Source organism: Narcine bancroftii, chromosome 8, assembly GCF_036971445.1.
Source record: "Narcine bancroftii isolate sNarBan1 chromosome 8, sNarBan1.hap1, whole genome shotgun sequence".
Classification (NCBI taxonomy): Eukaryota; Metazoa; Chordata; class Chondrichthyes; order Torpediniformes; family Narcinidae; genus Narcine; species Narcine bancroftii.
This window is the reverse complement of record NC_091476.1, coordinates 52,988,486-53,132,664: the sequence shown is the minus strand read 5'-3', so window position 1 is coordinate 53,132,664 and position 144,179 is coordinate 52,988,486. Positions and strand designations below refer to the sequence as shown.

At 42.3% G+C, this 144,179-nt stretch overlaps 1 protein-coding gene across 1 annotated transcript; it reads right to left on the bottom strand.

The window, feature by feature from the left end:
- Positions 1-33,712: 33,712 nt before the first annotated feature.
- On the bottom strand, positions 33,713-101,233 carry LOC138740697 (cysteinyl leukotriene receptor 1-like). The gene is made up of 2 exons (XM_069893729.1): positions 101,037-101,233; positions 33,713-37,778 (listed from the first exon to the last, which is right to left on the bottom strand). The coding sequence occupies exons 1-2, from the start codon at positions 101,216-101,218 to the stop codon at positions 36,662-36,664; spliced, it is 1,299 nt and encodes a 432-aa protein (XP_069749830.1). The 5' UTR covers positions 101,219-101,233; the 3' UTR covers positions 33,713-36,661.
- Positions 101,234-144,179: the final 42,946 nt, after the last annotated feature.

Genomic DNA, 144,179 nt, shown 5'->3' with positions numbered 1-144,179 from the left:
TGAGGGCTATGCTTGAGGGCCATCCGGCAGAAGCTGCTGGAAGATAGTATCTACGCCCTGACTAAGACAGTGGAAGTGGTCCGAAGCCTGGAAGCTGCAGCCCTGCACATCGAAGCGTTCAATTCCAGGTTTCCCCAGGCTCCCTCATGGCCGTCTCACACTGCAACTGGGGAAGAAAATGTCGCTGTAGCAGGCGCCCGGCGGCACTGTTTGTACTGTGGGTCCTGGTGTGGGTCAGACCAACGATTGCACCAAAACTGCCTTGCTAGGAACCAGTACTGTTCCCGATGTGGCACGAAAGGCCACTTTGCTAAAGTGTGCTTCTCAAAACCAGCCGGCAGCTCAATGGCCCTCTATGACCTCCCCAACTCCCCTGCGGACCCCTCCATGTTCACGTGCCGGGCGACGCCATTGTCCCCACTACGACTTCTGCCTTCCCGACCCCAATGGTGCAGCATCCGGCCCCGCTAGCGACAATCGCAGCATATGCCCTGAGCACCTGGACCAGCCCCTGACCTCGCCAGCGCCGATCGCCGAGAACTAGCATGACATCACTTCTGGCTGATGTAATGATGGCACTTCTGCCGGCAGCAACGACGTCACATCCCCCAGTGCAACGAACATGGCAGGGGAAGGATACCAGCCACGTGGCAGGCCCCCAAGTGCTGCCGCTATCTTGAGCCAGGCAATTGCCGACACAGAGGGCCCCTGATGATGATATGGTCAACATGGGCGATGATCAGGCCTCCCCACTAACACATCCCACACCTCCAGACATCATCGGTTGCCACACGCCGCACCCCATGATTGACATTGAAATGGTCAACACAGGTGATGACCAGGTCGTTCTACCGATGCTCTCCATGCCTCTGGATGCCATAAATCGCCGCGCACAACTGGAGAGTGATGACTCTGATCCCAATGGCACTGGCCTCCACCATTATGAAATGCTTCGAGCGTCTGCTGATGGAATTTTGCACCTCCCAGAGACAATGGACCCATTTCAATTCACCCACCTCATACTCCAGATTGCTGTTCATTGACTTCAGCTTGGCGTTTAATTTGATCATTCCCCAGAGGCTGGTGGAGAAGGTCTCCTCGCTAGGATTCAACACCCCTCTCTGTAACTGGATTTTGAACTTCCTGCAGAAAGATCACATTCTGTCCGGGTCGGTAGCAGAATGTCAAGAACTGTTACGCTCAGCACTGCCACACCTCAGAGTTGTGTGCTCACCCTACCCTTGTTCATGCTACTGATCTACAACTACATCGCCAGATTCTGCTCCAAATGAGTCAGCACTTGCAGATAACGTGACAGTAGTTGGCCTCGTTGGCAACATACTACAGAGAAGAGGTGGAAACCCTTGTGAAGTCAAGAGGCACGGGATCAGTGGAACCTTGACTGTGTGGATAAAAAATTTGTTTGTAGGAAGAAAGCAGAGTAGTTGTGGATGGAAAGTATTCTGCCTGGAGGTTGGTGACTAGTGGAGGGGCTGCAAGGATCTGTTCTGGGACCCCCTGTTCTTTGTGGATTAAAGTCTGTTGTACAGTCTTTACCCTATATGTGTCTGATTCTAGCTAACAGTGCACCACAATTTAATCCACAAAATTTTCTTATAAATGACCTCGATGAAGAGCCAGAAGGATAGGTCAGTAAGTTTGCAGATGACACAAAGGTTGGAGGAGTTGTGGAAGGTTGTCGAAGGTTACAAAATGATATAGACAGGATGCAGAGTTTGGCAGAGAAGTGGCAGATGGATTTCAATCTAGGTAAGTGTGAGGTGATGCATTTTGGATGGACTAACCTGAAGGCTGAGTACAAGGTTAATGGGTGGTTACTTAAGAGTGTGGATGAACAGAGGGACCTTGGAGTGCAAATCCATACATCCCTCAAGGTTGCCGCAAAGGTTGACAGGATAATTAAGAAGGTCCATGGGATGCTGGGATTCATTAATGGGGGATTGAATTCAGTAGAGAGGTCATGTTACAACTCTACATGTAACCATATAACAATTACAGCATAGAAACAGGCCATTTTGGCCCTCTAGTCCACACTGAACTAAGTTCTCTCCTCTAGTCCCACCTACCTGCAGCTTGCCCATAACCCTCCATTCCCCTCCCATCCATATAGCTATCCAATTTTTCCCTAAATGTCAAAATGGATCCTGCCACCACTATTTCTCCCAGAAGCTCATTCCACACAGCCATCACTCTCTGAGTGAAGAAGTTCCCCCTCATGTTACCTCTAAACTTTTTCCCCTTAACTCTTAACTCATGACTTCTTATTTCAATCACTTCTACACTCAAAGGAAAAAGCATATCCTCATCAACTCTATCTATCCCCCTCATAATCTTAAATACCTCTATCAAATCCCCCTCAACCTTCTACTCTCCAAAGAATAAAGACCTAATCTGCTCAATCTTTCTTTGTAATCTAGTTTCTGAAATCCAGGTTTTGTAAATCTTCTCTGCACTCTCTCTATCTTGTTGATATCCTTCCTATAATTTGGTGGCCAGAACTGCACACAATATTCCAAATTTGGCTTTACCAAGGCCTTGAACAGTTTCAACATTGTAATGATAGTGATCATGGTTGCAAGCAACTAGCAATGCCTTACTATTTGATTATACTTTGGATGCCACCAGGGGCTGACACAGAGCAAGAGACACAGTATGCAAAGCCTCATGGTGCTGTTTACAATAGTTTTAAATAAAGAATCTTTTCTTTCATCCATGTGTTGTCTAAGAACTCACACATAAAAATACAAGTTGAAACATGGTGTTAGAAGTGGAATGAAGGAAATTAGAAGGAAATACTTTAAAAGATAAAATCTAAAGTTAGCAACAGATCAGTGAAGAGAAGCTAACACCGTGAAAAATGGAAGGATTACATCCACCAGCAAAACTTCAGTTTGACAGGTAATGTTGCTGAAAATTGGAACAGATTGAAACAACATTTTGGATTGTATTCAGTGGCAGTTGGAGCTGACGAGAAAAATGATAAAGTGAAAACATCAGTTTTCTTACATGTCGTGGGTGATGAAGCCCTGGACGTGTATAATAACTTCACATTTGCTGCTGAAAGAGTCAAAATGAAACTGGAAAAAGTAATGGAACAGCTTGAGGCACACTGCATACCTAAACATAACATGATGTTTGAGAGGCACAGATTTTTAGCATGTATGCAGAAAATGGAAGAAAGTATTGATCAGTATATGACTGAATTGAGAAACAGAAGCAAAACATGTGAATTTGGTGGACTGACCAACTCACTGATTAAAAAATAAACAGACTTGTGTGTGGTATTCCAGATAATAGTCTAAGGGAAAGACCACTAAGAGAGCAAAGTCTAGACCTGGAAAAGCCATGGCACTCTGTAGGGCTATAGAAACTATAAAAATGCAGGCAAAAGAGCTGTTCAGTGAAACTAGCTGCAACATGGATGCAGAGAGCAAGAATAGACATAAACTGTTTAATAAAAAGCACACCAAAGTGGAAAGAGAAGCGTGGCCAGCAAACAAAAATGAAAGGGATAATTGAAAGTCATGTCATCGATGCAGTGCACAACACTTAACGAAAAAAGTGTGCAGCATATGGTAAAACATGCAATTTGTGTATCAAAAGCAACCATTATGCCCGTTGCCGTAGGATCCAAGTGCAACAAAGCAAGGTTCATGCAGTAGATGAAAGGGAGATAGAGGAATTCTATGTAAATATTGTGAATGAACACAAGAAAGAAAACAGAGACTGGATATTGAGGTTGAAAGTGAATGAAATAAACATTTCAATTAAATTGGATACTGGAGCACAAATTAATGTAATATTAGAGACTGATTTTAAGAAGATTAGACAGACTAAAGATGTATAGAACAAAAATGAAGGTGACAGGATATTCAGGTACCGATATACCAGTGCAAAGAGAATGCATGGTCATTGTGAAACACAAGGACAAAGAGCACATGCTAATATTCATCGTGGTACCAAAGGATGTACAGGCCACACTAGATTTAAGAGCCTGTGAGAAACTGAACCTGGTAAAAAGAGTCCTCGTTGTGGAAAGCGAAGGAGAAATAGTCTTTGATGAACTCATGAAAGCCTAGACCCTATTTCAGGGTCTAGGCTGCCATCCAGGAGAACACATGATCAGAGTGAATAAACATGTGCCACCAATAATACATCCATGCAGAAAAGTTCGATTTGCACTTCATAAGCAACTAAAAGCAGAGTTAGTCAATATGAAGAGCTCAAACGTGATTCAGAAGATAGATGAGCCAACGATTGGGTGAGTTCACTTATCATTGTGTACAAAAAGAATCAAAAGCTTAGAATTTGTCTGGATCCAAGAGATCTGAACAGAGCAGTAAAGAGAGAACACTTTAAGCTTCCAACGCTTGAAGAAATCATGTCACAGTTTGCCAATGCAAAGTTTTTCAGCAAGTTAGATGCATCATCAGGATTTTGGCAGTTGAAATTGGATGAAGCAAGTTCAAGACTGTGCACGTTCAATAGTCCATTTGGCAGATATGGATTCTTAAGATGACCATTCGGAATCGCCTCAGCTCCTGAAGTGTATCACAAAACTATCCACGTGGTCTATGAGCACCTGGATGGAGTTGATACCTCAATGGATAACATCATAGAATGGGGAACCATGAGAATGGAGCATGATGAGAGACTAAGGAAAGTGCTGGAAGTAATAAGGTAAGCAACCCTGAGCTGAAGAGAGAGAATTGCCACCTTGGGATAGCAGAACTAACATTTGTAGGAGATATTATTGGCAGTGAGGACATCAGACCAGATCACAGAAAGATGTCCATCATTGGGAACATCCCAAGACCACAATGCAAAAAGGACGTAAAGAGGTTTAATGGAATGGTCAACTATATGGGTAAATTCATATTCAACCTCTCAGGAAAGACGGCTCCATTGAGAAGACTAACAGAAAAGAACATTAAATGGGAGTGGAATCATGAGACTGAAAAGTCATGGAGAGAACTAAAGAAACTGCTCACAGAGGAACCAGTTCTGAGGTTTTACGACCCAGTGAGATCCATCAAGATATCATCAGATGCATCACATAGTGGGCTTGGTGCAGTTCTTCTGCAAAAATATGATAACTGGCAACCCATTAAATATGCATCACACTCCATGACAGATGGGGAGACGTGATATGCTCAAATTGAAAAGGAGCTGCTCAGCATCACATCCGCCTGTGAAATATTTCATCAGTTTGTGTCAGGACAAGCAATTAGTGTAGAGTCTGACCATAAGTCTTTGATTGCATTGTTCCAAAAGCCATTAAATGAACGTCCACTTAGAATACAAAGAATGATGATTAGGCTTCAACGCTATACACTGAATGTAATGTACACTCTGGGTAAGCTAATGTACACAGCAAATGCGTTGCTTAGAGCTGTTGACACGAGAGACCCTGCAAACACCAAAATGGATGAAGACATGCATGCCTTCGTGGACATGATCACAAGTCCACTGCCCATATCAGATGCAAAAATGGAACTCATAAAGTCAGAGACAAAGAAAGATGAAACACTGAGACAACTGAGTAAAAACATCTTGGACAGATGGCCCAACAATTCACCTGACTGCTTACCTGACGTTGCAGAGTACTGGAACTGCAGGGCGGAACTATTGGTGGTTGAAGACATCATCTACAAAGGAAGCAAAATCCTTATCCCAAAGAGTCTGAGAAAAGAGATACTAAAAAGGATCCATGGAGGACATCTCGGAATTGAAAAGTGAAGGTAAAGAGCACAAGAGGTGATGTACTGGCCAAGAATAAACAATGATAAAACAAATGAAGTGTCAAACTGGCAAACTGCTCATGCAAACCCACTGAGATTGCTATTTATTTAACAATTTTTATTTATGTACATACGTACTGCATATATGTCGTTTGCTTTTAAGCATGTTATGTCTGTGTATGTGAATGTTTTTGCACTGAGGACAGGAGAACGTTGTTTTGTTGGGTTGTACTTGTACAATCGAATAACAATAAACTTGAAATTTGTTTAATTCTGCATGATTTTGGTGTTCACTCAAACTCCCAGAATTAGGCTCTACAAATCATGGAGAAGTAGCTGATTCATGCCCATTAAATTCAAGTATAATTATAAGCTTGCCTCAAAGGGCTGTTTTCTTTGAGCACCGATACAGCTGCACTTGGAACAAGGACACCAAAAATTATAGAAATTGGGTGCAATTGCAGTTGCTGTTCATTCTAAGTTAAGCCAAGTGAATGTAACCATTCTTTAAATTAAGTGATACGGAAGCCAAAAATCCCCTGATTTCTCTGCTCTCCATTGTCCATGTTTCCTTTATTGCATCATTATCAGCAACAGGATGGCCAACTCTTTATCTTGAATTGAGAAATACAAAAGCATGTATTAAATTATATTAGGGCATCTACTGCAGCTTAAATGGCCGATGGTTTGAATTGAACTGGAGGCTTGTGCAGTTGTGGAGGCTGTGGGAGCACTGGAGGTGAATCCACGGACTCTTAGACCCTCTTTTGCTTCTCTTTCTCTGACTGTAAGGAGCACCGGGCAATGCTAATGGTGAATCTTTGTCTGCCTTATGGCAGACTAAAGGCAATTTAGTGTCGAATTAAATTTCTGTTTTATTATATGGCAATAAATAGAATCTAATATTCAGAAATTTTGCTTGAGTATATTTGGATTTCTTTACCTTTCTTATCTTGCTCAATAGAATGATTTAGATAATGCCTTACCACTCCAAAGAACAGGAATGTCATCGTGCTAGAGTCAAGTTAGTGATTCCTTAACATTCTATATGTTCAGAAAAATTTTAAAAGATGTGTTATGTTGAAATAGCCCCACGTTCAGCACCCTTTCAGAAACAGTCCTAATTTCATTTCCTTAGTCATTTTATTAATCCAAATTATATTCAGGTGAATATAAAAAAGGAAATCTGCCAATTGATTTAGCAAACAACGTTTCACCAATGGACTGAAAGTAAACGGTACACATTTACACATTTTATTAAAAATGCAAATCAGAGTTGATGCTGAAAGGGGCAATTTAAGGAATGTCATATCATATAAATAATAGACTTTCCCTGAGTCAGAATGCTCACCCATTTGACTTTCTAGATATGCTCCCAAAAATGTCAAATTTACTTAATATGGATTCATCACTCCAAATACACATGTACGTTGCCAGCAGTTAATTTTCACTTGTCGTTTTACACCCATGAGGCAGCACACCTGGCCTCCACGTAGCCATGGGCAAGTTTCACCTCAGAATATCTTTGTATTGAAGGCACAGGCTCCAGCCTCCAATAACGGTTTGACTGGAAGCATGCTTGGTTCTGGGAATCTGGGTTGTTTTCTGTTCATTCAGATGTTTCTTGTTACTTCATTGAAATGAGTGGAATTGGCTGAAGAGTCATTTCTGTGATGATGCGCATCTCAGGATAAAAGCTAAAATGGATTGTCGATTGCAAAGTTTGGCTGGATATGGGTGGAATACTTCAGCTTTCCCTCTGATGCTCTCAATCGACCCTCTTCCATTGTTAAGGATGGAGATGTTCACTGATGACTTATCCACCTTCGATATTGGAACTTTAATCCCATTCAGTGATTGTGAGATTGTTTTGCTCTGTCTATATCATTCTGGCCATCAGGCACTGGGAAGGTGTGAGAATGTTGAAAATGGTACAGAGCAAATTCACCGGGTTGTTGTCTGAGATGGAACTATTCTTTAATGAGGAGAGACTGGAGAATGTAGGTCTGTTCTCCCTGGACCAATGGAGATTAAAATCGAAATATGTGGGTTGCAGATAGGAAACTTTTCGTCACGTGAGAGGTAGATAACATGAGAGAACATCGGTCTAAATTAAGGAGGAAGGCATTTAGAAGGAATGATGTGGTTGAGGCTGGGTCACCGATAGTAATATAATAAATAATTTAGGTGTAGAAGGCCATGAACTAAATGTTGGGTGGTAGAATTTATGTGGAAGGGTGTCGCCATGGACAGGTTGGGCAAAATGGCCTGTTTCCATCCTGTACAATTTGCTATTAGGCCAGCATACATTGTAGTTTCCAAAGTAAACCCAAAGCTGCTCCTGGCATGCTGAAGAGAAATGCTCTTCTCTGACACATCACTGAACTTTTAGATATCTCCAACCCCAGGCTCCTTTCAGTCAATTGTCTCCTGAGACCTTGCCCATCTCCCTCAGGCCTTTCCGTTCATTGACATTACAGATTTCAGATTTATCGTCAGAGTACATACATGACATCACATCTATCCCTCCCTGAGATTACTTTTTCCTGTGGGCGTGGGAGAATTCCCACTAATTGGTAGTGGAAAAGAATAAACTGTACATAGCATAAACATGTAAACAAATAAAAGAACTGGGAACAGATAATGAATTTAAACAAACTGATTGTGCAATACAGAAAGAACAAAAGAAAATCAATGAAGTGCCCAAGTAAAAGTCCTTAAACGAATCCCTGATTGAGTTTGTGGTTGAGAAGTCTGACGGTGGAGGGGGAGCAGCTGTTCCTGAACCTGATGGTGCGAGTCTTGTGCAACCAATACCTCTTTCCTGATGGCAGCAGCGAGAACAGAGTGTGTGCTGGTGGTGTGGGTCTTTGATGACTGCTGCTGCCTTTCAATGGCAGCATTCCCTGTAGATGTACTCAATAGTGGGGAGGGGTTTGCCTGTGATGGGTTGGGCTGTGTCCACTACCTTTTGGAGGGCTTTCTGCTCAGGGGTATTGGTGTCCCCATACCAGACCATGATGCAGCCGGTCAGCACACTTTCCACCACACATCTGTAGAAATTTGCCGGGGTTTCTGATGTCGTACCAAACCTCTGCAAATTCCCGAGGAAGTAGACGCATTAACGTGCTTTCTTCACGATGCCATTGGTCTGTTAGATCCAGGAAAATGATAGTGACTCCCAAGAACCTAAATGTGCTCACCCTCTCTACCTCTGATCCCCCAATAATCACTGGATTGTACACCTCTGGCTTTCCTTTCCTGAAGTCAACAATCAGTTCCTTAGTTTTGGTGATGTTGAGTGCAAGGTTGTTGTGGGTGCACCATTCAAGCAAGTTTACAATCTCCCTCCTGTCTGTTGACTCATCCCCTTCCTTTATTCAACCAACAACCCTGGCATCATCAGCAGATTTGTAGATGGTCTTGTTGTTGTACCGAGCTACACACCCATAGGTGGAAAGTGAGTAGAGCAGGGGGCTAAGAACACAGCCCTGTGGTGCTCCAGTACTGATGGAGATTGTGAAGGAGAAGTTCTCACCAATATTCACTGATTGTGGTCTGGAGGTGAAGAAATCCAGGATTGAATTACATAGTAGGGTGTTGAGTCCCAGGTCTTGGAATTTGCTGATCAATTTTAAGGGGATGATGGCATTAAATGCTGAACTGTAGTCGATAAAGAGCATCCTGATGAATATATCTTTACTGTCCTGGTGTTCCAGGGCTTTGTGTAGAGCCAGTGAGATGGCATCTGCTATAGAACTATTTCTATGACAGGTGAATTGGAATGAATCCATGTCACCGCTCAGACAGGAGGTGATCTGCTTCATCGCCAGCCTTTCAAAACACTTCATCACTGTTGATGTAAGTGCTACTGGTCGCTAGTCATTAAGGCAGGTTACTGGACTCATCTTGGGCACCAGTATGATTGATGCCTGTTTGAAACTGGTAGGTACCATGCCCTGCTGGATGAGATATTGAAGATATCCGTGAATACCTTGGTAAGTTGGTCAGCACAGATCTTTCATACTTGGTCGGATACTCCATCCGGGTTGGATGCTTTCCTCGAATTCACACTTCTGAAGGCAGCACGCACGTCATCCTTAGATACTGACAGGATGGGATCATAAGGGGACATGGGGGTGTGGAGGGGTGGTTCTTTGCTGTTACTGTCATCAAAACGGGTGTAGAAGGCGTTGAGTTCATCTGGGAGAGAAGCTTTGCCATTATGGCATTTAGGCCCTGCCACAGCTGTCAGATGTCCCTTGTTGTTTCCACTTTCATCTGGAATCTCCACTTCGCCCTCCCACAGGCCATTTTCACTGGTCTTTATTTCCACTGCTTCCTCTACTGAAGTTACTGGTCTCTCCCATCTGTTTCTTTGTGAGGACCAGACTTTGAGATTGATGGGGTCATGACAGAAAGGATCTGACTCAGCAACTTCTGTGAGCAGAAATGTATTTGTGGTGCGCGAGGGACAGCAAGCAAACACAAAAACACAGAAAAGAATGTGCTACAGGCTGCAATCCATTAAAAGTCTGAAAACCATTTTCAGTCACGATGGCTCCATGAGTGACTGGCCTGGAAAGGGCTGGCTCAGGTTTATATCCAGGTTGGTTGATTGACAGCCGGCCAGGTGGAGTCAGCCCCTTAGGTGGTGTTCCTGCAGGTACAGAGGTCGCCCCCCTGCAGTAGGCTGGTGGTTGTATCACCATATTCACCTCTTCTTAATATAAGATAGGGAGGGGGTGTGGAACAGTGCCGGGTGGTATTTACAAGTTCAGGCGGTCCGGCAGTCGTCTGATCCCTGTGACCATCACAAGGTTGGCTCCTGGTCAAAGGTCAACAAGGGTGGGGTTGCCTGAGGGTTGGGTGGGTCTGGGGTGGCCAGGGCGGATGGTGGTGTGGTCAGGGTGGTGTCTGTCGGCATGTCTGTCTGTGGGGGGGGGGGGGGCGTGGGGGTGGCTGGATGGGTCTGGTCCGTGAAGAGTAGGGCCCTCTGGTGAAGCGGAGGGAGGAGGTCGGTTCCTGAATCCTGAGTGAGCCAAGGGTACCCGTGGTGGAGTGGATGAGCTGGGTACTTATGATATTGGGTATTGGGGGGATGGGGTGGGGGGGGGGTTGTGGGGGCCTTGCTGGTGCCAGATCCCTGGTTAAGACAGTGTCCTCACTGCCACTGGGGTACCTGATGTAGGCATAGTTCTGGTTGGCTTGGAGGAGGAGCACCGGTCCCAGAGATGTGAGCTAATTTGGAAGGGAGACTCCAGTCGCCGATTTCCTGGGGAACGAGAAAAGGTGCTCATGAGGGGTATGATTAGTAGCCGTGCACAAGACTGACCGTATGACATGGAGTGCCTCGGGGAGGGCCTGTTGCCAGTAGTAAACGGACTAGGCTTTGGATCTCAGGGCCAGGAGGACTGCCTTCCAGATCACCCCATTTTCGCATTCCACCTTCCCGTTTCCCCTGGCTAGTTTGCAACTAGCCACAATGCCTCACTCTCAGGTACTGGTGCAGTTCCTCACTCATGAAACCGGAACTCCAGTCACTGTGGATAAAGGTGGTGTATCCGATCATGGTGAAGTTCTGCGTCATAGCCCTGATAATGGTGGCTGTGGAGTTGTCAGGGCAGGAGTTGGCAAAGGGAAACAGGAATATTTTTCTAGGACTGAGATGAAGTAGATGTTCTTGTTCGAGGAAGGCAGGGGGCCCTTGAAGTTGATACTGAGCCATTTGAAGGGCTGAGTGGCCTTGACGACATGTGCCTGTGGTGGGCGGAAGAAGCGTGGTTTGCACTTTGAACAGACCCTGCATGACTTGGTCATGGTCTGGACTTCTTGGAAGGTGAAGGGGAGGATCTGGGATTTAATAAAGTGATACAGGCACGTGACACCTGGGTAACAAAGAGTGTCGTGTAGCGCCTTCAGTTGGTTGGACTGCGTGCCAACGCAGTTGCGGGACAGGGCGTTGGGGGAGTCATTGAACTTCCCCAGTCTGTGTTGGATGTCATAGCTAAACGTGACCAGCTCGACTCTCCAGGGCAAGATCATGATATTGGGGGGTTGGGGGTGGGGTTGATGTTGCCCTTATGGGTGGTGCTGAACATGAAAGCCACTGCGCGTTGGTCGGTGAGGAGGATGAACCTCCTGCCTGCCAGGTAGTGGTGGACTGCTTCCATGATTGCTGGGGCCTCCTTTTTGATGGAGGGTTGCCTGAGCTCTGAACCGTGGAGGGTCCTGGTGAAAAAGGCCACAGGTCGGCCGCCTTGGTTGAGGGTGGCCTCAAGGGCAACATCAGAGACATCGCAGTCTACCTGGAATGGAGTGTACACATCCATGACATGCATCGTGGCATCAGAGATGTCCTGCCTGATGTGAGTGAAAGCTACTTCCGTCTTGGTGGGGAGGGGAAATGTGGTGGTTTGGGCTAGTGGGCGGACCTTGTCCAAGAAATGGGGGAACCACTGGGAGTAGTAAGCGAAGAGCCAAAGGCACCTGTGGAGGGCCTTGAGTATGTGGAGGAAGGGCAGTTCGATTAGGGGATGCTTGCATTCGTGGTCGGGACCAATGATACCATGTTCCATGATGCATCCAAGGATGGCAAGGCAGGTGGTGCTGAACACGCTCTTCTCTTTGTTGTAAGTGAGGTTCAGCTTCTTGGCTGTCCGGAGAAATCTCTTCAGGTTGGTATTGTGGTCCTGCAGATGGTGATATTGTCCAAATACGGGAAGGTCTCTATTAGGTTGTGCCAGTCTACTATGCGGTCCATTTCATGTTGGAAAACAAAGAACCTGTTAGTGACCCCAAAGGGGACCCAGCGGAACTGGGACTATCTGCTTCAAAGACAGTATATGGTTTATCCTGGGTGTGGATGGGGAGCTGGTGGTAGGCTGACTTTAGGTCATTCATAGAGAAGATCTTATAGTAGGCTATCTCATTGACCACGTCGGCTATTCGAGGTAGGGGGTTGGTGTCCAGCTGGGTGTACCGGTTAATGGTCTGACTATAATCGATGACCATCCTCAGTTTGCTACCCACTTTTACCACCAGGACCTGGGCTCTCCAGGGGCTGGTGCTGGGCTCTATGCTCCTTCCGCCAGAAGCCTCCTCATTCTGCCTTAATGAAGGCCCTGTTAGCCACACTACAGCACCTGCTCTTGGCAGCTGTGGGCTTGCAGTCTGACGTCAGGTAGTTGAAGAGGGATGGAGGGATGTAGTGTGGAGAGACCGCAGGTGGACTGGGGGTGGTCACTGGGCTGTGTGCTGAAGAGTGTGAGCGGGGTAAGGCCCCTCCCAAAGGCAAGGGTGAGGCTTTGAAAGTAGCACTGGAAGTCCAGGCCTAAGATGACATGGGCACAGAGCTGTGGCATAACCATGACCCTGAAACATCAGTATGTTTCCCCATCTACTGTGAGGTCTACTGAGTGCTGTGATGGTTGGTCCTGGGTGGCGAATGTGATGGAAAATTTGTGGAGTAGATTTTTAATTTTAGCATCTGGGCCATGTTTGGGTGCACAAAGCCCTCAGTACTGCCACCATTGAACAGGCATTTTGTTACCTTCCCATTGACAGCAGTCTATCATTGAGTGCCCAATTCCATGGGGAATGCCCCTCTTTAACATGGTGGACATTAGGACCATCACGGGGTCCAAGTCGCTGCTCCCCGATGGATATGGCGAGTAGCAGCCAGCGGCTTCCTTCTGGGGCGTGGGTGATAGAGTATACGCCCATGTTGACTACATTGACCTGTCTATGTGGTGCACGTGTCGCAGCAGTCGGGGGCCTGCTGGCCCAAGTGGATCCAGTGGATCCACATGTGCATCCAGTGGATGCACATGGTTTCAGTGTGGTTGGGTGACCCAACCAGAAATGAAACCAGACATGATGTCATCGGTGTGGGCAGACATATCGTCTTCGATGTGGGCGGAAGTCGTCTGGAGGAAGATGGTGGTGCCTGGGGTGAGCAGAGTGGGCTGATGGCTGGACCAGAAGTGACGACCGTGTTGCAGGCATAAGTGGCGGCGTGAGTAATGGCACTGCCTGGTCCACGCACATGGCAGTGTCTGGACGGGCTCCTGGTTGGTCGCGGGGGGCAACAGTGCTCCCGTCACGTCTGGAAAGGCATACCTTAGCGAAGTGGCCTTTCTTACTGCATCGGTAGCAATGCGAGTTCCTCACCGGGCAGCCTTTGCAGGATCACCTGTCTGACCCGCACCGGGACTTGCAGTACTTACAGCAGTGGGCTACATCGGTGGCGGCAATCATGTCCTCCACGTCAGGCCCCTCAGAGATAGTGGTCGCCTGCATCGGCCAGGCAAGAGGTTGGGGGAGTTGGGCCTCAAAAACTTCCACATGATGTGCTGCAGCCTCCAGGAAGTGGATTACCTCCATTTTCCTGCTGAGTGAGCCAATGTTCTCTTCCAGCGGCCTCTGTTGGGTGCCCTCCACTTCCCCTTCGGTCACCCCAGTCTCAGTTAAGCACAGATGAGCTAACTCACGCAGAGCCCCCAGATAGGCCTCTGCCATCTCACCTGGCTGCTGGACCCTGATGCTGAGCTGGTACCGGGTGTAGACTATATTCGTTGGGAGCCTGTACATGCTCTCCAGTATGGCCATCACAGGTTCAAAGTCTGTGCAGTCCCTGATGGTGAGAAAAGCGCGGGGGCCCAGCTTGGTGCGGAGTACCACGAGTTGCTTCTGGTTTGTGTTGATTACCCCGGCCTGCGTCTGGATGATCACCTCAATCGCATGCTTCCAGATCTCAAAGCGTGCCTGGGACATCCGGGTGTTGAGGTTGATTTCCAGGATTCCAATTGTTAGAAACTTCTCCATGGTCTTGCTTTTAAAATTTTAATGGATCAAATTGTGGTGCGCGGCGGTGCAGCAAGCAGACACAAAAACACAGAAAAGATTATACTACAGGCTTTAATCCATTAAAAGTCTGTCCACCAGTTTCAGCCCGGATGGCTCCATGAGTGACTGGCCTGGGAGGGGCCAGCTCAGATTTATAGCCAGGTTGGTTGATTGACAGCCAACCAGGTGGAGAGAGCCTATGAGGTGGTCTTCCTGCAGGTACAGACATTGCCCCTTCCTGGAGGCTGGTGGTCATTTCACCACAATGCCTTCTGTTGAAGTTCGAGGAATCATAAATTAAAACAACTTTTTGCCGTGGGGCAGAAATTGAGTTGTTGTTTGCTGTCTTGAGCAAAATATCATCCTGGTTACAAACCTCTTCTCATTGGTAACCAATCAGAATGTATAAAAGTCTGGTTCAGAAGCTCTTATGGTCAAGGACATTTTTTTGCAACCTCTTGAACCTCAAGGAAGAACATTACTCCAGGACCAGGGGTGCTGTGCTGCCAGAGCTCACTGGAGCACCGCTCCGCCATCTCTGCTCCCATGCTGCTCCATTCCTTGTCTGGTTGTCCCAGGCTCTCTGGGCCTTGTCCCAGCCTTGGCTCCCACTTGGCGCCCCTTCCTCTGCCTCTGTCCTTTGCGCTCAAGTCCCGTTTTGCCTCCTGACCGCAGCTGCATCTCAACCCTATAAGCAGCAGGCAACCGTGTTTGAGGGCACCACGGAGCAGAAAGCACCTTCCAGCCTGAATCTGAGTTCTTGCAGGATGTGACATCAATCTGGATGGAGGGAGGATGGAGGGGGAGAGAGAGTGGGGGAGGGAGGAGAGAGGAGAGAGAGAGGGGGAGGGAGGGAGGGGAGAGGGGACAGGGGTGGGAAGGGAAAAGAGCTGGGTGGGGAGAGGGAAGGAAGCGGAGAGGGAGAGAGAGGTAGGGGAAAGGGAGGGAGGGAGGAGAGAAAAGGAGGAAGGGGAAAGAATGGGAGAGCATAGGGATGGAGGGGAGAGAGCAGGACAATGGAGAGAAGGGGAGAGAGGAGGGAAGGAAGGGGATAGAAGGGAGAGGATAGGTAGGGAGGAAGAGAGGTGAAGGGAGGAGAGAGGGAAGGACAAAAAGGGAGTGATGGAGGAGAGAGGAGAGGGAGGGAGAGAGAAGAGGGAAGGGGAGGGTTGGAGGGAGAAAAGAGGAGAGGGAAGGAGATGGAGAAAAGTGGAAAGGGGGAAAGAGTGAGGCAGAGAAATGGGGAGGGAGGGAGAGAGACTGAATGTAGTGCTAGGCTATAATCTTATTAATGTCTTAACTATCACTATATTTCTGTGGAGTGGAATTCATATATTTCTTTTATCTTGGTTTCGTGCTTGACATTATAAAAAGCCCTTTTCATGTATATGTTACACCCAATTTGTGTACCTGCTCATTTCATGTAATTGGGCAACTTCCTTGCCCCATTCATGTAATGAGCAGCGACACAAATTGGGTGTGACATATATAGAGAGAGGATATAGGAAATGGCAGGCATTTTGTCAGCTCTGGCACCTAAAAATATTAACACTATATGCCTGTCCAGGTCCAAAGATTTTTCTGTATTTTGTTTCATTTGCAACAGCGAATATTTATCTGTCCTTTTACATATTTGTTTTCTTTTGTGGGAATTTATTTGTGTATTTATTGTTTATTTACTGGAGTCATTTTACTTGTGCAGCAAGGAAGAATGTTAGTGCATTCGTGTATTGTACTGATGGATATGACAATAAACTCTTGTCACCATTGACAACATAGTTTTAACTTGGCTTAGAATTAATAGAACTGAGGTGTAATGAATGACTCACTCGAAGACTTCAGGGTATTGAAACAATTGACACTCGTTTGTTTCGGTGAAATTTTGTCTGCAGACTAAATGCAATCTCATAATATTACACCTGTTTTATTAAATGACAATAAAACAATCTTGACCATCTTGAAATACTCCCTGAACTAAAGTGGTCTTGCAGGACCTAACTAAGTTGGAAAGACACCATCTGAGGACAACTGCTATAACCAATTCTTTTTTTAGTCCAGATCCTTGCTTCCTGGTTAATAATTCCTGGATTGTGACATATGGAATTGAGAAATATCTTTACAGCCTAATAACTGAAACCAGGAAGCAGTTCACAATGCAACAGTTAGTACATCTTATTGTTTACCTCCATGTAAGGTTTATTGTTCCTGGTGCAAGCTCGAAATGTCAAATTTAATTGAACTCACTGACATACATGTTCCAAGTCCACTCATGTAATTATCATATTAGATAATGAATACCACTATTTAAATTGCAACCAAAGTGGTTATTGAATTAAAAATGACAAGTTAAAAACACAATGCCTTGAGAAACTCAGCAGGTCAAACATATAGAATTATTGTTTATGCAATGGGAAAATAATATAGAAGCTCAAAACGGATGTAATTCCAAATTGTAATATTGAAGTGCATTTCTAAATAACAGCACATGACTAATGTGTGATGTTGGCAAAAAAGGAACTGACTTTATATGGGTTTCCTATCCCACAGAAATAGCTCTGCTTTACTGCCAATTAACTTCACTGTTGTCAATGGTTAAAGAGGGACGTGTGAGCTGGAAGAGTAGGACAGCTCAATGTTCCAGGATTTTGATATTTCGGGTATGCTGGTGAATGATGTAAAAGAGGTGGGAGAGTTGCATGATTGATCAGGGAGATTTGTCACCACTGCACATGGAGAGGACATGTGGAGGGCTTGTCTAGTGTGGTCGAATTGTTGGAGCTCAGGAATAAGGAAGGTGGGATTATATTACAGTCCTCCTAAAAGTCAGCAGGGGATAGACGAAGATCATGGAAAAAAATGCGTAAACAGGATTGTTGCGGTGGGAGATTTTAATTTCACCAATCTTGACATGGACCCTCTTTGTGTAGAAGGCTTAGAAAGGGTTATCCAGGAGATCTTCTGGTCACAGCATGTGCATGAACCAGGAAAGGCACCCTACTGGGCAATATTGCTTCGTCACATGATTGGAATTTCAGTGGGAGGACATTTTGTGAACAAGATTGCCACGTACTAATACAATACACAAAATGCAATAATTCACATATTTCATCAACTTTTACCTGCCGGAAAGGTGCGACTAACATTTCCCAGTGCTCTTAATAATGAGAAAAAGAGAAGGAAAAGAGAGACCCTTCGGAGATTTTGATATATCCTGCTTCTGCCTTTTCTAACTTTTCCTTGAAGAAGGGCTCAGGCCTAAAATGTCGGTGATATATCTTTGTCTCCTATAAATGCTGAAAAGACCGGCTGAGTTCCTCCAGCATTTTGGTGTGTATACAGAAATACTGAGTGTGGTGGACTATCGAACAGAAGCAAACACACAAAGCATAAAGTCTGTTCGACAGGCTTTATTCAACATAAACTTCCACAGAGCTGGCTGTGAGAATGCTGTTGCAAGCTCTGAGACTGGCCTTGAAGAGCCGTATCTAGCTTATATCCCAGAGGGTGATTGGCAGCTGACCAGGTGGGGCTCGGTCCTTTCAGGTTGGTTGAGTGACAGCTGGCCAGGTGTGGTCTGCCCTCCGATGATCTTCCTGCAGGTACACAGGTCAGCCCCCTGCAGTCGGCTCGTGGTGTGTTATGGATGGCACTGTGAAACCAGTAAAGAACTTAAACAAGGAATCAGGAGGGTTAGGTAATGTCCTTGGCATTGAGTATCTGTGAATTAATCTCCTGTGCTTTCGCAGCCTCTGCAGTCACATGGCCATTGGTGATCTTATTCGCTTTCAGCACCAAGGCCACTTCAGGAGCTCTTCTTGCCTCAGACACCCTCTCAAATTCTGGTTCCAACTCTTGATTCCCAGGAGCCAGTCCCTAGTAGCCCACAGTCTGGTGTATTGATAAGGAAAAGACTGGACCTCATGGGAAAGTGCTAAATTGGGGAAAGGCTGAATGAGACATCATTAGGCAGGAACTGGGGAGAGTCGATTTGGAACAGCTGTTAAGAAGTAAATCCACATCTGACATGTGGGAGTTTTATTTTTAAAGAGCAGCTGGTTTGAATTCAAGACCAGCATATTGCTGAGAAGAGAAAGACATGGATAGTAAGGGTTAGGAATCCTGGATGCAAGAAATGTTGTAAGTTTAATTTTTAAAAAATGAAACATATGTAAGGTTGATGAAGCTGAAAATGGACAAGACACTTGAGGAATATACAGTTTGTATATAATCCAAAGTATACCAGTTCATAATGTTTGGGACAAAGACATTTTTTTTCCTTTATTTGCCCGTGTGCTCCACAGTTTTAAATCTGTAATCAAACCATTCATGTGATTAAAGTGCACATTCCAGAGTTTATTCAAGATTATTTGTATACATTTTGAATTGAACATCCTGTGAATGGTTTGATTACAACTTTAAAACTGTGGAGCACACGGGCAAATAAAGGAAAAAAAATGTCTTTGTCCCAAACATTATGGATGGCACTATAAAACCAGTAAAGAACTTAAACAAGGAATCAGGAGGGTTAGGAAATGTCCTTGGCAAGTAGGATTAAGAAAAATGGCAAGCGGGTATTTATAGAAAAAGAAGCCTTTGTCAAGGACAACAGAAGAAGTTTCTGCATGGAGCTAGACGAATTGGACAAAATCTAAACTGAGTATTGTGTATGAGGATTAACCACAGGAAAAGACATGGATGGTGGTGAGATTAGGGAGGGATATGATGTTATTTTAGGACACATTGCTATTGGAAGAATTGGGTCTCCTGAAGAACATTCAGGAGGACAATTCTCCATGGTCTAATGGGATCTATTCCAGCATACTGATAGAGGCAGGGCAGCAGATGGCTGGGGCTTTGTCTCAAACATTTGTATCTTCTGTAAAAGCAATCCCAGATCCTGGACAATAACTAATGTTGTTCCTTTGTTAAAGATATCAATCAGAATAATCAAGAAAACTAGAGACCAGTGAGACTTGCATTGGGAAATGAATTTAGGACAAGATTTACTCGCATTTGGAAAAGCATGGGCTTATTAAGGACAATCAAAAAGACATTACATGGGACAGGTTATGTCTCACAAACTTGACTGAATTATTTGAGCAGATAATCAAAATAATCGCCGAGGTTAGTGCAGTGGATGCTATCTACTGTAATGGATCTGTGTTAATATTAATATTTAGTCTAAAGTTAAAACTATATTTCAGATATATATATGTTAGTTTTGGGTGGATAGAGCTCATTTACATTCTACAGACACACATGGTTCTTTGCAGCTGGCTTCATCATCAACAAAATCAACACTACTGTCCACAGAAGCCAGTTTGAAAGCTGAAGAGTCTGCTTTTGCATTGTAAGGAGAAGAAATAAAAAATTTTTATGATGGTTCTTGAGATAAGTGTTTGCTTGAGTATACAAGAAGCCATTTTGATAGTAAATTCCAGACAGCCCAGAAATAGGAGAGAACCATCAAAGTTAATTACTTTGATGTGAGTGGAGAGAAATGTTTTAGCACATAAGTGTCGAGATATTATAAACTTCAAAGACAGAAAAGATGTCACATACCATATGACATGAGAGATTTGCAAGAAATATATTATTGAAATGAGAGACAGAAGACAGTTTAAGGAAACTTGCCATCCTGCTCAGACAGGATTGAAAGGCAGCAATATTTTCTACAGAGGGGGAAAAAAGCTGTCAATGTTATGCCTGAAAAAGGGGAGCACACAATAAGTGGCTTTGAAATAAGTAAGCCCACTTTCTTACTGCTCTTTTAAGAAAATAAAGAGTGCAGCCTCATTGTGGAAGGAAACTCTGTGATTCTTAAGAAGAAAAATGAAGAAGACAGAAAACTTGACCTCCTGGGAAAGAGAGGACTTGTATAATCCTATTCACAGGAAATATAACATAAGTGGCTTTTAAGTAAGATCACTTCTCATTTACATCCAGAAGATAGTCACTCCTTTTTGAAGAATATCTCTAAAAGACAACTCATCAAGAGAATAGTGAGTTGAAAAAGATCTGAAAATATAATGTTTAAAAGCGCTTCATAATTATGCCTGAATGGAAAATTTAAGTCCTTTCAGCAAGACCAAAATGATGCTGAAGTTTTAAAATTGACTTTTCAGAGTTTGTGACTTTCTGACACGCACGCGCGCGCGCGCGCGCACACACACACACACACACACACACACACACACACACACAAACAAAACAGGCATGACACTTACATCTGTGCATAGTGAAAGTTTAAGTTAGAGATAAGTAAGAAATGTCATGTTATTATTGATTTAATAAAAACTGTTATTTTGAATTTATAACCTGAAGTTTTGCCATTGCTGTTCCTTTATTATTGCTAACAAAGTCTCTTTAGTCCCTAACAAAATTGAAAGGGTTGTTAGTTTGTGACACCTACATTGACTTTAGTCAAATTTTCTTTTTCAATATTTTTATTAACATTGAAATTTTACATCCAAAAACACAGAGCATAAACAAATATATGTTAAAAGTCAAAAGGATACATTGCACTTAAATCATCCAAGGTTCCCCACATTTTAATCAAACAGATTATATTGATGATATTTTATTATAAAAAAGGAAAATCTAAACCCACTATCAAGAAAGAAGCTGTTTGGCCATAAAAATGGAAGACAGAATTCTTATCAGAGAGATAAATTACCTCATTAGTCAGAAATTCTGCCTCATAACAAATCAAAGATTATAAAAATGAATTCAAAAAGGGGCCCCCACAATGTTTGAAAATTTGAATTCAAATTAAAAATTAAGCATCTAATCTTTTCTAAATTTAAGCGCCACATAGCCATTGAGCATGATGAGACAGGGTAACATCCCTCCGTCTGAGCAACACCGCCCACCCAGCCATAAGAGAAATAAAAGCTAATACATGTAGATCAAATGTTGTTAACGTTACGTCACCCTCTCCAACAAAACCAATAAAGCAGTTAAGTGATTTGGTTTAAAATGAACTTTAAAAAGTGCAAAGAAAGTTTTAAATACCTTGATCCAATATCTCTCAAGACTCTGACATGTCCAGGACATGAGAATTAATGAGGCATCTCCATTGTTTCATCTATCACAACGAGGAGATACATCCACATAACAATGAGATAGTTTGACTTTGGACATGTGAGCCCTTTGGAATACTTTGCAATGTAGGAGAGAGTGGCAGGCACATAAAGAAGAAGTGTTAACCAATTTGAAAATTACATTCCAAGTTTCTTCAGAAATTAAAAGCTGTAGGTCCTGTTCCGAGGCTTTTAAAATTTTATCTGAGGGAGCCTCTCTTATTCCCAAAGGCATATCATAAATGTTAGATAATGGACCATTATAGAAAGGTTGTAAATTTTAAAAATACATAAATTAAATTCTTATCAGTCCTCTTAGGACATGTATGTAATTAAGATCATAAACAATCTCTAATGGGTAGATAATGAAAAAAATGAGTATTTGGAGACTTTAGTCACTCTCATTTGGTAGGTTGAATTCAAAACTGGATTTATGATAGAAGATAGAGCGAAATGGAGGAGGAAGAGTATTAGCCTGTGAGCAGTTGTGTTCCACAAGAACCAGTGTTGAGACCTATGCTTGTAATGTAGGTTTAGGGCAAAAATGTAGATGGTCTGTTTACTAAGTTTGAAGATGGTACAAACAAATTAGTGAAATTACAGATGGTGATGAAAGAAGTCCAAGATACACCAGGATTAGATCAGTGTTAAGTGAAGAAAAAAAAATGGCATTTAGACAAGTATGAGGTGTTGAATTTTTGGAGGTCAAATGTAAGAAGAAAGTATACAATAAATGTCAGGATTCTTGGGTGTATTGATATACAGAGGGATCTTTGGTGCAAGAGTGGGTAGGACAAGTAGATAGGGTGGTAATGAAAGCATACAGCATTGCTTGACTGTATTGGCCTCAGAATTGAGTGTAAAAGTTGGCAAGTCATGTTGCAGCTCTATGAAACTTTGATCAGGCTACATTTGTAGTATTGTGTGCAGTCCTGGTTGCTGCATTACAGGAAAGATGTTCAGATGCAGGCTTTGGAGAATATTATCTATGTCATCTATTCCCAACCTCTTTCAACAATGTCCTCTCTCTTCCTTTCCCAGTCTATGGGCCCTCTTCCCTGTGAAGCAATGAAATTTTGCTTTCTTCTCTTCTGCCGACTATATATATAAAAACACATTAAAAAAAAATTCTCATATGAAGTGCAAAGAAAACAAGGCTTTTACTTAGAATGAAACACAAAATTCTGCAGACACTGTGATTCTATTAAACACACAGAAATGCAGGAGGAATTCAGCTGATCTCGCGGGATCCATAAGTGGTAAAGATAAATAACCGACGTTTCAGGCCTGAGCCCTTCTTCGAGGTATGAGTAAAAAGTAGGGAGGTGTCTGAATAAAAAGAAACAGGAGGGAAGGAGGACAGGCCAACAGACAAAAGGTGTTAATTGGATATGGAGAAGAGGCCAGAGAGGTGAGAATGGATTGGGGGAAGCCATGACTCTGTGAATGCAGAGCTGGGGGAAAGGAGGCAGAGGGAAAGATGGGGGAGTGGGTGGGGCCTAACTGAAACTAGAGAAGTCGATGTTAATACCATCTCATTCAAGGGTGTTGCACTGTTCCTCCACACTGATCAATTCAGAAACAACTTCCATCTAACAAGGAAATCAGCCTTTACCAACCGACAAGTTACCTCTCACTATATCTAGAAGCAGAGCACTGTTGAACTGAGCAGAGGGACCAGATCTGGTGCATCTGGTCACTTGTGGCTGGGGTACTAGCAAGATCCTATTCATATAAATGAGGTGATTGATGCTTAGTAGACAGGCATTTTATTTTATTGTGACTGGATTGTTTTCTTTATTTTACTTAGCTTAATTTTTAATAAATATCTTTGATTATAAAGTTTTTTTAATAAACCCATAAGTTTAAATTATTTTAAAAATAAAGATGCTTTTGCTCTCTTTAACTGTTTCTAAGAGAACATATTACATATGCAGAACAAACAGGACTTCCCTCTCGCTACTATGTATTAGGCTTAGAATACAGTTGCTGAAATGGCGATTGTTGGCAGGCCATCTTTCAGAGGAGTGCTGATCTTGAATGTGGTACTGCCCCCTTTTGATATCAGTCTACATTCTCCTTCTAATATGTTCTCCTTCTCTGATTAATTTGCCACATCCCAACCATTCAATGAAAGTTACTTGCAGTAGGATCAGTTCCTTCATTGGTAAGGATAAAATCTAGGATAGTCCTGGTATGTACTCATCTGAGCAGTAAGGTGTACAGCATTGATTCCGCTTTTATTCACCACCTGACATTTGCACCATACCATGAAGCAATGATATTCTGACTGAATTGACAGGAAGGACTAGAATGATTTGACCTTCTTTGGGTGGAAGTAGAGTGGTGTTCACTCTTCCTTGGGATATGAGATTCTGTGCAAAATGTCTATAACATGACTGATAACCTGCAAAAATGCAAATGTTTAAAACAAAAGTGTTGCTTGGAGACAAACTCTCCTCTGTTGAGAACATAGAATGATATGCATAAGAGAATACAGGGAAAGGTTCAGCAGGTTAGGACCATTCCTTGGAGTGGAGAAGAATGAGAGATTTGCTAGAGGTATGAAAGGGATAGACAGAGTAAATGCAAGTAGGCTTTTTCCGCTGAGGGTCGGTGAGATACTAACTAGATCATGGGTTAAAGGCGAAAGGGGAAATGTTTAGGGGGAACTTCACACAAAGAGTGGTGGGAGTGTGGAACGAGCTGCCAGCTGAAGTGGCGAATGAGGGCTCAGTTTTCACATTGCAGAAGATTTTGGACAGGTATGTGGATGGGAGGGGTATGGGGGGGATGGTTACGAACTGGATGCAGATCAGTGGGACTCAGCAGAATAATACTTCAGCACAGACTAGAAAGATCAAAGATCCTGTTTTCTGTGCTGTAATGTTCTATGGTTCTAAGAGCTACAAGTCTACTGTGGAAACTTTTCAGATTGGTTGTATTATGCTGTGTTTGGAAATTCATGTCCAGGATTGCAAAATGGCTGCAAGAAATCTCACTAACTTATGGAAATTCCTGGCCTAAAGTGAAAAGGAACAATTAATTTTTTGGGATGGGCACTGAGACCCTCAAGTTTATGGCCAACTGCAAAGTTTTCCTCTAGAAGCCCAGAAAAAACAGAAGTGAACCACCTCATGCATTATTCACCTGATTTCAGATTTATTGTCAGAGTACATACACGACATCACATACAACCCTGGGATTCTTTTTCCTGCGGACGTGGCAGAATGACCACTAATTGGGAGTGCAAAAAATGAACTGTACAAGCGTAAACATGTAAACAAAGAAAGAACTGTAAAAGATAAGGAATGTAAACAAATTGACTGTGCAATGCCGAGAGAACAAAAAGAAAGTCAATAAAATACACAAGTAAGAGTTCTTAAATGAGTCCCTGATTGAATTTATCATTGATGAGTCTGATGGTGGAGGGGTGGCAGCTGTTCCTGAACCTGGTGGTGTGAGTCTTGTGGCACCTAGACCTCTTTCCTGATGGCAGCAGCAAGAACAGAGTTTGTGCTGAGTGGTGTGGATCTGCTGCTCTCCGACATCAGCGTTCCCTGTAGATGTTCTCAATAGTGGAGAGAATTTTGCCCTGTGATGCTCTGGGCTGTGTCCACTACCTTTTGGAGGGCTTTATGCTCAAGGGTATTGGTGTTCCCATACTAAACCATGATGCTGCTGTCCAGTACACTTTCCACCACACCTCTAGATATTTGCCAGGGTTTCTGATCTCAATCTAAACCTCTGCAGACCCCTGAGGGAGAAGAGGCACTGACGTGCTTTCTTCACGATGCCATTTGTGTGCTTGGTCTAGGAAAGATCCTGCAAGATAGTGACTCTTAAGAACTTAAATATGCTCACCATCTCCACTTCTGACCCCTCCAATGATCACTGGATTGTGTGCCTCTGGCTTTCATTTTCTAAATCAACTCCTTAGTTTTGGCATTAGGCACTTTCAGGTGGCCAGAATACCCCGATGTGAAGCCGCATATTCTACCCTTATGCGGCTGTCAGAAGGCCACCTGAAAGAGCAGGAAGTGCCTCTGAGGTACACTTTCCAACCCTCCTTCGAGGGATAATTGCCGGAGCACTGGTCCCCCTAGGCAACAGAATGCAGCTGCTTGAAAGCTGCTGCTTAGGGGGTGACAATCAGCTGGCGAGCACCTGACAGCCCCCCTCCCTGCTGCCCCTGCCACCAGCGCGGGACGTCAGGGCAGGGGCAGCCACCGCTGGACATCAGGGCAAGGGCAGCCGGCGCAGGACTGCAGGGCTGGAGTGGCCGGTGCAGATGCCCCAGCCCTGATGTCCCACGCTTGCCGCCCCAGCCCTGACATCCCGCACTGGCCACCCCAGCCCTGACATCCCGAAGGGACAGGAGCCGGAGTGCGCTCCAAGGTACCTCTCCTGCAGCAGTCCCTTTCAGGTGGCTAGCGCAGCACTTTCAGGGCTGCCACCCGAATGACCATTCCACAGGGCTGCATCTGCTTCTGCAGGCACATTCTTGGTGGAGAATGCACCTGAAAGCAGCTATTGAGTGCAAAGTTGTTGTTGGTGCAACATTCAGCCAAGTTTTTAATCTCCATCCTGTATGTTGACTCTCTACCTTTTTTTATACAACCAACTACTGTAGAATAGTCAACAAATTTGTAGATGGTGTTATTGTCATACCAAGTCATAGGTTGTGAAGATTGTGGAGAAGTTCTCACTGATCTTCACTGATTGTGGTTTGGAGGTGAGGTCTGCATCTGCTGGCATTTCCTGCCCCACCGGTGGCTCCCACAACAGAACTTGAGTTAATCCTGAGGTGTGACCTAAAGAGAAGAGCATGACCTATCCAATTGAAGGTATGTTATTAGAATTGCTTTATTCAACAATCACACAAATAGTGTAGCAGTTAGCTCAACGCTGTTACAGCGCCAGCAACTGGGGCCAGGGTTCAGATCCCGCGCTGTCTGTAGGGAGTTTGTACATTCTCCCTTTGACTGCATGGGTTTTCCCCGGGTGTTTGTTTCCTCCCTCCCACTTTTCAAAATGCACCTGGGTAGGGGTGGGAGTGGGATTGGGGTGGGGGGTGGTTGGGAGTCGGGGTGTTGTAGGTGAATTGGTTGTAAATTGGGCAGCTGAAAGGGCCTGTTATCTTGCTGTATGTCCACATTTAAAATGAGTGAGGAGAAATGCAATGTCTACACTTTAGGTGGTCATTTTATAAACATAATTCAATATTTTATTCATACATTGTATTGCAGCACAATAACACGAGAAAGTATATTTCATTGTCCGTGCAACATAAAAGGATCAACTTGACGGCAGATATGATGTCCAACACTATGAAATAGCACAGGAAGGTAGAATGTGGTTTCCTCCTGCTGGTTTCTTGCATAATGATTCAAAATTGCAAATGTTAATGAACAAGGGAGTGGTTGAAAAGAAAACCACTTCCTCAAATGAAAAAAGGTCAAGCTTGTCCTACCTTCCTCAGCACCTTTCAGTAGTAGCTTCAGACTGGCACTGCAAAAAAAAAAGCTTATTTCTCACCTGCTGACCTCCTCTGTTGCAGAATGGTGCTGAAACATCGCAGAATGATGCGCAAAGTCGAGAAGCCTTAGTTCTAATACTCAGTATTATTTCCTCAAAATCAAAAGGTGGTTTATGTTATTTAAAATAAAATCCTCTCTGCATCATTTTCATACAAAACACCCGGATGGATGAGAGTGCAGACAGTGCATGGCTTCCTAGCTGGGTCTATCTCCTCTTCCCTTCCAAAGATAAAGAAAATTGAGGTTACAAACATTTTAAATAAAAGGAGAATTATTTGAAAATGGGAATGACTAGTCAGTGTCAAATTTGATCTGACCTTGATAGCCTTTTAGAATGAGACCTGAATCATTGCTACATATTCTTTTGAAATCAACTGTCAGTATTTCACCATGCATTTTCAACTGGAACCTTTGTGGCACTGCATATGACTTGGTAGTTCTGCAATTCATTTGCAAACCAAATGGCAATGCATAATAGATAAATAGATACATTAAAACTACTTTATACTTTATGCAAAAGTTATCCCCTTTCTGCTAAAATAGCTACTTTTCTGTCTGAAATATGATGCTATTTTGCTGCTGTGGAAGATGTTCAAAAGAATTTAAAAAAAGAAAGCTATTTGGCCTCCTCAAGCCTCCCGCTCCAGAGCAGTTAGCACAATACCATTAGAGTGTCAGGGAGATGAGTTCGAATCCCCCGCAATGGAGTTTGTATACTTTCCACTTGTTTGCGTGCTTTTCCCCGGGTGCTCCAGCCTGGTTTCCTCCCAGCTCCAACACATAAGAGGTTGTAGGTTAATTGGGGCAGCACTGTTAGCGCAGGGGGCAGACCGGTCAGCGCAACGGTATTACAGCGCCAGCGATCCAGGTTCGAATCCAATGCAGTCTGTAAGGAGTTTGTACCCTTTCATGTATCTGCGTAGGTTTTCCCCGGGTGCTCTGGTTTTTCCTCCCTCCTTTCAACACGTACGGGGATTGTAGCTTAATTGAGGAATTCTGGGCATGGGCTCATGGCTGGAAAGGCCTGTTACCATGTTGTATGTCTAAATTTAAAAATTTAATTCGGCAGCAGTTTTCAATGGCCTGAATCAACTTCTGCTATGTTATAATAAAAATTTTAAACAATTTTAAAATTAAAATAATTTTAAAATGTGAAATAAAAAGATAAGAACATGGTTGATTGTCAAATGAACTCTGCATTCTTGTCTAAATACAGTAAACTTTCATTCCTTTGCTAATTAATTGGCTGCCACCAAATGTCTCTGAGTTGATGGGCAAATGAGAAAGGGCAAGTTGCAGGCAATACAAGGGAAGAGAGATGGGGAATGGGTTAATGGAGTAGCTTTTCTGGGAATGCATTGGGCCCTTGGACTGATTGGCTTAATTCTATGCCATCCATATAGTCATCCATATATTCTCAGGAGTCAAAGACTATGTCTCCAATGTTTTTTTTTCTCAAAATGTTTTTTGAGAAAGAACGTTCCAAAGACTTGTGACCCTTTGTGAAAGAAAATTTGCCTTATATTTCACCTGAGCTGTTTTGCTCATTCCACAGTTGATGCCAGTCTGAGGCGTGCACTTGACTCATGGAGTTGAGGCTTGCAGGTTCTTGACATATGGACTCAAGCTCTGTAATGCATTAGAATCAGAGTAATTGAAAACAGAAACAGATATTTCAGCCTAAATTGTCCATGCCAACAAAGTTGGGTCTCTGAGCCAAGCAAATAAATGGAACTCAATCTCAAGAACATTGTGAAAGGATAAATTTGCTCAAATCGAAAGACTCAGAAACTTGAGAAAGCAAACAAAAAAAATTCTAAGGTAATGGGGTGTCTATTGCAATCTCAGGGATTTTGAAAGCACTTGAACTCCTCCCATCAGAAAAAAAAAGTTTGAAATACAGCTATTCCCCAACATACGTCTTAGTTCCGTTCTGACCAACCGATTTCGAAATGGACTTAAGTAAACTTTATGTTGGCCAATCGCTGGAGAAGACTGTGATAAATATGTTTCCTTCACCACGCTGGTGTTCACAAAATAAAGTTCAGCACTCAGAACTGAAATAGTTAATATTTTACATCTGAATGATTTGTTGCAGCTGGATATTTGGTTAAATCATATGTTAGCAAGGCATGTAGAATCAATGACAAATTGAGCAACTTCCTCGGCTTAAATACAATCACTGCATAGGCATCACAGTTAGCGCAAAGCTATTACAGCACCCGTGACCTGGGTACGAAACCAGCACTGTCTGTAAGAAGTTTGTACATTCTTCCCGTGTCTGCTGGGTTTTCTCCTATCTTTCAAAACATACAGGGGTTCTGTGTTAATTGGGATATTTGGGTGGCACAGGGCTGCTACGGTGGTGAGTGTCTAAATAAAAGTACGAACCATTTAGCCATGTAAGACATTGAAGGATACAGACGTAATGCAGACAAGCGGGCAGCACGGTTGGCATAGCAGTTAGCACAATGCCTTTACAGCACCAAGGATTGAGACCACACTTGGGTTCAATCCCACGCTGTCTGTAAGGAGTTCTCCCCGTGTCTGTGTGGGTTTTTCCTGGGGGCTCCGGTTTCCTCCCACTGTTCAGGGGGTGTAGATTAATGGGGTATAAATTGGGCAGCCCAGATTCCTGGGTCAAAATGACCTTTTTATGTCAAAAAAATTTAAAGTTAAAATTTAAAAAGTTAAATTAGTGTAGGATGTGGTGAGCTGAAGAGTTTATTTCGGTGGTATAAAACTCCATGTCTCAAAGCATAAAACAAGGCAATTGCAATATAGACAGACCTAGCATGAGCAACACATCAATTTTATTTTGGTGAATTTGATTGAGACATCATTGTCAAAGTATTCAGGATATTTCCCCTGCTATTCCGATTCGAAGCCTCATCCATTAGACAGCCTACTCCCAATGCCATACTGGTGCATTGGCTGATGTTTTATGTTTATGAGAAATATTGAGGTCAAACTGTAAACTAAAATTCTCCCTATTCTGTGTGGGTTTTCTTCAGGTGCTCTGATTTCCTCCCACACTTTAAAACGTGCATTAATTGGGTGTAATTGGGCAGCAGGGTTCGAGGGACAAAATGGCCTGTTACCATACTGCATGTCTAAATTTTTTAAAGATAATTTAAAGGGTCAAACTCACTGAGGACATCCATTTTAGAAGCACTTGCCAAGAAAGGGCATCTAACCCAGTCAGTAAATCCTGTTGAACCAAAAGGCAATTCGTGCATTGGAGGATATTGAGATGAATTGTGGAGAGGGATGGGAATAAACCTTTGGCCTCTATGCCTAAATGCAAAACATGTACAAATGACAAGAATACAATATGTCAAAGAGGTCCTATTACAAGGTCATTTATGCCTGCAAATAAGAGAGAAGTGGACATGCATTTCCAAAAACTATGCTCAAATATATGCACTTCTTCTGGGTGTTTTGGGTAAATCTCTCAACTATTCACCAAGGCACATGTTCCATTAAAAATGTGAGAGCAGGGACCAGAGGCAACACTAGCAGAGATCAGTCGGTTTCCGATATTAATGACCTTGTAAAGCAGAAAAATAAACAATGAGAAAACCTTGCTTAAACAGGATAAATGAGCCAACAACATTGTCATGTTTTGTGCTGACTGAATGAGCAGCTGTTTTTATAAGATTAACAACAATCAGTCACAGCTGTACTTGAATTCAATTCGGAACAGACATTGTTGGAACTTGAAGGAATAAATGAGAGGATTACCGATAGCATAACTCTGAACAGCATAAAGTATCTTTAATATCTCAAGAAGGTGGCAAAAATATAATGAATGCACATCTATCAGAAGCATTAACCACTTCACTCTCCACAGTTACTGCCTGGCTTGATGAGCATCTCTCGGGTGCTGTGTTTTTCTTTAGTCCCTACCAAAAACAAGTTATAAATGCTGACTGTCATATTAATCATGTTCTTGGTAAAATCTTCCTATTTTTAACAACAGAGATATTTAGTAAATTTCAAAAAAATTAAAATACTTTTAAAACCTGAGAAGTCTGAATTAAACAACTCGAATTCAAGTTAATATTTATTTCTCATCCGATTGTACAAGTACAACCTGACAAAATAGTATTCTTGGTACAACACCCTACAAAGATACATACAGACAAATGATACATATGCATAATACTTGTACACAATTATTAAAATAAATAAATATAATTGTTATGTAATAGTTAAGTCACGGAGGGTTTGTATGAGCAGTTCATCAGTTGTTCAGCAGCCACAATGCCCGTAGGAAGAAACTGTTTCTCATCCCAGATGTTCTGACTGATATTTCTGCAAGGGGAAATCGTTGAAAGATGCTGCATGCAGGGTGGTAGAGGTCCTTACTGATTTTGTGAGAGTTAAACACTTGCCATTTTAAATTCATCCAAATACTTGAACATTTATAATTTTTTTTTAAAAGCAACACTATAGGACATAAATATTTGTTGGAAAGTTATAAAGAATTTTGAAAACACAATCTTTTTAAAGTCCTCTTTTCCCCTCTGAGTTAAATCTCTGGTGAATGTGAAGCTACATCCCATTCTGAACTGCACGAGGACTTTCCAGCATCTGATGCATCGTGACGTGATGGCAAATTACTAGCAGTAATGATGGCATTTCCCTTTTAGCATATGTGGAGTAATAACAAACCTGTCATGATGGTGCAGCGTAACAACTGAAGATGCTAGCAAGGTGCTCCCAGTTCCCCACACAAGCTAGGCCTCAGTTTTGCTTTTGTGTTTTTTTTTTGCCTGATCGCAAATAGAGGTTTATGTTTGAGTGATCCAGAATTAAATTATACCCTTATTTTGTTTGAAATTCTATCAATATAAGAGCATGGGATCAAGAGAGCCTGATATTGTTATTGAATGGCAAGTTATTGGGCTTCCTTGGATCACAAGTAATGGATAGAATCCTTGGATTCAAAGCCCAACCAAGTCAGCAGGAACTCTGCAACTTTGTAGCATAGGAGGTGTGATGATACAACCACCAGCCAACTGCAGGGGCTGATCCCTGTACCTGCAGAAAGACCATCTAAGGGGCTGACAATCAGCCGACCTGAATATAAACCTGAGTCAGTCACACGGGAGCCACCAAGGCTTGAACTGGTGTTCAGACTTTTACTGGAATAAAGCATGCTGTACAGTCTTTTGAGTTTCTGCTTGCTTGCTGCTACCTCGGTGCACCACCAAAGGAAGCATTCTTTTTCCCCTCTTGAACAATAATAATACTGATTATTGAAGTGTTTCTTCCACAAAATGGCTGCCACATACTCTTTTTAGTTAAATATCCATCGCTGGCTATTTCACTGTGCTATTGGCTGCTCATTTGTATGACTTTGTCCAACTGGAGTCAAGTCGCTCAATCAGATAAAATTCTGGGAAAGGAGTCCATTTTGAAAAACTCTGCATTCATAGTAGATCGGCAAACCTAAACTTGTTGGCATTCTGTTTGAACCTTCACTTCACGCAAACCCCCATCAATGCATTTTTAAAAATGAGCTATTATTTCAAAATACAAAGACCAAAGTTCAGTAAAGTGGTATTGTTAATAAAAGAGATATACAGTCCATCCCCATAAAATCCTGTGCTTGGTAAACAAACCTTGTCATGTTAGAGTTGAGTCTTGGTCTCATGGAAGAGATTATTCATCCCCCAAGTACCCTCATAGTTAGATTTTGTATAAGATGATGCAAATGCTTTTTTCCAAGATATTATATTGTGCTCTTTAATAATATTTGAGATATATACCAGTACAACAAAATCACAGGGGAAGTTACTTCAACTCAATGATTTCAAAAGGTTTTGATGACAAATTCATGAACATAATTGTAATTTACATAAACATAGCTAAAATATACAAAATATCATGTTAAATTAAGCAAAAGGTATTAGATTATTTTTTCTGTATTTTTTGATCCCATAATTAAATTGCCCTGACATTTCTTTCGCCTGGTTTTCAACTCTCTGCATCCTTGCAGAAGTACCACCACCTGGGATATAGGACAATTCACTGAAAGACTGGAACCAAAACAATAAATGGTAGTGGTTCTTTAGCTGTGAGGTTTTACCCCTGTAAATCCTGCAGTTTGGTCCTGCGAAACATTTCCCAGAAATGATCAAAGCTAACTTTAAATTTCTGGCAGTGAGAAGTGAAATACCATGAGGCAGAGCGTAAAAACGTGTTTTCCAGTAAACTTGACACAGCTGCTAAATCTCAGAAACTACACATGGTGTGGTAAGTACGACTACTAACACTATGAACCTCACCACTAAGTGCTAATGCGAACTTGCTGTGCATTTGGATGACAGTGCATTTTCACCGTGATTACCATTAGAACTTTGCTCAAAGATTTATATTTGAATACATTACACGGAAACAAAATTGTCCAAAACACTGAGAAGGAATTCCATAGATCCCATCAATGTTCAATTAATTTGCTTAAATGACAAGATGAGCTCACCAAGAGGCCTTTATTTAGCATTTATTTACAAAAGATAAAGAGTTTATTTGTCATGTATATTGTACAATAATGTTACACCAATGGGAATAATTACATTAAACTTTTCAGGTTTATTTAATCACACATATTGAGTTTCCAATCGAGTTAAGTCACCAAGTTGGGAATTCTGGGGTCAAGTGTGATACACAAACGTGGTAAGAAACTCAGGAGATCACACAGCATCCAGAGGAAGTAAAAAGGTGACTAACATGTTGGGCCTGGGCCATTCATCGAGTAACAATTGGTTTCAAATCCAAAAGGACTACATTGTTGACTAGATGAGGTATGAACATGAACATAGAACAGAGAAATCTATAGCATAGTATAGTCCTTTGACCCACAGTGTGGTGCCAACCTCTCACCTGCGCTGACAACTTCCTAGAATTTTCTTGCTGCATAACCCTCCACTTTTCTCAGTTACATGTATCTATCTAATAGTATCGTAAAACATCCTATTGTACCTGCCTCAACCACCATTGCTGGCAGCACATTCCATGCACCCACACCTGTGTGAAAAAAAACCTCTTACATCAAGCATCCTAAAACTATGCCCCCATTTCAGCCCTGAGAAAAAGCCTATGGCTATCCACATGACCAATGCCTCACATCACCTTATACATCTTTATCAGGTCACCTCGCATCCTCTGTCACACCAGGGAGAAAAGGTCAAGTTGACTTAAACTACCCTCAGAAGGTGGGTGCACCTTGTAGCATCCATGTACATCTCCTCTGTACACTCTCTATAGTATTCTGTAGTAAGGTGATCAGAACGGAAGACAACATTCCAATTGGGGTCTTGTATAGCTTCAACATTACCTTATGGCACTGGAGTTAATCCCACAGTTAATGAAGACCAACACACCTTTAAGCCATCTTAACAATACTATCAACCTCTGCTGCAGCTTTGAGTGTCCTGAGGACATGGACCCAAAGGTCTTCCACTCTGCTCGGAGTCCTCTTATTAACATTATATTCTGCCTTCAAATGTGACCTACTGAAATAAACACTGCACACTTTTTTGGATTAAGCTTCATCTGCCATTTTGTAGGCCAGCTCTGCATCCAACATCCCTATCAATGCAATCTCTGGCAATTAACCCCCCCCCCCCAAAAAAATGCACAATATTACCAACTTTGGTGTCATCCACAAAGATACGAATCCACCCTTCCCCATCCAGGTCTCTGACCTCCATGCAGAATACAAAGCATCTACAGCCTTCTCTGGGCAAACTAATTATGTAGTCACAAAGCAACGACTTCTTGGATTCCACGCTTCCTGAATGAGCCTTGCATGGGGAATCTTGTCTATAAATCTATATATATATATATATTTACTACATTCACTACTATCTTCAATGTTCTTTTTTACATCCTCAAAGAATTCAATGTGAGATGAGGCCATGCTGACTATCCCTAATCAGACTATGCCTCACTAAATGTTGATAAATCCTGTCTCTCTTCTCCAACAGCTTGCCCACCAAGGAGGTAAAACTTACTGGTTACAATTTCCTAAGTTATCTCTACTCCCCTTCTTGAACAGGGGAACAACATTTGCAAACCTCCAATCTTCCGGAATTACTTCTGACCCTGATGAGGATGCAAAGGAGTTTGCCATCTCCTCACTTATATGTTTTCTTTGGCTTGGCTTCGTGGACGAAGATTTATGGAGGGGGTAAAAGTCCACGTCAGCCAGGCTCGTTTGTGGCTGACAAGTCCGATGCGGGACAGGCAGACACGGTTGCAGCGGCTGCAGGGGAAACAAGATGCTATTGATCCATTTCACTAATAAACAATAAATGGGGAAAAAAAAAATCTTGCAATCCAAACAGTCCACCCCAAACACTAGAACTAGACCATTTGGCCCTTGTGCCTTCATTGCCATTCAAAAAATATTATGGCCAATCTTTTAAATCTGTGCCACTTTCTGCACAATGCCAAAATCCAAACTTCTCTGTAACGAATATGCTCAGTATCCGAGACTTCACAATCCTCTGCCAGAGAGTTTGAAATATTTCTGATTCTGCCTGACATACCAAACCCTTACTTTGAGAATCTGACCCCTAGCTCTAGTTGCCTCTGCCAGGTAAAACATTAACTGCAGATCTATCCTCTCAAATGGCTTATAACATTTTGAGTGCTTTGGTAAAATGACAGTCCCTCATCTTTCTGTTCCCTCAAAAGGTTTTTTTCATTGCCCTGAAAAGCTTTAGTTTTGTTAAAATATTGTGCATGAAGGGTCACAGGTGTATTTATCAGCTCCCTGATTTTCTTTCTTTATTCTTTACATCAGATTTGTGAATAAACTATGCTTTTTTTTGTGTCTATGAGCAAAAATAAATCAGTTTGTTGCAAACAGTATGATAAATTCACCTCATATTTAAATTTAAAACAAAAAAAGTCATTTTTCCCATTACAATAAAAAATTGGTATAAGGCAGTTTCTAACAGCATTAATGTGATTGGTGCTCTCTTATTCTTCACCTTTATGTTTTGTTCCTTCCTTCACTCCCAAAGATGGGCATTACATATCAACTCACACTAACTCAAAAGAATAGGAGCCAAGTGCAGCTATCTACACTTCACAGCCAAGGTACAATGTTTAATTCATTGGTGGTTTGGATTCTGTGAAACCCCAAGTCCCACAGTATTGACCATCAGTCATCATTGCACCAATATCAACATGAACATTCTTTTCTTTGGCTTGGCTTCGCGGACGAAGATTTATGGAGGGGGTAAATGTCCACGTCAGCTGCAGGCTCGTTTGTGGCTGACAAGTCCGATGCGGGACAGGCAGACATGGTTGCAGCGGTTGCAGGGGAAAATTGGTTGGTTGGGGTTGGGTGTTTCCAACAAGGATTTTTGCACATTCGGAAAGGTTGCCACACTGCTTTATGACATCAGGTTTAGTTTTTGTTGCTATTGCTTCCATTTATCCCTGCAGAAGTGCAAGGTTCTTCATCGGATTTGTCATTTTCATTATGCACCAATGAGCGTTTCCTTTTGGTTGACAAATGATAACTCGACATGGATGATTTTCTGCTGAAAGAAATGGTGAGCCTTCGTCTAAAGTTCTCCCCCGAGAAGAAGTACAAAAGTGGATCAAAGCAAGTGTTGGAAGCAGCCAAACAGAGTGTGATCACCACTAACTTTTGCATATAGACAATGTCATCACAGCTCTTGCCCTTGGTGTTCAAGGAATGCAGATGTATGGTGCGCTGGATGTGATAGGGCATGAAGCTGATCAGGAAAGCAGCAAGCACAATTATGATGAGGTGCACCGCTCTTCTACGTGAGCCTTTCTTCTTGTGAATGGCTGCTGTGCTTTTCATTAAGGTCCTTACGATAAATGTGTAACAGATGAGAATGATGAGGAAGGGGAGAATGAAGCCCAAAACCAGAGATAGGTAGTTCATGACCAAAAGGCTTCTCAGACGGTTGGTGCGTCCAGAAGGTGGAGGTTCAAAGCACTTTGTTTTGTTTCCTTGGACATGAGAGCCTTTCAATAGGAATGGAGTACTTGTCAAGGTGACAAAAATCCATATCACAGCACAGACTATCTTGGCCTTCTTAACATTCACTATTTTCAGATTCTTAACAGGAAACACGATGGCCAGGAATCGGGTGAAACTCATGGCGGTCATGAAGTAAATGCTGCAGTATAGATTGACATAGAGAGAATAAGAGCTGATTCTGCACAACAAGTCACCAAAGATCCATCTGCCTTTGTGGGTATAGTAGATCACACGCATGGGCAGGGTGCATACGCACAGAAGATCGGACACAGCCAGGTTGAGCATATAAATGTTGAAAGCTGTTCTTTGCTTATAAGTCTTTATTAGCACAAATGCAGCAAAGGCATTTCCTGACAAGCCCACCACGAAAACTAATGAGTACACCGAGGAATAAATTTGATTTCGAAAATCATCGATCAGTGGGCAGCTCGATGCATTGCTCCTTGATTTGTTAGTCAGGGCCCTCATCACTTCCACAATTTCAGTCATTTTGCAACGTCTTGAGAATCTACATTGTAAAACACAAATGAAAAACAATCAATGCAATAGAGAATGTGACAAAGCAACAACCAAACAAGTTCTTTTTAAAAAAAAACTTTTTAAAATTTAGGCAGCCTATACATTCCGAACTGTGGGAGGAAACCAGAGCCCCCAAAGGAAACTCACGCAGCCACGGGGAGAACATACCAGCTCCTTACAGACAGCACAGGTTTCGAACCCTGGTCCTGATCGTTGGTGCTGTAACAGCGATGTGCTAACCATATTTCCTTGCTGTGTAACTCCATGATCTACCTCTGGGATCAGTGACATTTTTCAAATGTGCATGTTTTCATTCATGTAGGCCCCTACCAGTAACCACCAAGACTAGGCTGAGGGAACGATAGGCTTTAATACACAGAAGAACATATCTGGGCCAGATCCAGGCGTAGGAATGGAGGGAAGGGAGAGGTGGCTCGGCCTTTATGGCCCAAGACCATGGGGGAGGAGTTATAGGGTATGAGTCATCAGTGGGTGGGTCAGCTCCACATATACCATAGCCAACAATAACTATATACAGTTGAGGAACCATATCACCACAATTCATTAATAATGTAGATTATTAATGTGGGTATTGTATTGCAGCAACTGTACTCACAGCAGCACCACGAGGGTGCGTTGATTGAATTGAGTACAGGTTCACAATGCTTTATCTGGAACCCTTGGGGGACAGTGTGTTCCGAATTTCAGATTTTTCTGGATCTCAGAAATCCAGATTTAAGCCCACCCGAATTATGCTGCCATATCCACCACCAGCGCCTTTCAATCGCGCTGCCATCTCCCACCCCCCCTCGCCCGCCCAACTTGTTCTGCTGGTCTCTCTCCCCACTTGCTGAATTTTGGAGCTTTCTGGATTTTAGATGTCTGGATAAAGGATTGTGTACCTGTACTAGCAGGGAGCAAGCGCCATGCTATGGGTTCAATCTCTCTCTAAAACTCCCTTTGTAAAGTTACTTGGTTCATCTCTTCTGCCGACTCGTCTAGTTATTCAGCACGCAATAACGAACAGATAGGATAAACATATCACAAGCAAAGCTGATGTTTATGGCTCCAGCTTAATTGAGAGGTGATGCTCAGACACTTCTTGAACAGCTGTTTGGCCAATAGGCTTTGATATTTGGTGTTTCAAATGCTCATCTAAATACTTACCAAGTGTTCAGAGAGTTCTTCAGGAATGAAGGTCCTGATTTCAGTTGCTGTCTGGATGACAAAAAATTTCCCTCAACCCCTCCCCCCTTTAAATCTTTTATCTCTGGTTATTAAGAAATCTGTTGAAGGGGAAAAAAATCTGGCCCATCTCTACACCTCATGATTGTGTTTAGCTCAACTCAGTCCCTCTCCGCCTTCCCTGCATCAGAGTAAACAAACCCAGCCTCTTTTCATGCTCCAATATCAGTGAATCTCCTCTGCAATTTCTATCTCTCATACATCAGAGAAAGAATTGCAGAAGGAATTCAGCAAATCAGACAGCATCCGTGGGTAGAAATGGTCAATGTTTCGGGTCTGGACCATTATAGATTGAGAAAGAATAGGTGAAATTAGGGAGGCACGGGTTGGCTAAGCAGTTAGTGCAACCCCATTACAGCACCAGGAATCCGGACTGGGGTTCGAATTCCACACTGTCTGTAAGGAGTTGGTATGCTCTCTCCGTGTCTGCGTGGGTTTTCCCTGGGGGCTCTGGTTTCCTCCCAACGTGGTGTAGGTTCATTGGGTGTAATCGGGCGGCATGAGCTTGTGGGCAGAAATGCTCTGCTACTGTGCTGTATGTCTAAATGTATAAATTTAAATTACACATATAAAGGGGGAGGAGCCCAGAGGTGATAAGAGTATTGGACAGAAGGTGTGGGAGGGGAAGTGACAGGTAGAGGGAGAAACAATGGGAGGCAGGGTGGGAAGAAAGGCGAGAGAGAAACAACAAGCATTAGAGTGGGTAAAGAAGAGGAAGAGGTGAGAGTTGTGGAATCAGATAGGGTTGGGGGTGTTAGCCAAAATTAGAAAAATCAATGCTGATGCAGTTAGGTTTAAGGACGTCCAGGAGGACCATGGGCTGTTCATCAAATTTACATTTGGCCTCACCTTGACAATGGATGAGGTGGAGGACTGACCTGCCACTGCAGGAATGGTTTGGGGGGGGGGAGTTGAAATGGTTGGCAAAAGGAAGCTCAAGATTAGGCCTACAAACAAAGCGTAAGTGTTTGGTGAAGCAGTCACCCAATCTCCATTTGATCTCTCTGATGTATACCTCCTTCATATAGGCGAGCAATCAAGGCTCCACACACTATCCAGCTATGGCCTAACAGCAGTGTTAATTATTTGTGCTACAAGCCCGTGCTCTTATACTCTGTGACATGGTCAATAAAAGCAAGGATTCAATTGGCCTTTTTTTGCTGTACTGCTACCCCCAAGAGATTCTCTGATCCTCAGTACTTCTTGCATCCAGCTTGGGTACATCCAAACAAAATTAGTCCTTTCAAATTGCATCACCTTAAATTTTTTAGGATTAAATTCCATTTGGTTTTCCACTTGGATTACCAAATTATCAGCCTTGTTCTGCAACCAAAGATCATCTTCTTCACAATCCCCATCACCAAAAATGGCTATATTATCTACAAGATTACAGTTCACAACTCCAACATTCAAATCCATTTCAGTAGTTTATATATAATAGCTAGCAATGATGACAGGGTTCCAGCCATAATGCAACCTGCAATATACAGTGGATATCCTAATACCATCAATATCATTACTTCCTCAGTCCTGGTCAAGATGCTACAAACTCTAGGCCTCTACACCCACCTCTGCAACTGGATTCTTGACTTTCTCTTCGGAAGACCACAGTCAGTAAGAATTGGAAATAGCGACTCTTCCCCACTGATCATCAACACAGGCACACCCCAAGGATGCATGCTTATCCCACTGCTCTACTCATTATATAGCCATGAATGGGTGGCCAGGGACAATTCCAATGCCATCTATAAGTTTGCCGATGACACCACAGTTGTCAGCAGAATCACAAATAGCATTGAAGAAGTGTACAGGAGTGGGATAGATCAACTCATTGAATGGTGTCATGACAACAACTTGTGCTCAACATGAACAAAACCAAGGAAGAAGTCAGGGGAACATGACCAAGTCCTCATTTGAGGGCTCAGGAGTGGAGAGGGTCAAGAACTTCAAATTCCTGGGTGTCAACATCTCTGGTGATCTGCCCTGGAGCCTCCACGTTGATGCAATCACAAAGAAGGCTTGTCAGTGGCTAAACTATGTGAAGTGTCTTTTTTTTTATTTGAAGAATCATTAATAGTAATACAAAACACATTCCATAGAGAAAATTTTATATGCGTATATATTTAAAAAAATCAAGTCCCCCCCCCCACCCCATCTGCCAACTCTCTTAAGGAGAGCTAAAAATATATAAACAGAAATAAAGTATATAATAATTCAAAATATATCTAAATGCATATATTCCAAATATGGTAACCACTTATTAACAAAAAAATAATAATTGTCATGTAGATTATATGTATTTTTTTCCATAACCATACAAGCTTTCAATTCATTATGCCATCGCATTATGTTAATCACTATATTATCTTTCCATGTACTTGCTACACATTTTCGATCTACAGACAATGCTAAATATATAAATGCAATTTGAAATTTATCCAACCCTAATCCCCTTAGAGGAATCATATAACCCATTAAAAAAATAGATGGATCTAATGGTAACTTAAAATTATATGATTTTTCCAAAATTAACTTAATTTCATACCAGAATGGTTGTACATGCACACAAGACCAAACAGCATGTAAAAAAAGTTCCAGTACATACACGACATCTAAAATAAGAATCCGAATTACTAAAACCATATTTTTTCAATTTCTCTGCTGTTAAACACAACTAATGTAGAAAATTATAATTAACCGCACATTCGTCAATTTAGTAACACTAAATTTAATAACACTATCATGACACATATCTGCCCAATAATCTTAAGGAAAAACAAAAGCTAAATCATTTTCCCATTTAAGCTTAGATTTCTCCCATTCTGACATCCATATTGTCTTGTAATACTTGGTACATAACAGAAATATAACCCTTTTTTGGAACAGAAGAAATCGAAGACTCGAATTCCATCAATATAGGTAAAATCATCTCTTTACCATACATATTTTTCACCAAAGATCGAAGTTGATAATAAACAAATAAAGAATTTTCAGCAATATCAAAATGCTCTTTCGATTGATTGAAAGAAAGAAACTGTCCTTCTAGAAAACAATCCTGTAATGTTTTTATACCCTTAGAATCCCAACTGCTGTGTAACTGCATTAACTTCTCCATTAACAATGGCGTGAAGCAAGGCTGCATTCTCGCACCAACCCTCTTTTCAATCTTCTACAGCATGATGCTGAAACAAGTCATGAAAGACCTCAACAATGAAGACGCTGTTTACATCCGTAACGCACGGATGGCAGTCTCTTCAATCTGAGGCGCCTGCAAGCTCAAACCAAGATACAAGAGCAACTTGTCCATGAACTACTCTTTGCAGACGATGCCGCTTTAGTTGCCCATTCAGAGCCAGCTCTTCAGCGCTTGACGTCCTGTTTTGCGGAAACTGCCAAAATGTTAGGCCTGGAAGTCAGCCTGAAGAAAACTGAGGTCCTCCATCAGCCAGCTCCCCACCATGACTACCAGCCACCCCACATCTCCATCGGGCACACAAAACTCAAAACAGTCAACCAGTTTACCTATCTCGGCTGCACCATTTCATCGGATGCAAGGATCGACAACGGACTCGCCAAGGCAAATAGTGCCTTTGGAAGACTACACAAAAGAGTCTGGAAAAACAACCAACTGAAAAACCTCATAAAGATTAGCATATACAGAGCCGTTGTCATACCCACACTCCTGTTCGGCTCCGAATCATGGGTCCTCTATCGGCATCACCTACGGCTCCTAGAACGCTTCCACCAGCATTGTCTCCGCTCCATCCTCAACATTCATTGGAGCGATTTCATCTCCAACATCGAAGTACTCGAGATGGCAGAGGCCGACAGCATTGAATCCACACTGCTGAAGATCCAACTGTGCTGGGAAGTTGGATCCAGAATAGAGGACCATCGCCTTCCCAAGATCGTGTTGTATGGCGAGCTCTCCACTGGCCACCGAGACAGAGGTGCACCAAAGAAGAGGTACAAGGACTGCCTAAAGAAATATTTTGGTGCCTGCCACATTGACCACCGCCAGTGGGCTGATATCGCCTCAAACCGTGCATCTTGGCGCCTCACAGTTCGGCGGGCAGCAACCTCCTTTGAAGAAGACCGCAGAGCCCACCTCACTGACAAAAGACAAAGGAGGAAAAACTCAACACCCAACCCCAACCAACCAATTTTCCCTTGCAACTACTGCAACTGTGTCTGCTTGTCCCGCATCGGACTTGTCAGCCACAAACGAGCCTGCAGTGGACGTGGACATTACCCCTCCATAAATCTTCGTCCGTGAAGCCAATCCAAAGAAAGAAAGAAAGAAGAAGAATCCCAACTCTTCAAATAACTATTAAACATTGAAAAAGAAATAAGCTGATTATTATATAATGGAGTTAAAAATTGACAATTTACCTTTTGGTCCTAAAATCTTATTTTTTTAATCAATAATTTTAATAAATGTTTTAATATTGGCATATTATATTCCCTCAACAAATTTACATTCCATCAAAATATAAATTGATACACCTCAACTTCAGAAATACAGGCCATCTCAACTTTAGCCCAACTTGGGGGATGGTCCAAATCCATCAATCTACTAATAAATTTCAACTGGACTGCTTCATAATAATTTTGAAAATGAGGTAATTGAAGTCCACCTAGAGCATACTTCCAAGTAAGTTTATTTAATGTTACCATTGGTAGTTTACCTTTCCATAAAAAATTAAACTTTATTTAAATCCTGAAAGAAACTCTTTGAAAGAGAACACAGTATTGACTGAAATCAATATTGAATACGAGGAAAAATATTCATCTTAATACAATTAACTCTACCAATTAAAGTTAACAGAAGACCTTTCCACTTAATGGAAATGCTTTAATCTTTTTAAATAATGGAACATAATTTAACTTGTATAAAGATTGATACTCAGTATTTGCAATTATTCCTAAATATTTAATTTTATAAGACCATTTCAATTTTATAATACTTTTATACTCTGAATAAACTCTTTCTCCGACTGGTAAAATTTCACTCTTATCCCAGTTAACTTTATATCCAGATAATGTTCCATATTGTAATAAACATTCCCATAAATGTGGAAATGATTGTTCTGGGTTTGTTAAATATATCAAAACATCATCTGCAAACAAATTAATCTTCTACTCTTCACCTACAGCTCTCATCACTCTTATCTGTTCATTCTGCCTTATTGTTTGAACTAATGGTTCAATAGCCAATGCAAACAGAGCTGGTGACAATGGACAATCTTGTCGAGTTGAATGCGTCAATTTAAACGATGATGAAACTTGACCATTTGTAAATACACTAGCAGTTGGGTTCATATATAAAGTTTTAACCCAACCAATTAAATAAAGGGCCAAATTTAAACTTCTCCAATACTTTAATTAAAAAATTCCATTCGACCCTATCAAAGGCTTTTTCCACATCAAGTGCTACTGTCGATATACATTGACCAAACTAATCAATCGAAGAATATTATCTGAAGCATTTCTATTTTTAATAAAACTTGTTTGATCAACATGTATCAATTTAGGTAAATACTTAGCAAGTTGATTTGCTAACACTTTTGCTATTGTTTTATAATCAACATTCAATAAAGAAATAGGTCTATACGAAGTCACTTTCAACGGGTCTCTATCTTTTTTTCATGATTACAGTAATTAAAGCACTAGAGCAAGATTCTGGTAACTCATACTGTTGTCACTTGTTGTAATACCTCCCCAAATACGAATGATAAATCTTCATAAAAATTTTAATAAAATTCCACCGAAAACCCATCATCACCTGGTGACTTCCCATTGGGCACTTCCAACATAGCCGCCGTAATCTCTAATTCTGTAAACGGAGCTTAAAAATCCATAATGCTAATAACATTAACTTGGATAAATAAGAATCAATAGAACCACTATCCTGTTTCCCCTCAGAAGTATATATGTTTCTCTAAAATGAATAAAACTGGTCATTAATTTCCTGAGTTTATAGGTAACTGTTGAATTCTTCTTTACAGCATTAATAATCCGTGAAACCTGTTCCTTCTTTAACTGCCATGCAAATACTTTATGTGCTCTCTCACCCCAACTCATAATAACACTGCTTAGATCGATTAATTAAACATTCAAATTGATAAGTCTGCAATGTATTATAACGCAATTTCAATTTAGTCAAAGCCACTTTTTTTTTATCTTCTGTCACTTCCTCCTGAAATTCCTTCTCCAATTCATCAATTTGCTTTTCTAATTCAAAGCTTTCAACCATATACTGCTTCTTAACTTTAGTGGTATAACTAATAATCTGTCCTCTTAAATAAGTTTTTAACGCATCCCATAACACAAAATGACTTTTTACTGAATTAGCATTTTCAGACAAAAAAAGTAATCTGTTCTTTCACAAAAATAACAAACTCTGTTTTTTTTTCAACAACATTGTGTTAAATCTCCATCTATAACCACTTCTGAACTTACATAAAAAAAAAATGATCTGATATAACCCTGCTTTTATATTCTGCCTGTGATACCCTTCCTTGTAAATGTGCTGATACTAAAAAAAATCTATTCTAGAAAATGAATCATGTTGAGACGAATAAAATGAAAAATCCTTCTCTGTAGGATTAACCCTTCTCCAAATATCCACCAAATTTAAATCCTTCATCAAGGCCCCAATTTGTATCGCCATCTTTGATTTCTTTATACTTTTTGGGGATCTGTCCAACAAAGGATTCAAGACACAATTAAAATCTCCCCCAAATAAAATATTTTCCTTAGCTTGATTTAATTTTTTTTAGGAAAAAAGGTGGAGGCATTAGGTATAAATAAGGAGGTAGTGAAATGGATTCAGCAGTGGTTGGATGGGAGGTGTCAGAGTAGTGGTAGAAAATTGTTTGTCCAATTGGAGGCCGGTGACTAGTGGAGTTCCTCAGGGTTCGGTCCTGGGTCCACTATTATTTGTTATATATATTAACGATCTGGATGTAGGGGTGGAGAATTGGATAAGCAAGTTTGCGAATGACACAAAGATTGGTGGTGTTGTGGACAGTGAGGTAGATTACCGTAGATTAAAAGGTGATTTAGGAAGGCTGGAGGTGTGGGCTGAGAAATGGCTGATGGAATTTAATACAGATAAATGTGAGGTGCTACATTTTGAAAAGGCAAATTTAAATAGGTCATATACATTGAATGGTAGATAATTGAGGAATGCAGAGCAACAAAAGGATTTAGGAGTGATGGTAAATAGTACCCTCAAGGCTGATACTCAGGTAGATGGTGTGGTGAAGAAGGCATTTGGAATGTTGGCCTTCATAAATCGGAGTATTGAATTCAAGAGAAGGGAGGTTATGATGAAATTGTAGAAGGCATTGGGGAGGCCAAATTTGGAGTACTGTGTATAGTTTTGGTCACCAAATTATAGGAAAGATATAAACAAAATAGAGAGAGTGCAGAGAAGGTTCACGAGAATGTTGACAGGATTTCAGGGTCTGAGTTACAGGGAAAGGTTGTGCAGACTGGGGCTTTTTTCTCTGGAGCGTAGAAGATTGAGAGTGGAATTGATAGAGGTGTTTAAGATTTTAAAAGGGACAGACAGAGTAAATGTGGATAGGCTTTTTCAATTAAGAAAGGGGGAGATTCAAACTAGAGGGCATGGTTTAAGATTGAAGGGGGAAAATTATAAGGGGAACACGAGGGGAAATTTCTTTACGCAGAGGGTAGTGGGGATGTGGAATGAGCTTCCGGCAGACATGGTTGAGGCGGGATCATTGGTTACATTTAAGGAAAGACTGGATCATTACATGGATAGGAGGGGACTAGAGGGGTATGGACCGGGTGCTGGTCAGTGGGACTAAGAGGGTGGGGATTTGCTACGGCATGGACTAGTAGGGCCGAACTGGCCTGTTCTGTTCTGTGCTGTAAGTGGTTATATGGTTATATGGTTAATAACAAAAAAAGCATCCAAAATAAAACATGTTAGGTGCATAAACATTAAGCAAAGTCCAATATTCAGTAAAAATTTTACAATTCACCTTTAAAACCCTTCCAGCATTCCCTTCCATAGTTTGCAACTCAAAAGACAAATTCTTATGAATTAGAATTGCTACACCCCTTGCCTTAGAATTGAATGAAGAAAAAAACACATGCCCAACCCGATCTCTCTTCAATTTCAAATGTTCTTTTTTCACTCAAATGTATTTCTTGTAAAAAGGCAATATCAATTTTCATTTTCTTGATATAAGCCAAAACTTGCTTTCGCTTAATTGAATTATTTAACCCCTGAACATTAAAAGTTGCAAATTTCAAATTAGACATCCTTACAAGCTAACAATATGATCACTTACTACAAAATATCGCTCCCCTTCTAATAAATGAAAACCATTCTCCCTCCCCTAAATCATTTTTTTAAAGAAAATATATATATAGAAAAAATTTTAATTATCCCCCCCAAAAAACTCTACCCAAAGGTAGTAACACCCTAAAAAACTGGGTGTGGTAAATCCCACTAGTGGCAGATGACTATCAAAGATTTCAGTGCTATCCAGCTCCCCAGCCAGAAATACATCATTCACATCAATACAATCCAGTACTGTAAATATATTCAACCTAATGACTCCATTCCCAATGATTGTTCCAGATCTTTGATGTCAATAAGACTTTATGTTAAAACCTCATTCTTTTCATTTTTCCCATTCTGCCCATTTCCATTTCCCCTCTTTTTGGGTGACGATGGTGAAACTCTTCCATGTCCTTGTAAATCCGGTAATGAATTAGCAAAATCTAATGCACCATGATCATTCTCAAAATATTGAGATTGAAAGTTACCATAAAAGACTTTTAACACAGCAGGATATCGAAAAGTAAATTTATAACCCTTCCACCACAGTACTTCTTTAGCCGAATTAAATTCCCGTCATTGCTTAATAATTGCGTTAAAATCTGCGTTAAAAAAATTCTGTTTATTTTGAGTCATCATTGGAGATTGACTTCGTCGTCCCCTCTGTCCCACCAACCGTAATATCATTTTTGTCTTGATAGATCAGGCACCGAACTAAGACCGTTCGTGGTGGTTGTCTTGTGTGCCGTCTCCAATACTAAACCTCCCGAAAAAAACTCTTTGCCCAACACCTCGGGAATCCAACTCTTGAAAAATTTTATTGGATTATTCTTCCTTCATTGTCTTCTGGAAGACCCACAATTTTCACATTGTTTCTCCGACTTTGATTTTCCAATGAATTAATTTTTTTCAATAAGTCTTTCTTCTGGATTCCCCAATCCACAAACGAATCGTCCACTTTCTCTAATTTTTCCTTATTAGGTACAACTTGAATTTTACATTCGGAAAAACTTGTTTCCATTAAAAAAAAATTCTTGCACTGTATCCACTGATTTAATACATTTACTGACATCCCTCTTAAGTGTGGATATATCTTCAGTCACATTAGATACATCTTCAGACATAATAGATATTTTAGTTGTCACATCCAAAAATCCTTGAGTCATTTGTTTAGACATATTGTCCATATGATAGGTAATCCCTTCCAAAACTGTACAAAGAGACTCCATTCCAGGTTCCAGTTCAACATCTTGAGGCCTACCTTCTCTGGACTCCACCTCCAGATGTTCATGTGAACTGCTCATTAAAGGTAAGTCTTCTTCTTCTTCCAATGTTGTCGGGCCCCTTCCGGTGCGGCTGCGGGTTTGCACACCCGATGGCCCACACGCGGTCCAGTAATTCACGAACCCTGGAGGCACCACGCATGCCTGGCAAGGCCAGGGACCGTGCAGAGGCAGCTTCCAACGTCATTCTGTGTATCCCTGGCTCACCCGACGGTAGCCCGGGCTCAAGGGCCCTTCTCTCAGCCGGGTCGCCCACGCGTCCGACATTGCGAACGCGCGAATCAACTCCGGCCGAGCTCGTCAACATGCCGGCGCCATCTTGTGGAGGCAAGGTCGGCGCTGGTGTAATACTCCACCTGGCAGGAGTTCTCTGTTCCTTGGAGGCTCCAAACGATAATTCCGTGGCTTCAACTGGACAGGTAGGCCTCAATTCTTCAGCACTTTTTAAAGGTAATTTCTTCTGTAATTGAGCTTTCGTTTTTTTAACATTAGTCGCCATTGTGACCCACTCATGTTCCCAAAAATAAAGATACAACTTTTATTCACTGAGGAGAAACTTTAAAAACAGGTGTTTAAAAAACTGGCTGAGGAGGAGTCTGCCCTCTACACCATCTTGCCTTGCCCCTCCCCATGTGAAGTGTCTGAGGAGATTTGGTATGACATCAAAAACTCTCTAAATCTTCTACAGGTGTACCATTCTGGCTGGTTGCATCACCGCCTGGTATAGAAGTGCCAACTCTCAGGATAAGAATAATCTACAAAGAGTTGTTAACTTGGCCTGCGCTATCACAGGCACCAGACTTCACTCCATCGAGGACATCGATATGAGGCGGTGACTTTAAAAAAAATAGCCTCTACCCTCAAGGACCCCCACCACCCAGGCCATGCACTCTTCACTCTGCTTCTTTCTTCTTTTTCTTCTTTGGCTTGGCTTCGCGGACAAAGATTTATGGAGGGGTATGTCCACGTCTGCTGCAGGCTCGTTGGTGACTGACAAGTCCGATGCGGGACAGGCAGACACAGTTGCAGTGGTTGCAAGGGAAAATTGGTTGGTTGGGGTTGGGTGTTGAGTTTTTCCTCCTTTGTCTTTTGTCAGTGAGGTGGGCTCTGCGGTCTTCTTCAAAGGAGGTTGCTTCCCGCCGAACTGTGAGGTGCCAAGATGCACGGTTGGAGGTGATATCAGCCCATTGGCAGTGGTCAATCTCTGCTACCATCAGGGAAAAGGTACAGGAGCCTAAAGATAAGCACTCAGTGGCACAAGGACAGCTTGTTCCCCACTGCCATCAGATTCCTGAATAATCAATGAACCAAAGACACTGCCTTACTTTACATGCAGTATTATTTTTACTTTATTAATAGTAATGCTGTAAGATGGTTATAATATGAACACTTGCACATTCATGACAATAAATTCTGATTCTGAAATTCCGAACTGCTTGGGGATAGGGTTGGTCCAGATTTTTGGATTTTTCTGCATTCTCAGGCAAAACTTTTAAATTCAAATTTATGGAGGAATAAAGAAAAGATGAACAAGCAAATTTTATAGTTTTATTCACAAGCAAATACATGCTTCGTTTATCAAAATGAGCAGTTTTAAAGAAAAATAAAGTCAAGACTTGAGAAAAATATAAAACTCAAAATAGGGCAGCACAGTTGGTGCAGCAGTTAGCGCAATGTCAGTGAGTGGGACAAGGGTTCGGATCCCATGCTGTCTGTAAGGAGTTGGTATGTTCTCTCCATCAGCGTGGGTTTCCTCTGGGAGGTCCAGTTTCCTTCCACCATTCAAAATGTACCGGGGCTATGGGTCAATTGTGTGCACAGTTACTGTGCTGTATGTCTAAATTTTAGATTTTTTTTCACTACAAAAAAAAGTGTGTAATGCTTTAAATTATGTTTAAAATGGAACCTTGTAAAAGAAAAATACTGTTTACAAATGAATTTCGTTGTGATAAGATTACCTATATCAAGTGTGACGCTTGCTGCCGCTGTACATCTGTGGCGCTTACACACCCCCGCACACAAAAGCTGACTAAATTTTAAAACTTCTGAGTGTTTTCAAAAAGTCCAGATTGTCAGGTGGTCTGGATTTCTGGACTTTTACTCTATTTATGTGTACAATCAGGAGACAATAAACTTGGAACTGGAATTTGAAACATTTTCCTCTGCCTTCAATCATCAAACAGGTTTAAGATCAGATTCGCCAGATTGCCTATACTTTACTTTTTGGATAACTCTCCTACATGCTATCTTGTGAACACAAACAACCAGTCCATGTAAACATCATCAATTGCACTATCCTCATTTACACACTTTATTGCCCCCTTGATAAACACAAATTAATCATACATGATCTGCCTTCTTCTTCCCTGTTGCCTTTCCCCAGCTCTGTCTCTCCCTCTCTTTTCCCTTTTCCCTCTGTCTCCTTTCACAGAGCCAAAATCTTATCATACCTTTCTCTTATCATATCCAATCAACACCTTATGTTTCTTGGCATAGACTCCTGTCTGCTCTTGTTCCCCCTTTCTCTCTCCAGTCTTACTTCAGACACCTTCCTGCTTTTTGCTTATACCCTGTAGGAGGGCTCAGGCTTGAAACATTAACTCCCATGGATGTTGCGGGACTGGCTGAGTTCCTCCAACATTTCTGTGTGTTTTTACAGCTGTAAAGCATTCATCTATGCTCTCAAATGCATCCTCTGGCTCCATGACCAGACCTACTCCCTAGTAATCCCTTTGTCACCCTTACTTTACATATAATGTTTTGGAATTTTTCTTAATTTTGTCTACCAGTCCCTTTTTATCCTGCTAGTTTATTTGCATTGGGAAAAGTGTGAACTAATAAGGGTGAGTCAGTCTGGCTTTGTGTGTGGCCAAATGTGTCTCATGAAGTTGGAGTGAAAGTCCACATTAAATCACTGAATTTCTGAGCAGGTTGGAAGGAGAGTAAGCAAGAACAATACTTTTGATGTGATCCACATGGATTGTAGCAAGATATAGGGAAGGCTAGCAAAAAAAAGGTCAAGGAACAGGATCTTGGAGTGGCTCAGTGTCAGGAGATAAAGTCAATGATTGTTACGACGGTAGTTTGAGTGGAAGATTGTTAGCAATTGGGGTCCACAGAGTACAGTGCTCACTGCTTAGGAGTAATAGTGGACAAAGAATATCCAAATCTATACATCTTAAATTATATGCCTCTATTAAATAAGATTAAATTTGATTTAAATAGATGGAAGGAGTTACCATTAACTTTGATTGGATGAGTTAATTGCATTAAAATGAATATATATCCTTGTATTCAGTATTTGTTTCAATCTATTCCGAGTGCTATACTGGGAAAAAATTTTTAAGGAATTTAATAAAGCAGTTATTTTGTTTTTATGGAAAGATAAGTTTTCCAGAGTTTCTATGCAAAATTGACATGGAGGTATGATTTAGGCGGTCTCCAATTACCGTATTTTCAGAATTATTATGAAGCAGAACAATTAAAGCTTATTAATAGATTGTTTGATATTGATCAACGTCCGGTGTGGGCCAAGGTGGAGTTCGACCTGATTCAGGTCTATATAAATGGAACCCATTGCTTTTACAGCAGTACAAATTGCCAGTATTGAAACATTTGATGGGTGTATGGTATAAATGAAATCAAATAATAGGATCAAAAGATAAAATTTCAGCTAAGACAGAAGCAGATAATCCCATTTTGTTTGAATAATCCTTATTTGAAAGACTAGGAATCAAAAGGTGTGATATTAGTAGAGGATTGTTTTGAAGAAGGTTTATTTCTTTCTTCAAGAGAAGTTTGGTATATCACCAAACATTTTATTTGCTTATTATCAAGTACGAGATTTATTGTTAGAAAGTTTGGGTAGAGAGTTAGCATTACCTGGCCAAATGAAATTTGAGAAATTAATTGTTGATAAGGGGAAAAAGAGAATTGTTTCAGAAGTGTATATGTTACTACAGGAAAAGATGACGAAGGTTGATATATTTAAAACGAAAGATAAATGGGAGAAGGACTTATCTATTCCTATATCTGTGGAGAACTGGTCTGATATGTGTCTTGACAGTGTTATGAAATTAATTAATGTACGATATAGTTAGGTTAACTATAATTTTTTGCATGAGTTATATTTAACCCCTGAAAAATTGAAAAAATATGGATTTAGTGTGTCAGATTTGTGTTTTTGGTGTGGTGAACAGACAGGTACTTTTTTACATTCATTGTGGGAATGTACAAAAGTTAGGCTCTTCTTGGAAAAAGTTATTAAATTTTTGTGAGATTTATTCAAGATAGATGTACATGTTGATCCATGGGTATGTTTACTGAGATATATGAATGCACTAATGACAGGTTTATGATTGGAGAAACCTCAGGTTGCATTTATACATTTAGGGCTGGCAGTAATTAGAAAATGTATAGCTGTCACTTGGAAAAATGATCTTGAATTGAGAATACAAAGATGGCACAACAAAATTCAATCATGGAAAAGATAACGTATAACTTGTGGAATAATTACTCTTTTTGTTAAAATGTGCAGTTTGTATTTGGAATGTATGGGTTTAGATGTTAGTATAAGTTTTATTTGTAATGGAAGATGTAAAAAGATGGCACACCATACCTGTTATAACCTGGTATGATTGTGTTTTTGTTTTTAAAAAAAAAAGCCCTGAAGGGGGCAGGGGTGAGGGGAGGGGTAGTAAGGGGTTGTTTTAGATAATATACTGTATTTTTTTTGTAAATTTCTTAAATAAAATTTTCAAAAAAAGGCCAGTGGTTCTCAACCTTTTTCTTCCTACTCACATTCCACCTTCAGTAATCCCGATCCCAAAATTCCTGCACATTCTTTTTCAGTCTGCCACGTAACGGCAAAATTCCTCGATTGTGCTGTTACATGCCTCAGTCTAAAAACCATAATTAAGAATAACTTCCCAAAGGATGTTTTTGATTTAGTTATCCCCATTTCAAAAAAATATACAACAGGAGAAGTCCAAAAGTACTACCCATGAGGTCTTAGAGCAATGAAATCTATATCACAGTACAGGCTCTTCAGCCCATAGCACTGTACTGACATAATAACCTACTGTCAATGAAATTAACCTCTCGGAGGCCTAGAGTATCCTTTCACATGATCCATCATAGAGAGCAGGCAGCAGTTTCTACTACTTACCAACTAAAATCTACTTCTGCAAAGAGACAAACAAGCATTTACAGAAATTATGAGTATGATTATGATCCACATACCCATCTAATAATTTCTTAAGATCCTATTTTACTTGCCCCTCACTACAGTTGCCAGTAATGTGTCTATATGAAGAATTTACCTCTGGCATTCCCTCTGCACCTTTCCCCAAGCACCTTAAAACGATGTCTCCTGGTGTTAGCCATTTCAGCCCTGGGAAAGATCCTCTGGCCATCCACAAGGTCAATGCCTCTCATTATCATATTCAGCTCTACAAGGTCACCCCTCATCCACCATTGGTCAAAGAAGAAAAGACCAAGTTGCCTCAACCTATCCTCATAAAACATGCTCTCCTATCCAGGCAATATCATTGTAAATCTCTGCACCATCTCTGTAGCATCCACATCATTCCTTTTACGAGATAACTAGGACAAAACACCATATTCCAAGTGGGATCAAACTACGGTCTTGTATAGATGTAACATGACCTCACAGGTGTTGAATCCAATCATGTTCTTCTAATTTGGTTCTTACCTTTAGCTAGTCTTGTATTTTCACCCAGTCTTTTTTAAGAAATGCCAGACTATTTTATGGCCAGTGACGTGATCTTTGATGGCTGTTCCTGTCATAGGATGCGGCATCTATTAACCTTCTTACTCCCTGGACACTTCCTATTTGCCAATATCTCAAGATTGGAACTCCAGAAGCACTCCACTTGTTTTATTCCATAGAAGTCAAAGGACTCTGCATTGACAGATGTGACAAAATCCAAACAAACCATAAAAATGAGCCCCTGTCCAAGTTTTCATTTGGATACAAACCATCTCAATATAACACAACAATTCATTCCCATGTCCTTTGCCCCAATATCACAAAATTGATGATTTGCTCCTTGTCATTTGTTTTTTTTTATTGAAAATTTCATTTAATTTCACATATGCATTGACTTTTACAAAAATTTCTTGTTCAAAAATATTAAACATTAATATTGTGATTTTTGAATTTTTTCCCCAGCCCAATAGAAAAGGAGGGAAAAAAAAGGAAGAAAAAAAATCTGTATATTATTTATAAAAACTTACTCAAACTATCAAATAAAATCTAACATATCTTAATTTTTAGGGGTCAGACTCATCATTTGTGAGGCTTCCTCTGTTAACAGGTTTCCACATTACAATCAATGAAGTGTACTCACCTTGAAAATGGTTGATGCTTAATGGTCAAATAAAAGTCACTATTTTTGATTTTTTGTCGTCAGTTTCCCCACACCCTTCTGTTTGCACATTGCTAGAGCCATCTGTCCAGCAGCAATGCATTCCAGGTCACAGGTCATTCATGTTTATGTCAGCAATCATGTGATAGCAACGTGGAGGATGTTGTTCCTCAATATTCTCATCATCACTGGTTAAGATCAAGATCAAGACAACAGCAGGGTATACATCAGGCTACTCCAGCAGGGTGTACACCAGGCACATCATCTTTCAACACCATCATACCCTCAGTGCTGCTCAACAAATTCCAAAACCTGGGCCTCGGACTTCATCGGAAGAGCACAGTTAGTATATATGTGTGCTTAGCCCAGTGCTCTGTGCTTTTGACACCCATGGCTGTGTGGCTAGTCACAATTCAAATGCAATCTACAAATTTGCTGATGACTCCACTGTTGTCGGCAAAAATCATAAATGGCAATGAGGAGGCATGCAGGAGGGAGATAGATCAGCTAGTTGAGTGGTGTCATAGCAAATCTGCACTCAACTATGGCAAGATGAAGGAAGTGATTGTGGACTTCAGAAGGGGGGAAAAAATATCAGGAGAACACAAACCAGTGCTCATCGAGGGGGTCAGTGGTGGACAGGAAAAAGAACTTCAAATTTCTGGATGTCAACATCTCTGAAGATCTGTCCTGGGCCTCTACATCAATGCAACTATGAAAAAGGCTCACCAGCAGCTACTCTTCATGAGGAAGTGGAGGAGATTTGGAAAGTCACCAAAGACTTCTGCAAATTCTGACATGTACCGTGGAGAGCATTCTGACGAGTTGCATCACTGTCTTTATGGAAGTGCCAATACACAGAAAAGGACTACAGAGAGTTGTGAACTCGGCTAGTCCCATCATGGTGATCAGTCTCCACTCCATTGAGGACATCTACAAGAGGTAATGTCTCTAAGAAAGCAGCCTGAAAAAAACACCCAGTGGCACAAGGACAGTTTCTTGCCCTCTGCCATCAGATTTATGAATGGACAACTTAAGATTGTCTAATTTTTTTTCTGATATAGAAATTTATGAGACCCTGATGTCATTACAGGTGAAGATGGTTTTCCACCAGAATTTTTAAAGAGTTTAATAAGTTATCAATACCTGTATTAATGGGAGTATTAGAACAAATGAGTGGTACATGATCTACCAGAATCATTTAAAACAGCATTGATAACAGTAATTCCAACGGAAAAGATTATTTATAACCTTCTTCATGTAGACGTATATCATTATTGTATCAAAATTATTAGCTAATTGGTTAGTTGAATTTTTGCCAAAAATAATAAATATGGATCAAACTGGTTTTATTAACAATAGAAGAATGGCAGACAATATAGTTATATTCTTAAGTTTGATAAATATAGTGCAAAATAGAGATTCAAGCGTTAGCGGTTGCATTAGATTCAGATAAAGTATTTGATAGATTGGAATGGAATATTTTTGTTTAAAACACAATGCTTTTGGGATTCCAAATACTTATATAAATTGGATAAAAGCATTGTATGATCAGCCAAAAGCAAAAGTGATTACGAATAGACAAATATCAAAAACTTTTTTGTTAGAAAGGTCTTCTAGACAAAGTTGCCCATTGTCACCTTTTTTATTTGCATTAGCAATAGTGCCATTAGCAGAAATAATTAGAATTGATAAAGAAATCAAAGGATTTGAGAGAAGTATGAAAGAACATAAAATTAGTTTGTTTGCAGATGATGTTATAGCATATTTAATGAGACCAGAAATATCATTAAATAAGTTGAATATGAGATTAAAAGAATATGGATTAGGGTATTGGGTTATAAAGTTAGTGTTGTTAAAAGTGAAGTGATGCATCTGGTGAATATGGATTATTCACAATATAAAAGATTGACAAAATTCAAGTGCCAAAATGATGCAATTAAATATCTAGGAATAAAAATTAATATAAATATAAATAACTTGTTTAAGTTAAATTATTTACCACTATTGAAACAAATAGAAGAAGATTTAAGAAGATGGAAAGATTTACCAATAACATTAATAGGATGGGTATTAAGATGAATATTTTTCCGAGAATACAATATTTATTTCAATCATTACCCATTTATATACCAGAATTATTTTATCAGGATTTGAATAAAATTATACAAGAATTGATTTGGAAAGGTAAAATGTCAAGAGTTGGTCTTGAAAAATTAACGTGAAAATTTGATCTGGGTGGACTAAAATTATTCTAAAGCAGCTCAATTGAAATTTTTGTCCTCCTATTATCAAGTAGGTGGAAAAACAGCTTGGGTTCAGATTGAAATGAATAATATTGGAGAAACTATCCCAGAACAAATTTTGTATAAATGAAATAGTGAACTGTTTAAAGGAAATATGTAAATTCCAATTTTAAAACATATATTGAAAATGGAATGGGATTCATATGGAGAGAGGGATTAAAAATTATCAATTACCAAAAATGCTGTTAAAACAAAATCAACTTTTTCCTTTCACTTTGAATAATTCTTGATTTGCTAGTTGGTATAGTAATGGTATACGGAGGATAAAAGATTGTTTATTTTTAGGATCCTCCTTTTTTATGTTTGCATATACACTCACACACACATATATATACACCTATATATATATATATATCTATATATATATATATAGATATACATATATATGTACTATACAAAGTAATACAATTTTTGCATATCACTAATTAAAATGGAACTTAAAAAAGAAATTAGGAACAGATTTGAGACTCCCGGAACACAGTCAATTTGAGGTATAATAGATGCACTTATGATTAAGAAATTTATTACTAATATGTTTGTAAAATTACAAGAAACTACAAGGAAAAAAAATTTATACAAATCAAAATTACGATGGGAGAGAGATTTAAATATACAAATTCACGAGGAAATGAGGTCAAAATTGTGTCACGAGAGTGTTACAAATACAGTTAATGCCAGCTATCAAATGGTTCAATATAATTTTCTTCATCAATTATACTACACTCCACATAAATTAAATGGACTTAATTCTAATTATCCGGATAAATGTTTTCGATGTACTAATAAGGACTGTTCTACGTTCGGTATGGTCCTGTGAAAAAGTGGAAAGGTTTTGAAATTATTTGAGTGTATTACTAGGACAAATGATGAAGATAAAGATACAAAAAGATCCCAGAATATTTTTACTTGGGAATATAAATGAAAAAGAAATTGGATAAATAGCAAGAAAATTTTTTCAAGTATAGCTGTAACGACAGCAAAGAAATGTACCGCAGTAATGTGGAAAACTCAAAAATGTGGTATTATTAGGCAGATGGCATATTGAAATACAAAATTGTATACCTTTAGAAAACATTACCTACAGTTTAAGAAATTGAGTTGAAAATATTTATTTGGAAACCATATATGGATTTTATGAATAAAATTCCATCCATCTTCTCTACTTCACCCACCCCTCTCAATTAGAAGCTATAAAAATAACCAATGAACAGTAGATATGCTAATAATATTATATATGTAGAGACAGGTGTTCTTTTCTTTTCCTTTTCTTCTTTCTTTTGGGAGGGAGGGGTGTTGGGGGGAAAAAATGTTGTATAATTGTGTATGACATGATAATTACTATATAACTGAATTATTCCTTTTTGTATTGATACAAATGAAAAATGTTTCAAAAAAAAAAGGACACTGAACTATAGACACCACCTCACTTTCTTCTTAGGCACCAATTTATTTATTAATTATTTTCATCTGTAATGCTACTGCAAAACAATGAATTTCATGACATGCTCATAACAATATATTCTGATGCAATTTATCACTGTATCAGACAGCAGGAACACAGTAGAGTTGGAGAATGAACTGCCAAATCTTTACATTCATTAGTAAAGACACAATGCTGGAGAGACACAGCACGTCAGTGCACTTTATATAGTAAAGATAAAGATACATAACCAACATTTTGGGCTCAAGCCCTTCATCAAGGTAATGCCTTATGTATCTTTACTACATAAAGTTCACTGTTTGACCTTCTGAGTTTCTCCAGCCTTGTGGTTTTACTTCATCCCGCTGTGTCTGCAGAGACTTCCATCTTTTTACTATTATTATGTTATGCCTTTGCATTACTGGAAGGTTTCTTGTCAGGAAGGTTTCTTGTCAAGTCAAGTTTATTGTCAGCTGATTGTACAACCTGACAAAACAGCGTTCTCTGGTCCTCTGTGCAAAACATGCAGACATACAACCAGAGGCAATACGCACACAAACAATACCTATGTAGTATTCATACATACATGCAAATAAATGAATAAATATAGTTTGGGAAATAGAAGAGTCTCGGAGGGTTAGTATGAACAGATCCTTTGGTCGTTCACCATTCTCACTGCCTGTGGGAAGAAGCTGTTCCTCAACCTGGTAGTACTGGCTCTAATAGTCCTGGATCTCTCTGGACAAGAGCAAATGAAAGATGCCATGTGCAGGGTGGAAGGGGTCCTCCATAATTTTGTACATCCTCTTCAAACAACAATCCCGGTAGATCACATTGATGGTGGTGGGGTAGGGTGGCGGGGGGCTGTGTGAAGACTCCAGTGATCCTCTCTGCCACTCAGTGTCCTGTGAATTGACCTCTGATCCATTTCTCTGTAGCAACTATGCACTGTGACACAGCCGGCCAAGAGGCTCATGATTGCATGTGGAAGGTTGACATAATGGTAGCTGATCGCTTCACCCGCTTCAGTCTTCTCAGGAAGTGCAGTTGCTGCTGCTTTCCTGAAAAGTGAGGAGTGAGGAGATGTTGAGTGTCCACAATAGGTCACTAGTGAAGTGAACTCCAAGAAACTTGGTGCTCTCCACTCTCTCTACTACAGAGTTGTTGATGTGTAGTGGAGACTGGTCATTCCTGGTCCTCCCCAAGTCCACGATCTTCTCCTTCATCTTGTCCATGTACAGACTCAGGTTGTTACTCTCACGCCATTTCATCAGATATTCCACCTCTTCTGTGTAGTGCAGCTCATCGTTGTTGCTGATGAGGCCGATGACAGTTGTGTCATCTGCAAACTTGATGACACAGTTGGAGTTGGATCTGGTGATGCAGTCAGTATGTGAATAGAAGCCCTGTGGAGTGACAGTGTTTACCATGATGGTGTTTGATGTTCTGCTCATGACCGAGACAGACTGTGGTCTTTCCATGAGGAAATCCAGAATCCAGTTACAGAGAGGGATATTAGACGTAGGGAGGACAACTCTCCACCAGCCTCTGGGGAATGACGTCTGAGCATTCAGACAGGTCAGGACACAAACTACTGAAGGAACTCAGCAGGCCAGGTGGCATCTGTGATGGGAAATAGTCAGATGACTTTTCGGGTTGAGAGCCTTCATTTGGACTGAAAGAGAGGGGAGAAAGCCAACATAGATGTGAGTTAGAGTGGAGTGAGAGCTGCATCCAGGTGAAAAGGGTTTGATTGGCAGATGGAGTCAGGTAGAGGATTTTCTTAATAAGCTGGTTCCTCCATTTGAAAGGTGTAAGGTTGACTGAGAAGGTATACGTTCTTTGACCTGCACTTGGAACATAGAACAGTACAGCAAAGAACAGTCCCTTCATTTCACGACACCAAATCAAACCTAGACTCTACTGCTTGCACCCGACGGATATCCCTTCATCCCCCTCATATAGTATTCACGTACCATTTTGACTGACATTGGAACACTATCAATGAACTCTAAAATATAGGAACGCGGGAAGAGTTTAAGCAAATTCTTCAATCAATACATACATGACACCTTAATACAACAGTGAAAGAACAAATTCTAGGCCTTTGACTTTTGCTGATGATGTTTTTAATTTTAAATTCATTTTAACAGTTATGAAATGTGTTAACCTCCCAGACATTTGTCACTTACAAGTTCCTATTTTTCAAGTCGTATCTGAATAGGTAGCAGAATGTATAGAAGGGATGTTGAACACATATTTAGTGTTTGAATGTACAAAGTGACAAATTAAGTTAATTCAGTTGTGTTTATATTGAAAAACTTTATATCTTAAATTTTACAACATAAACACAACTGAATAAATTTAATTAATTTGTTATATTCTTCTTTGGCTTGGCTTCGCGGACGAAGATTTATGGAGGGGGTAAATGTCCACGTCAGCTGCAGGCTCGTTTGTGGCTGACCAGTCCGATGCGGGACAGGCAGACATGGTTGCAGCGGAAAATTGGTGGGTTGGGGTTGGGTGTTGGGTTTTTCCTCCTTTGCCTTTTGTCAGTGAGGTGGGCTCTGCGGTCTTCTTCAAAGGAGGTTGCTGCCCACCAAACTGTGAGGCGTCAAGATGCACGGTTTGAGGCGATATCAGCCCACTGGCGGTGGTCAATGTGGCAGGCACCAAGAGATTTCTTTAGGCAGTCCTTGTACCTTTTCTTTGGTGCACCTCTGTCACGGTGGCCAGTGGAGAGCTCGGCATATAACACGATCTTGGGAAGGCGATGGTCCTCCATTCTGGAGACGTGACCCACCCAGCGCAGCTGGATCTTCAGCAGCGTGGACTCGATGTATGTATGTATGTATGTATATATATATATATATATATACACACACACACACACGCACACATACAGTATATACCCTGTTTATGTGAATATAAAATATATTATTATTATTAGTCGTCCTTTGGTTCATCTGTGGATATGAAGGTGACTTTGCAATCGCTATCTGGAAGCACTGGAAGCCCATTGTTGTAATAACAGTGGCTGCTGTTCTGCGACACTGTTCATGGCCTTCCACCAGTTTTTGGCAACACCTGTCTTCGAAACTGATGTAGGCTTCATCGAACAGGGCTCACCAACGGGTCCTGTCAGCAGTCATAGTTTCTGGTTCTCTCAGCTGGATGCCACAGTAATGTAAGGTTTCCTTCACTGCAAAAAACTCTGGAGTGATTCCAGAGGATTGGAAGGTCACAAAAATGGTTCCACTGTTTAAGAAAGGTGGGAGTCAGTGGTTGGGAAGATATTAGAGTCGATCCTCAAGGATGAGCTGATGAAATACCTAGAGATGTATGACAGGATAGGTCCAAGTCAGCATGGTTTTTTAAAGGGTAGATCCTGCCTCACCAACCTATTAGAGTTTTTTTAAGAAATCTCAAGTAGAATAGACAAAGGAGAAGCTGTGGATGTTATCTATTTAGATTTTCAAAAGGCTTTCGATGAGGTGCTGCATATTAGGCAGTTAAATAAGATGAGGACCCATGGAATTACAGGGAAGTTATTAAACTGGATAGAGAAGTGGCTGATAGGCAGAAAGAAAAAGGTTGAAATTAAGGGTTCTTGTTCTGAATGGCTGCCTGAAACTAGTGGTGTTCCGCAGGGGTCGGTATTGGGGCCGCTGCTGTTTACAATTCATATTAATGATTTGGATTGTGCTATAAATGGTTTTGTGGCAAAATTTGTGGGTAAAATTATGGCAGATGAGATTCAACATAGAGAAATGTACAGTGGTACATTTTGGCAGTGGAAACAAACAGGCAGAATACTGTTTGGATGGGGTAAAAATTCAGACCTCGGATGTGCAAATCGACCTGGGTGTCCTTGTGCAAGGAAACCTAAAAGTTAATGACCAGGTGAAAATGGTAGTGAAGAAAGCAAATGCTAATGTTGGCTTTCATTTCAAGAGGAATAGTGTACAAGAGTAAAGATGTGTTGATGAAACTCTATGGGGCACTGGTGAGGCCTCATTTGGAGTATTGTGTGCAGTTTTTGGCCACCTGTCTTAGAAAGGATGTGATGTTGTTGGAGAGGATGCAGAGGAGATTTACTAGGACGATTCCCGGAATGCAAGGGCTAACATACAAGGAGCGTTTGGCAGCTCTTGGGTTGTATTCATTGTAATATAGGAGAATGAGAGGAGATCTCATAGAGGCTTTTCATATTTTGAAAGGTTCAGATAGGGTGGATGCAGGTAAGATGTTTCCCGTGGTGGGTGAATTGAGCACAAGAGGTCATCGTCTGAAAATTAGAGGTTGTCCATATAAAACAGAGATTAGAAAGAACTTCTTTAGCCAAAGAAGTCGTGGATCTGTGGAACTCACTGCCGCATACAGCAATGGAAGCCAGATCACTGGGAGAATTTAAACAAGAAATAGACAAGTATCTCATTAGTGAGGGCATCAAGGGATATGGGGAAAAGGTCGTAAATTGAAACGAATGTAGAGTTGCTTAGTATAGTTTTACAGAACAGACTCGATGGGCCTAGTGGCCTGCTTCTGTTCCTTTACTGTGATCTTGTAACTTTATAGAGTTTGCATGGACAACCTTGAGGTCTCCTTTGGGTCTTCAGTTCACTATAGAGCAGCTGGCGAGGCATACAATGGTTGTTCATTCTGATGACATGTCCCACCCACTGCATCGAAGGTCAGATGATCAGGGACTGCTAGTAGACTTGGCGCAACCCAAGACTTCCAGGTTGGAGACCACGGTTTTCCAACTAATTCCAAGGGTGGCGCACATGTTGCGTTTCTCTAGTTGTTTGCTGTGATGTCGAGACAGAGTCCAGGCCTTGCACCCATCTAGGAGAAAAGGGATGACCACAGCTTTGTGGAGATGTGGACGTTGTGTTGATTGAGCACTCTGGTACGCAGCCTCCCCAGAGCCTGGCTGGCCTTGTTGATCCTCGAGTCAATTTCTTTGTACAAAGACCCATGATTCGAGATAATTCTCCCCAAGTGTTTGAAGCTCTTTACATTTGTCTACTCAAGAACCTGAAGTAGAGGTGCTGACATTTCAGTGATTTTTGGTTCTATGGTGTTGGCGTTTGGCACGGACTGATGGAGTACTTCAGTCTTGTTCAAGCTGATGGTCAGGCCAAAGAGCATAGCAGCATCTGAGAATTTATTCAGTGTTAACAGTAGATCACTATCTTTGTCTGCCAAGAGCGCACAGTCATCAGCAAAAAAGGGTTTCTTGAATGGTTATGTAGAGACTCTTCATCTGTGTGAGATACATGGACACACACACACACACAAAGGTGGGAGGAAGCCGAAGCACCGCAAGGAAACCCATCAAACACAGGGAAGACATACAAACTCCTTACAGAGAGCAAATCCCCAGTTGCTGGCACTGGGGATCATTAAACTAATCACTATGCTATTATCTTTCAATAAATTTAATCATTTCAGAGTCTAACAACTGCTTAAAGTAACCTAAAGAGATATTTAAACAAGCCACACATACATCTGACATCTTTCATTACTTAGCGATATCAGACTTGAAGATAATAGTGTCACTAACTAATGGTTCAATGTACTGTAAACTGCTCCAAAATGTTTTACTTCTTTGCACCCAAGAACGGTCAATTAATTCAAGAGCGACATTGTACAAATATGGTCAAGAATCTGATCACAGAGTTTGCAGTGAATCACTGTTCTTTGAACTGGAGGAAATTTCCATGGGATTAATTGCAAGGTCATTGCTTTCTTTTGATCGACATTAACCCATGTGGAAGTTGCAGTATTTAAAAACGCAGATGACACATTTGGCAGGAATGTGAATTGAGAAATATATAGCAATAAATTGCAGTAGGATATAAACAAGATGAGAAAATACATGATAGATAAAAATGAATGTAGAGAGATGAAAGCTGCTGCATTTTGACAGGAAAAATAAGGAGAGGTAATATAATTTTTTTTAAAACATTGTCACAGAGAGGTCAGGAACAGCGGGACCTGGAGATACATGCACACTGGCTCCATCAGCAGAGAAAAATGTTAATTTACCTTTTCATAGAACAGCCCTAAAGGGTCCAGAGTCGCTTCTATGCGGAGCAGCACCTTGGGTGTCCTCTGGAGCCGCTGTTGGCGGGCAACAGTGGTCGTGGTGCTGCCAATCATAAATACGTGCCGAGCAATAGCCGACTTCTTTACCCATAATCCCTCACGCAGCTGGAACTGCTCTGGGAAATACAGAGCGGTTCCAGCTTGTGTGGGATTATGGGTAAAGAAATCGGCCATTGCTCTGCCCGGTACTAAGCTGGTTGGTGCTGACGAGTGACCCTGAAGGCCGAAATGGCCCAGTGAGTGCCAGAGCGGTCAGCGTGGCTGTCGCACCAGCTGCCCCCTGCCCTGACAGCCCTCGCCGGCCACCCCTGCCCTGAGAGGGTCATGGAGAAGGGTGAGTGAGATGGGTCGTGGGCTGATGATGTCACAGTGATGTCATCAGCCTGCCCCTAGCCATCTGCTTGCAGTGGTATTACGTTCATGCAGGGTGGTGGAGAGGGATTGTAGTCTTGGAGCCGGTCACAGCACATTCATAGAGGTGAGTCTCCTGATGCAAGGGCAAAGAATTTCCACCTTTACACTTGGCCTTTTTGACTATATGAAAAGGCCATCACTCACCTGTGAGTTCTTGGTTCAGGATATTACAAATCATGAGTGAAAATAGTCATCATCGGTGTGGCCACCACCACACCTTTGGGGTCCCGGACATGCCACTCTGCTCTCTTGTCCTTCTCAATCTCTTGGCTGCGGCGGGTCCGGATCACAAAGCCCACGTAGATCATTCCATAGCAGATCAGCAGAAGCAGTCGACCCCTGCCTTCACGGTGGCCAGTGGAGAGCTCGCCATATAACACGATCTTGGGAAGGCGATGGTCCTCCATTCTGGAGACGTGACCCATCCAGCGCAGCTGGATCTTCAGCAGCGTGGACTCGATGCTGTCGACCTCTGCCATCTCGAGTACTTCGACGTTAGGGGTGTAAGCGCTCCAATGGATGTTGAGGATGGAGCAGAGACAACGCTGGTGGAAGCGTTCTAGGAGACGTAGGTGGTGCCGGTAGAGGACCCATGATTCGGAGCCGAACAGGAGTGTGGGTATGACAACAGCTCTGTATACGCTTATCTTTGTGAGGTTTTTCAGTTGGTTGTTTTTCCAGACTCTTTTGTGTAGTCTTCCAAAGGCGCTATTTGCCTTGGCGAGTCTGTTGTCTATCTCATTGTCGATCCTTGCATCTGATGAAATGGTGCAGCCGAGATAGGTAAACTGGTTGACCGTTTTGAGTTTTGTGTGCCCGATGGAGATGTGGGGGGGCTGGTAGTCATGGTGGGGAGCTGGATGATGGAGGACCTCAGTTTTCTTCAGGCTGAAAAACTCATGCAGTTTGGCATGCAGTGTCTTCCTCCACTTCCTCCTGGGCACTTTCTCTTTTAAGATGGATTTCGCCGCCTTTGGTTGCTCCTCAGTGTCCATCACTGTGGCTTCATGCTCTTCCAATGCTGGTAGCCTGAAGCTCCGGCCTTTGGCTCTCAAACCTGTGGTGGCAGGCGTCAGACGGCTCCCGCTGATCTGCTGCGGAATGATTGTTGTAGGCTTCGTGATCCTGTTCCACTGCAACCGTGAGATCGAGATGGATAAGGTAGCAGAGCGGCAAGTCCAGGGCCCCGAAGGTGCGGTGGCAGGCACACCGATGATGACTGCTCTGGCATAACATGTTCACTAAACAGTCCTGGGTCGCAGGCTGATGGCGTCATTGCGACGTCATCAGCCCGCCCCTAGCCAGCCGCGTGCAGTGGCCTCCACCTCTGACACAGGCCTACAGAAGGATCGGAGTCAGCGCCATGGAGCCATTCACAGACCATTTACAAAGGCAAGGTTTGCGACGTGAGGGCAAAGAACTTCCACATTTATATTCAGGTTTTTTTATTTTATAAAAGGGCCTACAGTGAAAGGTTTGCAGAGCAATTTGAGAAAGTGGTCATTTCATCACACACAATTTTTGCTTTATTCATGGAGGCAAAGTGCATGCTTTGTCTTCCATGGACACTGAAAGAAAGGCTGAGGTCCTCCAGCATTTCTGTGTGTTTTTACTACAATCACAGCATCTGCAGACTTTTGTGTTTCACTCAGCTTTATGCTGAACCTTCATGAAACACTATTCGACCCCCCAAGTGAGGTTTTTATTTAAATATAGCCATCTCACTGTGAGAAATGAGTAAAACTGATATAAAAATATGAAGATGAGGAAACTAGTATAGATACATGTGTAATGAATAAAGCCAGTATGAATAGGATATGAATAGATAATAGAATGTAGGAAGTAAAGTTAGTTTGAATAAGATAAGGGTCTTCTAGCCTTAGACAGAATTAGCAAGTTCACCAGTATGAATAGGATAAGAATAGATTTTAGAATGTAGGAAGTAAAGTTAGTCTGAATAAGATAAGTGTCTTCTAGCCCTAGACAGTATTAGCAAGTTCTGCATATGAAGAGGTTGTAGCCCCTGAGAGTCGGGAAGGTGTGAATTAGAACAAAGGCAGGTTTGTGAATAAGGACAATAAGGACAATGACATGATGGGACACCGACAGGATACTTCCTGGTCCTCCAAGTTCACAGAAACAGCACGTAGGCAGACAGGATTGCCTAATGCCAAACTTATCCAGGAGGCAGAAGAATGTAAGGGGGAGGGTACTTCTATACTGAAATAAACTGTATAAAAGTTGGGTGAGCCCCAGTGTATTGGTGTATTCCCAGGGTAAGGGGAAAGCACCCAACTTTGCATTGTTGTATAAGAAATGTTCTTTGTTCTCAATTTTTGTCTCAAGCAAATTCTGTGAAGGTACTTCTGTTTCTCACATCACTATAGGGGAGAGTCAAAAATCATTACAGAAGGTTCAGAAAGAATATACAATAATGGTTCTCTTCTTTGGCTTGGCTTCGCGGACGAAGATTTATGGAGGGGGTAAAAAGTCCACGTCAGCTGCAGGCTCGTTTGTGGCTGACAAGTCCGATGCGGGACAGGCAGACACGATTGCAGCGGTTGCAGGGGAAAATTGGTTGGTTGGGGTTGGGTGTTGGGTTTTTCCTCCTTTGCCTTTTGTCAGTGAGGTGGGCTCTGCGGTCTTCTTCAAAGGAGGTTGCTGCCCGCCAAACTGTGAGGCGCCAAGATGCACGGTTTGAGGCGTTATCAGCCCACTGGCGGTGGTCAATGTGGCAGGCACCAAGAGATTTCTTTAGGCAGTCCTTGTACCTTTTCTTTGGTGCACCTCTGTCACGGTGGCCAGTGGAGAGCTCGCCATATAACATGATCTTGGGAAGGCAATGGTCCTCCATTCTGGAGACGTGACCCATCCAGCGCAGCTGGATCTTCAGCAGCGTGGACTCGATGCTGTCGACCTCTGCCATCTCGAGTACTTCGACGTTAGGGATGTAAGCGCTCCAATGGATGTTGAGGATGGAGCGGAGACAACGCTGGTGGAAGCGTTCTAGGAGCCGTAGGTGGTGCCGGTAGAGGACCCATGATTCGGAGCCGAACAGGAGATGGAATTACAGTGTAGGTTAGCAAGGCTTTTTTTTTCCTTTGAAGGGATGGCTGAGGGCAGATTTGATGGAATTATACAACATGATGAGAGTTGATTGAGGGGGACTGTTCCCTTTGGTGAGGAGGTTGAGGACTAGAGGTCTTAGGCCTTAAACCTTTTATTAAAGCAAGTGTGTTTTTAACCTGGAATATGCTGTCTTCAGGTATTCACCCATGTGGAAAAATGATTTGACCATAGACAAGCCTCATGGTCAGAGTGGACAAGATGAATTGAACTGACATGCTTACTGAAGACAGAAGTAAATAATTCCATCCCAGCTGCTTCACTTGCAGATGTGTCAGGCAATGCAGGGTCCAAATAAGGGCAAGGGGATTATTGAAATTTACCAGATGCACACCGCAAACACACATTTTGCATATCAGATGTGGAAAAATGGTTTACCCATACCAACACCTTTGATCACAAGTCCATCAGGTAGTAGTCAATTCAGAATGCCCTGCAGCCACAGAGAGATGAGCACTCGATTGGTACTGTGGGGTGGTTCCCTGAGCAAGCACCAGGACTTGGATTGGGTTGCAGTGAGAGGAGCCAAGATGACTGTGGTGGAGAGGAGACGGTTGCCTACATCCTTGCAAAATGTAGGTTTGCCAAAAACGTGTGGAAAAAGATGCAAGGGTCCTCGTCACAGTTCATCCCCAGCAGCAGTATGCGAGAACTCTGGGGTCACACAAGGAGAGACATCCAGAACTGCTGGAAGACCATCAACTTAGTCTGTCCAGAACCTGTTGCTCTATCAACACATGGAGATGTCAGTGAGGGAATGCTGCTGACTGGCACTTTCCAGGCCACAGGGGTAAGTTCTTGGTGCAGCCAACACAAGGTCGTTGTGGGCAAGGACCATAGTCTAGACTTCTTCTGTCACTGTGCACTGTCAATGGGGGGGGGGGGCGGGGGGGGGGGGGGTGGAAAGTAACAACAAGTTGTCCCTGTTAAAGTTAGCATTTTTATGATGTCCAGACATTTATGAGAAAAAGCACTACTGATTGTTTTTTTTTAAATTAAATACAAAATTCCCTAGCTAAATCTTGTGTTAGGAAAAACCACATTCACTGAGTTCCCCACCCCCACCCAAGCCAAATTAGCATTTAAATTAACTATTCAAAGCCACTTCCTAAATAAATTGTTCAACAAGCTCACACAGACCAGTTTTCCATTTGATTAATGACTGATAACAATCTCTCAAACTTACTGATGAGCTAGCTATATGGTTGACTTTGAAACTGAGCAAATGTTTCCTCTGGGTTTCTCAAAGATTCAATTATTTCCCCAGACTGATAAATTTCCATGTGATAATTAAAGTCTAATTCTCAGGGAAACAAAGTGTGGATGTTCCAAGACAGCAAGTCATTGGTATGTAAGAATAAAATTATAAAATCTATTTGAGTTGAGTTAACCTGTTTGAAGTCACCCATGTCCATTTCTTAAGAAGGTACACCCTGTGTGTTAAGAAATGAAACAATGTGCCTCAAACAAGCTCAAAGAGATATGCTTACTGATTTGCAAGAGATTGACTGGTGAAAATTGCCTTAAATATTGTGCCTTCCCACTGTACCTTCGAATGAGGTTCACTAGTATTTCTGAGGTGACCTTGCCTACCAGACATCAACACTACTCATTCCCACTAGTGCAGTCATAATTGTAATAAAGGTTCTTGTATTGCTCTATGGTTCTTGTGCTTGTCTTTCTATCTTGACAGCGGGGTCAAACTATCACATTGGCGTAGTCGGTAAGTCTCGCTGGGTCGACCTCTTCATGGGAACTAAAAGGCCATGAGGAAACCAGAACGTCAGGAAGGAGTTGAAGTGCACCTTCGGGACCCTTGAACCTGAACTCCTGGGAGCATTGTGATTCCCTCAGAAGAGGTTGGTCTGGTTCCCTGCTAAGACCCACAAAGAAGCAGAGAGTGAAAGACAGTCAAGAAAAGGATTAAAGGAATATAATAAGGGAAGAAATCTGCTTCTTGTAATATAGTTTGTACCATATTAAATTTAAAGGTGCCATTGAGATAACAGATTTGAAAACAACTAGGTCAACAGTCCAGGAAATTTAACTGATATTTTGGAAACAACTGCTTATCAGTCTGGGAAATTTAACTTAGAAACTGGTGACTAAAGTCTACCCAATTTGGAAACAACTGCTTGCCATCCTAGGAAATTTCACATACATTTTGGAAACAACTATGTGCTAGACTGGGAAAAATATCATTTGAGAAACGTCTAGGCCACCAGGCTAGGGAAATGGGTCAAACTGTGGACAAGAGCAATGGGGTTACCCCTGTGCAGCAAATGTGATTTCTGCACTAAACTGTGGTAAACAACATCACCTCCTGTCAGCAATTTTGAGTAAAAGTCTGGGAGATAAGGCATGGCCAGGAGGAGGAATGCCAACACAAGCACTTTACCCAAGACAGAACAGTTAATGTGGGAAAAAGCAGAAGCGAAGAAATGGAAAAAAGAGGAAGCCCACAAGAAGTGGGATAATGAGAGAAATAAGAGAGGGAGAGAGAATGCAAGCAGCAGGGGGAAAGGGATATGCACTCAGAACAGAGAACACAAAACCTGGCAGTCAGAATGTGAAGAGAACTAAAAGAAAGAGTGGATGAATTGTATGGGTGACAGTCGAAACAATGAGAAAGTAAAAAGGGTAACACACTATTCCCACACAGATTTGTCTCAAACCCAAGGGCAGGACATGCCAAGCAACTCGACACTATGGAATTATACACTCCTGGAAGCCTCAAGAAATAATGCTTGCATCCCAGCACACTCCTAATAGAGGTAAAGACCCTGTCAGTTTTGTAAAATACATAGCTCAACTGCCTTTTCCCGGGAAACAATGGTGGAAAAGAGGGCCCACTATGCCTACCAATCAAATGAACCTCAGATGCTACAGCCCACCCCCTATCCCACCTAGCAGTAGATGCTTCATCTGTGGAGGAAAGAGGGCACTGGCGTACGAACTGAGGCAGGCAATTGCCCTTTACTTCTCAGTATCCTTTCTGAACAAAAGAAGCAACTTCATGTCTGGGGTCAAGGATCCTTGACCCTTGACCCCAGACATGGTTGCTTCTTTTGTTGACCCTGACCCTGACCAGAGCAAACCTAATAATGATTGCCAGCCCCACCCTATCTATCGCCCCTGACAAGTACATCTTTTTTTTTCCTTTTAAAGATTCTGATATTAAACTTTTCTCCAGGAGTTATAGAAACCAATCATCTGAATAAGCTGCATAGTCCAAGTGTCCCGTAGAAGGGGATCACATTGTGATCAACATTTAAATAAAAAAAATTAAATGGGATATTTAAAGACCACATATGGTTAAACTTTAAATAAGGAACAGTCCAGCACCAAATAGAGAATGTAAACTTGAATTCTCATTTCAGATTTAAAACCAGGTAGTTACTATTAAAATATTAGTGTGCAAGAGAAAAAAAAAAGTGCACAATTTATAGTGTGGGAGAAAAATTTATAAAAAATCTATAAATGAAAGAATTATTGAAAAAATAGAACATGAGCGGATGGAAACAGGGTGAAAATGTACAAAGTTCTGTTTAGTTCACTTATACTCTCTTACGCGGACCCCTACCTTTAGTGTTTTTTATAAACAGCAAAATGCTTCAGAAATGTTTGACAGCTTGATCACCAACTCAAGCAGTGCATTCTACATTCCAACCACCCTCAGGCTAATAAAACTCTTCCTCATTCTGAACCTCTCAGCCTAGTTTTAGATACCAGGGGCAAAACTTGTGGTCCATCATCAGGTCCTCCCTTGTCCATCTCTTTCAAGGAAAACATTATCCAGTCATCATATTTGAAATGTTGCATCCCCTGGGGAAACTCCTCTGCACTCTCTCCAGAGCAATCATGGCCTTCCTGTACTGTTGTGATCAGAACACCACAGTACTCCAGCTCTGACTGGACCAATAATTTTGTACTTATTCTTTATGTACATATTGGTGAGTCACTCCCGACTGAACAGGATTAAATTCCATCTGCTAACGTCCTACCCATCTTACCAACTGATCGACATCATCCTGACCATCCTTCTCACAATCAACAATTTTCACATCATCTGCAATATTACAAATCACACCTCTACATTCATATCCAAATTATTAAACAACATAGGGCAATTTTTTTCCCCATTATATTCAAGAGTAAATCATGAAAATCTGTAGACACTGTGGTTGAAATTAAAAAAAAACAAACTGTGTCAAACAGGTAAAGATACAAAACCAACGTTTCAGTCTTGAGCCCTTCATCAAAGTATCAGAACAGAACATGAGATTTATTCTGTTATCTCAGACTGTTACATTGAAAGCCACACTGATCATCTGTAATGTGGATTATGAAGGGTCATGTGACCTCTGTCAGGAACCTAGTGGGAAGTCACCTCACCTGCCAATCAAGGGTTAGATCTGCCCACTGGAAAGGCTGAGACCAAATTGGTCATCGCAGGTCATGTGTACTGAAAATGCAGCATGTGGGTCTTCATTTCTGCTGCAGATTCTAAACCATTCCTGAAGTCCAGGGTGCAGGTTACAGGCAGCACCGGAGAGCCTACTGCATTGGGCCAGTCCCAGATTCCAAATAGTGGTCAATGTTGAAAACCACTTTCATTTGATATACTTGTTAGTTGTAATGAACTTACTGTTTATTAGTATACTGTGCCTGTGGGTGGAAGAGTACTGAATACGTTTAACCCTTGTTTCTTGGCATATTGTCCCTGTGGGCTGTGACATGCACAACATGCAAGTGACTGTATCCTTTTTTTGAATTCCCCTGTGTGTAAATAAAGACCACTGTTTGTTCATAATGTGACAGAGTTTGGGAGATAAATTGGGAAAGGTTTGTTAGAGCAGGTCACACACAAACACTTTAAAACACAGAATTTTTGCAGGAGCTTTTGCAAGAGTGCTCAGATTCATGATGTCATTTGAAAAAGGCAACAATTGTAACAGCAGGTAGTAGCAGCTGTGTCTGGAAAACAAAACTTACTGCCTGGAAGGTCATGTGATCTTTGCAGGCAGAGAGCAGGAAAAGAGGCTTTACTCTCAGAAAGGAAGGAGTGAGAGAGAGGAGAGACACAGACATTGGTTCCAGAGCAACAAGCTGGCAAGCTTTGGAAGATGGCCTGGTCAAAGGGGAGGACATTTTAAACATTTAATCTGGTAGGCACTACAGGAGCCTTCGCTCTCAAACCAGCAGGCTTGAAAAGAGCTCCCCCCCCCCCACCCAGAGGCAGTGACCCTGCTGCGATCGGCACCACAATGAGTTAGAGAAGGGCAATGGGGTAACCGGGGGTTGGGGGGGGGTGGGGGAACCATCCTTCAGTTGTAAACTCACTCAGCCGGTTTGGGGGAGGGAGAGGGTGGTGGGAGGTGGTTGCTGGCAGCAGCCTACTTGCCAAGCGGACACAAACTTCCTCCATCCCTCGGACGTAGCAGCCAAAAGCACTGCTTTTATTGTGTGGAGAGTCTCTAGTGTGTGCCAAACTAGTGATCCTTGACGAACTCTAGTGACATAGGTGGGGATGGGCCTAACAGCGAGCAATAGCTGTGAGCTTAGGTGGACACAGCACCTCGCTTGAGGGGGTGCCCATGTCCTCCAACACCCCCCCACCCCCGGCACCAACCATGCCCTGCTGAACCTTAAATCATGCGCCACGTGTACTGCACTCACATTGTACTATCAGTAGTTCGTAATTGGTTGCTTGCTGAATGCGCTGGTTTTAATTTGCATGTAGTTATTTGTAAATAGCACTATTTTTTAAACTTCTGATTGGATGCCAATTGTATCCCATTAGCTTTGTATTGTACTTGGCAAAATGATAATAAAGTTGAACCTAATCTAATCTTTTCAAGTTACCCAACAACAGATTGCATCTGTTAATTATCACTGCAATGTGGAAACAATTTCATCTCAGATCCTCCTGATATTAAAACACTCAAACCCTAAAATAGCTCACATTTGTTGTGGAATCTCGCTGAACATTCCAATTTACCCCAGCAAAGAAAGAATGAAGGAACTGAGCAGGTGAGACAGAGTCCATGGGTAGACATGGTCAGTCAACATTGAGAGTCAGAAACCTCTATGAAGATGGATAGATGAAACTACACAAAAGTGGCAAGAAGTAGGGGATGGTAACAGTAGAGAATGGAAGGTACAGAGGTGGAAAGATCAGTGGAGGATGAAACCATTGGTGGAGGGGAGAAGGGAAGAAAGAATCCTTGGAGGAAAAAAGAGTTAAAGAATAGATGGACACAGCGGAATCAGATAAGAATGGAGGTTAGTTAATGTTAGATAAACCAATGTTCATGCCATTAGGTTTAAGATTGTCTCAGAGAATGATGTATTGTTCCTAAAGTTTGACTGACTATTTCTACCCATGGATGGTGTTTGATCTGCTGAGTTCCTCCATCAATTCTTTGTTTAATCAAAATTCCAACATCTGCAGCTTTCGCTTTTCTTTTTTCCAATTTACATTTTTCAGCATTTTTCAAAGCTACTGAATTTCTTGTTTTGATGCTTATTTCCTCATTTAAGTTATTTTTTAAACCCTGGGAATCCTCCTGGCTGCAAACATTGAGTGCACTTGTGCTTTTTGCAGACACGAAATTCTCGAGTCTAAATGCGGACAAGACAAAGGAGATGATTGTGGGCTTCAGGAGGACCAGCAGCAAACCACCCTCCACTACACATCAACAACTCTGTGGTAGAGAGAGTGGAGAGCACACCAGGTTCCTTGGAGCTCACTTAACTCGTGACCTATCGTGGACACTCAACATCTCCTTACATGTCAGGACAAGCGACTGCGCTTCCAGAGAAGACTGAACTGGGGTAGGTCAACCTTCTACAGGAGTTCTATCAAAATCGTTCTGGCTGGCTGCATCACAATGTGGTATAGTTGCTGCAGAGAAATGGATCGGAGGTCAATCTACAGGACCATAAAGAGTGGCAGAGAGGAGTCTCCCTCCTCACTGGAGTCTCCCTCCTCTCCTCATCGATGTGATCTACCGGGATCATTGTCTGAAGAGGGTGCCTTCAGCTGCTCCCATAGGGGGAAGTGATATAGGAGTCTCCACCACCCCAGGCTGAGGAACAGCCACATCATCACCATAAAAGAATCATTTTGCTTTCATATGCAAAGCACAGAACATGCCCATCAAATTTAAGGGATAGAGTTCAATGATTTTAGAGTTTAAGTAAGCATACTGATAATCTTTGATTTAACTTCATCATTACACAAATTTTGAAACTTAAGGAAAGATTGTGCCCATTTGAACTGAAACCATGGGAGCTTAGTATTTAGTCATTAGTATTCCCCAGATGCTAATGAGCGCACAGGTTTAATCTATTCTTCTCAAATCTATAAATTCACAACAGAGCTCCTACCCTGAAGCAGCCCACTTTCTAGCTAGAGATTTTAATCATGTGGATTTAAGGCAGTCCTCCCAAAATGAAGACAGCATATTAAATGTGCTACCGGGGGGGGGGGGGGGGGGAATACACTAGATAAACATTAAGAACAGATTTAGGTCAATACCGCTACCACACCTGGGCCAGTCGGATCATTTATCCATCTTATTCCCAGCATACACTCCCCTAAGAAGGAAAGCTCAACCCCCTATAAAGACGTTTAAGTTATGGCCGGAAGGAGCTTCCTTGCAGCTACAGGATTGCTTTGAAGGGACGAACTGGGACATTTTTGAAGATCGGGATTTGGAGGGGTATACATCAGCTGTACTCTGTTATATGCAGAACTGTGTTGACAATGTCACCACCGACAAGCTATTCCAACCAGAAACCCTGGATGACAAAGGAGGTCAAAACTCTTCTCAAGGTTTGCCTTCAGGCTTGGCAATAGAGCACTGTACAGTGCTGCTTGACCCAACCTGAAGGGAGAGGAATGCTAAAGGAGCCTATAAAAGGAGGACTGAGGAGCACTTTGTCAATAATGATCCACGGCAAGTGTGACAGAAAATCCAACATTTCACCAATTACAAGATCAGCAACAGTATGACTGTTGGCAGTGACGCCACGCTAGCCGAGGATCTTAATTGTTTCTTCGCTTGATTTGAGGTGAAGGCAGCAGAAATGAACTTAACACCCTCATGAGCATCTAAGAGCCACATCCTCACTGTGCAGGAGTATGATGTAAGATGGGTGTTAAGTGCAGTGAATCCAAGAAAAGTTGCCGGCCCTGATGGCGCAACAGGAAGGGTGCTGAAGGAATATGCATACCAGCTCTCCGAGGACTTCACAAAGATCTTCAACCTGTCCAAATCCATCAACCCACCTTGCCACTATCATCCCACTGCTGAAGAAGAATGTCATCAGAGGCCTCAATGACTACCGTCCAGTTGCTCTTACACCGGCCATCATGAAGTGCTTCCAGAGGTTGGTCTTGCAACACATAAAAGCCAGCCTCCAACCCACCTTTGATCCATATCAGTTTGCTTATAGGGCAAACAGATCTACTGTGGATGCCATTGCCAGTGCTCTTCCTACTGCAATAACCCATCTTGAACACCATGGGAGCTATATGAGGATGCTTGTTATAGTCTTCAGCTCTGCCTTTAACACCATTATCCTGGGCAGACTGATAACAAAACTTACTAACTTAGGATTTTCCTAATCTATTTGTCTCTGGATTAAGGACTTTCTAACGAACCATCTCCAGACTGTTAAAATTGGCACTCACCTCTCTTCTACCTTTTACTCATTACTGGCTCCCTTCAAGGATGGCAATGGAGTCCCATCCTCTCTTCCCTCTATACCAATGATCATGCCTCCATGTGTTCTGCCAGCAGTATCATCAAGTTTGCGAATTATGCGACTGTGGTTGGACTTGTTTCAAGATGAGACAACCTGGAGGAGTCACGTGATGGAGAAGTGGCTGGTCGGGGAACTCCAGCCCTCTCCAGAAAAGTTAAAAAAAGATAGAGAAAAACCAAAGGCACAAACATAAAAACCAAAATAAAGTGAAAGTAAAAGTGTGGAGAAAATGGCAGCGAAGAAAGAAAAGCCAAAAACAACGGGAAGAAAAGAAGAAGGAAAGTCGTCAGAAGAAGAAGGTGAAGGCCTTACCTGTCCGAGGAGGCCCGCCGTGGAAAGAGAAGCCCGCTCCCTGAGGTCAGTCGAAGCCCCGAACTCGGGACTACAAAAATGGCTCACGAAGCCAAACAAAAGTGCGGATGCGCGATGCGCAAGACAAAAATAACACTGACGGGAGGGGGTACCAGCTGAGGAGTCGATCTCCACAGCTGAAACTGACAACTACAACACAACAGCAAGAGGAAAACACAGAAAATAACGAGAGCAAGAAAGAAGAGTAAAAATAAGAAATCAAAGAAACAACAGATGACCAACCCAGAGGAAAAAGACCAACATCAAGACACTTCTAATAAAAATAAGAAGGCTAAAAATACCCAACAAAATAAAACAAACAACCCACAGGAAAACCAGAAGAGACAGAGGTAAAGGACACAGATCCTGGAGTGGACTCAGAAGAAGAGGAGGAAGAACACAGAAATGGAAGATGAAGGGAAGGGCAAGTACATGGATATATATTTTTTTAAAGAATATATGGAAACAGTAAAAGAATGGCAGTCACAAGAATTCAGTGAAATAAAAAGAAGAAGAAAAAGTGAATAGATTAGAGATGATCATGATAGATATAGGAAAAAGAGTAGACAAGGTGGAAGAACGAGAAACAGCCATAGAAATGGAAGTAGATGACTTAAAAAAGAAATTAGAAGAATCTGATAAAAAAGTTAAAGAGACACAAGAGCTGTTAGCTCAGAAGATAGATATAATGGAAAATTATAATAGAAGAAACTATATAAAGATAGTGGGCCTTAAGGAAGATGAAGAAGGCAAAAATATGAAAGGATTTATAAAAGAATGGATCCCCAGGGTCCTAGGAAGACCAGAATTACAGGAAGAAATGGAAATAGAAAGGGCACACAGAACATTAGCCCCTAAACCACAACCACAACAAAAACCAAGATCCATTCTAGTAAAATTCCTGAGATATACAACAAGAGAAAATATATTGGAGAAGGCAATGAAGAAAATAAGAGAAGACAAAAAACCACTGGAATACAAGTGTCAAAAAATTTTTTTCTATCCAGATATAAGTTTTGAACTCCTGAAGAAGAGGAAGGAGCAAAAACGACCCTATGGAAAAAAGGTTATAAATTTATGTTAAAATACCCAGCAGTACTTAAAATAGTTATTCCGGGGCAGCAAAACAGACTATTCTCGGATCCGGAAGAAGCACGAAAATTTGCAGAACAACTACAAAACAGACAGAGAGATGAAGAGATGTAACAAGAACAAAAATGATAACAAACTATATATGAAGAAGAAGAATAAAGTATAAGTAAGAAATAAGAAGAGAAAGAAAGGGAAGAAAGAAAGTAAGGAGGGAATTAAGAGAGTGACCTTTGTTATATATGAAGATTAAAATCTTTTCTGGGGGGGGCTGGGTGGGGAAGAATAACATTCACTGCGAAATCAGTTGATGCTTGCGAGTGGGTTCGCAAATCCAAATGAAGAGGGGAGATGTGGTTGCCCGACAAGGGACAAAGGGCAACTCAGAGAGGGGAGGGAATATTGGGGTTAAAGGAATTTTAGATATGAGAATAGTGGAAATATTTTATGTTTTAGAAATGTTGTCTTATAATGTGTTCAAAAAAAGAAAGCAGAAATGGATAAGAAGGGAAGGTGGTGATGAGGAAACAGAAAGGAAAGATAAACAAAGTATGAAATGGCTATGTTGAACTATATGACTTTAAATATTAATGGAATACATAACCAAATCAAAAGGAAGAAACTGTTAAATTTTCTGAAAAAAGAAAAAAATTGATATAGCATTCGTACAAGAAACACATCTAACTGAAGTGGAACACAAGAAATTAAAGAGAGATTGGATAGGACATGTAACAGCAGCATCATATTAATTCAAAAGCCAGAGGGAAGCTATATTAACCAATAAAAATGTACCAATCAAAATAGAAGAGGAAATAATAGATCCAGCAGGGTGACATGTAATGATAAAATGTCAGATATATTCAGAATTTTGGAATTTACTCAATGTATACGCACCTAATGAAGAAGATCAAAAATTTATGCAAGATATCTTTTTGAAGATAGCAGACACGCAAGGAGGGGATTTTAACCTTAATTTGGATTCAAACATGGATAAAACTGGAAAAAAGACTAACAGAAAGAACAAAGTAACCAAATTTATAATTAAATCGATGCAAGAAATGCAACTTTTGGATATATGGAGGAAACAACACCCAAAGGAAAAGGAATATTCATATTATTCGAGTAGACATAAAACATACTCAAGGATAGACCTGTATTCCTGTTATCAGCCCACATTCAAGGAAGAGTTAAGAAAACAGAATATAAAGCTAGATTGTTATCAGATCACTCACCCCTGTTATTGACAATAGAGCTAGAGGACATCCCACCAAGAATGTATAGATGGAGATTAAACTCCATGCTACTTAAAAGACAGGATTTTAGAGAATTAATTGAGCGACAAATTAAAATGTACTTTGAAATAAATACGGAATCAGTGAAAAATAAATTTATACTATGGGATACAATGAAACCATTCATCAGAGGGCAGATAATAAATTATGTAACTAAGATGAAGAAGGACTACAATCGAGAAATAGAACAGTTGGAAAGGGATATAACAAATACAGACAAAGAATTAGCAATAAAGGAAGATACAACTAAAAGAAGAGAATTGACAGACAAGACAATAAAATATGAAACACTACAAACATATAAGGTGGAGAAGAACATAATGAAGACAAAACAGAAATATTATGAGCTAGGAGAAAAAAACGCACAAAATACTAGCGTGGCAGCTTAAGACAGAACAAACTAAAAGAACGGTATTGGCATCAAGGAAAAAGGACAAACAAATTACATATAACCCAACGGAGATCAACGAAAACTTCAGGGAATTCTACGAACAATTATATCAAACTGAAAATGAAGGGAAAGAAGACAAAATAGATGAATTTCTAACTAAAATTGAACTACCGAAATTACAAACAGAGGAGCAAAATAAATTAATAAAACCATTTGAAATAGAAGAAATACAGGAGATATTAAAAAAAACTACTGAACAATAAAACACTGGGAGAGGATGGACTCCCAATAGAATTTTATAAAACATTCAAAGACTTATTAATCCCTCCCCTTCTGGAAGTAATCAACCAGATTGATAAAGCACAAAGCATACCAGATTCATGCAAAACAGCAATAATTACAGTAATACCAAAGACAGGGAAAGACCCACTTGCACCAGCATCATATAGACCAATATCTTTACTTAACACAGATTATAAGATAATAGCTAAACTATTAGCAAACAGATTAGCCAGCTATGTACCAAAAATAGTAAATCTAGACCAAACTGGATTTATTAAAAAAAGACAAACAACAGACAATATCTGTAAATTTATTAACTTAATTCATGCAGTAGAAGGAAATAAAACTCCAACAGTAGTGGTTGCTTTAGACGCAGAGAAGGCCTTTGACAGAGTAGAATGGAATTATTTATTGAAAGTACTACAAAAATTCAGCTTACCGGAGAAATATATTAATTGGATTAAAGCATTATATAAGGGGCCATTGGCGAAAGTGACAGTAAATGGATATATATCAAAACAATTTAACTTAAGCAGATCAACAAGGCATGATGTCCACTATCTCCCTCACTGTTTGCATTAGCCATAGAACCACTAGCAGAACTGATAAGAACAGAAAATAAAATAAAAGGGATAAAAATAAAAGAGAAGGAATATAAAATCAGTCTATTTGCAGATGACGTTATAATATACTTAACAGAACCAGAAATATCAATAAAAGAATTACATAGGAAATTGAAGGAATATGGAGAAGTGTTGGGGTACAAGATCAACGCAAATAAAAGTGAAGCAATGCCAATGAATAATGCGGATTTCTCAAAGTTTAAGAAAGAATCGCCATTTAGATGGCAAACACAAGCAATGCGATACCTAGGTATACAAATAAATAAAAACCTCAGCCATCTATATAAACTCAATTACCATCCATTAATGAAAAAATTACAAGACGACTTAGAGCATTGGAAAGACTTACCACTAACACTGATAGGAAGGATAAACTGTATTAAGATGAACATTTTCCCAAGAATACAATACCTATTTCAGTCATTACCAATATGCCTAACAGAGAAATTCTTCAAGGAGTTAAAGAAAATAATAAGGAAATTTTTATGGAAAGGGGGGAAACCGAGGATAGCACTAGATAAATTAACAGAATGGTACAAACAAGGAGGCTTACAACAACCAAACTGTAAGAATTATTATAGAGCCGCACAATTAAGATACCTATCAGATTTTTATCAAACAAGGGAAAAACCAGATTGGACCAGATTAGAACTAAATAAAATAGGGGAGAAGATACCTGAACATATACTATATAAATGGGATGAAAAATTGGTACAACGTAGGAATTCACCGGTATTGCATATCTACTCAACATTTGGTTTATAGTGTGAAAAATAAAAAAAAATTAAAAAAAAGATGAGACAACCTACAGGGATGAAGTCCAAAGACCGACAGCGAGGTGTTCAGAGAACAATATTGCCTTGAACGCCTCAAAAACAAAATAACTTATAATAGACTTCAGGAGGAACAGTAGAGTTCCAGACCCATTATACATCAATGGGGACTGTGTAGAAAGGGTCACTGTTTGCATGTTTCTGGGTAAAGATCTCTCCTGGGCTACCAATACCCTCACAGTAGTTTAAAAGCCTCAATGATGACTCCATGTCCTGAGGATTCTCAGGAAGATCAAACTGCAGGAGAAACTGCTGGTGTCCTTCTATCGCTGCTCCATTGCGACAGCGCTGGCCTACTGCATTCCAACATGCTTTGCCAGCTGCTCGGCAGCAGACCTTCGGAGGATCATCAGTACAGCCCAGAAGATTATTGGCTGCGCTTTGCCCTCCTTGGAGGATTTATTCTGCTCTCGCTGGCTCAGCACAAGAGCCAACATCCTGAAAGACCCTCTCCACCCTGGTCATCATCTGTTCGACCTGCTGCCCTCAGCAGACATTTCAGGTCCATTAAATCACGGACAAACAGACTTAAAAACAGTTTTTACCCCAGAATCATACGTGAACTGAACACTGCCAGACATTGAATCGTTTTATCACATGTTATTGTTTTTGTATCTCTTATTTGTTGATGTATGTGTGTTCACCATCAGGTGGGAAGCTGGCTTTTATGTGTTGCAAGACCATTCTCTTTATATCCTACCAGAATTTGACTTCTGGAATTGCATTACCTCAAACTTGTCTGGGCCAAGTTTAACTCATCACCATTCGACTGAACTTTCCAATTGATTTATCTCACTGTGGTCTCAGACAACTTTAATGATCTCGCCTGCAGAAAACCAATCTAACTTCTCCCAATTAGTCCCTGCCTTTCTAAGTGAATACAAATCCTGTTCTTCAGAATCTTCTCTGAGAACTTCCCTACCACTGATGGAAGGCTCAGCTGTCGTCTCCAAAGATCTGTCCCCACCACCCTTTCTGAACAAGGACGACAGCATTAATGATGCTTGCCTTCTCATACATGGCTGCAAAAGGGGCAAAAATGTTCATTTGATCCAATCCAACCTCTTTCCTTGCTTTTCTCAACCACTGAGCAATATCAGACCATTGGTGTGATTTGTGCCAATATTTCCTTCCTGACACAGTCAATGAGCAAACACCTTCCTTCACTCTCCATTGTCCACACCCTTCTCCATGGCAAACACGATGAAAAGTGTGCATTTAAGATCTCGCTCATTCTCTTTTGTTCCTGGTTGGGGTGGGGGGGGGGGGGCGATGGGGTGACTTTCACCATCCATAGCTATCCATTTCCTTCAAAAACGATAACAAAGGTAGGATGGAGATTAGGGTAGAAGGTAGAAAAGAGAATGTATGTGAGGGTCATTCTCTGAAATGCATATATTTTAATGCAAGAAGCATAGTGAACAAGGTAGATGAGCTTAGAGCATTGGACAGATACTTGGGGTCACGATATTGTGGCAATTAGTGAGTCCTGGCTACAAGAGGGGCAGGCCTGGCAACTTAACGTTCCAGGATACATTTGTTTTAGATGTGATAGATCAGGGGGTAAAAAAGGGGGAGGAGTTGCTCTGCTTGTTAAGGAGGACATTTCTGCCGTGAGGTGGCAAGATGGTCTGGAGAGATCGTCCAGTGAGGCTGTTTGGGTGGAATTGAGGGGTGAAGGAGACATTAGGGTGCTAATATTACAGACCACCAAATGGGTCAAGAAAACTAGAGGAACAAATGTGTAGAGAGATAACGTATATGTGTGAGAATCATAAGGTAGTGATCATGGGAGATTTTAACTTCCCTCACATTGATTGGGATACCCATACAGTTAGAGGGCTGGAGGGGCTAGAGTTCGTTAAATGTGTTCAAGATTGTTTTCTGAATCAATTAGTAGAAGAACCGACTCGGGACAGTGTAATACTGGATCTCCTGTTAGGGAACGAGCTAGGTCAGGTATCAGACATTAATGTTGGAGATCCAATTGGGTCTAGTGATCATAATTCTGTTAGTTTTAAGGTAGTTTTAGGGAGGAGCAAGGAGGGGCCAAAAGTTGAGGTTCTGGATTGGAGAAGAGCAAATTTCGAAGGAATAAGAAGGGATTTGGGGAGTATTGAGTGGGACAGGATATTTTCAGGTGAGGGTGTAAATGAGAAATGGAGGATATTCAAAAAAGAAATTTTGAGGGTACAGAGTAGTAATGTCCCAGTGAGGATCAAAGGAAAGGCTGGAAGTCATAGGGAGGCTTGGTTTTCGAGGAATATTGGAAATTTGGTTAGGAGAAAAAGGGAGGTGTACAAGAGGTATAAAGAACAGAGAGCTGACAATTTGAAGGAGGACTACAAGGAGCGTAGAAGGAATCTTAAGAAAGAAATTAGAAAGGCCAAAAAAAGGCACGAAGAGGCTTTGGCAGACAGAGTAAAAATAAATCCAAAGGGTTTCTATAAGTACATTAAAAGTAAAAGATTAGTGAGGGATAAAATTGGACCCCTTGTAGATAGTGAGGGTAGGCTGAGTGAGAAGTCAGAGGAAATTGGGGAAATGTTGAATGAGTTCTTTGCCTCGGTATTCACTAGGGAAAAAAAATATTGAAGCAGTTGAGGTAAAGAAAAATAGTGGGGAGGTAATGAAGCATATAAGGATAACCGAGGAGGTAGTGATGGCTGTGTTGAAAAAGATAAAGGTGGATAAATCTCCGGGACCGGACAAAATATTCCCAAGGACACTCAGGGAGGCTAGTGGACAGATAGTGGGGCCATTAAGAGAGATATTTAGGATGTCACTGGCCACAGGGGTAGTGCCAAAGGATTGGAGGGTGGCTGTTTAAGAAAGGGTCTAAATGTAAACCTGGGAATTATAGGTCCGTGAGTCTGACGTCTGTGGTGGGGAGGTTGATGGGAAGTGTTCTGAGGGATAGTATTTACAAATATTTGGAGGTACAGGGATTGCTAAGGAGTAATCAGCATGGTTTTGTCAGGGGTAGATCATGCTTGACAAACCTGATTGAGTTTTTCGAGGGGGTTACAAAAAATGTTGATGAAGGGAAAGCTGTGGATGTTGTCTCTTTAGACTTTAGTAAAGCTTTTGACAAAGTTCCCCACAGGAGGTTAGGAAAAAAGGTGGAGGCATTAGGTATAAATGAGGAGGTAGTGAAATGGATTCAGCAATGGTTGGATGGGAGGTGTCAGAGAGTAGTGGTAGAAAATTGTTTGTCCAATTGGAGGCCGGTGACTAGTGGAGTTCCTCAGGGATCGGTCCTCAGTCCACTGTTGTTTGTTATATATATTAACGATCTGGAAGTAGGGGTGGAGAATTGGATAAGCAAGTTTGCGGATGATACAAAGATTGGTGGTGTTGTGGACAGTGAGGAAGATTACCGTAGATTAAAAGGTAATTTAGGAAGGCTGGAGGTGTGGGCTGAGAAATGGCTGATGGAATTTAATACACATAAGTGTGAGGTGTTACATTTTGGAAAGGCAAATCTAAATAGGTCATATGCATTAAATGGTAGGCTATTGAGATGTGCAGAGCAACAAAGGGATTTAGGAGTGATGGTAAATAGTACCCTCAAGGCTGATACTCAGGTAGATGGTGCGATGAAGAAGGCATTTGGAATGTTGGCCTTCATAAATCGGAGTATTGAATTCAAGTGTAGGGAGATTATGATGAAATTGTACAAGGCATTGGTGAGGCCAAATTTGGAGTACTGTGTACAGTTTTGGTCACCAAATTATAGGAAAGATATAAACAAAATAGAGAGAGTGCAGAGAAGGTTCACGAGAATGTTGACAGGATTTCAAGGTTTGAGTTACAGGGAAAGGTTGTGCAGACTGGAGCTTTTTTCTCTGGAGCGTAGAAGATTGAGAGGGGACTTGATAGAGGTGTTTAAGATTTTAAAAGGGACAGAGTAAACGTGGATAGGCTTTTTCAATTAAGAGTGGGGGAGATTCAAACTAGAGGGCATGGTTTAAGATTGAAGGGGGAAAATTATAAGGGGAACATGAGGGGAAATTTCTTTACGCAGAGGGTAGTGGGGATGTGGAATGAGCTTCCGACAGACATGGTCGAGGCGGGATCATTGGTTACATTTAAGGAAAGACTGGATAGTTACATGGATAGGAGAGGACTGGAGGGGTATCGACTGGGTGCTGGTCAGTGGGACTAGGAGGGTGGGGATTTGTTACAGCATGGACTAGTAGGGCCGAACTGGCCTGTTCTGTGCTGTAAGTGGTTATATGGTTATATGGTATGGTTATAAAGATGCTTATAACTTTTATTTTAAATTCAGACATGCAGCACATTAACGGGGCCTTCCAGTCCACACTGCCAAATTACACCAAATTGACCAACAATCCCCGCATGTTTTTGAAGGGTGAGAGGAAACCGGTGCCCCCACACAGACACGGGGAGAACATACAAGCTCCTTGGAGAGCACAGGATTCGAACCCCAGCCCCGGTTGATGGCGTTGTTACAGCATGGCGCTGACCACTGTGCTAATCGTGCCGCCCATTAACATGATGTTGCTCTGGTCTCCAGGAGAAGCTCCCTTACCTACCTATCCGCACACAAATTGGAAGAACAGTACTTTGTGTTCCACCTCAGCAGTCTTCAACAAGTTGGCATCAGTGTCAACATTTCTAATTTCCAGCAACCCTCTCCTCACAGCCTCTTGTTACGAGCCCAGAGGACCCCTAAACCCAGCAGAATAGATATTCACCAAGACAAATGGTTACTTAAACAAAAGTTGCTTTTGATTATCTTTAAACATAAAAATAGAATCACACTTTAACTTATCACTATTGACTTACTTAACCTAACTTAACCCCCTTCTAGTTCTAAGCGCACGTGAATGTAATGTGTGTGTAAGTTCAGAAAAGTTCCTTGGTTCACAGTCCAATCTCACTTCTCATCCCTCCAAGTTCACTGGTTGCAGGCAGTTCTTATTCTGTGCACACAAGTTCACCAGGCTTTGTTGCTTGAAAAGTAAATGGTTACCACTCAAGAAGGTTCAGAGAGAGATTTGTTGTTCCAGGATCTCCACAACTGATTCCTTTTGAATCAGCCACTCCAGTGTCTTGTTGACGAAATGTCCCCTTTTCAGGGTTCTCCAGGATATAACCTCTTTCTTTCAGGTCATCACAGAGTTCCTTTTTCTTCGCTTATTCTAAGTGAAACATTAGACAGCCAATCCTCTCATGCAAGAGAACCCACAAGGGCTTTGACCAGGCCATCTTTCACAATGGGGCTTTCCACAGCTTGCCAGCTTGTCCTGTTCCAGTCCCAGCTGCTGTCTGCTGGCTGTAGCACTGTAGAAGTGATCTCTCTTTCCCAATTTATCTCCCAAAAACCTATCTATATACTCTGTCAGACTCTCACTTTTCCTCATCACTTTGATTCTCTTTTTCCAGGACACCTCACCTTTTGCTTTCAATCCTTGATCAGATAGTATCTTTCCTAACCCTCTGTCCTCTCCTTTGATCACCTCCCCATCCCACCTGCCACATGTGCTTCTCCCTGCTCCTTTCCTTCTTGTTCAGGCATCTGCATGATTTTCAGTAGGCCTGAAATATCGACTGCTTATTGCCTTCCATGGAAGCTATTTGGTCCATCAAGTTCCCCCAGAATTTGTGTTCTGTCTCAATCTACTTCTGCTCACTCCCATTTTACACAATTGAAATCTACCTTCCCCTGGTTTCGAGACCTTCAAACACCAGGACTATTATTTCCATGACCTCAGTGAAGTAAACCCAATGCTCCCAAAGATTCCTCCACTTGCCCATTCTAATTCACCAAATGAAACCTAACAAGGATCCACAAAATATTTCAAGGAACCCTCTTGCACACACTCAAGATCTTGATTTCATCCAAGCCCAACCACCAAAGCAACCCAAGTCAATAAGGAAAATGCTAAAAACCCCACAACTGAAACCCTATTGATTTTGTCCCATCTGCAATCTTCGTACATTATTTGTAATTTCAGTTGCCATCGCTATTGAGAAGTCTTGAATAATACTAGAAAAGCGAGTGAACCTTTCTTCTCACGTCCAATCCACACAGCCTCACTGGGCAATCCCTTTAGGATCAGATCACATGGATGCAGGGCAAGAGAACTAATTGGGTACAAAATTGGCTTGGTGGCAGGAGGCAGAAGTTGTGGAAAATTGCTTTCCAGGTTTGAAGCCTTTGACAAGTGGTGTACTGCAAAGATCAATACTGGGTACCTGGTAGTTTGTTATTGATATCAACAATTAAATATGGAACATAAAACACTACAGCCCAATACAGGCCCTTCATCCCTCAGTATTGTGCCAACCTATAATTCCTACCAAATAAAAACCTAAACTTTTCTTTCCTCGTAACCCTCTATTTTTCTTCCATCCATGTGTCTAAGAGTTTCTTAAATGTCCTTAATGTTTCAGCCTCCACCACCACCTCTGGCAGGGCATTCCAGGCAACCACAACTCTAGATATATTTTAAAAAACTTGCCCCTAGTGACTCCTCCAAACTTTCCTCTCTTCACTTTGTCCAGAGGTCCTCTAGTGTTTGTTACTCCTACCTTTGGAAAAAGGGGTTAACTACCTTAACTATGCCTCTCACAATCTTGTGGACCTCTATTAAGTCATCTCTTATCCTTCTTTGCTCCAAAGAGAAAAGTCCCAGCTCTGTTAACCTTGCATCTTAAGACTTATTTTCCAATCCAGACAGCATCCTGGTAAATCTGCACCCTCTTCATGGCTTCCACATCCTTCCTATGATGAAGTGACCAGAACTGAACACAATATTCTACGTGTAGACTCACCAGAGAGTTGTCGAGTTGCAACATGATCTCTTGATTCTGGAACTTAATTTCACAACTAAGGCTGCATTCAACCTTAAGAGGTGGATTTGGACCCTAAGGTCCCTCTGTTCCTCCACATTGTTAAATATCCAACCATTATCACCTCATACTTGTCTGGATGAAACTCCATTTACCACTTTTCCACCCAACTCTGTCCATAATTAACCTACAACAACTTTCAGTACTATCCACAACTCCTCCAACCTTCATATCATCCACTGACCTATCCTTCCACTTCTTCATCTAGGTCATTCATTAAAAAAAATCACAAAAAGCAGGGGTCCTAGAACAGGACCTCCACTAGTTGCCTACCTCCAGACTGAATACTTACCATCCACTAAAACTCTGCTTGCTACAGGCAAGCCAATTCTGAATCTACACAGCCAAATTTCCATGGATCCCATGCTTCCTGACTTTCTGAAACAGTCTCCCATGAGGGACCTTGTGAAATCCACGTACACCACATCAACCCTCATCAATTTTTTTTGTTACCTCCTCAAAAAAATCTTCAATTAGGCTCATGATATATGGCCTTCTCCTCACAAAGTCATATCAATTATCCCTGAGAAGACTGTTCTTCTCTTATTACTTGCAAATCCTGTCCTTAAGAATCCATTACATTATTTTGCCCACCACTGACACAAGACTCACTGGTCTATAATTCCCAATATTCTCCTTTTTATTTTTTTTTAAATAAACAAGCAGACTACATTTGCCATTCTCCAATCCTCAGACACCTCCCCTGTGGCCAAGTAGGATGCAAAGAACATTGCCAACATCCCAGAGCACCCTAGGGTATATCTTGTCTACCTGGGTACTTGTCATTTCTCTTTTTTTCTTTGGCTTGGCTTCGCGGACGAAGATTTATGGAGGGGGTAAAAAGTCCACGTCAGCTGCAGACTCGTTTGTGGCTGACAAGTCCGATGCGGGACAGGCAGACACGGTTGCAGCGGCTGCAGGGGAAAATTGGTTGGTTGGGGTTGGGTGTTGGGTTTTTCCTCCTTTGCCTTTTGTCAGTGAGGTGGGCTCTGCGGTCTTCTTCAAAGGAGGTTGCTGCCCGCCGAACTGTGAGGCGCCAAGATGCACGGTTTGAGGTGTTATCAGCCCACTGGCGGTGGTCAATGTGGCAGGCACCAAGAGATTTCTTTAGGCAGTCCTTGTACCTTTTCTTTGGTGCACCTCTGTCACGGTGGCCAGTGGAGAGCTCGCCATATAACACGATCTTGGGAAGGCGATGGTCCTCCATTCTGGAGACGTGACCCATCCAGCGCAGCTGGATCTTCAGCAGCGTGGACTCGATGCTGTCGACCTCTGCCATCTCGAGTACTTCGACGTTAGGGATGAAAGCGCTCCAATGGATGTTGAGGATGGAGCGGAGACAACGCTGGTGGAAGCGTTCTAGGAGCCGTAGGTGATGCCGGTAGAGGACCCATGATTCGGAGCCGAACAGGAGTGTGGGTATGACAACGGCTCTGTATACGCTAATCTTTGTGAGGTTTTTCAGTTGGTTGTTTTTCCAGACTCTTTTGTGTAGTCTTCCAAAGGCGCTATTTGTATTCTAATGTTTTTAAGAAGATCCAGCACTTTCTCTTACCTAATCTCAACATGGCCCAGCACACAAGCTTGTTCTATTCTAACCTCACCTTGACCAAGGTCATTTTCTCTGGTGAATACTAAAGGAAAGCATATATTTAGGAAAGGGACAGCCAAACCGTGGCTCTTTGATGTGAATGTGCAGCTTGCAGAGGTATTTTGGCTGTGTAGTATTAGTGATTGTGGCATGGCTTGCGATTGAGTGATTGTGGCGTGTGTGGCTGTGCTGCAGTCAGTGAAATTAGTGGAGCATAAGTGTGATCCAGGCCGCCCACCCATACGAGCTCCCAATGCCCCAATTGCCATCTCCCTCCTCGGCCCTGGATCCCCGCCCATCCAAGCTCCCGACTGTCCAAACAACGCAGGCACTTACTGTGGTCAAATGTAGCATGTATGGAATAGTGGACCCTTTTACCTTAAAAATTAGTCCACAGAATTCAACTATAACAAACGTCGGTGAAAATTTTGTGAAGGAAGATGGTGTTTTCAAACTGTAAGAAACAAAAGTATGAAGATGAAAACAGAAATTTTCAGCCAGAATAGGAGGAAGATTTTGCATTCACCATTAAAGGAGGTAAATCTGTATCTTATCTGCAATGTGTCACTGAGTCAGTAACTTGAAATCCTACTATGAAACAAATCACAAGAACTTTTCGTCTGATTATCCACCTAAATCAGAATGACTAAATAGCTACCAGACACTGTTGACAACATTCAGCAAGGAACCCAGTACAATGACTGAATCTCTTTTCGTTATGTGATCATGCTAATATGGGTATATTCTGATTGAAACACAAAAGTCTGCAGTTGCTGTGATTTTAGAAAAGAAGCACATCAAAATGCTGGAGGAACTCAGCCGGTCTCTCAGCATCTATAGGAGACAAAGGGAGAATTTGTTAAGAAGAATATGGCTGAAATTGTTGCAGTGTGAGATGCTGTTATTTGCCATGTATGCGTGTATTTTTTGATCATTGAAACTAATACAAACTTGCAATTTAAAAATGACATACATGAAGAAACATTATTATGTGAATGTTTTCCTTAATACACGAAATATGCATGTAATCATTTTTCATATCTTGCGGCTCTTAAACATTCAGTTTACTGCATGTTTCTTATTGATTTAGGAGCTCCCCACCCTCCTCTGCCTCCAGGCACCTGTTTCCTCCTTTATCCTTACATGGCACTACCTTTACTCTTGTCATCCTTCTGTTCTTCACAAATGCCTTAACCCTACCTGCCAAGGCCTTCTCATGCCCCCTTCGAGTCCTTTCCCAAGTTCCTTCCTTGCCACAATAAAATTCTCATGAACCCTTCCTATTTTTTGCTTCCTAAATTTCCTTCTTCCTCTTAACTAACAGTGTCACCTGTTTTGTCAAACAGGTTCTCCTTTCCCTGTCTCTCTGTGGGACAAATCTATCTAGAACCATACACAAGTGGTCCCCAAGTACCCTCCATGTTATTTTGGTGCCATGAACATGGTTCATCTCCCATGAACATCTGTTTCAAATTTACTCTTCCCCAATTAAAGACTTTCCCATTTTGTCTACTATCCTTGTCCATAGCTATGCTAAAGCTCAGAGAGTTGTCAATATTATCACTGAAATGCTTCCTCCACCCACCCCCACCCCCCCCCCCACCCCCGAGGTCTTCCACCTGACCACATTCATTACACAGTACTAGACTCAGTATGGCCTCTCCTCTAGTCGGATGGTTCACATACTGTGTCAGGAATCCTTTGTGGATGCACGGCCTCATTTATCCCTCTTGCAGTCTTATTTAGGTTAAAAAAAAAGTAGGTGGCATGGTCAGTAGCTTCACAGTGAAACTGGTGGCATGGTGAGGAAGTTCATCCCAGATTAGAACTGGTGGAGTGGACTGAGGAATGGTGCATGGAGTTTAATTTCAGTAGGTGCAAGATATTCTTCTTTCGGCATCAATCCAAGGCAGGACAGCAAATGACAGGGCTATGGAGATGCTGGAAGACAAAAGGACCAAGTGGTACAGGTAAGCAGGAGAGACTGCAAAGGTTGGAAAACTGGAGAAACCCTGAACACCGGAGGAACTCAACACCCCAGGCAGCACCCGTAGCAGTCCTGAAGGGCTTCAGCCCAAAGAACCTACTCTCCATTGTTTTGCATGGATACTGCTTGACCTGCTGAGTTTCTCCAGCATTTTGCATGTGGCTTGAGTGATTCAAGTGCACAGACACAAGCAGACAGAGTGACAGGAAAGAAGTTTGGCATTAGGGTTGCTCTCATTAGTTGAAATGTCATGATACAGCTGCATAAGCCATTAGCAAGGCTATTGTGGCAGTCCCAGCCATCCTGCTTTTGGAAAAATGTAATTAAGATGTAAAGTGCATAAATGATTATAAACCAATGGGCTTCAGAGACATGGAGAGGCTAGGACTATTTTCCTTGCAGTGCAGGAAGCAGAGGGCTAATCTTAGAGAGGCATTTAAACTCATGAGGGGCACAGATAGGGTGAGCACTCACAGTAATTTCTACCAAGTACAGGAGAATATCAACTAGAGGGCGTAGATTTAAGGTGATGGGAAACATTTGAAAGGGCCATGAAAGGTTACTTCACCCCACCTCTCACAGAGGATGGTAGGTATAAAGCAACTGCCAGAAGCGGGTACAATTAAGACATTTGGACAGGTACATTGAGAAGGTTTAGAGGGACATGGGCCAAATGCAGTTCAATGGGACTAGTTCAGGAAGACATTGTGGTTAGTAAGGATGAGCTGTACTGAAAGATCAACCATTCCAATTCTCCCACCAATAACCCACAAAATTTGGTAGCAAATTAGTTTTTGGCCTGAAAGTTTTTTCTCTGCTGTGTGGCTCTATCTCCTCCCCAACTACTTCCATTATGTTCTCCCTGATCAGCGAATACTACACCTGGTCCACTTTTGTAGCAATATGCTCTTTGCACACGTACTGTGTATTGTGTGCATAGTGGTCCAGAGAAACTGTATGATAGTGAGCTTGTTCCACCCAACCCGGTCACCAACCCTGCTTGTTCCACCCAACCCGGTCACCAACCCTATTTGTTCCACCCAACCCTGTCATCAACCTTCCCCGCTATCAAAAACTGACACTAGCTTTCTCAGCTCCCACTTGGCCTGAAACTTCAACCATTCCTCTCCACAGATGCTGCCCGACACCCCGAACCTTTCAATGGTCTGTTATCATTTCACTCAAAAACTGTTTCCCTGACAGGCATTTTTAGTCAATCTTTTGGAAACCTTCCCCTCTGACTCTTGACCCCTGTTTTTGGGAAGTTTCTATCCATTCACACAATTCAAATCCATTTTGTGCATCAAAAGTCACCTCCAAAAACTAACTGCCAATACTACCAGATTCTTTTATTTACTTAGTATATCGTGTTCAGTTCTGGTCACCTCATTACAGGAAGCATGTGGAAACTTTAGGTTTACCAGGATGTTGCCTAGATTGGAGAACATGTATTATGAAGCTAGACTGACTGAGCGACAAAGGCTGAGAGACAAGTTCATAGATGCAAACATCGGGTATAGAAATACAGAACAGAGTCAGCCAGCACCACCAGGTGAGGAACAGCTTCTTCGGACAGGCAGTGAGAGTGTAGAACGACCAAAGGAACAGCTCACACTAACCATTTGAGACTCTCATAATTCATGAAATAATATTTATGGATGAATAAATTTTGTGCATATGTACGGTTTCCCTGTATGTGTGCTGTTTGGTTGTGTCTGTGTGTTTTGCAACAAGGACCAGAGAATGTACATGTAGAACCTGCTGAAATAACAATCAGAAAATAAACTTCACTTGACTTGTATACAAGATTATGAGGCATAAATCAGGTGGTCAGCCAGCACCTTACCCCCACCACACCAGGTGACAATAGAAAATACCAGAGTATTTCTGTAGCTGTGGAAATTGAGATAAACAAATATGATTTGATTGGGATTACAGAAACATGGCTGCAGGGTGGGCAAGCCTGGGAACTTAACATCCCAGGGTATACGATATTTAGGAGGGATCGGCAAGAAAGAAAAGGGGGTGGGGTAGTATTGATGGTGAGAGAAGGGACCGACACGATTGACAGGAAGGATATTAACTCAGAAGATGCAGAATCTATATGGGTAGAACTGAGGAATAGCAAGGGGCGTAAAACATTAGTGGGGGTGGTATATAGGCCTCCAAATAGTAGTGTAGAGGTGAGGGAAGGGATTAAAAGAGAAATTAGAAAAGCGTGCAATAAGGGAACAGCTGTCATCATGGGAGACTTTAATTTGCATATAGATTGGACTAGTCAAATTGGTAAAAATACAGAGGAGGAGGAATTCCTTGAATGTTTACGGGACGGTTATCTTGACCAATATGTCGAGGAACCAACTCGGGAGCAGGCCATTTTAGATTGGGTATTATGCAATGATAAGGGGCTACTCAGCAATCTTGTTGTGCGAGGCCCTTTGGGTAGGAGCGATCACAATATGATCGAATTCTCACTCGACATGGAGAGTGATGAAATTAAAACCGAGACTAAGGTCCTGAATTTAAATAAAGGGAATTATGATGGTATGAGACGGGAGTTGAGTAAGATTGATTGGGTGGTGTTTATGGGGGAGTTGACTGTGGATAGACAATGGAAAGCATTCACAGATCTAATGGAGAAATTGCAAAAATCATTTATACCGGTTTGGCATAAAAATAAACCAAAAAGGTGACTCAACCATGGATAACAAGGGAAATTAGAGACAGCATTGGGTCCAAAGAGAGAGCATATCAATTGGCCAAAAAAAGTACTGCAACCAAAGACTGGGAGCAGTTCAAGATGCAGCAAAGGAGGACAAAGGGATTAATCAAGAGAGCAAAAATAAATTACGAAAGTAAGCTTGTGGCAAATATAAAAACCGACTTCAAAAGCTTTTATAAATATGTCAAGAGGAAAAGATTGGTGAAATCCAGAGTAGGTCCTTTGCAGTCAGGGGAATATATAATGGGGAATAAGGAAATGGCAGACCAATTAAATTCTTTCTTTAGTTGCGTTTTTACAAGAGAGGATACAAATAACCTCCCAAAGATGTTGGGAAACATAGAGACTAATGCAAGGGAGGAACTGAAAGAAATCAGTATCTCTAAGGACATGGTCTTGGGGAAATTGATGGGATTGAAGGCAGATAAATCCCAAGGGCCTGATAATCTACATCCTAAGGTACTCAAGGAAGTGGCCATTCAGATAGCAGATGCTTTAAGAATTATTTTCCAGAACTCGATAGACTCAGGATCAGTACCCATGGATTGGAGGGTAGCTAATGTTACCCCATTATTTAAAAAGGGGGGTAGAGAAAAAGCGGGGAATTATCGGCCGGTGAGCCTTACATCAGTAGTGGGCAAAATGATGGAATCATTATTAAGGATGTAATAGCGGAGCATATGACTAGCAGAGAAGGGGTAGGACAGAGTCAACAGGATTTACAAAAGGTAAATTGTGCTTGACAAATCTATTGGAATTCTTTGAGATGGTGACAGGTAAAATAGATGGGGGAGAGCCAGTGGATGTGGTGTACCTGGACTTCAAAAGGCCTTCGATAAGGTCCCGCATAAATGACTGGCTTCCAAAATCAAGGCTCATGGGATTGGGGAAAAGTATTGATGTGGATTGAGAACTGGCTGGCAGGTAGAAGACAGAGAGTTGGGATAAATGCCTCGTTTTCTGAGTGGCAGGCGGTGACCAGTGGGGTACCACAGGGATCTGTACTGGGACCCCAGCTGTTCAAAATTTACCTTAATGATCTGGATGAGGGGATTGGATGTAATATCTCCAAATTTGCAGATGACACTAAGCTAGGAGGGGTTGTGTGAACGGAACAGGGGGTCAGGAAGCTCCAGTGTGATTTGGATAAATTGAGGGACTGGGCAGATACATGGCAAATGTACTACAATGAGGATAAATGTGAGGTTATCCACTTTGGTAATACAAACCGGAGGGCGGATTACTATTTGAATGGCAATAGATTAAGAGATGGGAACGTGCAGAGAGACCTAGGGGTACTTGTACATCAGTCTCTGAAGGTGAGCATGCAGGTACAGCAGGCGGTTAAAAAGCCAAATGGTATGTTGGCCTTCATATCAAGAGGGTTTGAGTATAGGAACAAGGATACCTTACTGCAGCTGTACAGGGCCTTGGTAAGACCACACCTGGAGTATTGTGTGCAGTTTTGGTCACCTTATCTAAGGAAGGATGTTCTTGCAATGGAGGGAGTGCAGAGGCAATTCACCAGGCTGATAACCTGGAATGGCAGGAATGACTTATGAGGAAAGATTGCGCAAATTGGGATTGTACTCGCTGGAGTTTAGAAGATTGAGAGGGGATCTCATAGAGACATATAAAATTCTGGCAGGACTGGACAGAATGGATGCAGATGGGATGTTTCCAAAGATGGGAAAATCCAGAACCCGGGGCCATGGTTTGAGGATAATAGGCAAACTATTTAGGACCGAGATGAGGAGGAATTTCTTTACCCAGAGGGTGGTGAATCTGTGGAATTCATTGCCACAGAGGGCAGTAGAGGCAGGTTCATTAAATCTATTTAAGAGGCAATTAGATCTATTTCTTCACTATAAGGGTATTAAAGGTTACGGAGAGAAGGCGGGGACGGGGTACTGAACTTTAAGATCAGCCATGATCTCGTTGAATGGCGGAGCAGGCTCGAAGGGTCGAATGACCTACTCCTGCTCCTATCTTCTATTTTTCTATGCTATCAAATTCTTATTGCCAACCAAGTCCGGTTCCCACGCTAAGTAATAAACTGTTATTCCACCCTTCCCACGGTTGTTCTATATATAGTGTGTGTGTGTGTGTGTGTGTGTGTGTGTGTGTGTGTGTGTGTGTGTGTGTGTGTGTGTGTGTGTGTGTGTGTGTGTGTGTAAAACCTCATTTTCCCATGGCTTTGCCGCTAGCAAATCAAGGTTTTTGTTATTGTAACCTATATCCAGATCTTTGCTTTTGAGAACTACCAAACCCTTTTCCTCACTTAATACAGGAACTAAACAGAGCACCAATTAAAAAAAGTTGCCCTTCACATTTCCCTCAATTCTCTCCCCTCTCATCTCAAACCCATGTCCAGGATAAATGTCTAGAATAATCTACCCTAGGGAGAAAAAAAACTGTATGTCTAAATTACATAATCTGCTGGAAAAGTTCAGTGGGTCGAGCAGCATCAGTGACAGAACCTCCCTGGTTCACCAATACTCTTATCGCCCCCGACCTACTTTGTCCTCACGATATTAGCCATCTCTCCTCTGTACTCAGACTTGGCTAAGGAACACAACCCAAAATATTAACCATTCTTTTTCTCCCACTGATGCTGCTCAGGTTGTTATGTTCCCCTGGCAGTGACTGTTTGTTGCTCCTTTTACCCTCAACTTGCTAACTTGAAAATTCACTGCACTACTGTGAACATCAAAAAGGGTAGAATTAAAAGTGCATTCCAAGTACTAAAGAGTGATGAGCAAGGGTCCAGAAAATCTGCCCGTCTAGAATCACAAATGTCCCAAGGATAGCAGATTACTGAAGCAGTACAGTCTGTTAGAGGAACTCAAATGAGTCAAGGAGCATCAATGGGAGAGAAAGAATTGTCGAAGTTTTGGGTTGGAACCCTTCAAGAGTTTAAGTGCATCCACAAACACGGATGGAAAGGACTGGTTTGGATTGAATTCTGGGCTTTAAGTCAAGTGGAAAAAAAATTGAAACTTATAGCATTCAAGTGCAGCAGGCCAGGGGTAGGGCTGCACAACATTCACAATCCTGAGGAGTGGAGGCTCTCTGCTCTGTCCTGGATACATGGAAATGTTTGAGCTCCAGGTAAATTGCTGCCCAGCTTCCCTGGTTTTGATTGCCACTCTGAATAGCAGCACGTCCAAAAGCTGGCAAATCCAGACTTCCTTGGCTGACCTGAGGCAGGTGGGGGGGGGGGGGGGGGGTGGGTTGGGACTCAGCACCACATGGCTACAGGGGACCCAGCAACACTGGGTCCCAAAGGAAGACAAGCCCATCAGAATGTGGAAGCCAACTCTGTGGGGACAAAAGTGCATCACGAACATCAAAAGACAAACATTTCTATTGGATAACCTTTTTAATTGTGAAATATTTTTCAGCTTCATTTTCCTCTCCAAGGAATTGCAGCAGGAATTTTAGCACATCATCAATACATTGCACTTGTGTAAAGGACTCTAAAACTCCTCCATAAAACTCCCTTTCAACGTTAATGAAATCCAACCAACTGGCCTCACCAGCATATCGATAAAACAACTGCAACTTGCCGTTTACAACTTTTTTTACTGTTAAACCCAGTGAAACACAAAAGATTTATGGGATTGTAGAAAAAAAACTGAAACACTGGAGGAACTCAGCCAGTCTTTTCAGTGCCCATAAAAAGCAAATAAATATTGTTGATGCTTCTTCCCCCCTCCAAAAAAAAATAAGCAGAATGAGCCAGAAGCAGGAAGAGTCAGAATTCAGGCACTTGGGGAGGAGTCCAGACCAACAAAAGGTGTTAATTGGATATGATAAGGGACGAGGTAACAAGTTATTCTGGTCTCCTCTACATTGGAGAGACTGGACACAGACTGGGAGATGGCGTTGTTGAGCATGTCAGCTCTGTTCATTGCAATAGCTTGGATCTTTCAGTGGTCATCCATTTTAATCATGTCTGTCCGTGGTCTCATGTACTGCCAGACTGAAACCACCCACAAATTAGAGGAACAACGCCTTATCTTCCAACTGGGCACCCTCCAACTATATGGCATTAATATTGACTTTTCTGGATTTCATGAACCCCTCCCCATCTTCCCCGTTGCCTTCCCCATCTCCTTCTTGCAAACATGATAAATTCTTATCCCGTCCCTCATCATATCCAATGAACCTGGACCTCGGAGCTGGTCCAGCTGGATTCCTCCCCCCCCTCCCCGGCCGACACTGTCCTGAATTCTGAGATTTCCTACTTCTGGCTCATTCTGTCTATTCCTTGAAACATAGAAGATAGGAGCAGGAGTAGGTCATTCGGCCCTTCGAGCCTGCTTTGCCATTCAATGAGATCATGGCTGATCTTAAAGTTCAGTACCCTGTCCCCGCCTTCTCTCTGTAACCCCTAATTCCCTTATACTGAAGAAATATATCTAATTCCCTCTTAAATATATTCAATGAACCTGCCTCTACTGCCTCTGTGGCCCGAAACGTTGGCGACATATCTTCAGAGGCAGATTAACTATTCGGCTTAAGCGTTGGAGCCCAGAAGGGCTCCCAGGCAGGAGTCGGCCACGGGCTCCACAATTCTTTCAGCCCCAAAAATTAAATTAACCTCCCCCCCCCCCACGCCCCGGTATTTTCCGACACTCCCATCGATGGGGGGTGGGGGGGGGGGGGTGGAGGTCAATATCAACCACTTTGGAGACCCTTATACAAGTTACTTAAGTCATTTACACAAGAAATAGCTTTACTCATCTTGTCCCCATATCTCTTAATTTCTTTTTCCTAAATGTAAAAATCTATCTAACTGAACCTTAAATATGTTTAATGAAGTCGCCTCAACCGTTTCCTGGGCAGAGAATTCCACAGATTCTAAACTCTGGGAAAAACAGTGTTTCCTCATCTCCATCTTAAATCAACTCGCCCGAATCCTGAGGCTGTGACCCTAGTTCTGGTCTCACCTACCAGTGAAAACCATTTTCCTGCCTCTCTCTTCTCTCTCCCTTTCATAATTTTATGTTCCATTAAGAGGGGATCTTAATGGGCAGGGGGAGCCTTAGGAAAGTTCAGTCACCCGCCGCTGCATATCTTTGCCTTTTTATGAAAAGAGACCAGCCGATTGAGTTCCTTCAGCATTTCGGCGTCTTTTTCCGATCCTATCTCTCGAAAGGGGTGGGTCCCGGCGACAAGTGCGCTGCTGGCGGCCGGTGGCTCCGAGGTCCAGGTGGGACCTCGCCCTGCGCAGTCATCGAGTTCTTTCGGATCAGCGAGCTCATTTATTTCACTGCGGGGCCAGTCTCCCTCTCGTCCTTGGTCCCGCCGGAGAAACTTCGCAGGAACGAAATTCACCAGCCAGTGCCCAGTTGAAGAGCTCGGTGGGACAAGCAGCGGGTCCCGGAGAGGCAGGGTTTGTGTTTATCTCATCTCCTCCTGCTGAGATTTCCCTTCTACTTCAGAACCTTGATGTTCAACCCTCCCTCTGACAGACGCGGAGCAAGTGAGCAATAGGTTCGGATTTGTATTGGATGAAAAATTTTGATTTAAAAATCAAAAACTTCAGATACTGGAAGCTGATTTTTGTTTTCTAAACAAAAATCACATTTTGCCTGCCCTGGCGAAGATTTCCAGTTTTATTTTCTAAAAAAGCTTTGAATTAGTCGTCTCATATTTTAAAAGGACAATATTTAATCACTCCTTCGTCCACATTACAAAACAATCGACATTCCAATTGCATCCGATTTAATGCTGTGTATTTAATTTATAAAAGCATTCGTCTGAAATGTAGCGCCGCGAAATCTGATCTTAATGAACTGGTTACCGTTCTCGGACACCAATCTTCTGAAGACACGGACGCCGCTCTCCCACTTCGTTAGTTAACAGGCGCTCCCCCTCCGTCGATCCGTTTCCATTCAAACAACGAGTCAGGTTCACCCTGGGACTGATCCGCTCGAACATGCGAGCCCAAGACGACTGGGCAATGAGCAGGAAATCATCGCACATCGTTTTGTGGCGAGGCGTGCCGGAGCACCATCCCACTGCTTGCACAAGGTCAATTCAAGATTGACGAAGTGTCAGAAACTTGGCACGTTCCCGTGAAACACAAGAGGAATCAATGAAATAACCTATTCCCCTGGCCGGCGCACGTCAAATCTTCAGTCACAGCTCCTGGGAAGGGGGAACTGCGTTATTTGTGTGTGTGTGTGTGTGTGTGTGGTGGTGGTGGTGGGGTGGGGTGGTGGGGGGGGGGGGTGATGATATCTACCTACGGTCACAGACGCTTTTTGGCGATCACTGCACAATTCCGAGGCTTTCTTCTATTTCTTCTATTACATAGGAAATGGAGGAATGACTCAGAATTCGAAGAAGGGCAATGCAGGGATGGAGACAAAAGAGGTGTTGAGCGTCATATGGGAACCATAAGGGGCAAACAGTTTAGAACTGAGCTGAGAGAAAAATAAATTGTTCACTTAGGCACCTGGGAGCCTGTGGAGCTCACCGCCACAGAAAGTTGTTGGTGTTCCTTGATTAGATATATCCGAAAGGAACTCTGGTTCTCAACCTTTTCCTTTCCACTCACATCCCACCTAAGTATTCCCTCTATCATGGTGCTCTGTGATGAGTAAGGGATTGCTTAAGGTGGGATGTGAGTGGGAAGGGAAGGGTGAGAATCACTGCTCTGGGCCCAATTGTTACTGAAATATTTTGCTTGAGAACAATTATCATTGTCCCATTTCCTTTGGAGTTCTGAAAACATACACATAACAAGTCAATGAGGGATGATTAAAACAGGGGTTTTCAACCTTTTTCTTTCCACCCACATAACACCTTAAACAATCCCTTACTCATCACAGAGCACTTATGGCATAGGGAATACTTAAAGTGGTGTGTAAGTGGAAAGAAAAAGGTTGAGAACCACTGGTCTGAAGTTGCATGATCAGCTGCGATGTTATTGAATGGTAGGGCTGAATGACCTTCTGCAGCTCTTATCTATGATTCCATGTTAAGCAACATGCCAATTTCTTTTTGTAGAAGAGAATGTCCAGATGAATTAAGAGAAATAGGTTATGAGTGACTGTGGAAGATGCTGCTGCTGTCTTCAGAATTCTACCTTCCTGGTCCAGCAGTCATTTCTACCCAGCCCAGGTCTCAGTTTCTTCACTTCTCTCCTCCTGTTTGTTTTCTTGATGTCCCTCACTCTCAAATTCTAACTTGTATATACCACCCCCCTTTCTCGCTTCCTCTGTCCCCGTCCCCCCCGCCATGCCAGCCCTGCCTCCCCCATCTAACTACACTCCACCCCTTCCCTCTGCCCAATCCAACTGGCCCATTGTGATCTTTTGATTTCAATTCTTTGACTCAATGCAGATTTCCTTCTTTCTGTTCCTTTCCTGCTGAACCAGTTGTCCCTCCTTTGACACCCACTTTGTGAAATCCACACTGACTTCTCTTGATTCTTTTCCAACTCTGTCTCTCCCAACTTCTCTTGTAAAAATAGCCCTCTCTCTCCCACTTCTTCCCCCATACAGTACAGCTCCCCCTCTCTTGATCTCACACATCCAATATCCTTCCCCATTTATTTATCTCTTGGTTGCCTGGTCAACTTGTGACCTCTTTTTTTTATTCCTTTCCTGCCCAGTGTAATTCCCTCCAGCTCTCACTTTTTGACCTTTGTCCCAGATTCCTTTTGATTCTTCTGGTCAACTTTACTATACATTGATTATACTAGACAGTTCCAGTCACCTGCCTATGGGAAAGATGTCATGAGGCTGGCAGGGAGCTAGCAGATTTGAATTCCAAGGAGAGACTGGATGGGCAAGGACGTTTCTCCCTGGAGGATGAGGAGAATCCTCCTGGAGGTTTATAATGCCACGAGGGGCATGGATAAGGTAAATTGTCATCGACTTTTTCTCAGGGTAAGGGTATCTAAATTTACAGAACATTGATTTGAAATGAGCGGGAAAAAATTTAAAATGGGCACCTTTAAACATAGGGTGGTGGGTGCATGGAATGAGCTGCTCGAGGATGTGGTACAGGTGGGTGCAATTTAAAATTTAAAGGACATTTGGACAGTTACATGGATAGGAAAGCTTTGGAAGTATGTGAAAATTATTTTCATCTGATTGCACAAGTACAAACCAACGAAACAGCGTTCCTTCGTGCAAAACATACAGACACACAACCAGACATAACACACATATAAAAGAACAGTATGTATGCAGGACAAGTATTTGATCTATACAAATAAAAAATATATATTTTGTTCATATGAGAGTCTTGAATATTGGCTGAAGGCAGGCAAATGGGAAGAGCTTGGGTAGACCTCGTGATTGGCAGGAAGAAGTTGGGCTGAAGAACCTGTTTTCCTGCTGTAAAACTCTATGATTGAGGGGGACATCAGAAACTACTGGTGATTGAAAGCAATGCTTCTCGGGCCTGGCCTTTATGGAAAACAGGGAACCTTCTGGATGATTGATTATGGGTTCTGGTCTTACTGGTATGTACACCTGGTTACTCATTGATCTCCACCTTCAGGAGAGTTTGGGGAATTTCTAATCAGTAGTCCTCAGCAAGTGTTGAAACCCCTGCCAAACATTTAGTCTAAACATTGGCTAAAATGTTGTAGTGCTATCAATCAACCACATTAGACAGAGAGTTGTGTTTGACAGGCTTTAATCATCTTAAGACAACAACACATCTTGCATGTCGTTGGCCTGGTTCCAAGGCAGGTACTGAGGAAGAAGTTTGGGTGTAACAGCCTTTACAGAGATTTCCAGGAGGAGTCACAGGTTCGGAGGTAGGCCAGCTCATACAATACATCCATACAGTGGTTGCACCACAAATGTCAGGGCAATTTGCCTGTAATGGCCATCCAGCTCTAATTGTTCTTGGATTTGAGGGTTATTGGAGCAGAAGAAAATAATAGTCACAGTGCACTTGCTTGTCCTGGAGGGGTTGGTATAGAGATCAGTTTATGGTCATTAAAAATTGCTGGTGTTTTCATGAAGCTATTCAGTTCCTTCTAGATCTCCTCCATTAGTCTTTCTCCCCATGAGGCCTATTTTCCTTCACTTCTAGGCCTTATCACTATGCTTTACTTCAATCTCACCCATAGTATGTAACAGTTCCCCTGTTCACATAATATTTGGTGGCCATTCTATCTCTCACAATGAGGTTTGGAAGTTCTTAGAGGTGCTGCAAATGAGCACAATTTTTGAACAAAACCCTTGGACTAATGAAACTTAAATCTTTAGCATGACGTAAATGTATTCACAGTCTGTCCATGGTTGGTTGGTCAGAGCTCTTCTGGAATTGTTTGGCTCCACTTATTTTCCTTAGTTACTTGACTCTGCATAGGGTTTTGGGTGCAAAGTTGTCTGATTTTTCTTGGATCATAGTTTGTTTCACAGACATTACCTGCTGTGTTTCTTGTGGTTCTTCTTCAAAGAATAATGTCCTGAAAAAAATGAGGCTGAGAAAAGCCATATCTAAATAAAAAGTTTTACCAGCAGAAAACTGCATTAATTTACACTTTGGCTGTTCATTTTCACAGTTTGTGTCAGATGTTTCTAAGTCATTTACAGGCAGGGTAAAGTTTCTTCAGCACTGGTTACAGACTCTAAACACATTGTGACATTGTTCCTCATACCGCATCCTGTGGCCGCTCTCAAACATACAGCACTGAATTTGCGCTGTAAAACTAGCCAGGAAGTTCTAAAGCTTTTTTTAAACTTTAGGGTATAAATCGGAGATTTCTTTCCAAGCACAAGCAATTTTCTCAAACCATCTACTTGAAAAAGTATTGAACCTGTTTTTCTCCACATCTGAATTGGGTAACTTGACTCAGTCAAACCTAATTGAATAACTTCATGTTACATTCACTGCTGAGTTGTAACTTAAAATCCACGTTAGATTTTGCAATGAATGACCTTTAGAACATTAATTTCAAGTTGTTCAATTTATTCACGTGTTGAAACATGCTTTTAACATACTTTCTTTATCTATTCTCACCCATCTCTAAACGATTGCATTTCAGGTGTGCAGCATTGCACTGTTACAAGTTTACATTGCTTTGTTCCCAGTTGATAAGGTGTTCCAGGACCAATAACACTGGACAACAAATCTTTTCAGAAGATTTGCTTCCTAACAAAATATCGGGGATTATGATAGACAACTTCAAGCTGAATGCAAAGATAATTTCGGTTGGAAAAACATTAAATGACCTTGTATTAATGCTGAGCCAAACTCTCAGATTGGCTTTACATGTGGCACAACAAATGAGAAGAGTCAAGGGTTTGTCTTGGTCCCCAATTTTACAACTGAAGTAGAGGCTTTTTAAATAAGTGCCATCATGCTGGAATTAGAGCCTTAAATGTAACAGAATATATAGCAGCTGTTGCGACATTAATGAGACATTTCTGCTGTATTGAATCTTCCTGAAGACAATAAAGCTATTGTTAAGTAGCCTGAAGAACATGTGCATCAACATGTGTTCAATCTATAATCAATGTAATGCATAGCATCTGTATATGAGAGCTGCTTTTATAGCCTGTCTGCATCTATCCTGACTAAGCATTCGCAGGCTTAAGGCAACATTTGCATAGCATCTGCACTGAGTCCATGCCCAGACTTGCTTGGATTGACCGAAACAGCTGGTTTTGTGGGCAATATATCAGCTGACTTAAAATATAACAGGAAATCACAAAACTGTTATATGTAAAAAAAAAAGGTAAGTGATAAGAAAAAAATTAAGGTGATTCTCATGATCAGCAGCCCAAAATGCATAAAATACACCCTAAAGTGTTCAGGAAGAAAAATCTTTATTGTCTAATGTAATCTATATCTTAAAAAAATTTTAAACTTTATTTAAATCTGCTGATTGTTGTCTTATTCTAATACATTTCAAATACAAAGCAGCAAGAGTTGAAATACAATATCATGATCTTTTGGTTTTGGTGACTTTTAGATTTAAATTTTGGTGACAATTTATTATTATTTAAGCTTTCCATGGTCAGGTTATACCTGTGCAATTTTCAACATTGTAACTCATCAGTGTTGTAACTGTACTGAAATAAATTATTCATTTGAATTATTTATTGTCAGCTGTGCAGTGAAAGGCTTGGTTTTGAGTGCCAATACAGGCTGCTCGCAAAAATTGACGATGCTTGAAGGCAGTTTGGATCCACAAAAAAAGTGCAGACAAAGTTAATTATGATACTAGGCCCTTTCAAACTGCTGTGTAAATTGGGCTTAACTGAACAATATGCCCAGTTAGCACCCCAGTTATGCAGCAGTTTGAAAGGATCCAATCGGGTCAACCCCGTCGGAACCCAATCAGGACCCTGGCCTACCTCAGAGGAAGTCAGGGAATCCTGTAAAACTTACCTAGGCCTCGTCCACAGCCGATTTGTAAAGCAAAATTCCCGACCTGCTTATTCTGGTGACGTCAGCACTTGTGTGCATGCATCACCAGGCAGCTAGCATCTGAACAGCCTTCCTGTTCACCATTTGGACTTTGGTTCTTAACTTCTGGCAGTACTTCTGAGGAGTGCGTGACACGTCATTCACTGCATCTTCACGGGGGCAGGAACCCCCTTAAATCTCTGGATTGGTGATTTAATGGGTCTAACCCCGCCTCCGATTTGAAAAGTGTTTTTAGCACCTTTGCCCCAGTAATCGCACCAGGGTTCCAGGAGGTGCTGCAATTTGAAAGGGGCTAATGATAACATTTAAAACATCGGCTTGAATGTTAACAAAGCAGGTAAAAGTATGAGCCACCCAAAAATCTCTATCAATTTAACAAAACATAATTAAACTTGATCAAGTCATTCCAGTTTTCCCTCATCAATCTGCACATTGGTAATTCTATACTTGATTAATGTTTTGGAACTTACCCCATTACTGATAATTACAGGTATATTGCAATTATCTATTATTCAGACAACACCCAAGTCTAATATTTGGATGATCATGGCTTGTGTCTGGACAAAATTTTCCCCCAACTTCCATTAGATGTATACTCATGGGACCAGGCGATTTATCCACTTCCCTGATTTTCAGCATTTCTAGAATTTACACTATATCTTCCTTTGCAGAAACTCGAGCTCCACCTTCCTCCTTGAGAATGACTGATGTCAAGAATCTGTGGTGAATGTCTGCCAAGCTGCAAGTCTCCCCTCTGGCGTGCCTTGCTGTACTAACATTGGCTGTGCATTTCTCTACTGCTAAGGACATTCCCCTTGGGTATAACTCTGTATGCACTTAATGTCTTCCATTATTGTACCATAAGTTTCTGCTAATAAAAGCCATGATTATTGTTTGACCACATCGTCCTTGTCTATTTCATCAACTGGCACTTCAATTTTATTAGCAGAAATGGATGCAGCACTTAAGCCAGAGCGGCTGATAATCGACCAGTCTGCCCCGAGGGCCAGAGAAATTTTCAACCACCGGATTGCTTGTTTCATTAACTACATGGCTCGAAACAACGTGGTCGATGAGGCGATACAGTGGGGCCACCTGAACTCTCTGCTGGGTGAGGTCCCTTTTGCCGTAACACAAGGAGCTACCACTCTGGCTATAGCCCGGGAACGTCTGACTGCTTACTGTGCAGTGCCACGGAATGTGGTGCTTGCTCGACACCAGTAGCTGTCTAGACACCAGAAACCCAGGGAAAGTGATGCTGCCTATGTACTGGCTCTCAACTCACTGGCAAATGAATGTGGTGTCAGGGCAGTCAATGTGCAACAACACCACAATGCCTTGAAGCTGGATGCCTTAGAAATAACTATCAGTTCCTCTTTTCTATTGCTTTTCAGCTCTGCAAGTTACAGTTCTGACAAAAACATATCAACATCCATTGCTAATGTTTTCCACACTCAAGCTTTAAATTAGCTTGAAAAAAAAACAACCAATTGAGTAATAATCCACAAAACTCGTGTTCAATCGACTGGATGAGTCCCCATAAAATGCTATGAGCCCAATGGACTTCAAAACCCAGCAGCAATAGACATTCACCAAAAAAAAGTGGCTTTCAAAACAAAAGTTAGTTTTAATTAACTTCAAACATGAAAATAGAATCAAACATTAACTTAACTCTATACTTAACTAACCCAAATTAACCCCCTTCTAATTCTAAGTGCACGTGTATGCAATGTGTGTGTAAATTCAAGAAAAGTTCTTTGGTTCACAGTTCAATCTCACTTCTCCTTCTTCCAATACTGTGCACAGAATTTAACATGTATAAAATTCACCAGGCTTGGTGCTTTACTGTTCAGGAAGATTCTTGTAGGGTTTGCAGAGAGAGATATTTGTTGCTCCAGGATTTCCACAACTGAGGTACCACCACTAGTCACCTTAGGGTCTCACTGATTAAACTTGCCCCATCAGGGTCTTCTAGATGGTAACCTCTTTCTTCAAGCTACCAGAGAGTTCCATTCCTTCCTCTATTTTAAGAGAAACATGAGACAGATAGCACTTCCAGCCATCTACTGCTCTGGAACTTGCTTTCATCAGTTTCAAACAGTTCTCCCTGGATTGCACTTTTCAGTTACTTGTCAGTGTCCCATACACTGACTGACTGACTGAGCTGTTAATTTAACTTTCTCTCTCTTCCAACTGAAACTCCAAAGAGAGTATGTGATTCATGTCTTGCAAAACCCCCACCTTCTCCAGCAAACAACATCAGTGAGCAGAACTGATTTATTGCAGGCTGCTGGGCTGGACTTATAGTCCCAGCCCGGACCTGGCTGAGAAACGCACTGGGGGGATGGGCGCTGATGTCACCCGGGCATCACGCCCCCTGTGCGGACTTCTGAGCCCTGTGGTGAGAAGAAGGGGAAACCGCCGATGGTGCAATTTTGGCCGAATGCTCCGCCGCATGGATTACAAGCGGAGCCGGTTCGCCTGCCAAGTGGTGTGCCGCCACACAGCACCCCCCCAGAACTGACACCAATTTATTTTTTAGCTGGGTGTCCTTGCTTCTTGGGCTGGGCCACAATCATTGGTTCGGTGGGGTCCAAAGTAAACAGTTCCCGCCTGCTGCCGATGTCCAGCGTGAATGTAGACCCTGAATGCTGGAAAACCTTGTATGGCCCCTTGTAAGGTCTCTGCAGAGGTCCTGCGGGAGGGCCTTGCCAAATAAAAAGGTACTCTGCGGAAACCAGCTGGCTGGGACGTGGGATGGCCATGTGCCGTATCTCGGTGGCAGTGTGGGTGCGAAGGAGTCCAAGCGGGCCCAGAGGTGGGGAAGCAGCTCATGTGGTGACCGCTGGGGGTTGTGAGGCATGTTGATGAACTCACCAGGAAGTGCCAGCAGTGCACCATAGAACAGCTCAGCTGGTGACGCCTGCAGATCCTCCTTGGGTGTGGAGCTGATGCCCAGGAGCACCCAAGGCAGTTTAAGGTGGTGGTGCAGACGCTCGACCAGCTCATTGGACTGCGGGTGATAGGCCATGGTGCGGTGTTGCTCAATCCCCAACCTGTTGGTGAGCTGTGCCCAGAGTGCAGACTTGAACTGGGCACCCCGATCGCTGGTGAGGTGATTCGGAATGCTGAATCAGGTGACCCAACCGTGCAACAGCGCTTGGGAGCAGGAGTCTGTGGAGGCGTCCGGTATCAGGGTCGCCTCGGGCCAATGAGTAGTGCGGTCCCCCACTGTGAACAGGTAACGGTTGCCCCGGGAAATGGGTAAGGGCCCGACTATGTCCACATGAATGTGGCTGAACTGTTCCCGGACATGCTCGAGCTCTTGCACGGGCACCCTGCTGTGCCTGTGTACCTTGGACATCTGGCAATGGGTGCATGTTTGGCCCAGCCTGTGACCTACTTCTGCAGCCCGTGCCAGACAAACTGCTATGCCACCATCTGGACCCTGGACCTGATGGACTGGTGCAAAAGGTCATGGATCTGCTGGAAGACATGCCTGCGTCACTGCTGGGAAACCACTGACTGCGGGGTGCCCATGGAGACATCTCACAGGATGGTTTTTCTGCTGCTCGGAGTCAGGAGGTCTCGGAACCACAAGCCTGTGATGGCAGTCCTGAAGGCTCGCGTCTCCTCATCGGACTTCTGGTCCCAGGCCAGCTGGTCGAAGTCGAGGCTGGGCATCAGCGCGCTGATGGCCGGTCTCAAGAGTGCATCGGCGACTATGTCGAGGCCCACGGGCTATCGGACCACCGAATGATCCCCAGCTCCAATAGATGCAAAAAATCCTCCTTCGCCACCTGGAGCTTGTCAGGCGGGAGCTGGCGTGCCTTGGCATGAACCGGTGGGCCCTGGGTGTGGATATGGTGGAACACCCAGTGGCGCGGTGAGGCAGCGGAGAACTGTGGCTTTAGGAGGGTCGGAAACACATCCCGGATTCGCTGGAACTTGTCTCTGGGCATGCTAATTGTGACCATCTGTGGCTGCTCTGTGCGGGAGGCATCGAGGCGAACGGCCTGGAAAGTACGGGCATCTACCAGGCACCTACCCTGAATGTCCACCAGAAGCCCGTGGGTGAGAAGGAAGTCGGCACCCAGGATGGTGGTCAGAAGGGACGAGACGGTGAACCTCCACGAGAACTTTTGTTGGCTGATCTGGAGGTGGACTGTCTTGTCTCCATACGTCCAGATCTCTGTTGCATTGGCCGCGCGAAGGGGAGGTCCTCGAGTTCAGTTCCTGGACTCGATGGCCATGGGTGGGCTGATGCTGATCTGGGCCCCAGTGTCGACAAGGAACCACCGGCCGCTGACTGAGTCTCGCAGGTAGAGGAGGCTGTGTCCTTGGCCAGCCACCGCAGCCATTAACAGCGGCCAGCCTGCTCGTTTCCCTGGAATGAGCAGGACTGACAACACTTCCGAACCTTGGCTCCCCAGCACTGGTGGTGGAAGTAGAGGCCTGGAGCAGATGACATGACCCTGGTTATGCTCTTGGTGGCCCTTTCAGGGGCCAGATGCTCTACCACAGCGCTAGGGATGGGCTTGGCATGGTCATGCCCATGCCTCATGACCTGCTGGACCACCGAGCCTGCTGGGAATCACTCAAGCCATAGCTCTTGGGCCTTCTGAGCAACCTTTCTCGGGTTGGTAAAGCCCTCTTGGGCCAGTAACGGCCTGATGCCCTCGGGCAGATGGTTGAGGAAAATGCGCTTGTAGTGTGGGCAGTTGGTGTGATGACCCGTAAGTGCGAGCATCTCGTCCATCAGCTCCATCAGGGACCTTTCCCCCAAGGTGTTGAGGTGCAGCATCTGAGCGGCACGCTGGCGTCTGGATAGTCCAAGGGATCTGGTGAGCACTCTCTTGATGGTCTCGTATTTGTCTTCGGTGGGTGGGTGCTGAATGAGGTGCAGCACACATTTGGCAGTGGCCTGGTCCAGGGCGGTGACCAAATGGTAGAATTTGATCGTGTCGTATGAAATCTGGTGGATGTGAAACTGAGCCTCTGCATGGCCGAATCAAGTCCCTGGCTCCAGAACCCAGAAATCAGGCAGCTTGATGGCTATAGCACTAATCCCAGGTTCGCTCATGATGGGTTCAAAGATGTTTGAACCAGTTGGGGTCACCATTGTAGCGGCAGCTACACTACTACTGAAAGACCACACAACCAGATGGGTTGAGCTCAGTGAGCAGACCTGATTTCTTGCAGGCTGCTGAGCTGGATTTATACTCCCAGCCCAGACCTGGCTGAGAACTGTGCTGGGAGTCGCTGATGTCACCCAGGTGTCACGTGGTCCCCCAGTGTGGGCTTCTGAGTCCTATGTTGAGAAGAACAGGAATATCCCCGATGGTGCCATTTTGGCCGGCTGCCCCGCCACGTGGATTATAAGGAGGGCCAGTTCACCTGCCTAGTGGTGTGCCACCACAATACATTGTTAACTTATAGGTCTTGGAAAGTTATTATTACAGTGAGGCAAAGATATTATGAATTGGGTGAGAGATTGCATAAAGCTTTGGCTTGGCAATTAAAAACTGAGCAAGCTTCCAGAATAATTAATGCAATAAAAATGATACCAACGCAATTACATATCAACCTCAAGAAATAAATGAATTTTTTGGGAATTTTTATATGAAATTATGTACTTTGGAATCTTTAGAAGATGAAACTAAAATAAATGATTATTTATCACAGATAATTTTGCCTAAATTAAGTTTAGAAGAGCAAACTGAATGATGCATTGTTTACTGAGGCAGAAGTCAGAGAAACAATGAACTCTTTACATGGTATAAATCTTCTGAAGATGGTTTCCCGTCTGAATTTTATTTAAAAATATATCAGGATTCCAATATATACACAAGTATTGGAACAAGCTTCACAAACTTCCACTCTTCCAGAATCATTCTAAAAAAGATTGTAACCTTCATTGTATAGACTTATTTCATTATTAAATGTAAATGATAAAATAATAGCAAAAGTTTTGGCAAATAGATTGAATGGTTTGTTCCCTAAATTAATAAATATGGATCTTCAGAAAATGTAGCTAGATTGCTTAGCATGATTCATTGATTGTCGCAGAAGCTTTAGATGCAGAAAAGGTGTTTGGTAGATTAGAATGGGACTTTTGTTTAAAGTATTAGAAAAATTTGGATTTGGGTTAAAGCTTTATATAATAATCCAAAAGCTAAAGTAGCAACACATGGACAGGTATTTATGCCATTTTATTTAACAAGATCAAGTAGACAAGAATGTCCCTTGTCACCAGCTTTATTTGTGATGGCTATTGAACTGCTTGCCCAGATGAATCACTCGGATTTTCAAATTAAGGATTTTAAGGTAGGTCAAGAGGAAATTATTATCAGTTTATTTTCAAGGATTAAATAAACAAATAAGGATTTTTTTTTGGAAAGCTAGAATGGCAAGAGTTTCTATAGAGAAGTTAATGTGGAAATATGAATTAGGAAGGCTACAGCTTCCTAATTTTAAGAATTATTATTGAGCAGCACAGATGAGATTTTTTGCTTCTTTATTTGAAAATGTAAAACCAGTGTGGGTTAACGTAGAACTGAACAAAATTGGAGAAAAGAAATCGGAAGAAATTATATATAAGTGGGAATCGAAAGTATTGTTTCCTGATAAAGAGACACCACTATTGAAACATTTACTCATTGTTTGGAATGAAATGAATCAAGATATTGGTCTTTTCAAGAGATAATCAGTTCTTAAATACATGGTATTGTAAAGGAATTATTATTGTGGAACACCGCTATGAAAGAGGACAATTAATGTCGTTTGAACAATTGAGGAACAAATATGATATACCACGTATTACTGTTTTTTTGTTATTTTCAATTAAGGGCATATTTGAGAGATAAATTAGGGCCAGTAATGGTTATGTCTAAATGTACTGAGGTAGTTCTTGTTAGGAATGGGAATGTTTAAAATATGTATTTCTTTGATATAATTGTTATTTCAAGAGGCAGCTCCTAAATTAGAATTGTATAGATCTAGGTAGAGATGGGAAACAGGTATGAATATTATGATAGATCAACAAATTTGGGAAAATTTATATAGAGATTCTATAAGGTACAGATTAGTTCAATACAAATTTTTATATTAATTATATCTCACACCACAGAAGTTGCTTAGCCTGAAATCAGGTTTATCAGATAAATGTTTTAGATGTGGTGAAAACGTAGGATCTTTCATATTTTCAACATGGTCTTGTCCAAATATGAGACCCTTTTGGGTATCTATAAGTAATTTTTAACAAGTTACAGGAGCTGTTTTTCTGTTAAATCCTAAAGGTACAACTGTTAAATTGAAATGATAAATTTATCAATTGAAATTTGTTAATATATATGCATGCCTGTACTATGCCATTTTTCGAATGTAGTATATTAATGAATCAACTTACATCAGTCTGTGGATGTCATTTATTACCACAGGACCCCAAAGATAACAATTAGCATTAGCAGCTGGGAGAAAATGTATTGCAATTACTTGGAAATCGGATATACTTTACATTGCCAAGGTGGCATGATGAAATACAAAGTTGTATCCATTTGGAAGAAAATTACTTACAATTTGACAAACAAATATTCTGATGTTTCAGCCATGTAGTGGGCCAAGTGGGTGCACAGAATGGTGTCACGAACCGTCGCCGGTGTGGTTCTGCGGGCATGCGGAATCATAATACATACAACTGAATACTCATATAATGGTCCGCACATGCTGTGTGCCGAGGAACAGCATGTTGATCTGCTGAGTCTCCTGATGGAAAGCGCGGGTCATTCACAGGGGTTGACTTAAACCTGCCGGTCCCGTGGATTGGCAGCAAAATCATAGTGATGTTCCACCTTGTAACATAGAGCCCGGGGCATGCAGTATATAAAAGAACATAGGAACATAGGAAGTAGGAATAGGAGTAGGCCACAAATGGCCATTCGAGCCTGCTCTGCCATTCAGTAACATCATGGCTGATCTAATTTATGACCTAACTCCACCTACCTGCCTTCTCCCCATATCCCCGAATTCCTCTATCATGTAAAAATTTATCTAACCAAATTTTAAAAATGTTTTATGAAACAGCCTCAATCATTTCCCTGGATAGATAATTCAAAACATTCACTACTCTCTGGGAAAAACTATTTTTCCTCATCTCTGTCCTAAATCTACTCCCCCGAATCTTGAGACTGTGTCCTCTCATTTTAGTTTCCCCGGCCAGCTCAAAAAACCTTCCAACATCTACCCTATCCATTCCCTTCATAATTCTATGTTTCTATAAGATCTCCTCTCATTCTTCTGAACTCGAGTGAATACAATCCTAGACGATTTAATCTTTCATCATAAGTCAACCCCTTCATCCCAGGGATCAACCTAGTAAACCTCCTCTGGACCGTCTCCAAAGTCAGTATATCCTTCCTTAAATATGGAGACCAGAACTGGACACAGTACTCCAGGTGCAGTCTCACCAGTACCTTATACAGTTGCAGAATTTCCTCCCTACTCCTGAATTCAATTCCTCTAGCGATGAAGGCCAACATTCCATTTGCCTTCTTAATAACCTGCTGGACCTGCTACCTAACGTTTTGCGATTCATGCACAAGCACTCCCAAGTCCCTCTGCACAACAGCATGCTGTAGTTTTTGACCATTTAAATAATATTCAGCTCTTTTATTATTCTTGCCAAAGTGGATAACCTCACACTTACTAACATTGTACTCCATCTGCCAGATGTTTGCCCACTCATCCAGCTTAACTATATCCCTCTTCAGACTCTCCACATCCTCATTACAATTTGCACTTCCACTCAATTTGGTGTCATCCGCAAACTTGGCTACACCACATTTTGTCCCCTCCTCCAAGTCATCAATGTAAATGATGAAATGTTGTGGGCCTAACACCGACCCCTGCGGCACCCCACTTACCACTCTCTGCCAACCTGAAAAACTCCCATTTATCCCGACTCTCTGCCTCCTGTCAGACAACCAATTTTCAATCCAGGCCAATATACTTCCCTAGACTCCACTTTCCTATAACTTACTGATAAGTCTCTTGTGCGGCACCTTATCAAACGCTTTCTGGAAATCCAAATATACAACATCAACCCGTTCCCCTCTATCCACCGCGCCCATTATATCCTCAAAGAATCCTAACAAGTTTGTCAATCAAGATCTTCCCTTTCTAAAACCATGCTGCGTCTGCCTGATTAAACCATTACATCCCAAAAGTTTCACTATTTCATCTTTAATGACGGCTTCAAGCATTTTACCAACTATAGACGTCAAGCTAATTGGCCGATAATTTCCAGTCTTCTGCCTACATCCCTTCTTAAAAAGTGGTGTGACATTTGCTGTCTTCCAGTCTGCCAGGACCTGCCCAGAATCCAAAGAATTTTGGTATATGACCACCAAGGCATCAACTATATCTTCTGCCATTTCCTTCAGAACCCTTGGATGCATCTCATTAGGACCAGGTGATTTGTCTGGCTTTCATCCCATTAGTTTCTCCATCACTATTTCCTTTGTAACAACTATTTTATCAAGGCCTTCCCCAACATTTGCATCGTTAACTCCGCACTTGGGCATGCTGGACATGTCTTCCATCGTGAAGACTGACACAAATTATTTGTTCAATGCCTCAGCCATTTCCTCATTTTTTGCTACCAGTTTTCCTTTCTCATCCTCCAAGGGTCCTATGATAACTCTGGCCACCCTCTTTCATTTTATATATTTATAAATTTTTTTGCTTTCTGTTTTTATATTTTGTGCCAATTTACTTTCATAATCCTTTTTCCTATTTCTTATTACCTGCTTTGTAACCCCTTGTTGTCACTTAAAGTTATCCCAATCTTTCAGTTTCCCACTGCTCTTTGCAGCTTTGTACACCTGCGCCTTCAATTTTATACTCTCCTCTATTTCCTTTGTTAACCACGATTGATTTTTTCCTCCCTTGCTGTCCTTTTTCCTGACCAGAATATATTTTTGTTGAGCATTACAAAATATTTATTTGAAAATCTTCCACTGTTCCTCAACTGTTTCATCAATTAGCTTGTGCTCCCAGTCCACTCTGCCCAATTTCTCCCTCATCCTATGGTAGTCACCCCTGTTTAAGCATAATATATTAGTTTTAGATCTAACTATTTTCCCGTCCATCTGAATGAGAAATTCAATCATACTATGATCGCTATTTCCCAGATGGTCTCTGACTATTACATCATTTACTCTACCTATCTCATTGCACAACACTAGATCCAGGAGAGTGTTTTCTCTTGTGGGTTCCTTAACATGCTGCTCAAGAAAACTATCGCGGTTTCATTCTATGAAGTCCTCTTGCAGACTCCCACGACCAACTTGATTTTCCCAATCTATGTGGAAGTCCACCATGACTACTGCCGTATTATTATTACATGCCTCACTTATCTCTCTATTTATTTCCTGTGCCACTAAACTATTGTTATTTGGTGGGCGATAGATAACACCCACCAATAACTTTTTTCCCTTTGTAATTCTTTATCTCTACCCAAATGGACTCAACATTATGCTCTTTAGATCTTATATCATCCCTCAATATTGCCTGGAGTTCATCTTTGATTAAGAGTGCAACTCCACCTCCCTTACCATCCTGTCTATCTCTTTGCACCACCTGTTACCCTTGAAAGTTTAATTCCCATTTATGGTCACCTTGTAGCCATATTTACGTGATGGCGACCAAATCATAGGCATGGGTACCGATTTGCACCTCAAGTTCACTAACCTTGAGGAAGTCACGTGATGGGGTAGAGACTGGTAAGAAAATACCAGCCCTCTCCAGAAAAGTTTAAAAAAAGTAAAGAAAAAACAAAGCTACAAACACAGAAACCATAACAAATTAAAAATAAAAGTGTGGAGAAAATGGGAGCAAAGAAAGAAAGATCAAAAACAATGGGAAAAAAAGAAGAAGGAAAGATGTCGGAAGAGAAAGGTGAAGGCCTTACCTGTATGAGGAGGCCTGCCGTGGAGAGAGAAGCCCACTCCCTGAGGTCAGTGGAAACCTCGAACTCAGGACTACAAATATGGCTCACGGAGCCAAAGAAAAGTGCGCAACCGCGCATACACGAGGCACGAGACAAAAATAACACTGACGGGAGGGGGGACCAGCTGAGGAGTAAATCTCCACAGCTGAAACAGACAAGTATAACACGAAAGCAAGACTCTTAACAGGAAAACATAGAAAATAATGGGAACAAGAAGGAAGAGAATAAAAAAAGGAAATCAGAGAAAGAACAGATGACCAACCCAGAGGAAGACGACCAACACCAAGACACCTCTAATAAAAATAATAAAAACAAAAATGCCCAACAAACAAAGATAAATAACCCAAGAAGAAAATCAGAAGAGACAGAGGTAGAGGACACAGATCCTGGACTGGACTCAGAAGAAGAGGAGGGAGAACATCAAACTCTACACAGAGAAATGAAAGATGAAGGGAAGGGACAGTACATGGATAAAAAAAATTAAAGAATATATGGAAACATTAAAAGAATGGCTGACACAAGAATTCAGTGAAATAAAAAGAAGAATAAAAAGTACAGAAGAAAAAGTGAATAGATTAGAGATGATCATGACAGATATAGGAAAAAGAGTGGACAAGGTGGAAGAACGAGAGACAGCCATAGAAATGGAGGTAGATGACTTAAAAAAGAAATTAGAAGAATCTGATAAAAAAGTTAAAGAAACACAGGAGCTGTTAGCTCAGAAGATAGATATAATGGAAAACTCTTTTTTTTTTCTTTTGGCTTGGCTTCGCGGACGAAGATTTATGGAGGGGGTAAAAGTCCACGTCAGCTGCAGGCTCGATTGCAGGCTGACAAGTCCGATGCAGGACAGGCAGACACGGTTGCAGTGGTTGCAGGGGAAAATTGGTTGGTTGGGGTTGGGTATTGGGTTTTTCCTCCTTTGTCTTTTGTCAGTGAGGTGGGCTCTGCAGTCTTCTTCAAAGGAGGTTGCTGCCCGCCGAACTGTGAGGCGCCAAGATGCACGGTTTGAGGCGATATCAGCCCACTGGCGGTGGTCAATGTGGCAGGCACCAAGAGATTTTTTAGGCAGTCCTTGTACCTTTTCTTTGGTGCACCTCTGTCATGGTGGCCAGTGGAGAGCTCGCCATATAACACGATCTTGGGAAGGCGATGGTCCTCCATTCTGGAGACGTGACCCACCCAGCGCAGCTGGATTTTCAGCAGTGTGGACTCGATGCTGTCGGCTTCTGCCATCTCGAGTACTTCGATGTTAGGGATGAAGTCGCTCCAATGAATTTTGAGGATGGAGCGGAGACAACGCTGGTGGAAGCGTTCTAGGAGCCGTAGGTGATGCCGGTAGAGGACCCATGATTCGGAGCCGAACAGGAGTGTGGGTATGACAACGGCTCTGTTTACGCTAATCTTTGTGAGGTTTTTCAGTTGGTTGTTTTTCCAGACTCTTTTGAGTAGTCTTCCAAAGGCGCTATTTGCCTTGGAGAGCCTGTTGTCTATCTCGTTGTCGATCCTTGCATCTGATGAAATGGTGCATCCGAGATAGGTAAACTGGTTGACCGTTTTGAGTTTTGTGTGCCCAATGGAGATGTGGGGGGGCTGGTAGTCATGGTGGGGAGCTGGCTGATGGAGGACCTCAGTTTTCTTCAGGCTGACTTCCAGGCCAAACATTTTGGCAGTTTCCGCAAAACAGGACGTCGAGCGCTGAAGAGCTGGCTCTGAATGGGCAACTAAAGCGGCATCGTCTGCAAAGAGTAGTTCACGGACAATTTTCTCTTGTGTCTTGGTGTGAGCTTGCAGGCGCCTCAGATTGAAGAGACTGCCATCCATGCGGTACCGGATGTAAACAGCGTCTTCATTGTTGAGGTCTTTCATGGCTTGGTTTAGCATCATGCCGAAGAAGATTGAAAAGAGGGTTGGTGCGTGAACACAGCCTTGCTTCACGCCATTGTTAATGGAGAAGGGTTCAGAGAGCTCATTGCTGTATCTGACCCGACCTTGTTGGTTTTCGTGCAGTTGGATAACCATGTTGAGGAACTTTGGGGGGCATCCGATGCGCTCTAGTATTTGCCAAAGCCCTTTCCTGCTCACGGTGTCGAAGGCTTTGGTGAGGTCAACAAAGATGATGTAGAGTCCTTTGTTTTGTTCTCTGCACTTTTCTTGGAGCTGTCTGAGGGCAAAGACCATGTCAGTAGTTCCTCTGTTTGCGCGAAAGCCGCACTGTGATTCTGGGAGAATATTCTCGGCGACACTAGGTATTATTCTATTTAGGAGAATCCTAGCAAAGATTTTGCCTGCAATGGAGATCAGCGTGATTCCCCTGTAGTTTGAGCAGTCTGATTTCTCGCCTTTGTTTTTGTACAGGGTGATGATGATGGCATCACAAAGGTCCTGAGGCAGTTTTCCTTGGTCCCAACAAAGCTTGAAAAACTCATGCAGTTTGACATGCAGAGTTTTGCCGCCAGCCTTCCAGACCTCTGGGGGGATTCCATCCATACCTGCTGCTTTGCCACTTTTCAGTTGTTCAATTGCCTTATATCCTGGGTCCTCACCTCATCCTGGGTGAGGACCTCATCTAGCCTTAGGGGCTGTTGAGGGAGCTGGAGTAGGGCAGAATCTTGGACTGAGCGGTTGGTACTGAAAAGAGATTGGAAGTGTTCTGACCATCGGTTGAGGATGGAGATCTTGTCGCTGAGGAGGACTTTGCCGCCTGAGCTGCGCAGCGGGCTTTGGACTTGGGGTGAGGGGCCGTACACAGCCTTTAGAGCCTTGTAGAAACCCCTGAAGTCGCTAATGTCCACGCTGAGCTGGGTTCACTTGGCGAGGCTAGTCCACCACTCATTTTGGATCTCCTGGAGTTTGCGCTGAAGATGGCTGCATGTGCGACGGAAGGCTTGTTTCTTCTCTGGACAGGACGGCTTTGTAAGGTGAGCCTGGTGGGCAGCTCGTTTCTTTGCCAGCAGCTCCTGGATTTCCTGGCTGTTATCGTCGAACCAGTCCTTGTTTTTCCTGGAGGAGAAGCCCAGTACCTCTTCAGTGGATTGCAGTATGGTAGTCTTCAGCTGATCCCAGAGGGTTTCAGGGGATGAGTCCGTGAGGCGGATTGCATCGTCGAGCTTTGCTTTGAGGTTTGCCTGGAAGTTTCCTCTCGCTTCGTCTGACTGCAGGTTTCCAACATTGAACCTCTTTCTAGGGGCTCTACTGTTCCTGGGGTTTGGCTTGAAGTGAAGGTTGAGCTTGCAGCGAACCAGCCGGTGGTCAGTGTGACATTCCGCACTGGGCTTGACCCTGGTGTGGAGCACATCTCGTTTATCTCTTTCTCGCACCAGGACGTAGTCCAGGAGGTGCCAGTGTTTGGATCGGCGATGCATCCAGGTAGTTTTCAGGCTGTTCCTATGCTGAAAAAGGGTGTTTGTAATGACAAGCCGCTGTTCTGCGCAGAGCTCCAACAGGAGGCGCCCATTGTCGTTGCACTTGCCGACACCATGCTTGCCCAGGATTCCTGGCCAGGTTTCTGAGTCTTTGCCAACGCGCGCGTTGAACTATAATAGAAGAAACAATATAAAGATAGTGGGCCTTAAGGAAGATGAAGAAGGCAAAAATATGAAAGAATTTATAAAAGAATGGATCACCAGGGTCCTAGGAATGCCAGAATTACAGGAAGGAATGGAAATAGAAAGGGCACACAGAACATTAGCCCCTAAACCACAACCACAACAAAAACCAAGATCCATTCTAGTAAAATTCCTAAGTTATACGACAAGAGAAAATATATTGGAGAAAGCAATGAAAAAAATAAGAGAAGACAAAAAGCCACTGGAATACAAAGGTCAAAAATTTTTTTTTTCTATCCAGATACAAGTTTTGAGCTCCTGAAGAAGAGGAAGTAGTTTAATGCAGCAAAAATGACCCTATGGAAAAAAGGTTATAAATTTATGTTAAAATATCCAGCGGTGCTTAAAATAGTTATCCCAGGGCAGCAAAGCAAACTGTTCTCGGATCCGTAAAAGCCATGAAAATTTGCAGAACACCTACAAAACAGACAGAGAAATGAAGAGATATAACAAGAACAAAAATGACAACAAACTATATATGAAGAAGAAGAAGAAAGTATAAGTAAGAACTAAGAAGAGAAAGAAAGGGAAATAAGGAAGTAAGGAGGGAATTAAGAGAGTGAGCTTTGTTATATATGAAGATTAAAATCTTTTCTGGGACGGCTGGGTGGGGAAGAATAACAGTCACTGCGAAATCAGTTGACTCTAGCGAGCGGGTTCGCAAATCCAAATGAAGAGGGGAGATGTGGTTGCCCAACAAGGGGCAAAGGGCAACTCAGAGAGGGGAGGGAATATTGGGGTTAAAGGAATTTTAGATATGGGAATAGTGGAAATATTTTATGTTTTAGAAATGTTGTCTTACAATATGTTCAAAAAAAGAAAACAGAAATGGATAAGAAGTGAATGCGGTGATGAGGAAACGGAAAGGAAAGATAAACAAAATATGAAATGGCCATGTTGAACTATATGACTTTAAATATTAATGGAATACATAACCAAATCAAAAGGAAGAAGCTGTTAAATTTACTGAAGAAAGAAAAAATTGATATAGCGTTCGTGCAAGAAACACATTTAACTGAAGTGGAGCACAAGAAATTAAAGAGAGATTGGATAGGACATGTAACAGCAGCATCATATAATTCAAAAGCCAGAGGAGTAGCTATATTAATCAATAAAAATGTACCAATCAAAATAGAAGAGGAAATAATAGATCCAGTAGGGAGGTATGTAATGATAAAACGTCAGATATATTCAGAATTTTGGAATTTACTCAATGTTTACGCACCTAATGAAGAAGATCAAAAATTTATACAAGATATATTTTTGAAGATCGCAGATATGCAAGGGAATATACTAATAGGAGGGGATTTTAACCTTAATTTGGACTCAAGCATGGATAAAACTGGAAAAAAAGACTAACAGAAAGAACAAAGTAATCAAATTTATAATTAAATCAATGCAGAAAATGCAACTTTTGGATATATGGAGGAAACAACACCCAAAGGAAAAGGAATATTCATATTATTCGAGTAGACATAAAACATACTCAAGGATAGACCTATTCCCGTTATCAGCCCACATTCAAGGAAGAGTTAAGAAAACAGAATATAAAGCTAGATTGTTATATAAATTTTGGATATATAGAGGAAACAACACCCAAAGGAAAAGGAATATTCATATTATTTGAGTAGACATAAAACATACTCAAGGATAGACCTATTCCTGTTATCAGCCCACATTCAAGGAAGAGTTAAGAAAACAGAATATAAAGCTAGATTGTTATCAGATCACTCACCCCTGTTATTGACAATAGAGCTAGAGGCCATCCCACCCAGAATGTATAGATGGAGATTAAACTCCATGCTACTTAAAAGACAGGATTTTAGAGAATTCATTGAGCGACAAATTAAAATGTACTTTGAAATAAATACGGAATCAGTGAAAAAATAAATTTATACGATGGGAAGCAATGAAAGCATTCATCAGAGGACAGATAATAAGTTATGTAACTAAGATGAAGGACTACAATCGAGAAATAGAACAGTTGGAAAGGGATATAACAAATACAGACAAAGAATTAGCAATAAAGGAAGATACAACTAAAAGAAGAGAATTGACAGACAAGACAATAAAATATGAAACACTACAAACATATAAGGTGGAGAAGAACATAATGAAGACAAAACAGAAATATTATGAGCTAGGAGAAAAAACGCACAAAATACTAGCGTGGCAGCTTAAGACAGAACAAACTAAAAGAACGGTATTGGCATCAAGGAAAAAGGACAAACAAATTACATATAACTCAACGGAGATCAACGAAAACTTCAGGGAATTCTACGAACAATTATATCAAACTGAAAATGAAGGGAAAGAAGACAAAATAGATGAATTTCTAACTAAAATTGAACTACCGAAATTACAAACAGAGGAGCAAAATAAATTAATAAAACCATTTGAAATAGAAGAAATACAGGAGATATTAAAAAAAACTACTGAACAATAAAACACTGGGAGAGGATGGACTCCCAATAGAATTTTATAAAACATTCAAAGACTTATTAATTCCTCCTCTCCTGGAAGTAATGAACCAGATTGAAAAAATGCAAAACATACCAGGTTCATGCAAAACAGCAATAATTACAGTAATACCAAAGACGGGGAAAGATCCACTAACACCAGCATCGTATAGACCAATATCTCTACTTAACACAGATTATAAGATAATAGCTAAACTATTAGTAAACAGATTGGCCGACGATGTACCAAAAATAATAAAACTAGACCAAACTGGATTTATTAAAAAAAGACGAACAACGGACAATATCTGTAAATTCATTAACTTAATCCATGCAGTACAAGGAAACAAAACTCCAACAGTAGCAGTTGCTTTAGACACAGAGAAAGCCTTTGACAGAGTAGAATGGAATTATTTATTCAAAGTACTACAAAAACTCAACCTACCTATTAATTGGATTAAAGCATTATATAAAGGACCATTGGCGAAAGTGACAGTAAATGGATATATATCAAATCAATTTAAATAACGCAGATCAACAAGGCAGGGATGCCCACTATCTCCCTCACTGTTCGCGTTAGCTATTGAACCACTAGCAGAACTGATAAGAACAGAAAATAAAATATGAGGGAATAAAATAAAAGAGAAGGAATATAAAATCAGTCTATTTGCAGATGACATTATAATATATTTCTTCTTTTCTTTGGCTTGGCTTCGCGGACGAAGATTTATGGAGGGGGTAAAAAGTCCACGTCAGCTGCAGGCTCGTTTGTGGCTGACAAGTCCGATGCGGGACAGGCAGACACGATTGCAGCGGTTGCAAGGGAAAATTGGTTGGTTGGGGTTGGGTGTTGGGTTTTTCCTCCTTTGCCTTTTGTCAGTGAGGTGGGCTCTGCGGTCTTCTTCAAAGGAGGTTGCTGCCCGCAAAACTGTGAGGCGCCAAGATGCACGGTTTGAGGCGTTATCAGCCCACTGGCGGTGGTCAATGTGGCAGGCACCAAGAGATTTCTTTAGGCAGTCCTTGTACCTTTTCTTTGGTGCACCTCTGTCACGGTGGCCAGTGGAGAGCTCGCCATATAACACGATCTTGGGAAGGCGATGGTCCTCCATTCTGGAGACGTGACCCATCCAGCGCAGCTGGATCTTCAGCAGCGTGGTCTCGATGCTGTCGACCTCTGCCATCTCGAGTACTTCGACGTTAGGGGTGTAAGCGCTCCAATGGATGTTGAGGATGGAGCGGAGACAACGCTGGTGGAAGCGTTCTAGGAGCCGTAGGTGGTGCCGGTAGAGGACCCATGATTCGGAGCCGAACAGGAGTGTGGGTATGACAACGGCTCTGTATACGCTTATCTTTGTGAGGATTTTCAGTTGGTTGTTTTTCCAGACTCTTTTGTGTAGTCTTCCAAAGGCGCTATTTGCCTTGGCGAGTCAGTTGTCTATCTCATTGTCGATCCTTGCATCTGATGAAATGGTGCAGCCGAGATAGGTAAACTGGTTGACCGTTTTGAGTTTTGTGTGCCCGATGGAGATGTGGGGGGGCTGGTAGTCATGGTGGGGAGCTGGCTGATGGAGGACCTCAGTTTTCTTCAGGCTGACTTCCAGGCCAAACATTTTGGCAGTTTCCGCAAAGCAGGACGTCAAGCGCTGAAGAGCTGGCTCTGAATGGGCAACTAAATCGGCATCATCTGCAAAGAGTAGTTCACGGACAAGTTTCTCTTGTGTCTTGGTGTGAGCTTGCAGGCGCCTCAGATTGAAGAGACTGCCATCCGTGCGGTACCGGATGTAAACAGCGTCTTCATTGTTGGGGTCTTTCATGGCTTGGTTCAGCATCATGCTGAAGAAGATTGAAAAGAGGGTTGGTGCGAGAACACAGCCTTGCTTCACGCCATTGTTAATGGAGAAGGGTTCAGAGAGCTCATTGCTGTATCTGACCCGACCTTGTTGGTTTTCGTGCAGTTGGATAATCATGTTGAGGAACTTTGGGGGACATCCGATGCGCTCTAGTATTTGCCAAAGCCCTTTCCTGCTCACGGTGTCGAAGGCTTTGGTGAGGTCAACAAAGGTGATGTAGAGTCCTTTGTTTTGTTCTCTGCACTTTTCTTGGAGCTGTCTGAGGACAAAGACCATGTCAGTGGTTCCTCTGTTTGCGCGAAAGCCGCACTGTGATTCTGGGAGAATATTCTCGGCGACACTAGGTATTATTCTATTTAGTAGAATCCTAGCGAAGATTTTGCCTGCAATGGAGAGCAACGTGATTCCCCTGTAGTTTGAGCAGTCTGATTTCTCGCCTTTGTTTTTGTACAGGGTGATGATGGTGGCATCACGAAGATCCTGAGGCAGTTTACCTTGGTCCCAACAAAGCTTGAAAAACTCATGCAGTTTGGCATGCAGAGTTTTGCCGCCAGCCTTCCAGACTTCTGGGAGGATTCCATCCATACCTGCTGCTTTGCCACTTTTCAGTTGTTCGATTGCCTTATATGTCTCATCCAGGGTGGGAACCTCATCCAGCTCTAGCCTTAGGGGCTGTTGAGGGAGCTGGAGCAGGGCGGAATCTTGGACTGAGCGGTTGGCACTGAAAAGAGATTGGAAGTGTTCTGACCATCGGTTGAGGATGGAGATCTTGTCGCTGAGGAGGACATTGCCGTCTGAGCTGCGCAGCGGGCTTTGGACTTGGGGTGAGGGGCCGTACACAGCCTTTAGAGCCTCGTAGAAACCCCTGAAGTCGCCAATGTCCGCGCTGAGCTGGGTTCGTTTGGCGAGGCTAGTCCACCACTCATTTTGGATCTCCTGGAGTTTGCGCTGAAGATGGCTGCATGCACGACGGAAGGCTTGTTTCTTCTCTGTACAGGACGGCTTTGTAAGGTGAGCCTGGTGGGCAGCTCGCTTCTTTGCCAGCAGCTCCTGGATTTCCTGGCTGTTTTCGTCAAACCAGTCCTTGTTTTTCCTGGAGGAGAAGCCCAGTACCTCTTCAGTGGATTGCAGTATGGTAGTCTTCAACTGATCCCAGAGGGTTTCAGGGGACGGGTCCGTGAGGCGGGTTGCAACGTCGAGCTTTGCTTTGAGGTTTGCCTGGAAGTTTCCTCTCGCTTCGTCTGACTGCAGGTTTCCAACATTGAACCTCTTTCTGGGGGCTTTATTGTTCCTGGGCTTTGGCTTGAGGTGAAGTTTGAGCTTGCAGCGAACCAGTCGGTGGTCAGTGTGGCATTCCGCGCTAGGCATGACCCTGGTGTGGACCACATCTCGTTTGTCACTTTCTCGCACCAGGATGTAGTCCAGGAGGTGTCAGTGTTTGGATCGGGGATGCATCCAGGTGGTCTTAAGGGTGTCCCTCTGCTGAAAAAGGGTGTTTGTAATGACAAGTCGCTGTTCTGCGCAGAGCTCCAACAGGATGCGCCAATTGTCGTTGCACTTGCCGACGCCATGCTTGCCCAGGATTCCTGGCCAGGTTTCTGAGTCTTTGCCGACACGAGCGTTGAAGTCGCCCAGGATGACAACCTTGTCGGCTGTAGGGGTGCGTTGGATGAGGTTGCGCAGGTCGGTGTAGAACTTGTTCTTTTCTGCTGGTTCCGCCTGGAGGGTTGGAGCATAGACACTGATGAGGGTGATGCGACGCTTGTTTTGAAGTGGGAGTCGCATGGACATGATTCGGTCCGAGAGGCCTGTCGGAAGGTTTTCGAGTTTGGAGGCAATGAAGCTCTTGACCATGAAGCCTACACCAGATAGGCATCATTCATCCGAAGGCTTGCCAGACCAGTAGAGTGTGTAGCCCGCGCCGCGTTCTTGGAGGCTGCCTACATCTGCCAGGCGGACTTCACTGAGAGCGGCTATGTTGATGTCAAGTCTGAGGAGTTCATGTGCAATGAGGGCAGACCGACGTTCAGGTCGGTGGCTGTCAGCCTTGTCTAGCATGGTTCTGATGTTCCAGCATGCTAGCTTGAGTTTGTGAGCATCTTTTGAGGGGGAGGACGTGGAGGGGGAGGACGTGGAGGGGGAGGACGTGGAGGGGGAGGACGTGGAGGGGGAGGACGTGGACCTGTCCTCGGGCCTGCGCAAAGGAGCTTTTAGGTGGAGTGCAGTGCGCGCAGTACTGGCCCCACCCTTTACACCCATGGTTCGTGTGCCGTGGCCAAGCAAGCTGGGACGTGGCAGCGAGGTCCTTGGGTCGTAGGTTTTATATCGGAGTGGCCTTCTCCTATGCAGGTTTCTTACCCGGGCTGGAGGGCCCTGCCTCCCCTCCTAGGTCGGTCCATACTGCCCGGACCGGGGCCGAGGCCGCCGCAGTTCACCCTGTGCCTGGATTGGGGCCGCCGCCTCCCACTCTCTGCCTGGATCGGGGCCTTCGCCTGCCCCACTCGACCGAGGCCGGGGCCGCCGTCTCCCCCTTGCTCCTGCCCGGATCGGGTCCGCCGCCGTCTACCCTTCGCCCGGACCGGGGCCGGGGCCGCTGCTGCTCTCCCTGTGCCCGGACTGGGGCCGCCGCCTCCCACTCCCTGTCCGGACCGGGGCCTCCGCCTGCCTCACTCGACCTTAACAGAACCAGAAATATCAATAAAAGAATTACATAAGAAATTGAAGGAATATGGAGAAGTATCAGGGTACAACATCAACGCAAATAAAAGTGAGGGAATGCCAATGAATAATGCGGATTTCACAAAGTTTAAGGAAGAATCACCATTTAGATGGCAAACACAAGCAATTCGATACCTAGGTATACAACTAAATAATAATCTCGGCCATCTATATAAACTAAATTATCAGTCATTAATGAAAAAATTACAAGACGACTTAGAGCACTGGAAAGACCACTAACATAACTGTATTAAAATGAACATCTTCCCAAATATACAATACCTATTTCAATCATTTCACCTAACAGAGAAATTCTTCAAGGAGCTAAAGAAAATAATAAGGAAATTCTTATGGAAAGAGGGGAAACCGAGGATAGCACTAGATAAATTAACAGAATGGTACAAACAAGGAGGCTTACAACTACCAAACTTTAAGAATTATTATAGAGCAGCACAATTAAGATACCTATCAGATTTTTATCAAATAAAGGAAAAGCCAGATTGGACCAGATTAGAGCTAGATAAAATCGGGGAGAAGATACCTGAACATATACTATATAAATGGGATGAAAAATTGGTGCAACGTAGGAATTCACCACTATTACACCATCTGCTCAACATTTGGAAGAAGATTCACGTAGAAAGGAATAAAATAAATTATCAACTACCAAAATTAATATTGACACAAAATCAACTAATTTATTATTATCTTTTGAACAAATGAAGGACAAATATAATATAACTCACGATACAAGGTTTGCCTACCACCAACTGAAAACCTACTTGAAGGACAAATTGGGAAACCGTCTGAGGTTACCAGAAGGAAGCAATTTTGAATATGTGATTACAGACACAATGATAATTAAAAAATTTATAACAAACATGTACATCAAACTGCAAGAAAAGGAGAACGAGGAAACAAACTGTAAACCTAAACAAAAATGGGAACAAGATCTAAACATAAAGATAAAAAATGAAACATGGGAAAAGCTATGCTCCAGAACCATGAAAAATACAATAAACACGAGGTTATGCATGATACAATATAATTGGTTACACAGGCTATACATCACACCCCAAAAGTTAAACAAATGGGACCCAACAGTATCAGACAGATGTTTTCGCTGTGAAAAGGAAACAGAAACAGGAGGTGAGGTACAGTTGATGGAGAAAATTGTAATGGACCAATCTATACCTGGCATTGATAGTAGCCATCATCAAATTTCCCTGACGCAGATCTGACCAGAGTTGTTCGTCAATTGTTGTGTCTAAGTGTGACTCCCAACTCACCCTAGACTTGTCCAAATCTGGCTTTGGGCTCTCACTCATCTATAAAAAGTACATTCTAGAAATAAACTTATATACATTTCCTTCATGGGGTAGTTTCGCCTTTTCAGTGAGTCTTCATTTCTTCCTTGCCAACTGACCCAACCTGTATTCATCACCACCAATCTCCTTTGGCTGGTAGAACTTGTCATCACCCTCAATAACTTCTCCTTTGACTCATCCCACTTCCTCTAAATGGGAACTTGCATGTGCCCCAGTTATGCTTGCCTTTTTCTTGGCTATGTGGAGCAATCCATGCTACAAGCTGATACTGGCAAGTCTCCTCAAATCTTCCTCCCTATATCAACACTGCCTCATGATCCCATGAGAAGTTAATCGACTTTATCCACTTTGCTGCAAAATTTCACCCCAACCTCAAATTCACTGGGTCCATCCCTGTCCCCTTTCTCAGTGTCTCTCTCCATCTTGGCAGACAAATTCTTGACAGACATTTTCAACAAACCCAAAAGATACTACATTAACGTTGACCTCTTCACACCCTGTCCCCTGTAAGGATTCTTCTGTCACTGTCACATCTGCTTCCAAGACAAGGTTTTACATCTGAGATATGGTCCTTCTTCAAAAAAACATGGATTTTCCCCTATTACCATCAGAGTAAAACATGATAGACTGCAGGCACTGAGATTGTAGTAAACACACCAAAATGCTGGAGGAACTCAGCCAGTCTTTTCAGGATCTATGGGAGACAAAGAAATTGCCAATGTTTCGAGCCTGAGTCCTTTAAGGAAAATTCAGAAAAGGCAGAAGCAGGAGATATCAGAAAGTCTCAGAATTCAAACAATGGGGGAGGAATCCAGATCAACAAAAGGTGTTATTTGGATGTGATAAGGGACTAGGTCGAAGTTATCAGGTCAGATGTATAGCCTCTCCGCCTCCCATTCCTAAAGTCCACAATAAGCTTCTTGGTCTCAGGTGATGTTGAGAGATAAAATAATGTTCTGGCACCACTCAACCGTGTTCTCAATCTCATTGTGTATTATTTCCTGTTATTCAGTTAACAATAACGTCATCAGCAACTTTTGGGTTTATATTGGAGCTGAACCAGCAAATAATGAAAAATTTTCAATTTGTTAAGAAAAGAAGTAATATTATCAAACGGGTGTCCAGTGCAAGAACAAAAGGCTGGTACATGGACAGTACAAGTTATGAGAACAATTGCAGACTGTTGGTGCTTGTCAGGGGGATTAAATAGAAATGTAACAAGCTTACATTTCAGTTACACTGTTACTAGACCAGAGGACCCCAAAACCCAGCAGTAATAGATATTCACCAAGACAAATGGTTACTTAAACAAAAGTTGATTTTAATTATCTTTAAACATGAAAACAGAATTACACTTTAGCTTATCTCTATTAACTTAGTTAACCTAACTTAACCCCCTTCTAATTCTAAGTGCATGAGTGTGTAATGTATATGTAAGTTCAGAGGTTCACAGTCCAATCTCATTCCTCCAAGTTCACTGGTTGCAGGCAATTCTTATACAGTGCACAGAATTTAACATGTATAAACTTCACCAGGCTTTGGTGATTGAAAGGTAAATGGTTACCGCTCAGAAAGATTCTTGTTGGTTTTCAGAGAGAGAGATTTGTTGTTCCAGGACATCCACAACAGATGTACTTCCATCAGTTACCTCAGTGTCTTGCTGATGAAACTTGCCCCCTCAGGGTTCTCCAGATGATATCCTCTTTTGTTCAGGTCACCACAGAGTTCCTTTTTGTTTCTCTTATTCCAAGTGAAACATTAGGCAGCCAGTCCTCTCCTCTTGCATGAAACACAAGGGCTTTGACCAGGCCATCTTCCAAAAGCTTGCCAGCTTGTTCTGTTTCAGTTCCAGCAACTTCTGCTGCCTGACACTTCTCTCTCTCCCTCTCTCTCTCACACACACACAGACAGTCTCTCTCTCTCTCTCTCTCTCTCTCTCTCTCTCTCTCTCTCTCTCTCTCTCTGAGACTGAGAGAAAGCCTGTTTGACTCTTTCTGCTTGCAACACGACATAACCCTCTTACAATAGCAAGTATCTTGCAGACAATTGGAGCCAGTGTTCTTTTTCATCTGTTGTTTTTGGGTAAACAAAAATCTTTTGAGCACTCTTCCAAGCTCTTGCAAAAAGGTGTGAGAAGCCTCTTAGGTCTCCAGAATTATCAGAGCTTCAACATCTCAAATAAGATCTGTTTTAAAGTGTTTGCATGTGACCTACCCTAACAAACCTTTCCTAATCTCCCAGAAACATTACTATATACTCTGTCACAATAGAAAGCACTGATGAGACGATATCTAGATTCCTGTACATAGTAGTGGCCCCCTTATTTAGGGAAGGATGTCAATACATTGAAAAGAGCTCAACAAATTGTTCACTTAATTAACACTTGTCTTATTCAGAAAGGTTGGATGTGCTTTTCAGAATCAGAATTGATTGTCATGAACATGTCATGAAATTTGTAGTTTTGCAGCAGCGTCAAAGGGAAAATATCACTAAAAATTACATTTCAAAACTAAATAAATTTTGCAGAAAAATAGGAGAAAGTGAGATAGCACCATTTACCATCATTGTCCATTCAGAAATCTGATGGTGGAAGGGAAAAAAACTGTTCTTGTGGTCCTAGGTACTTGGCTTCAGGTTCCTGTATCAACTTCCTGATAGTAGCAGTATGAAGAGGGCATGGCCTGGGTGGGGGTCCTTGAGGACAGTGATTGCTTCGTGAGGCACCACCTCTTGTAGAGGTCCTCGATGGAGTGAAGTCTGGTGCCCGTGATGCTGCTGGCTGAGTTAACAACTCTCTGGAGAGTTTTTTTACCTTGTCCTGTGCATTGGCACCTCTGTACTAGACAGTGATGCCACCAGATTGAATGCTCTCCACAGTATACCTGTATAAATTTTCGAGACTCTTTGGTGATATACCAAATCTCCTCAGACTCGTTACCAAGTATAGCTGCTGGCGAGACCTTCTTCATGATTGTATTTACCAGGCTTTTTATTTACTGGAGTTTAGAAGATTGAGAAGTGACTTGATTGAAATTTACAAGATTCTGTAGGGAGGACAGGATGGATGTTGTGAGATAAATCCTGGATTAAGCTTCACTGTATAAAAATAGGGGCTTCAGATGGGAAGGATTGTTATTTTCTCCAGTGAATGTAAATTCTCTTCCTGAAATAATCATGGATGTAGAATTTTCACAGTTTTCTTCAAGGCAGAACCATTTTCTTGACATGCAAATTTAAATTTCAGGACACAGTACAGTAACAGGTCATTTTGGCCCATGAGCCCGTGCCGCCAAATTACACCCAATAAACGTACCCCTGGTACGTTTCAAACGGTGGGAGGAAATCAGAACCCCTGGGGAAAACCCATGCAGACACGGGGAGAACGAACAAACTCCTTACAGACAGCGTGGGATTTGAATCCCAGTCCCGATCAGTGGTGCTGCTAACCGCTATGCCATCCACGCTGCCCCCTTCTCTTTCAGCAATGCCAGCTTTATGGAATTACTCCTCTTTCAGGCATTAAGCATTAACTCTGTTTTCTTTCCACTGACACCTGCTGCCTGTCTTGCTAAATCCTTCTACTATTTTCTAATTTTATCACAAATTTCTTCAGTGATTTTAAAATACTAAAATTTTTTGGATTTTTAAAAGTAGTGCAAGCATCAGGTTCACTGGAAATGTGCATGGAAAATGTAACCGTGCTATATTCTGTAACTTATTGAGAACCAAGTGGATGCATAACAAATGTTGAGCTCAGAAGCAATGTTGCACAAGATTCTGCGGATCCTGGATTCCAGAGCGAAAAGACAATTTGACCGCATTTGTCAAAAAGCAGATGAATGGTGGAAAATAAGTGGAAAAAGAAAGAGAGAGAGAGCGGCTCACAGAACTTCCATTGTGGAGGGCAGGAGGATGTTGCTATTGTGGTCAGTGACAGCTGAATACTTAAAAGAAGTAATGTATTTTTATCATTTTCTCCACTCGTGGTCAACTATTCCTGGAATGCTCATGCATTCTCATGGCCTCTAGCAACTGGAGGTCACAGCTTTAATGATGCCTTAAACTTCTTAAATGGAATCAACTGATGTTTATGAACTTGGCTTAATATATGGCCAATATCTGTTTTGTGCGTACGTGATTCAGTAGTGGCTTTTTTCAAATTGCTCTTCAACCTTCCATGATTCATGTGTATTTAGGAAAGCAAAGAAATAGAGAACCTCTATTTCTCTGCAATAATTCTAACAGAAGTGGGTTGGGAAGCAACAGAGCAAAGAGCCAATGGAGTCCAAACTGATCAGACATTATCAAAATGTAAAATCGAATTGGAAAGACAGTTCACACTGCGCAAGGATTTTAATTTAAAAAACGTTAACCATAGAGCACAGTAGAATGCATGGAAGGCATATCCCCCAATTATACACACAGTTAAGGTAAAAACCCCGTTCGTTTTGGAGAGTGGGAGGAAACTGGAACACTTGGAGAAAACCTACATAGGTTATGGAGAGAACGTACAAACTCTTTGCAGGACAGTGCCAGATTCGAGCGTGGTTCACTGGTGCGGTAACAGCATTGTGGAAACCATTTTATGGGCGGTAATGATAAAGGAAATGACAGAACCACTAAATTAAAAAATTTGTCATGCTAATGGGAACAAGCTGGTGGATGGAAGGATACGATGGCCAGAAACCCCTGTAATGTAACCATTTCATGATTCCATAATTTTTGATCAGTATTTTAATTCCGATATAACTTTCTGCATCTTTATGTTTGATATGGCTATGGATCAGGTGAACTTGTCTGGAAACTTGACATAATCTGTTCAAATGGCACTACTTGTCAATTTGTGACAGATGCCTCTGGTGCAGACCCAGGGAGAGCAGGGTCCGGAGACATAGTACTGCACCGTCAGGCCCAACCACCCCTACTAATGCTGATGGCTCCATATTAGGCTTAAACAGCCTGTTAAAGGAGCCAACGGTGTTTTAATTTTTAAATCCTGAAACCGTGGAGAGGCACCTGTTCTGGCAGTTGCCTCAAGGGGTTAGAGACTTCAGAGTTGCAGTGGACTGGTGCAGGGGACCAGAAACAGGGAGCACCACTCTCCCCCGACCTCCCCTGTTGCAAAGGAGAAGCATGGGAGACGACCCTACAGGTCAGTGACCATGAGGGGCTCAGTGGCTGAAGGACTCACACAAGCTGCAGCTGCTGGCAACTTGCAGCAGAAGGGCCCACATCGAGTTCCTCCAATCTTGTCCTCTGCATTCAGTACTCTCTCGGTAACATACTGTGGTTGAGGCCAAACGCAGAGCAAGTCAGTGTCGGCGCCGAGGGGGGTGGGGCATTTGCGGGCATTGCCCCCCCAAACAAGGTATTGTGACCACTACCCATGCTAGGGTGGCCAGACGTCCGGATTTAAGCTGGACAATCTGCCCTCCATCCAGTGCCACGTCGAGCCAGACGTTAATTTTTCCTCCATTTAGGAGTTAGGGGCAGAAAGGGGGCACTTACCATGTTAAATGGGGCATCTCGGGGTATGTAGACCATACACAGCCATGTTTCTTCTTGCACACATACGCTAGTTCTCGCTCCTGCATGCGCAATTGATTGGAGTACCCGGGCCTAGCATCACTTCCCCCTCCCTCGATGAAGTGGCGCTAGTGACTCCAGTACTCCAATCCATTGGGCAAGCGCACAGCCTACGGACTTTTGGACGCTGCCTTTAAGACAGTAAGTGCCACTTTTGTCCCTCACCCACACCCCCCCCCCGCCCCCCCCCACACTGAGCGAGTTTACATGTGTCAGATTGTGCTTCTCTCAGTTACCCACATGCCCAGGATGGATACCAGGCCACCCATCTGCAATCATGTCCATCCTGTAGGGGTGGGGGGGGGGGGTTCTCAGGGGTTTCTGCTGTGACTGGGGTATGTCCCTCCCACTCACCAAACCCATAACCACCACCTGTTCCAACCCCGACCAGATGCTGTGTCATGAGCCTGCTGCCTGGTGTCTTATCTGTTGTAATCTCAAGAAGGAAAGAGTGTGCTAGAAATAAAACAGAAGAGACTTCTCGGCCTTTTGGAACTTTAATAAAAATTGTTTTCCGTGGCACTTGTTTGGTTTCATAAATATATGAAGTAGATAATAACCTAACATAACAATTCCACCTATTCCATGAACTCGCTGTAAACCATTGAATGGATAAAACACAGTGCAAATACATTCAATGCACCAAAATACATTGCAAAACCGTTGAAGGGATACAAACACAGTTCACAAAACTAACACCTCAACCCGGCACCACAATATATATATATATATATATATATATTATATATATAACCATATAACAATTACAGTACGGAAACAGGCCATCTCGGCCCCTCTAGTCCACACCGATTTAAGTGATCTCCTCTAATCCCAACTACCTGCGCCCTGTCCATAATCCTCCAATCCCCTCACATCCAACCTCCTCTTAAATGACAAAATTGACCCTGCTGCAGCCACCTCTTCCAGAAGGTCATTCCACTCAGCCACCACTCTCTGAGTGAAGATTTCCCCCTCATGTTACTCTTAAACTTTTTCCCCCTAACCCTTAACTAATGACCCCTCATTCCTATCTCACCTACCCTCAAGGGTAAGAGGCTATTCACATCTACTCTGTCTATCCCCCTCATAATTTTATATACCTCTATCAAATCCCCCCTCAATCTTCTATGCTCCAATGAATAAAAACCCAGTCCACTCAATCATTCTTTGTATTCTGGATACTGCAATATTAAAGCTTCTCTGCACCCTCTCTACTGAATTGATATCCTTTCTATAATTTGGGGACCAGGACTGAACACAATATTCCAAATTTGGCCTCACCAATGCCTTGGGACAGTCTCAACATCACCTTCCATCTCCTATATTCTATGCTTTGATTTATAAAGGCCAGCATACCAAAAGTCTTCTTGACCACCCTATCTACACGAGAATCCACTTTCAATCAACGATGAACCATTATTCCAAGATATCTCATTTCCTCTGCATTCCTCAATGCCCTCCCCTTTACTGCATGTCCTGTTTTGATTATTCTTCCCAAGATAAAACACTTCACACTATCTACATTAATCTCCATCTGTCACCTTTCAGTCCACTCTTCTAAGCAGTCCAAATCCTTCTGCAGTCCCCGAAAACCATCTTCAGTATCCACAACTCCCCCTACCTTTGTATCGTCCGCATATTTACTAACTCAATTTACCACTCCCTCATCCAAATCATTAATGTAAATGACGAACGACAATGGACCTAACACCAAGCACTGAGGCACACAGTTCATCACCGACCTCCATCCTGACAGACAGTTATTCACCATGACTCTCTTACACCTATCTTCTAGCCACCGTTGAACCCATCTGACTATCTCAACATTAACCGCTAGTGCCTGAACCTTTCTTACCATCTTTCTATTTGGAACCTTATCGAAGGCCTTACAAAATCCATATAGACTACACTTACTGCTCTACCCTCATCAACCATTCTAGCCACCTCCTCAAAAAATTCATCAAGATTTGTCAAACATGACCTTCCCCTCACAAACCCATGTTGGGTGTCCCTGATCAATGCCTGACCCTGTAGATACTTATGCACATTGTCCTCTAAGAATACTTTCCATTCGTTTACCAACCACTGATCTCAAACTTACTGGCCGATAATTTCTGGTCCTACAACTGGAGCCCTTTTTAAAAAGAGGAACCATTTTTGCAACATGCCAATCCTGCGATACCATGCCCCCCTCCAGTGACTGTTGAACAATCACTGTCAGAGACATCCTGACTTCCCTCAAGGTCCTGGGGAAAATCCCGTCAGGACCTGGAGACTTATCCACCTTTGTTTGCCTCAAAAGTTCTGACACCCCCTCTTTCCATTGTTTTCCACAATTAGCCCTTTTGCCTCACTTATCTTACACAATTCTATATCCTTCTCCACAGTGAATACTGTTGAGAAGAACTCGTTCAATATCTTCCCCATCTCGTTCAGCTCCACACACATATCTCACTGCTGAGTGCATTAATCCTTTAAATAGTGCACAGCACATTGCACAAATCAGTGTTTCATTCCCAGAATGATGCAAAGTGGCAAGTGAGTGAGCAGCACACACACACACACACACACTTGCACATAGTTGGGGGTTAAGTGAAGAGTTAAGGAAGGTTTTATATTATTAATAGTTATTATTAAAAATATTGTTTTGAAGATACCATTGTCTTGGTGAATTTCTTTTGCTGCTGGTCTCTCACCTAACAGGTTGCTAGCTTACATGAGCTCAATCTTTATTTGAATGTTCCAGCAACTCTCTGAGTAAAGAGTTGTTGGTGGCTTCCAAACCACCACCACTGGCTCTCCAGCTAGGCCCATTTGTGTCACTGTTTTCTTCATCCAAACCATGTGGGATCATCATCCTTCCTTAGACTCATCGACTACCTCATCCACAAAGAGGCAGCAGAATAGGTGAGCTTTAAACAAACTGTTAAAGGAGGTGACAGTGTTTCTTTTAAATCTTGCACCCACAGAGGTCTGTGCTGAAGATGGTGGTACCGGAGGAAGAAGCATACTGGTGTGGGCAGAACAGACCCTCCTCCCCCCAACATTAATAAAGAAAATAATGAAAGAAAACCCAACAGGGAAGGTGATCACTGCAGCGGACCACCGAGGGGCTCAGCGACCGAAGGACCCTATGGGCAGTTGGTGATTTGTGGTCGAAGGACCCACACTGACTCACAGAGTGCAGGGGACTGGATCATAGGAACCAGGCATTGGAACCAGGATTCGAGATGTTGCTGAGGGCAGGAAGGGCTCCAGACAGGCCTCAGCCACTGAAAGCTTCATGATCAGTCTCAGAGGTTGGGACCTGGAGCTCGGGCTTTCAATGGATTGAATTGTGTGGCTGCAGGCAAATCTATAGACACTCAGTGTCTCCATAGGAACTCTTATTTGCTTCTCTTTCTCTTATCGTTTGAGGCACTGGGCAACACTCGTGGTGACTCTTCATCTTATAGTAGAAAGAAGTTGAAGTATATCATGTATATTACATTTTTATAAAGGAACCTTGAACCTCGAAGAAACTAAGTGATAAAGTTATAACCAAAGTTAAGCATTAAATTTTGGGTTGTTATAAATTGATAAAATCATAAATTTCCAATGATTTTAATTGTCACATATCATGCACATTTTACTATTTTTGGACCCAGGCTTTCATGAAAAGTGCAGTTACAGCAATGAGGGTTGGCACAGTCAGTGTAATGGTTAGTGCAATGCTTTTACAATGCCAGGGATCAGGACGGGGTGTGTCTGCATGTGTTTCCTCCAGGTGCTCAGGTTTCCTACCATTCAAAATGTACTGGGGATGTCGGTTAATTGGGTGTAAATTGGGTGGCACGGACTCATGGGCCGAAATGGCTTGCTACTGTGCTGTACGTCTAAATTTCTTTTAAAAATGGCTTTGTCATCGTGTGAGTCATTAAAAACCTTAAACATATGTTTGCGAGCCTCCCTCTTTTGTGAAAGTGGCCTTCATCTGACTAATATAAAACTGAGCAAAGTTCCAGATCCCCACTACTCCTGAATGGTGTTCGTGCAAAACAGAAGTCAGTCCAGAGTTGAGCTGTCTGTTACTGAAGGGTCCATTAGGTTGCCAGTGGCTCCATGACTAAGTCCATGTAGGTTCTCAGCTGCAAATCAAGACGGGCGATGAACAGTCCAGGAAGGACAGGGCACACCAATTGCTCCATGTTCTTCTGTACACTCAGACTGACCAGGAGTCAATGAATGCAAGGTGCCCTTGGGATCATAATGTTGACCATGAGAAGTCTCACTTCATACCAGATGCATAGACATGATTGCCCTTGTGGTTTACATAAAGGCATCTGTTCTAAAAGTTGCTGCATGTCATTTAAGTGTGAACTTTTGTGATGTCCACAATTTGTGAATATTCCCTCTATTTTGAATGGAGAGCATCAGTAACCCTTCCCATATGGATGACTGGCAAGAATGATCCAAGGACATTCATCAGTAGAGGCAGAGCAGTCAGACCAAGGATGTGTGGAGGGTGTTCTCTTTGCAGATATCCACCACAATTCAGAGAGAATTTGGCCTTCAATACTTTGCCAAGATGGGTGACTTGAAAGACTTGTGTGCAGCATGAAAGATGTCACTTCCCCTGGTGAGGAACCAGGAGAGCAAAAAGGCGAAACACAGCACTACTCTATGGGATCCCACTGTTTGGTCGCCATGCCGATGGCCCCACTCCGGCTTTAAACTGCCCATTAAAGAGACCAACAGCGTTTTTATTTTGACATCTTGGAACAACGGAGGTCTGTGTCCAAGGTGTTGGTGCTTGGCAGAGCACATCGAGAAGTGCGGGCTCCAGGGGATCAGTGGACCAGCTCAGGGTGCCAGACAACTCAACAACTGTTGGAATCTAGGGGTTAAAACAGTATGAAATAAATGATTAATTAATAAGTGTATATTTACTGCATGGTTCAGGGAAAAAGGAATGTGATTAAGTGGCAATCACAGCATGGAGCAAAGTTAGCTGAGCAAAATTGTCTGCTCCAAAATACAGGGAGAGGAAATGCATAAAACGATTTAGGAGGAATGCTCAAACTAAATGAGGTGGTGAGTAGCACAGGAGACACAGGCCAGATCAGAACAAAGAATGGCCTGCAAGAAACAAAGGGAATGGAAAACCAGTCTAGGAGGAAGATTAAGGCAGGAGGAGGTGTTAAAGAGAACAGCAGAAATTGGCCAGACAAGAACAGAATGGTGATTAGAAATATCTGGGGATGAATTAATTTCTGATCAACACAACAGGATAGTCTGGCCTGGAGGATTAAGATGGGAGTGCTACACCCCAGATATCTGCAAAACAGGAGATGACTTGTGATAACCCTTATTCAAAAAGATCTAGCAAAGGAAGACAACTTTTGTTCTGTATGATAATGAAATCTAGCAAAGGAAGCCAACTTTTGTTCTGTATGATAAGGTTGACCTATATAAACTGAACCAACTGGACAATAGGGGTCAGTCTTGGGGAGTAGCTCACTGTGCAGGTGACCTATGAACTAATGAGTGACCCAGAGCTCTGTTAAGTTTTATTCTTGTGCTGTGTAATAAATTGACTGTTGAACCGAATACCTTCTCCTATCACTTCATTCAAAGAACACGCTGGACTCAGACTACACATAGACTAAATTAAGAGTAAGGTAAAGCCAGAGTCCGACACAACCCAACTCTTAACCCACCCACTGAAGAGGAGAACCCCGAGAGAGGACCCTACAGGGAAGGTGACCACAGTAGTGGACCAGCGAGGGGCTCGGCGACTGAAGGACTCTCACCAGGCTGCTCGAGGCTGATTTGTGGGATCCAGGTATCAGGACTGGGATTCAAGGGGGTGTGGCAAGATGGCGTAGAGATCAGACGTGTAATCCCTGCCCTCTCCGGTCAAACTTATAAATGGCCATTTTTTAACCCTTTATTTTTAAATTTTGTTAGAAACAGAAATTGCTCGAGACAAAAATTGAGAACAAAGAACATTTATTATACAACAATGCAAAGTTGGGTGCTTCCCCTTACCCTGGAAATACACACATACACTGGGGCTCACCCAACTTTTATACAGTTGATTTCAGTATAGGAATACCCTCCCCCTTACATTCTTCTGCCTCCTGGATGAGTTTGGCATTAGGCAATCCTGTCTGCCTACATGCTGTTTCTGTGAACATGGAGGACCAGGGGGTATCCTGTCGGTGTCCCATCATGTCATTGTCCTTATTCACACCTTCCTGACTCTCAGGGCTGACTAACTTCTTACATGCAGAACTTGCTAATTCTGTCTAAGACTGACTCTGCTTCCTACATTCTAATATCCATTTCTTATCCTGTTCATACTGGCTTTATTCATTTACACATATATCTATATTAGTTTCCTCATCTTCATATTTTTATATCAGGTTTACTCATCTCTCACAATCCTCACTTTTCTTTTAGATCAGTATTACTGATCTCTTAACTGACATGTATTACTTGCAAACTTGGTCTTTTTCCCAGCGAGTCAGTAAACGAACTGCAGTCTCAGCATCATCAGACAAAATTTGGGAAACGTACATCCTTTGGGTTATAATGATCTGACGAGGGGTCCGTTGAATTAAATACTGCACACAAGTCTTTAGGCAGGGGAGCACCATAATGGCCAGAATAGTGAGTCCAGCTGCTATAAGGGCTGTGCGTATCAGACTCCAGTTACCAATAAAAAGTCTTGTCCATCCCACCAAGGTTGCCAAGTCTGAACCTGGGCATGGGAAGATTTTCAAACTCCTGAAGAAGTGTCTTTAACCGCCTGACCGTTGTGAGCATTGTCATTAACCAGTCTTTCACAAACGCTGCCTTCAGCAGCCAACGAGTAATCGAGAGCCAGGCGGTTTTGTTGATCTGTGGCTCGTATCTGTCGTCTTTCTTCAGCCCATAAATTCAGGGCTATCACTGTCTGTTCAGTGATGATCTCCAAGGCTGGAGTCTGATTAAACGATTTAAATGCCAAGCAGCTGTGGTGTTCTGGAGCAGCTTACGTCGTTCACAACTGGAGCTCCCCTTACTGTGGTGGTTCTTAACATTCTGAATGTCTGTGTGACCCAAAGGATGATTTACAGGAGACCAAGTTGGGGAGGGGTGTTTCTTGTCACTTAACCTGTGAGTTGCTTGCAGCTTGTCTGCGAACATTAGCATAAGTATCACTGAACCTGTGAGTTGCAGCCTGCCTGTGAACATTAGCATATGTATTAACTCTATCTCTGCTACATGTACAATCCTGACTAACATTCTGTCTGTCATTGTCCCACCATCTTCTTTGTGCTATCCCTTTAAAACTCCTCTTTTTAATACCTGTAGAGGCCAAAATACAAATCAAATCTACTCCTCTAGAGCCGTTCTGTTCCACTGGTCCATGTTGGGATCCTATATTAACCCATACCCCACTATGATTATACTCTATACCTGTGCCCTGTCTACATTCTAAAGGTAAATAATTGTCACTTCTGCTGCCCCTATTCTAGGAGGACTTAATACATTCTGAGTAATTTAGTGATGTCCCAAAAATTGGGAACCAACAAGTAAACAATACAGTAAATGGTAAAAACAACATTACAGCACTTTTTCCCAGCGTAGTGTAACTTTCATATCAGAAGGATGAAGGACTGCACGCCAGGTGGAGGGTAGATTATCGATGTCGTTAGTCTGTGGTTCAGTAGCTTGTTTAATTCGTTGGATGTGGCTCCATCCTTTTTCTTTCGTTCGTACAGCTGTGTCTGTAATCAAAAGTACACAATAAGGGCCATCCCAGACAGGTTTTAGTTGGTGATCTTGCCATTCTTTTACATATACCCAATCACCAGGTTTAATAGAATGAATAGGATACTCCAGGGGTGGGCATTAACAGCTGCATGTCTATTTTCTCCGTGAGCGCAGCCTGTTTGGCAGCTGCATCTGCCTGTCTGTCTGTTCCCCTGTGCTTCAGGACTGTCACCACTTTGATGGCTTCGTACATGAACTACAGCTATTTCCTCAGGTAATGTAAGAGCATCTAGAGATTGGACAATTAAGTTTTCATGGATCAACTTTTCTCCTTTTCCAGTTATCATTCCCTGCTCTTTCCAGATCTTCCCAAAGGTGAGCACTACATCAAATGCGTATTCTGAGTCTGTGTAGATCATGCCCACCTTGTTCTCTAGACCCTGGAGAGCTCTACAGAGGGCATACAATTCACAAGATTGTGCTGACCAATGACCAGGGAGGCGACCGGCTTCAATCACCACTCCTTCTTTCCCATCCACTACACTATACCCGCTATAGCGAGTGCCATCAATGCAATGGGAAGATCCATCAATAAACCACCTTTCACCCTACTGTAAAGGCTCATTGCTTAAATCCTCTCTAACTTTGGTCTGTAACTCTGTTACCTCTAAACATACATGCTCTAACTCATTTATGGATTTGTCAGAATTTGAAGAAACCAAGAAAGCTGCTGGATTGTGTTCTTTATTCGTAATCAGGGTCAAATCATCCCTATCCATTAGGATCGCTTCATATTTTAAAATTCTAGAGTCTGTGAGCCACCTTCCAGCATGTTGTAAGAGAATATTACGGACTGTGTGAGGGGTGTGAACTATCATCGGGGCACCAAACATAATCTTTCGTCCTTCCTCAACTAAAATAGCAGCGGCTGCGATGGCTTGCACACATTCTGGCCAACCACGACAAACGGGGTCTAAAACTTTTGACAGAAAAGCAACTGGCTGTCTATAGCCTGCCGTCTCTTGTGTTAGTACTCCGGTGGCTACACCTCCTTTTGCATTGGAATATAGATCAAATGGCTTATTTAAGTCGGGTAATGCCAACACTGGGGCACTAATAAGGCTCTGTTTCACCAAGTTAAAATCTTTAATCTCTTCCTCTGTCCAGACAACAGCTTCGCCCCCTAGAATCGTGAGTTTATCATAGAGAAATCTGACCAGGCTAGAATAATTTTCAATCC

What these genes read in the sequence shown, in the direction of transcription:
- LOC138740697 (XM_069893729.1), bottom strand. Translation starts at nt 101,218, where the DNA reads ATGTGCGATGATTTCCTGCTCATTGCCCAGTCGTCTTGGGCTCGCATG. An exon ending in AAGATTGGTGTCCGAGAACG is followed by an intron (nt 37,779 to 101,036) that starts GTAACCAGTTCA and finishes TTTACAATGTAG; the next exon opens with ATTCTCAAGACGTTGCAAAA.